Source organism: Plecotus auritus (genome assembly GCF_963455305.1).
Source record: "Plecotus auritus genome assembly, chromosome: 5".
Lineage (NCBI taxonomy): Eukaryota > Metazoa > Chordata > Mammalia > Chiroptera > Vespertilionidae > Plecotus > Plecotus auritus.
The window spans coordinates 40806586-40950764 of record NC_137776.1 but is presented as its reverse complement, the minus strand read 5'-3'; the positions used below and the strand labels follow the sequence as shown (position 1 = coordinate 40950764).

Below are 144179 nucleotides of genomic sequence, written 5' to 3'. Positions count from 1 at the left end.
TAAGCATTCTCCTACTAGGCTTTCTCTTGATACATATCTTCATTTCTCTTAGATAAACATCAGTAAATACAATGCTGTGTAAATGTATAAGTTTATAAGAAACCGATACCCTATTTCCCAAAGTGGCTTACCATTTTTATTCCCGCTAGCATTATGAGAATATTCTGAAAGTTCTATATCCTTGACAGCATTTGGTGTTGCAATTTTTTTTAACCCTACTAATAGGGGATATCTCATTGTGGTTTCAATGTGCTTTCCTGTGCTGGATGATGCTGAGCTATGAGTCCTTTGTCAGATATATATGATGAAAATATTTTCTCCCAGTCTGTGATTTGACTGTTCTTTTTCACTTTTATGATTAGTTCTTTCTGTGTCATTGCTAAGGAATTTTCATTTTACCAAAGGTTGCAAAGCTATTTTATTATGAATTTTTCTAGAAGCTTTATAAATTTAGCCTTTATGTTTAAGTCTATGAGTCCTCTTGAATTAATTCTGGTATATAATATGGAGCAGGTGTGTTCATTTTTTCCGCATATGGATATCCAAATGTTCCTATATCATTGGTTGGCAAAAACTTTCTTTTGCCACAGAACTATAATACAGTACTGTACCTTGATACGTTTGATACTTTTGTATCAAATATGTTGACTATATTTATATATGTCTATTGGGGACTCATTATTCTGTGCCATTGATCTATTTGTCTATATTTTGACCAACACAACACTGTGTTGTATAAGGTCTTGAAATCAAGTAATATAAGCTCCAACTTTTAAAAAGTAATTTTTAAAAATTTTCAGTTATAGTTGGTGTACAATATTATATTAGTTTCAGGTGTATAACCCAGTGATTAGACATTTATATAACTTAAGAAGTGATCACACCAATAAATCTAATACTTATCTGACACCATACATTGTTATTACAACATTATTAACTATATTCCTTATGCTGTACTTTACATTCCCATGATATATTGTAACTACCAATTTGTACTTCTTAATCCCTTGATTTTTTTCATCCAGCTCCCCAACCCTCATCCCATCTGGCAACTGTCAAAATGAGTCTGTTTATGTTCTGCTTGGTTTATTTTGTTGGTTTATTTTGTTTTGTGGGTTCCACATATAAGTGAAATGATATGGCATTTCTCTTTCCCTGTCTGACTTATTTCACTTGACACTCTAGGACCATCATGTTGTTGCAGATTATGCCCCCCAACTTTTAAGATTATTTTGACAATTCTAGGTTCTTTACATTTTACCTATAAGTTTTAGAATCAACTTTTCAATTTCTCAAAAAGTCTTGCAGTTATTTTACTAAAATTTCATTGAATATACAGATCAAATTAGGAAGAATTTACATCTTTCAAATATTGTCTTCCCATCTAAGAACATAGAAATCTTTTTATTTATGTAAGTCTACATTAGTTGCTCTCAGCAGTGTTTTGTAGTTTTCAATGTAGAGATCCTATATATTTTTTGTTATACTTCTGTTTTTAGATGCTACTGCAAATGTGAATTTTAAAGAAATTCTTCAATTATAGAGAGAAATAATTGTTCTGTATACTTATTTTGGATTCTCAACATGTTAAGTATACTTAAATTAATAAGTATTTAGAAACTTTTAAGGATTTCCTGTACACAATCATATTATCTGAAGATAGGTTTATGTTTCCTTCATATGTTAAGCCTTTTTTCCTCACTGCATTGCCTAAAATGTCTGCCTAGTTATATATTGAACAGTAGTGGGGGTAAGTTTTAATGTTTCAACACTGAACAGTAGGCTTTTCATAAGTGCATTCTACCAGATGGGTGAAGTTTCCATCTATCTCTAGTTTGTTGTGAATTTTTATTATGAACTAGAGGCCCGGTGCACAAAATTTGTGCATGACAGAGGGGGGCAGTCCCTCAGCCTGACCTGCACCCTCTCCAATCTGGGAGCCCTCAGGGGATGTCCTACTGACGGCTTAGGCCCGCTCCCTGTGGTTCTCTGCTCTCTGCGGGGCCTGCCTGCTTCACAATGGATGGGCAAGCAGGCCCTGCTGGGCGCTGCCTGTGGGCCACACTTGCCTGCTTCTGGGCTGCCGTGGTGATGGCCAAGCAGGCCCTGCTGTCTGCTGTCAAGCTGCGCCACCCACTCTGGAGTCACCAGTCCAGCCCTGCCTGTCTTCCCGACCCCTCAGCAGCCATGGCCACTGCGCGTCCAGCTCTGCCTTCCTCTCCAGCCCTTGAAGCAGCCTTGGCAGCTGCTGACCAGGCCCTCCCCCAGGGCAGGCGTGCAGAGGCCCCTGCCACCCCGCCCTGGACACTGCGTGCGCAACCTCCTCCTGTCCGGTCTATCGTTACAAGCATCCCAGTTAATTAGCATATTTCTTTATTTTTAGATAGATAGATGATAGATAGAGAGATAGATGATAGATAGATAGATAGATAGATAGATAGATAGATGATAGATAGATGATAGATATAGATATAGATAAGTGCTAAATTTTGCCAAATACTGCATTTGCCATGATTGTGGTTTTTTCCCCTACTTTAAACTGTTACAATATAAACTGAATGATGGTCATTTTTTTTTTAAAATATATTTTATTGATATTTTACAGAGAGGAAGGGAGAGGGATAGAGAGTTAGAAACATCGATGAGAGGGAAACATCGATCAGCTGCCTCCTGCACACCTCCTACTGGGGATGTGCCTGCAACCAAGGTACGTGCCCTTGACCGGAATCGAACCCGGGACCCTTCAGTCCGCAGGCCGACGCTCTATCCACTGAGCCAAATCGGTTTCGGCGATGGTCATTTTTAACATTAAAAGAATCTTAACTTTATGTCTCAACCCTACATGGTCATGATGTACTAGAGTTTTAATATATATTAGTTAATTTGATGTGCTAACATTTTGTTAATGGTTCCTGCATCTATGATTATGAAAAGTATTAGTCTATATTTTTTGTAATATTTCTATCTGATTTTAGTAATAGCATCATGCTGTCCTTATAAAATGAACTGAGAATTGTCTCCTGGTCTATTTTTTGAAAGAGTTTATGTACGTTTAATATTGTTCAAATGCTTTAACTATATAGAGTCTATTGGCTTTTTATTTCTGTGTAAGAAATTTTCCCTAACACTTGTCAGCTTAAAAGATCTGTCTTCATAAGACATCCAAATCTGTAAAGAATGTTTATAAGATTTTATATGAGCCAAACTGATGACAGTGCCTGGGAGGAATATCTCAGATGCTCCAGAGAATGACAGTTTTGCAGTTTCTTTTATACCTTTGGAATTAACGAGGGAACATAAGGAAGATTACATGAAGGTGGGAGAAAGCAAGATGGGGATTGGATTACAAGGTAGTTAATAAGATTGTGTTGTCTTTATGGTGTTTTCCATTCTGAGGAGTCTAAAAAGAAGCATTTCAAAGGCATGTTAACCTAGATCCACAAAAACAATGGACAAAGCTAACCTTTTATTAGGGGTTACAGGCCTGAGGTGAGACTACCTACATGCATGACCTGCAAAGGTAGGAATTTTGACCTGTAATATCACCTTTGATTAGGTTTACTACAGCGCCCCTTTCTTGTCCACAGAACAAGCATTTATTATCTCACAGTTTCTGTGGATTGGGAATCAGGGAACAGCTTATACTCTTTCTATCTCAGGCTCTCCATCGAGATTTCAGTCAAGCTGTCAGCCTATACCAGTGGTCAGCAAACTCATTAGTCAACAGAGCCAAATATCAACAGTACAACGGTTGAAATTTCTTTTGAGAGCCAAATTTTTTAAACTTAAACTTCTTCTAACGCCAATTCTTCAAAATAGACTCACCCAGTCCGTGGTATTTTGTGGAAGAGCCACACTCAAGGGGCCAAAGAGCTGCATGTGGCTCAAGAGCCGCAGTTTGCTGACCACTGGCCTAAACTGATTATCTCAAGACTCAGCTGGAGCCCAGCCGGTGTGTCTCAGTGATTTGGCATTGACCTATGAACCAGGAGGTCAAGGTTTGATTCCCAGTCAGGGCACATGCCCTGGTTGTGGGCTCTATCCTAGTAGGGGGTGTTCAGAAAGCAGCCAGTCAATGATTCTCTGTCAACATTGATGTTTCTATCTCTCTCTCTCCCTCGCTCTTCCTCTCTCTGAAGTCAATAAAAAACATATGTGTGTGTGTGTGTGTGTGTGTGTGTGTGTGTGTGTGTATTGAACTTAACCATTGCTTTTTATCTCCACCATGTTTTTCTTTTAGTCACCAACACCCACCTTGCCTGCACTACATAATAGCCTCCACTTGGTCTGCCAATTAATTTTTTTCTTTGTCAACTATCTTTTTTTTAGATGGTGCTTGAATTTAGCCTTGGAAGTGAAAATCATATATATGGCACAGGGAAAAACAGAGCAAAGGGCATTGCTAGAAGTGGGAAAGATACGAATCAAGGCACAGAGGTAGAAACATCCCGTCCTGTTTGGAGAATGTGGGGGATTAAATACAGCTGAACAGCAGGGTGTCAGGATGATACCTGGGAAGACAAAAGCTGGAGAAATGGGTAGCTTGTTCATGGAGGGCTTATATGCTAATAAATTCAACTTCATGAAGTGAAAAGCCTCCTGTTTCCTCAGATAGATATTTTTTAAGAGAAAGTTTTTATATTTCTACAGAATTTAAAACTCACAAGTCATATCCATATATCTATGATAAAAAGTTCTTTATAAAGCTGATGTATCTTGACTTGTAAAACATGGCTGTGAATTTCTTTTTTTTTTATTGTTTGAAGTATTACATATATTAGTACATATATCTCCTTCTTTTTCCCCATTGACCTTCCCCCAGCCTCCCCTACCCTCTGTCACATGCCCTCATCCCACCCCTCCAGTGTCTTGTGTCCATTGGTGTGCTTATATGCATGCATACAAGTCCTTTGGTTGATCTATTTCCCTCCCTCCCCAACACTCCCCAGCCTTCCCGCTGTAATTTGATAGTCTGTTCGGTGCTTTACTGCCTCTGTATCTATCTTTTTACTCATCAGGTTATAATGTTCTTTATTTTCCATAAATGAGTGAGATCATGTGGTATTTTTCTTTCATTGCCTGGCTTATTTCACTTAACATAATGCTCTCCAGGTCGATCCATGCTGCTGCAAATGGTAGGAATTCCTTCTTTTTTATAGTAGCGTAGTATTCCATTGTGTAGATGTACCATAGTTTTCTAATCCACTCATCTGCTGATGGGCATTTAGGCTGTTTCCAAATATTAGCTATGGTGAATTGTGCTGCTATGAACATAGGGGTGCATATATCCTTTCTGATTGGTATTTCTAGTTTCTTGGGATATGTTCCTAGAAGTGGGATTACTGGGTGAAATGGGAGCTCCAGTTTAGTTTTTTGAGGAAACTCCATACTGTTCTCCACAGTGGCTGCACCAGTCTGCATTCCCACCAGCAGTGCACGAGGGTTCCTTTTTCTCCGCATCCTCGCCAGCACTTGTCGTTTGTTGATTTGTTGATGGTTGCCATTCCGACAAGTGTGAGATGGTACTGCATTGTCATTTTGATTTGCATCTCTCGGATAATTAGTGACTTTGAGCATGTTTTCATACGTCTCTTGGCCTTCCTTCTGTCTTCTTTCAAAAAGATTCTATTTAGGTCTGTTGTCCATTTTTTTATTGGATCGTTTATCTTCCTTTTATTAAGTTGTGTAAGTTCCCTGTAGATGTTGGAGATTAAACCTTTATCAGTGATAACATTTGCAAATATGCTCTCCCATACAGTGGGCTTTCTCGTTGTTTTGTTGATGGTTTCTTTTGCTATGCAAAAGCTTTTTATTTTGATGTAGTCCCATTTGTTTATTTTCTCTTTAGTTTCCATTGCCCTAGGAGCGGTATCAGTTAAGAAATTGCTTCGGCCCATGTCTGAGATTTCTCTGCCTGTGGATTCTTGTAGTATTTTTATGGTTTCCTGTCTTATGTTTAAGTCCTGTATCCATTTTGAGTTAATTTTTGTGTATGGTGTAAGTTGGTGGTCTAGTTTCATTTTTTTTGCATGTATCTGTCCAATTTTCCCAACACCATTTATTGAAGAGACTATCTTGACTCCATTGTATGCTCATGCCTCCTTTGTCAAATATTAATTGAGCATAGTGGTTTGGGTCAATATCTGGGTTCTCTATTCTATTCCATTGATCTATATGTCTGTTCTTGTGCCAGTACCAGGCTGTTTTGAGAACAGTGACTTTGTAATATAGCTTGAAATCTGGTATTGAGATCCCACCTACTTTGTTCTTCTTTCTTAGGATTGCTGAGGCTATTCGGGGTCTTTTTTTATTCCAGATGAATTTTTGGAGAGTTCTTTCTATGTCTGTGAAATATGCTGTTGGTATTTTAATGGGGAGTGCATTAAATCTATAGATTGCTTTGGGTAGTACGGACATTTTAATCATGTTGATTCTACCAATCCATGAACATGGTATGTTCTTCCATCTGTTTATGTCTTCCTCTATCTCTTTTTTCAGTGTCCTGTAGTTTTCCGCATATAGGTCTTTTACTTTCTTAGTTAAGTTTATTCCTAGGTATCTTACTTTTTTTTGGTGCGATGGTAAATGGGATTGCTTTTTTAGTCTCTCTTTCTGTAAGTTCACTATTGGTGTATAGAAATGCCATAGATTTCTTGGTGTTAATTTTGTATCCTGCTACATTGCCGAATTCATTTATTAAGTCTATTAGATTTTTGATGGAGTCTTTCAGGTTTTTTATGTACAATATCATGTCATCTGCAAATAAGGACAGCTTTACTTCTTCTTTTCCAATTTAGATGCCTTTTATTTCTTCTTCTTGTCTAATTGCAATGGCTAGTACTTCCAGTACTATGTCGAACAGGAGCGGTGAGAGTGGGCATCCCTGTCTTGTTCCTGTTCTTAGGGAAAATGGTTTTAGTTTTTGCCCATTGAGTACGATGTTAAATTACAGGCCAATATTCCTCATGAACATAGATGCCAAAATCCTCAACAAAATTCTAGCAAATCGGATCCAGCAGTATATCAGAAAGATCATACACCATGACCAAGTAGGATTTATCCCAGGAATGCAAGGATGGTACAATATCTGCAAATCAATAAACGTGATACATCACATAAACAAATTGAGAGATAAAAATCACATAGTCATATAAATTGATACAGAAAAAGCATTTGACAAAATCCAACACCCTTTCTTGATAAAAACTCTCAACAAGGTGGGAATAGAAGGATCATACCTCAACATAATAAAAGCCGTATATGATAAACCCACAGCTAACATCATGATCTGCCAATTTTATCGCTTGCCACAAGATGATCCATTATCCACACATCAGCTAGAGTAACCTTATTAGACCTGAAATCAAGTGATATCACCTTTCTAATTAAAACTCTTTAATGGTTTTCCATCACTTAAATAAAACCCAAACTCCTTACTATGGTCCGCAGAGCATTTTTGGTTTGGGTTCTTGTATCTTTTCTACCTCCTATTATATAAATCTCTGCCTCAGTCCTTATTCTCTAACCAAACAGGTCTCCATTTTGTCCCTCAGACAAGTCAAACCCTTTCCCATAACTGGCCTTTGCACTTATTGTTCTTTTGTCTGTAATGCTACCTCACCCAGAATGTTTTTCTGACTATACTATTGAAAACTACGTTCTCCATTTACTTGTTAACTCACCACCCTAATTTTTCTTCATAGAACATACAATAATTATTATTTTATATTTTAATGTATTCTATATCACTATATAATATAGTATGTCCTATATATTTTTTATTATTGTAAATTTTGTTATTTTTTTACCCCCATGAAAATAGAAACTTTGCCTATAACATTTATTCTGGTTTGTACAGCATGGCACATAGTTAAGGTTTAATAAATATTTGTCAAATCCTATATAATAAAAGCCTAATATGCAAATTGGCCAAACAGCAGAACAACCAGTAGAACGACTGGTCACTATGATGTGCACTGACCACCATGGTGTAGACACTCAATTCAGGAGCTGCTGCCAGCCTGCAGGCCTCAGGCCAGCCAAGGGAGGTGCCCCCAATCACCCCACTAGTCGCCCTACGGAGGGAGGCGACCAGCAGCAGCAGGGGGCAGGGCAGGCAGTGAGTGGGACATTGCCGCCCCCCTATCGCCCACCCCCAAATTGCCCTGCTGTTGGCCTCCCACAGAGGGAGGCCACCAGTGACAGTGGCAGGAAGTGGGGCAGGCGAGTGGGTGGCTCCAGGCCCCACCGGTCACCCCACAGATTGGCCCTGATCACCGGCCAGGCCTAGGAACCTACCTGTGCTCGAATTTTGTGCACTGGGCCTCTAGTAAATGAATATCTAAGTTACTGGGAGCAGAGTGGAGGGGAGTCAATGGGAGGAAAAAGGGTGCAACTATAATACTTTCAACAATAAGATAAATTAAAAAATAAAAAAGTCTCTATATATCTACATTTTAAAAATGGCTGTGTAAGAAGTTAGGGAAATTTATTTTAGATAAATGAAAACAGATAGAAAGGGAGAACTATGACCATTGTCTTCAAATAGGTTAAGGACCCACATATCGAATAAGAAACACAAAAAGAACTATTTTGAATTAAGTGGTATATGTTATAGCAAGGTATATTTGCTTCAATATAAATAATATAGTGTTTTAACAATGTGAGCTGTCTAAAGGCAAAATGGGATGCCTTGTACAGTTAGTTATAAACCCTTGCAATGGAAGCATCCAAGCAGAGACTAGATGACAATCATCGGAGTACAGGGATCTACTCCTCCTTGAAAAGAAGGGCAGTACCAAATGGCAAGTATACAGTTAACCCGAGTAGGTAACTAACTTGGAAACTCTGGACTTTTATTTCATCTTTTTATTTCCTAATATGTAAAATTAGTCCTTGCACAGCACACTTTTTAACATAATTCAAAAAATGTCTGAAAAGGGATATTTGGAGAAAGTTCTACTTATAATTTTCTAGTAGCAAATATAATTAGGTTATGATATTTTTGTGACTCAGAAAAATCAGTAAATCAAATACAAAGAAGTTACCAGTACCCACAGTTCCCTGTTGAAAAATAGAACTATTCTGAATTACACAGAAGAGAAATTTTCCTTGGGTAAAATGTAAAATGTTACCTACCAAGGGAAAAAAAAAAAAAAAAAAAACATTATCTTTTTATCAGCATAGAACTCCAGTGATTTTTATGAAAATGTAACTATGACAAAGTGAAAAAAAGAAAGTTGATGAATGTCTAAACTGTCAGCTTTTAGCTAATGGAGTAAAACCTCAGGTCCTTGTGGAATAAATTTTACACATGAGTGTTTATTCCTTTAAACAATAAAAGTTTTGTTTTGATATAAATCTTTTCACAAATGTATAAGCACATTTGCCTCTTTCCTGCCTTATTAAACAGAGACTACAAAAAATATTTTTAAATGACTAATGACCCATATAATTATCACTGTATATTCCACTTAAACTGGTACCTTCAAAGTCTACTGAAATGTTATATATATACTAGAGGCCCAATGCACGAAAATTCGTGCAAGAGTGGGCCTTCCTTCCCCCGGCTGCCAGCACCGGCTTCCCTCAGGCACCTGGGACCTGGGCTGCTTCCCTCCTCTGGCCACCAGCAGGCACCCGGGACCCGGGCCAGCTTCCCTTGGGCCACCCACAGGCACCCAAGACCCTGGCTGGCTTCCCTCTGGTCCCGGCGTTGTCAGGAAGGACGTCCGGAATGACGTCCAGAAGACATCTGGTATAATTAGCATATTACCCTTTTATTATTATAGATATATCATCCCATCGATGTATGTTTTGACTAGTAGTGTCTCCTTTTTAAAGGTTTTCCGTTTTCTTCCTTATGATGACATTCCAGTCTGTCATTCTTCAATGCCGTTAAAACCTTTTTCCTGATGTTGAATTTGCTGCTTTTTACCTGCCGCTGTTTCAAAAACTAAATAAATTAAGCAGAATAAGAGTGCATAAGATTAGATCAAAACGGTAGACTCATCTTTCTTTCCCAAATCCTTAGAAACAAAAGAAATAATATGCTATATGTGTGTACCACAAGCATGTTTGGTATTTTTATAATGAATTTATCTGAAGTGTAAAAATTTTTGGAGAGAAAAAACTAGAGCATCTTGGTTCATATGTCCCCCTTCCTGTACTAGAGCTGGGATTGAGAATTTGTTATGTAGAGACATTCAAAATCATGTGGTTATGAGAGGGTAACCTCCTCAAAGAAAGAGAGGCTTGACAGACAAAAAGCAAAGCATGTTCAACATATGACACTTGCTACAGGAGGCCTTCGGCACAATCATCCTGGCCACCTGTCAAATGTTAAGAAACTTGGATTTCAAAATGAAAAACTGATCCTTTCTAGTTTAACTTGAACAGAATTCATACTTTCTTCAAGTCTTATAAGGTTGGCAAACTTTTATATGTATATACTTCATTTCATTATTAAACCCACAGAGTATACCTTAATAGTTTTGGAGACAGAGACTCATGACTTTCTTCAGTTCTAGAAAACTCCAAGTTATCATTGCTTCAGATATTACCTCTCCTCCAGTCCCTCTAATCTCTCCTTCTAGAACTCCTCTTAGAAGAATGTTAGAATCTGCCCATCAAGCCTCTATCCACATTGCCTTTTCATATTTTAATCTCTTTTGTCTCTCTGTGCTATTTTAGGGTGAATTCCTCAGACAGTCTTCTCATTCCCTAATTCTCTTTTTTACAGAGCCAGTGTATGAATTCTCTATTGCTGCCGAACAAATCACTTCAAAATTTTGTTGTTTGAAATAAGAACAGTTTATTATTTCCCATAATTTTGTGGGTTAACTATGTGGTTTTTCTGCTAGTCTTGCTTGGACTTTCTTATATAATTACATTTACCTTGCAGATCAGCTAAGTAAGGTCTGGGCTTTGCTGGGCTGCGATGGCTGAACCCCTCTCTCCATATGCATCTCTCACTACCCAGGAGGTAACCCAGGCTTCTTTCATGGTGGCCTCAGTGTTCCCAGCAGCAAGATTGTATAAGACCCAATACTCAACTGTTTTCAAAGCCTCTACTTACATCATTTTTTTCTAGTGATCCATTGGCTAAAACAAAGTCACATTGCCTAACCCAGATTCAAGGGGTGGAGAAATAAACTACGTTTTGATGAGAGTAGCTACAAACAATGTATACTTGTTAGAGAATCATGATTTTATTCTTTAAAAACATATCTTTTAATGCATACATTATAGTATAATGTTTAAAAATTTTAAAAATATGTCATCTAACAGAGCATCTCCCTGAATTTAGCAATCTCTTCCTAACTCTACCCAACCATGAAATTCCCTTCTGTATGTATTTTTTTCTTTTTTTTCAATGACTATAAAAATATTAGTTCTAATATAAGACAATGATGAGCCGCTCACATTGCATCTAACTAGAAAAAGTAAGATTGAGAGAGGAAAATAGAAACTGGAGATAAAATAAAGGTGAAGAAGTAAAAAGTGGCTCCCCCCCCCCCCCCATAAAGGGATGTAAAGTTTAAAAAGGAGGAAAGTAAATGCAGACCTTAGGACTGCCTTCTTGTGACATCTGTAAAAAGAAAGGAAGGAAGCCAAATAAATGTTCTTTGGCTTGAAGTGATTACACAAAGAGCTGAGATCTTATAAAACTGAGCATTTGGAAAGAGAGTAAGAAATACCTGCTTTATGATGAGGAGTGTGTTAAATACAGATAACTAATCGTTTCTTCTGATTCAAATATTCAGGCTCTTCTCTGTGCCTTACTTCAGGCAGGAAGGAGGTAAGAGGAGCTGACGATGCCTGACCAAGATGTAGGCTCCTGCAGCAAGCTTAAGATTAAATATCCTTGACCACAGAAATTCAGAAGAGCATTGATCCCTTCAAACTGAACAAAAGACTATTATTATCCAGATTATTTGCCATAAAGGAAAATAAATTAATGGATATCTTTTTAAAACTGAGAAGGAAATTCTGAAAGTTTTCTATAAGAAAAGAAGTAGCCCAGCCGACGTGGCTTAGTGGTTGAGTGTCAACCTATGAACCAGAAGGTCATGGTTCAATTCTCGGTCAGGGCACATGCCTGGGTTGCAGGCTAGATCCCTAGTGTGGGGGATGCAGGAGGCAGCTGATCGATGATTCTCTCTCTCCCCCTCCCCGCTCCCCTACTCTCCGAAATCAATTAAAACAAACAAACAAACAAACAAACAAACAAACAAACACACACACACAACAGATTTTGAAAAAAAGAGAAAAGTAAATGGGCAATAAACATATAGTATATTATCACCTTTTATAGTATACTAGAGGCCTGGTGCATGGATTCGTTCACCAGTGGGGTCCCTTGGCCTGGCCTGCACTCTCTTGCAATCTGGGACCCCTCAGGGGATGTCAGAGAGCCGGTTTCAGCCTGATCCCCGCAGGCCAGGCTGAGGGACCCCACCAGTGCACGAATCCATGCACTGGGCCTCTAGTATGCATAAAAGATCTTTGGTTAATCTCTTCCCACCTGCCCCTCTCCCCCTTTCCCTCTGAAATTTATCAGTCTGTTCCATGTTTCCATGCCTGTGCACTGAGTGTCTTCCCCCTGGTGGTCATTGGGCATCATAGCTACCGGCCAGTCAGTCAGTCAGCCAGTCGGCCAGTCACTTAGGCTTTTATATATATAGACAAACTATCATTGAAGCTGTTCTTATGAATAAATGATGCTTTATCTGAGATGATATTCCAAGTATTTAACAACCTTAAGACATGAAAAAGGCCTACCTGGGAGAATGCAGGGCCCAGCTACAGCAAGGTTCTGGAGGCTCCTCACTGCACCTGACATTGATCTGGGATCCATGCTGGATTGTGGACAGTCTAATGGGCCTCAAGCAGTAACCAAGACCACTGGGTCAAGAGTCTGGCACTTGAAAAGCTTGGGGCAGTGGCTATTTATAAATTTTAAATAAAGCTCTTTCTCTCTCCTTCCTTCTCTCCTCTCTCCTTCCTTCTCTCCTCTCTCCTTCCTTCCCTCTCTCCCACAACCTCTCTCTCAGCTACTCAGCTAAGCTTAACAGAAAAGAGCAAAGAATGTGTAAGAGAATTGGTTACCGTGTGAGTTAGCATTGTGCATTGCTACAAATAATAGAAAACTCTGCCATCGTGGCTTAATCAGAAGAGATTTTTCATGTTATGAAAAACCAGACTAGACATGAGCCGTCTAGGGCTTGGACATAGTGAGGCATAGTGACATCATTAGGGATCTAGGCTCCTTCCATCTTTGTCTTCCATCATCCTGACCATCCTCTCTATGCTTGTTGCCTCATGGCTACACGTTGTTCCTTGCACCCCCACACACCACCTCTAAGTTTCAGGAAAGAATGAGCTGGAAGAGTGAAGGAGTAGCACCTGTCGTAGGAGGGCTGAACCTCCTAATCCACGCCCAGCAGACTGCTGCGTGTCTGTGGCCAGAAGGGAATCACATCGCCTGCCCTGGATGCCAGGCAGCATCAGGAGGTGAGAATTTTCTGTGGTGCTCTTTGTTGCCCTGAACAAAGTGAGAATTTGTTAGTAAGGATTGGTTGGGTCAAAGGAAGTGCTCATCTAAAAACTACATCAGAAATTGGACAGAATTAACTCTTCCAGTGAATTCTTAACATTCAAGAAAAAGTCTTAAAATAGCAAAGTACAGTTCACTTTGCTACGGGTGGTTAAGTAATATATTGGGTCACTCAGTAAATGTTGTTATATTTAAATTTCACATCTGCAAAGATGTACATAATCATAACCTCATGTTTAAGTGGAAACGGGTGTATTACGTATAAGCTATTTCCAAACATGTATAACTAATCCAATTTCTAAGCCAAATTTCTTCATCCATGCAGAAAAAATGACTCCTCACTGATGTTCATATGAAAGCTTTTAGTGAATGCATGATTAATTGTTGCAGTATTTGAGCAGAGAGAAGGGGCATAATTTAAAAATTATAAAAGTATCTTAGTTCAAATATAAGGAAATTTTCAACTTAAAAAACATTTTAATTTCAGAGTTCTCTGCAACTTTGAGGTAGTTACATTTTGCTCTCCCTGGTTCTGCTTCTTTTCTAAGATGATCTTCAGTTTCCTTTCTGTCTTTTCCTATTTTTGTTTGACTTTTAATTTTTAGTCTCCATTTCAGAGCAGAATTTTTACAAGAGCAGTAAAGAGATTTTCTCCAAATTGCCCAACATTATATATCTCTGTTCTAGGAAAAGGGGTCCTCATCTGTCTCTGCAGAGGCTTTGCATAGCTTCTACTGCAGCTAATGCAATGGAATACGTTATGTTCCCAGTTTAAAAGCCTCTATGATGAAACAATATGTAAACTCATTGGAGAGTAACCCTGCACATAACATTTGAACACTGGCTTCTTTAATCTGAGTCCCAGTTTTGGAAGAAAAATGTTCTCAGACTAGGTTCCTTTGGTAACTGTTAATACTGCCAAATCCTCCCCCACTACCTGCAGCAGAGAGTAGAGGGGAATCAGGTAGAGACCAACGTAGAAGGTGCTGATATCTCATATACAGCAAGTATAGTGCTATAGTGCTTCCATTTAAAACTGAATGGGGCCCTGGCTGGGTAACTTAGTTGGTTAAAACATCATTCCAATAAGCCAAGGTTGTGTGTTTAATCTCCCCCGCCTCTCTGTCAGAGCCCAAATAAGAATTACTCAATGAATGCACAAATAAGTAGAACAACAAACAGACGTTTCTCTCTCCCTCCTCTCGCTCTCTCAAATCAGTAATTTTAAAAAGCCTGAATTTTTCTCTGAAAAATAAAAATGAAGAGTAATAAATAAGTCATATCCAGGATAGCTGTAAGTACTTACATGCAATTCAAACAAACCAAAATGCTTAATACATTGGTTTAAGTCAATTTATTCTAAATTTATGTCACTGGTATCCAAAGTGTGGTGGTGACCTCCTTTTTCCCTTTCTTTTTCAAAGCCCAGACAAGTGCCTATTTGACATAATAGACCCAGTGAGTCATCTAGAACTAATCAGAGATCGATTTAAACTTTGCCAGAATGTATTGTCAGTTTGAAATGTCATATCCTGCTAGTGAGGATATATGTTGGTTCAACTTTTAAGAAGATCATTTGGTAATAAATAAAGAGTATTAAAAATGCATAGCGATTTTACTTTGTGCTTACATCTGCTCACCTCCTTTGGATAAAGTAGATTTACGTACATAGATGTTTATACATTTTGATACAAGGAAAAATGGAAATAACCTAATTTTAGATTATTAGTACATAACCTAATATGTGATTATGATCTAAGATAGAGTGAAGAAAGTAAACCTTGAAATAGTATATATAGTATAACCTGAATTTTAAAAATTATTATTCATACAATAAGGCCCAACATAGAAAAATGACTAAAAGTAAATTCAAACATTTAATGGTCCTATCCAGGTAAAGAGATTTTATACTTCTATGCAAACCTTATATACAGACCTGATTATTTCCTTTGAGTAAATTCCTAAGCTCGGAAATGACACAGTATGAGGTGTATTTTTATTTTTAATCATTTATGTCACATGTAGCAATGACCTTCTGTGAGTGTTATACTAATTTATGTATTTTTGTTGTAAACAAGCCAATTTCTACTTGTGCACCAAACTTAACTTTATATATTTTCTTTATTGTCATAATTATCTATATGAAACATGAATATTTTTATAATTTAAAAAATACATATGAAAAATGGCTGTGAAGCTATAGCATTAGAAATGCAATCAAATAAGATAGAGCTTCCTATCCCTCAACAATTATTGCACATACAGCAACCTCAAATATTTGTCTACCTTCCTTTCTTTAACTAAGTGGTAGGTGTTTCTACTTACGTGTCCCATCATCCATCTTACACAAAAAGTGCCCCAAACAGGACACCAAAACTGGCTGCCACTAGTCTCAAAGTCTCATTTCTAGCAGTGGTGCGGTCCTCTCACACTTGAAATCTTTGAACTACCTTTGACCTCTCCTTTCCTGATCACATCCAGTTACCAAATCATAAACTTTTCTGAACCTATTCTCTGTTCTTTATTATTCATTCCCAAACTCAGATTTTTTATTCCTCATTTATGCAACAAGTACACATTGAGCATCTACTCTGCACAAAGCGTTTGTACAATAGCCATGGTATTTGGCAGATGCTGTTCCTGCCCTCAAGGAATTCATAGTCTGGCAGTGCAGACAGACAGTAAAGGACAAATGCTACAATTAATCCTGTCACTACAATTGTGGTAATGCTTCACAGAAGGACTAAAATTGTAAGCACAAGTAACTAGAGTGAGATCTAGTTGGAGAGCTCAAGTGAAGATTTCTTGAGAAAGTGCCACTTGCCTTGATCTCGGAAGTGGTGGCATTAGCAGTGAAGCAGGGAGAGAGCGATCTAGGCATAAAGAACAGTGTGTCAAAGACACTGAGGAGGAAAGGACCTGGGGCACTCAGAATACAGGAGCCCTCCCAGCCCCCGGCAAAGCCTGTTTGGTTGGAGAACAAAGAGGGGAGGAGAGTGATTTGCCCCGAGGCCTGCAAGGGAGGGTGCACAGATTATGCAGCCCCTGTAGGCGATGTACTAGATTGTAGCCCTTAAACAGTCTAAAATTAGCTCTCTGCCTCCAGGGTATAGCCCTTTAATTATTATTGCTCTCGACAACTAGGTACATCTTTTCTACTAGTAAAGATCTGCTGGAATACCTCAGGTTCCTGACACAAAGAAAGCAGGGGGAAAAATATCATTACTTAGTAGCTCACCCCTCCTGCGGACTCACGTAGATTCATTGGGCTTTGCTATGGGTTGAATTGTGTCTCCCCCAAAGGTCGTTTGTTGAAGTCTCTACATCTAGTATCTCAGAATGTGACCAGATTTGGAAATAGGGTCATCGCAGAGGTAATAGTTAAGATGGCATCATTCTGGGTGGGCTGCTAATACCATGTGACTGGTGTCCTTAGAAAAAGGGGGAAATTTGGACACAGACATAGGCATCCAGAGAGAATGCCATATGAAGATGGAGGATCCTGCCACAGAAGCTGGAGAGAGCCTAGAACAGAGCCTCCCCTAGGACCACCGTGGAAGCATGGCTCCGCCAGCATCTTGAGTTCAGACTTCTGGACTCCATGTGGGGCAATACGTTTCTGTTTAGGCCACTCAACTTGTGATGCTTTGTTACAGCAGCCCTAGCAAACTAATAAGGTCTTTTAACCCTAATTTTTCATTCTAGATTAAACTGAACTGTTGTCCCTAGACACACAAGGGGACTATCACCCTTCTAGTTTTCCTTATTTCTTGACTCAAATGCTCTCCACTTCTCTCTGCTTATCTACATCAGTTCTTGTTTTAAAACCGATGCATGGTGCCCTCGCTCATGCGACTCAGTTGGTTGGAGCATCATCCCATACACTGAAGGGTCACAGGTTCAATTTCTGGTCAGGGCACATACCTAGGTTTCAGGTTCAATACACAATCAGTTGGCGCAACCAATCAATGTTCCTCTCTTTCTCTCTCAAATCAGTTTTTTTAAAAAAATGCATGGAAGCCTCATTCTCTTTTGAAGCCTTATATAATTACTAGAGGCCCAGTGCATGAAATTCATGCACAGGAGGGGGGGGGTCCCTCAGCCTGGCCTGCACCCTCGCACAATCCAGGACCTTTCAGGGAATGTGCGACTGCCAGTTTAGGCGATCCCACAAGGATCCCTACGGGATCGGGCCTAAACCGGCAGTCAGACATCCCTCTCACAATCTGGAACCACTGGCTCCTAACCACTTGCCTGGCTGCCTGCCTGCCTGATGCCCCTAACCACTCGCCTACCTGCCTGACCACTCCTAACCACTCTGCTTGCCTGCCTGATCGCCCCTAACCACTCTGTCTGCCTGCCTGATCACCCCTAACCACTTGCCTGCCTTCCTGATCACCCTAACCACTCGCCTGCCTTCCTGATCACCCCTAACTGCTCTCTTGCCTGCCTGATCACCCCTAACTGCCTCTGCCTATCTGCCTAATCGCCCCTAACCACTCTACCTGCCTGCCTAATCACCCCTAACTGCTTGCCTGCCTGCCTGATTGCCCCTAACCGCCTCTGCCTCGGCCCCTGCCTGCCACCGTGGCTTTGTCAGGAAGGATGTCCAGAATGACGTCCAGAAGGTCATTCTGCTGTCCGGTCTAATTAGCATATTATGCTTTTATTATTATAGTTTGTTAATGTTTCCCTTAAATAATTTTGGAACATGGTGAAGCAAAATATATTTTAAAAAAAGATAGTGTGGTGCCTAGTTGAATTATTCTTAAACAAAAATACCCAGAACCCCCAATAAGTAAAACATATCAAAGTGAGATTGCTCTGAGTAAACCTAGGGTGAATGAGCCCAAGCTGGATTTCTGTCTCTCCCTCTACCATGGTTGCCCCCTCTGAAGTACTTGTGAAATCCTGTAGTACGTAGAACTGAATCGAAACCACTGATGTGGAGTCTCTCTCCTTTTCCAGGCATATAAAAAGATATTTGTTTTATTTATTAGGAAATGGCACAGAGTCAAATCCTCTCTATACCCATGTTCTTCCTTGGTGATTAGTTGGGCATTAGGTGGGTCAGAATCACTCAGATACTGTTTCCTGAACCTCAGGAACAATAGCTGGAACAGGACTGATAGTGCCAGCTTGTTCCTGTGTAATTTTCCCTGACAGCACAACTGATCCTCCAGTTGTCTGCTAGCGATTCAGTAGAAGGGAAGAAGGGGCCCTCAGAGCTCTCTTAAATTCCATTTTATACGCCTGAGCACCAGCAGATCCCAGGAATGCACTGCTGAAACGTGGGGTGCCTGAGCATCTGTTGAGAAATGCTGGGTACACTGCTCTGCACCAGCAGTCTGTCATTTTTGCACCAGGAGTTTCAGAGAATGTTGCAAAATTAATGTGGAATATTCAAAGTAGTTTATACTTTTCTACCTAGGAGAGGGCTTTCTGCAGAGGTTATTAAACACAAGGAATAGGCTATCAATCAAAACTGCTAAGTTGTGTTATGACCCTCTTTTCTTTGGTAGTCATGGATTTCTAGAGTTTAAGATATCATAGACTCTGTAGCAACTTTAATAGGTGACTTAATATATTCTTAGAAAAAATTTTCTTACTTAAAACAAATACAATGGCTATGTACTATGTGCATAAACTAAGCATATGCAGTAGGTGGAATAATGGCACCCAAATGTATCCTGTTTCTAATCCTTGGAACCTGTGAATGTTGTTAATATGGCAAAAGAGACTTTGGAGGTTTGATTAAATTAAGGCTCTTGCAGTGGGAGGATTATCCTGGATCTCTGGGTGGGAGCTAAAATGTCATCCTAAATATCCTGATAAGAGGTGGGTAGAGGGAAATTTGACACAAATGGAAGAAGGCCAGGTGACCACCGCAGCAGAGAGAAGAGATTTGGAGATGCAATACTGCTGGCTTTGAAGAAGGAGAAAGGGGCCATGAGCCAAGGAGTATAGCTCTAGAAGCTGGAAAAGGCAAGGAGACAGATTCTCCCCATGTCCCAGAGCCTCTGAAGGGAGCATGGTCCTGCCAACACCCTGTATTCAGCCAGTGAAACTGATTTCAGACTTCTGACCTCCAGAAACGTCTAAGAACAACTGTCTGTGGTTTTAAAATACCAAGTTTGTGGTAATTTGTTACCGCAGTTATGGGAACCTAATACAACCTGTTCTGGCTAGATGGCAAGAAAAGATGGGGAAGGAATAAAAAGGAAATTACAGCAAAAGTATTCATAAGATGTCTAACTCCAAACCTCTGACAATTCTGAATTACTAACTTAGGATCTAAGGATTTTTGTTGTTGTTTTTATCCCAATGCCTCTCTTTTTAGAGAATTCTAAAGTCCACACACTGAAATCAAGGTAATGCTGCTAATACAGAGGTTCCAAATGCTTGGTCATATAATAGTGCTGTGTGGGATATTTTTATTGGTCCTTAGATGAGTGAGGAAAATAAAGATAATTTAATGAGTTTTTTTCTAATTTAAATTTATTTAAACATTTGCTCTTATATATATTACTTTCCCTTTGTAAAACGACGTTATAATATGCTGATGTTATCATTTTAAACAGTAACTTTAAAATAAAGCGGCAAAATCAAAAGCTGGCAATTGGCCCTAACATTTTTAAAACTTGTACTGGTCTATTAAATTCAACAGTCTAGTGATGATTTACCTAATGTACACAATCAATCGTAAAAGTTTTTCTACCTTATCAACTATATTAGTTACTTATTGCTGATATAGCAAATTCCTACAAACTTAGTGGCTTACCGCAACAAAAATGTATTATCTTGCTCTTCTATAGGTTAGAAATCTGACCTAGCTCTCCCTCTCATCAAGGTGTTTTGAGGGCTGCGTTCCCTGCTGGAGGGCCTAGCAGGGGTGGGCAATCTTTTTGACTCGAGGGCCACAATGGGTTCTTAAACTGGACCGGAGGGCCGGAACAAAAGCATGGATGGAGTGTTTGTGTGAACTAATATAAATTCAAAGTAAAGGAGCGGAGGGGAGAGCAAGAGAACCCTCCGCTCTTTCAGCTCCGCGGGCCAGATAGAACAGCCGAACGGGCTGGATCCGGCCCGCGGACCGTAGTTTGCCCACAGCTGGCGAGGGGAAACATGTCTCCTGGCCTTTTCCGTTGCCTTGCTTCTTCAAGCCTCCTGCCTTCCTGGGTTTGTAGCTCTTTCCTCCGTCTGCAGGGTCATCAACAGCAGAATGAGTGCTTCTCATACTACATCATATTACTGTAACCTCTTGCTTCCTTTCAGCTCCTTTACCGACTGTTTTCTTTTTTAAAAAATTTTAATTGATTTCAGAGAGGCAGGGAGAGGGAGAGATAGAAACATCAAAGATGAGAGAGAATCATCAATCAGCTGCCTCCTGCACACCCCACACTGGGGACTGAGCCTGCAACCCAGGCAAGTGCCCTAACCGGGAATCAAACTGTGACCTCCTGGTTCGTAGGTTGGCACTCAACCACTGAGCCACACTGGCAGGGCTCTGACCTTTTTCTTCAATCTTTCACTTTTAATGATCCTTATCGCCCACCTGGGTAATCCAAGATAATCATTCTGAGATCATTTTATAAATGACCTTAATTCATCTGCAACTTCCATTTCCCTTTGTCATGAAACCTTACATTTTCATAGGTTTCAGGGATTGGGGGACATAGGCATCTATTTCTTGGTGGGGGCATTATTCTGCCTACCTACCACATTAATAAACTTAAACAGCAATGGAGATAGAAGAATTAAGGTGGATTAATTTTGATTCTTTCTTTAGGATGAATTAGGGGCATTGAAATGGCTGGATAGATCCACATTGTAGAAGTTTTTGAAGCATCCTGTCAAGTTGCTTTGCAAAAACATCGCAAAATATTACATTAAGTTAAAGATTAGATTCTAAGATGCATTATAATTTTATGTGCCATTAAGGAAGAAAAATCACTTCCAATTAAACTATGACACTATTTTTCATCACTTAGGATTTTTTATTTTACAGTTATTATTTGAGTAATTTTCTTAAGCTTACTTGGCCTTCTGTTTTTATCATGCATCACAGCAATATGAAAAGCTATGGCCAAGTTCATGTAATCCTAGGCAATGCCAGCTACGTCTGAACTGCATGGCTGAGAGTGATTTAAGATATTATCGATCGGATGGTACATTTTGATTTCAGAGATACTAAAATGTGCATATTAGAATCAATGAAATGCAATATATGTAGAATGTGAGACCCTCAGAATAAGATGATTTAATATTCTTTTTAAAAAAATATATTTTTATTGATTTCAGAGAAGAAGGGAGAAGGAAAGAGAGATAGAAACATCAATGATGAGAGAGAATCATTGATCGGCTGCCTCTTGCATGCTCCCCACTGGGGACCAAGCCTGCAACCCAGGCATGCCCTTGACTGGAATTGAACCCAGGACCCTTCAGTCCACAGGCCGATTCTCTATCCACTGAGCCAAACCAGCTAGGGCTGATTTAATATTCTTGATTCCCTCTCCTCAGTCGTGGCTGAAGTGGTCTGTGATAGAAGGTGATTTCAGCTTTGCTGAGGCACACATTGCACATTACCCATCTGTTCACAAAATGAGTTCCCTCTGTTCATGAATGAGCATGGCGGGTTACACACTGAACTCATAGGCCACGCATGTACCTGTGCAGCCACTAATGCTCTCCTGCGGCTCTTTGCCTGCATTTAAGAATATGCAAAGATTTCCTGTAAACCCCTTGAATGTTAAGTCTATAGTAAGCAGTTATAAAAAAACAGTATATATTACCCAGTGAGGAAAATAGGCTTTAAAAAAATAGCTTGAATGACTACCATTTATTCAGGGGTTACTATGGGCCAGGCACTATGCTGAAAGCTCTGTCAACATTTCCACATTTAGTCTCCCACAACTAACAACTTTGCACAGAAGATATAAATATGCTCCTTTTAAATATGAAAAAAGTGAGTCTTGGGCTAATAAATATGTTCTAGGAAACATGGCTAGGAGGGGCATAACTAGGTTTTGAACCCTGGTTTGTTTGAATCTAAGCACTATATGTACCATAATACCTTCTATATTGATTATATTAATTATATCTAAGCAAATAAATCACTGCTTCCAACTTACTGAAATTACAATAAAGTTAGAGGGAATGTTTCCACCTCTTCTATAATTCATATTTCTTACTAGATAATGCTTATGAGATATCTCAGGAAAACATACTTTATGAAAATGAACAAACTTCAGGGAGTAAAAGCACAAAATATAGATCTATCATTTTACCCTAAACTGAGAATAGCTAAAATCCACTTCTCAAGGACATCCCTCCTACCTCCAAAGCCATTTAAAAATTATTCATTCTATATCATGACTATGCAATTTTATACACACACACACACACACACACACACACACACACTAGAGGCCCATTGCATGAAGATTCGTGCAATAGACCTTCCTTCCTCTGGCTGCCAGCACTGGTTTTCCTCTGGCATCCAGGACCCAGGCCTTCGCTCTGGCCGCAGCGGAGAAGCCAAGCCTCTTCAGTCTTCAGTCTTCAGTTGTCTTCAGTCTTCAGTCGTCTTCAGTCTTCAGTCTCCAGTCTTCGCTCTGTGCCTGCATATGCAAATTAACCTGCCATCCTTGTTGGGTTAATTTGCATACTCACTCCTGATTGGCTGGTGGGCATCGCAGAGGTATGGTCAATTTGTATCTTTCTCTTTAATGTGTGTGTGTGTGTGTGTGTGTGTGTGTGTGTGTGTGTGTATACACATACATATACATACACATACACTGAGTGGCCAGATTATTATGACCACCCCATCAGTACTTCATTGGGCCACCTTTTGCCTTCAATACTGTGGCGATTCTTCTTGGCATTGACTCCAGGAGATATTGAAAGGTGATGCGAGGAATCTGACACCATGCCTGATAAATAGCACTGTCCAGTTCTGTGAGATTTGATGGTTGTGGAACCAGCTGCCAGATGGCTCTTTTAACTTTGTCCCAAAAATGCTCAATTGGATTGAGATCTGGTGATTGTGGGGCCACCTAAGCAAGGTAAAGTCTCCCTCGTGTTCTTGAAACCACTCCTGCACAATACGAGCACCATGGCATGGCGCATTGTCTTGTTGCAAGAAGCCATCTCTATTGGGATACGCCATCAACACGATAGGATGAACTTGATCAGCAATGATACTTAGGTATGTTGTGCTATTCAGACGTTGTTCCACACGAATTAAAGGGCCCAAATCATGCCAGGAAAACATGCCCCAAACCATAACACTGCCCCCACCAGCTTGAAGAGTTGCACTCATGCATGTGGGGTGCATGCTTTCATGCTGTTTCCACGAAATTCTCACTCTGCCATCTGCATGATGCAACTGAAAACATGATTCATCGGCCCACATGACTTTTTTCCAATGCTCGACTGTCCAATCCTTGTGTTCCTGTGTGAATTGGAGACGTTTTATCTTAGTAACTGCAGACAGCAAAGGTGTTTGAACAGGCCTTTGGCTTACATATCCCATATCCCATAATAATACAGATTATTATAATATATATATATATATTATAGTTTTAGAATAAATATTTTTTGCTAAGTATCTATTAAAAACCACTTCTCTGAAAAAATAACTCCACAAATTAAGAAAATAATGATTATACATTGAAGTATAGGGGTAACATATCACTGGTGTCTTTCAATATTAATAAGTAGGTAGTACTTCTATAATCTGAAAATTTACCCTCTCATATAATAGATGGAACTGAAGTTATGATTTTTGAATGAATCAGGGAAAAAATAGCCAAAATATGTCTTTCTACATACCATTGGTCTATAGCAATTTGAACAATCACTGACATAGTCTTTAATTTAGTAAACAGACATTCTTTTCTTATTTCTCCTCATCACTGATACTCAGCATCCTTACCACTAAGTAGCTCTTGACCTTAACTATATTGTACTCACTAGGGGGAGATTTAAAAACTACTAATGTCTGGGTCTCACCCCCACAGCTTATGATTTAGTTAATTGGGAGTGTGACCTATATTTTAAAATATATTTTTATTGATTTCAGAGAGGAAGGGAGAGGAAGAGAGAGAGAGAAACATCAGTGATGAAATAAAATCATTGACCAGCCGCCTCCTGCACACCCCACACTGGGGAATGAGCCCACAACCTGGGCAGGTGTCCTGACTGGGACTCAAACCCTGACCTCCTTCCTGGTTCATAGGTCAATGCTCAACCGCTGAGCCACGCTGATCAGGCTGACCTGTATATTTTTAAGTTATCCATCATCAATGTGCAGCTCAATTTGAGAACCACTAATATAAAGGGTTAGATAATAGAAAACACATCTGTGAGTTTGAGAAAGAAGGCTAATTATAATGGCTTAACAGTGATACTTTTGGAATAGCTACAGATTTCAATGTATATGTTATACTGTTCCTAACACCATAGATAATGGAGACTTAGTTATGTTACTAAATACTTCAGACATTTCATGAACCAAGAAATATAACAAGATTATTGTCTCATTGTAACTCTGCTTCTAAAGTTATCTTGTTTGTTTCTGGAATTCTGTAACAAATTTGGTTCATAGCACCAGAAAATTCAATAGTACTACTGTCTTAGGGGAAGGCAGTTGGAGTGTGTAGTAATAAGGTTTAAAATTTATAAGTTACCATCTTGGGCAGTAATCCTGGCCAAGTTTCTTAAAGACAATTTGACACACTAATAAAACTTCTGCCAAAATAATCTTTTGCAGAGCCAAAGTAACCTTAAGTATGATAAACTGGTCCCAATGCATGAATTCATGAAACAAACAATTGTAACAGGTTATCTGTACTTCTGATATTGCTGTTTTCTCTAAAAACACACATAGAAGAAAACAAGATTCTGTATAGCAAGTGAAAGAGATGCAGCTAGGCTCCAAATAATAATAATTCCTATTCATACAAAATTTTATAATTTTTTTAAAGCTTCACGATAACGTTTTTTATTTGCTTTAAAGTCACCTCACTTCTTGGTAATGTTCTATCTTAAATAAATGTTTTTACAACTCAAGCAGTGTAGTAATAAGGTAATTTAAAAGAAAATTCATGATTGGTTTGTTTGAGGAGAAGCTATCATGATTCTGTCAAGAAGGATAAGGTAAGTCACTCTGATGTTTATATCTGGCATTATTGCTGTTTCTAATTAGCATATTACCTCTGGTTCAGACTCTACATCATTATACATCAATACTCCACTTTACATAGCTCCTTCGTAAAGGAGCTTGTAAATAGACAATTGGCAACCGCAATAGCAAACACTCTTTAAGAGGAAAATATGACCTCTTAAGAGGAAAGTGTCATCTACTGGGACTTGATGTCAGCCAATGAATATTCATTCAAATAAACATCTGTTACTTCCACAAGCCACTGTGGTAAATCAGTTTTAAGAAGCTATACAGAGATGAATATCACATCACCTTCCCTCTCCCCAAATCAATCTCTTTAAAACGGTCCCTTCTGTTTGGGTTGTCCATCACACACACCAAACTAAAACACACTGTAGAGACTGAGCATAGGCACAACAGAGCCCATGCGTATGCTCCTGATGTCAGTCCCTGATACTGGTTTTATTTATCCCGTATTTACACACCTGAGTTATGTGGTTTATCCACTTTTGTGGTTGTAAATGCTGCAATGTTGATCCTTATTTTCAGTCTTTAACAAACAGTGCTTGTTCTTGTAGCAAACAGATTGTGTGCGCACGCACATGTATATCTATTTGCTTTGTTTTACTAATTAGACTAAGTATACCCAGATTAACTCACTAATCCATACATTGTACCAGACTAAGCACAAATTGCCTGATGGTGCTGAGAATTTACTCCCGACAATTCCTTTTATTTGTATATACTCACAGAGTTAAATGCATCAATATAACTTATCAGTGTTTTAATGTTCTTTTTAGGAACCCAGAAATTTCAGTATTCTATAAACTGTTCCTTAGCTGACATTAGGCAAAATGGATTCGTGCTGTTATTATCAAGTGAAGAGTGTAATCAATGTTAAAATGTTCTTAAATATAAATTTGGAGATTTTTTTAAAAAATATATTTTATTGATTTTTTACAGAGAGGAAGGGAGAGGGATAGAGAGTTAGAAACATAGATGAGAGAGAAACATCGATCAGCTGCCTCCTGCACACCTCCCACTGGGGATGTGCCCACAACCGAGGTACGTGCCCTTGACCGGAATCGAACCTGGGACCTTTCAGTCCGCAGGCTGACGCTCTATCCACTGAGCCAAACCGGTTTCGGCAAATTTGGAGATATTTTTAAAATGTAAAAGAAAATGTTGAATTTTAACATGAAATGCTTTGTGTTTAAGGTTTGACCATCTCTTCTAATAATGAAGTGATGGAGTACCTACATTTATTCTCGCAATCTTTTTTTTTACTTTTTAAGGCTTAGTCCACTTTTGGAGATTTTTCTTCTGTTAAGAGCCACGACCTCCTTGTATCACACTAATAAGGAACAAGTTTGAAATAATTCCAGTTATTTCCTTTTCATGGAAGTGCAGAGAGAGATTATGTATACACTTGATTTAATAAATACAATAATTTAAAATGTAGGTCAACAGGATAATAGGCTAAAAGGGTAGTAGAGAAAAGGGACAAAGGAAGAGAATGGCATAAAGAAGCAGAGAGATTGGCAGAACTAAAAATGCCCCCAAAGAGCCAGAAACCATTTCTGATTTTTACAGGGGCTTTCTTACATATTTCTTTCTCATTGGACAGTCTCTGTCAATTACACCATCTGAAAATTGTCCAAAAGCAACTCCCTTGGGATGGCTAAAACCTCAGCACTCCCTCATTCTTCACTGGCTAGCAACATCTCCAGGCTGTCCCAGAAGTCCCATACTTTCCTTTCTCACTGTGGGGCCAAAAACGCTATCAGTTCCTTCTCCTTCCCATCCCCTTGCTTGGAATGCTGTTTATTTACTTAGAAGTGGCATAGCATAGCAGTTAAGAGCGTGGGTTTCCTGGCCAGAGTCCATCATTTACTAGTCACGTGACCTTGGGCAAGTTGCTTTGTCTTCCTGTGCCTCCGTTTTCTCATCTGTAACATCCTATATAATAAAAGGCTAATATTCAAATTGACTGAACGGCGGAACAACCGGTCGCTATGATGTGCACTGACAACCAGGGGGCAGACGCTTAACGCAGGAGCTGCCCCCTGGTGGTCAGTGCACTCCCACAGGGGGAGCGCCTTTCAGCCAGAAGCCGGATTCACGGCTGGCAAGTGCAGTGGCAGTAGTGGGAGCCTTCCCAACCTCTGCAGCAGCGCTAAGGATGTCTGACATCCCCTGAAGGCTCCCAGACTGTGAGAGGGTACAGGCTGGGCTGAGGGACCCCCTCCCCCCAAATGCATGAATTTCGTGCACCGGGCCTCTAGTTGATATACAATAACAGTACCTGCCTCATTGGGGCTATTGAGAGTATTAAATAGGTCTGTGTATATGAAAGACAATATGTGTTACCGAAGTGTTTGTCTTGAGTTCCAACACAGTGCTAGGCCCTGGGAATATAGCTTTGATGGTAGGGAGTGAGTGAAAGAAACCAATATCTGAAAGATGGGAAGATTGAACTTTGAACTCTATTTTACACATAAACTCTATTTTGCTACAATGCAAAAAATAACTGTTGCTTTTTTATACCATAGAATTATCCTAAGATAGAACTTGTTTCTCCATCTACTCAACCCGTGTCTACGTCTTGAGAGCCTGTTCCCTGTGTATTTTGAAGGACAAGCCATCTACATTGAAAAATAAGTTTTCTCATTTGTTGAATTAGGTACTCAATGTTTGTTTGTTGAATACGTATATAAATACCTCTTTTCATCCTCTGGCTTCTCCTGTAATGTATTTGTAGGCAGTAAAACCGTAAGTCTCGCAGGGGTCCTCAAACTTTTTAAACAGGGGGCCAGTTCACGGTCCCTCAGACCGTTGGAGGGCCGGACTATAGTTTTTTTAAAAAACTATGAACAAATTCCTATGCGCACTGCGGGCCCGTGATGAGTGGGCTGCTAAGCAGGACAGGCAGCGGCACCCGGCGGGCCGGATAAATGTCCTCGGCGGGCCGCATGTGGCCCGGGGGGCTGTAGTTTGAGGACCCCTGTAAGGGGCTGCTTATTCCATGAAGAATAGGTGAATGAAAATCTGCCATTGTTTTTTAAGCAGGGAAGTCCTGTTCTTGGACCTGAAGCCCTCCCTCTTAAACCATCCTGCTTGATTATAAACGCTTTATTTTTTAAAAAATATATTTTATTGATTTTTTACAGAGAGGAAGGGAGGGAGATAGAGAGTTCGAAACATCGATCAGCTGCCTCCTGCACACCTCCCACTGGGGATGTGCCCGCAACCAAGGTACATGCCCTTGACCGGAATCGAACCTGGGACCTTTCAGTCTGCAGACTGAAACTCTCCAGGGGTGGGCAAACTTTTTGACTCGAGGGCCACAATGGGTTCTTAAACTGGACCGGAGGGCCGGAACAAAAGCATGGATGGAGTGTTTGTGTGAACTAATATAAATTCAAAGTAAAGGAGCGGAGGGGAGAGCAAGAGAACCGGATAGAACAGCCGGATCCGGCCCGCGGGCCGTTGTTTGCCCACGGCTGCTCTATCCACTGAGCCAAACCGGTTTCGGCTATAAACGCTTTAGAGCAGGTTTCATATCTTGTTTGGCACATATCTTCTAGCACTGTGCTTTGTCATTTAAAAGGTATTTGTTACATGATTAAATAAAGTCTCAGATATGCAAATAGTTGTATTTCCTAAGTTCATTTTCTTGTGTGTGTGTGGCGGGGGGAGGGGAGAGAGGAAGTGGAGGTGTGTGTGGCAAAAATGGCCATAGGTAAATTGTAGACTTAAAAAGATTTTCCCCCCTAGGGATAAGGAAAACAAATAAATTTAGAATTAATCTGCTCAGAAAGTAGAACTCTCACCTGATGCAAACAACCTTATTAAAAAGTATACCGACTTAATACATCTGCCAGCCCGAGCCAGTGTGGCTCAGTGGTTGAGCATCAACCCATGAACCAAGAGTTCACCGGTTTGATTCTCAGTTAGGGCACATGCCCAGGTAGGGCTTGAACCTCAGTGGGGGGCATGCAGGAGGCAGCCAACTAATGTTTCTGTCTCTCTATCCCTCTCCCTTCCCTCCTTCTCTAAAAATAATCAGTAAAAATATATTTTAAAATAATCTGCCAGTAAATCTGAGATTAATCAAGGTTGATTGATTTTAATCTTAGTTGCTAGCATTTACCTTTATCTTTTTAAAAAATATATATTTTTATTGATTTCAGAGAGGAAGGGAGAATCATTGATTGGCTGCCTCCTGCACACCCCCTACTGGGGATCAAGCCAAAACCCAGGACCCTTCAGTCCACAGGCCAACTCTCTATCCACTGAGCCAAAGCAGCTAGGATGCTAGCAGTTAGCTTTATAGAACACATAACTTGATTTCTTCCATGTAGACATTTTATAAAGCAGGTTAGAAAAATTTTGCTGCCCTCCTGTATTTTACAAAATAACATAAGCCAATATTCATTCTCTAAGGAGGGTTCTGTAAGTAGTTTGGTAAGAAAATGAGGTCATTGTTCTTCTGATATGTATTTCAGAGGTTAGGGTCACATACCAAACACCATTAATTTATTTGTCCTTTAATCCATTATCCTTTAATTAACCTATTGTTCTTTAATTTCTCTAAATACTTTTACACTCCTGTATATTTGGCCTGTGCTACTTTTCATGAAAATCAGATCCATAAATAATTAGGCAGTGTAAAAAATCATGTTTCATGTTTCTGTTATTCTTTTTTTAAATATATTTTGATTCATTTCAGAGAGGAAGGGAGAGGGAGATAGAAACATCAGTGATGCGAAAGAATCATTGATCAGCTGCCTCCTGCACACGCCCTACTGGGGATAGGGCTCTTTACCCGGGCATGTGCCTTTGACCAGAATTGAACCCGGAACCTTTCAGTCCACAGGATGCTCTATCCACTGAACCAAACCAGCTAGGGCTGTTTTTATTCGTTAAAATTCCCTTCAATTGACTTTGAATGTGAAAATAACTTGGCCATCCACTTATTCATGCAGAAATCATTTACTAAATATTATATGCCAAGCATTGTATTAGGCACAAAAAAACAGATATGGTCCCTGCTCTTATTCTAGTAGTGGGAGAAAATATTAAAGACATATCACACGAGTATTTATGTACTTACAAACTATGGTAAGTACTGTGCAATATATAGTGTATTATGAGTGATTATAACAGGATTGCCAAATTTTTATCACTGTGTCAGAGATCTTTCTCATGCTGATGAACAAGGGTGAAAAAAGAAGATTGTTACACTTACGAGAAAAGAACTTTCTGATGACATCTCTACAGGAGCTGATGTCTTGGGAAACTGGACTATGTGCCCTCGTGAATATGATAATATAGTGGAATGGGAACAGAATTTCAAAATTCTGTCTCTAGTTCTGTCAAGAGCTATCTTTAAGACTTTACGGAAGTCAGTTCATGTCTCAGACTCAATTTCCTTGGTCAAAAGAAGTCTAGTATTTCAATATCCTTTTCTTAGAACAGAAGCTCTGGTACTAAGCGGTCACTACTTTATGAATCCAAGTTGGGTGTGCTACTTACACCCACCACACACTGCGTGTATATTCCTATTGAAAATTATTTATCATTTCTTAAACCCACTTGAATCACTCTGTGATGTTTATTTAATTTGAGTTATTTTGGGATATTATAATCCAGAAAAGTTAAAATCTTATGGCATACATTTGAGATGTTTTATAAATTATGATAAACCTCTAGAATTTGGACCTGAAAAGCTAAAGTATAATTCTCAAAAAACTTAATTAATATCCCCATTTAAAAATACTGTTTTACTTCTTTAGTTATAAAGACATTCAACTAAAATGTAACTTCTTCATTATGTCAAATTGAACTACTTTCTTTGTAGCCCCAAATTAAAGCATATTATTTCTTATTGAATTCCTCCCAATTAAATAACCGCTTGTGCAATACAGAAAAGGTGGCCAGATTCACAAGTAAAGCAGACCTTTAAACCAAAGTGATTGTTTGCCTATTACTTCCAAATCTCTTTTATACGTTTTCTCATCATATTATGCATATGATTTTTGCTTTCTGAAGCAGAAAGAATACACTTAATCTGATTTCACACATGAAATACTCTAAAGTATCTCAGAAAAATTTAAGTGACATAATATTAAGTAAAAATGCCAGTAATCAAGAATATGCACATCTCTTGTTAGTCTTATTAACTAAGGAAAACATCAGCTGATCTCATAGGAAAGGATTTCAACCACGAGGTGAAACTGATAGTAAAAATGATAGTTATAATACACACCATTTTATATTCATGTATATTCCATTGAGTGAATGGACCATAATTTATTAAAGCCTTGATGTTACATAATTTGAGTGGTTTCCATTTTTATATAGTATAAATTACACTGGGATAAACATTGTCAGGCATATGGCATTTTTTAGTATTTTGGATTATTTCCTTAGGAAAGATTCCCAAAAGTAGAATTACTAGGTTAAAGGGTATGAACATTTTATGACTCTTGGAACACATTGTCAAATTGCTTTCCAGAAAAAGTTATAGCAATTTACAATGCCACCATCAATATACACAAGTGCCCTTTGCATAATGTTCTCACAGGTATTTGGCATCATACAGTTTTAATTTTTTTCACACAGTTTTAGATTTGCAAATTTTATGTACAAGAATGTAGTACCTCCTTTAAGCAGTATATAGTTTAATCATCTCAAGTTTCTAACATGTCCTTTACTGTCTCTGATGATTTGATATTTTTGTAAGTCTGCACAGAATTATATCCATATATATAAAAAGCCAGCGACCGAAACCCCAGCTCAGAGTCTGGCAGGTGGCCGGCCGGTTTTCCATACATGACACAAGTATGGAAAACATTGATGTCAAGCAGTGCATTGGACTCGGGAGGTCCAGAGACACTGCCATGAACAATGGCAAACATGGCTTCTTAGATTAAGCCTGGACCAAGAAATAACTTCCTAGTAAGCCAATCCCCTTTTCATGGGTAGAAAGAGAAAATTTTATAGCCAGAGAACAAAAGGACACAAGCAACTGGGTAGCATCTGAAACAGCCTGAAGAAAGAAAAGGGTCAAACGAAGAGATATTGAGAAAAGTTACTGAGTGAAGGAAACAAACAAAAGCACTCTGAAATCAACAAATCAAATTAGTGTTTATTCTACATCCATTATGTGTGAATTATGTTGCTGGCCATGTGGTGGGTGATGGAAAAGTTCTGTAGCCTCACTGTAGCTTGTATAATCACTGAATTCAGAATCTTTTAGGTAACTCAGATGACAGGATCCTGTAGAATTCTTGGTTATACAGACATATGTATGTACATAAATATCATTGAGGCCCAGTGAAGGCTCAGTGAAAGCACCTCCCAAATTAGGGAGGTCTAAAGGATTCTGGAACCTTCCTTGTCTGTCCTTATGACAGGTGCCTTTTGGTCACATTTGGGGGTGGGGGAGGAGAAAGGAGGTAATTGTGGCAGTATCTGTTGCAGCTGGATATAGTATCTTTCCCCTTGCCTTTGACTCTCTCAGAGTTGTGAGTTAGAAGCTGGCAGCACCCATACCAGTAGGAAAAACAGGAGACTGAGAGGGAACAATCTTCTTGTGGTAGCTGGTGTGGTACTGCTTTGTGCTACTGTTTGGAGGAGTCATATGGGTAATTTTTTATTACACACTTTATGGAATAATTTGCATCAGGTCAAATTTGTACACCCTCAGAAGTGCTTATAAAACATGATCCTGCTTGGCCAGAGTGGCTCAGTTGGTTGAGTGTCGTCCTCTGCACCACAAGGTTGTGGGTTTGATTCCCGGTCAGGGCACATGCCTGGGTTGTTGATTCCATTCCTGGTCAGGGCACATATGGAAGTCAGCTGATTCATGTTCCTCTCTTTCTCCCTCTCTAAGCATGTCCTTGGGAGATGATTAAAAAAAACAACCATGATCCCTAATTTCAAGGGTAGACATGGCAAAAACAAGAAAGAGAGAAATTATTATAAAACAGGGTGTCCTGTGAGGAAGAACTTCATGTTAGAAACAATTTATAACTTATAAGTTGCTTCTGGTCAAGATGGTGATGCCGTGTTACCTTAGAGCGAGCTGTGAGCTGGATGACCCTTTTAGTCAGGTGAATAAAGGTAGTTGGGCAGCTAATATTGTGGGGGGTAGGCACTACTTTCCCTAACCTTATGGAGCCATTTATTCTCTTTATGGTGACCGTAACTATATGGTAAGTACTGTTGAACAACTATTATGTCCCAAGTACTTTGCCAAGAGCATTATCTATATTATCACCTATTGATCCCTCTGGCCCAGCTCATTGTTAGTTTTCTCAACCCTCACCCCATGACCTTAAGCTGAATTAATAATTCCATTACTAATTATTAATTAATAATAATGCTCCAACAATTCTGTTCACTCCATTAATAGAGCACTTCTCATTCTATAGCCTACATTTCTAGCTGTCCCACTCCCATTGAGCTGGGAGGGAGCTGCACCCATATCTCACTTCAATTTCCCAGCATTTGGTAGTTCCTAAGTACTCTGTTGAGTGAATATTAAGTAGAAGTCTTTGATTTCAAGCTCATTGAAGAATCATGGAACTTTTGAGCAAGAGAGGATTTAGAACCTTTGCTACAAGCTTTTTACACATGTGAAAAATTAAGTTGGAACAAGTAACTTCCTCCAGGTCACATAAACTTGATAGGATGAGATTAGAATCCAGTTTCATAGCTTTTCAGCTCAATACAGTTTCTTCTATAGAAGATGTTATCAAAGGACAGCTAAATCTCTTTATTTCCCAATCTCCTGGCCCCACCCAAATCCTATCAGCAATTGGCCTTTGGGCCTTCAGGCTCTTTCTGTGATATAAAATTTCCTAAAAGAATCCACTTTTACATATATCGTTTCTTGCAGTTCCCTATTCCAAAGTCCAAACTCAAAATTGGCTGGCTGTTACTGTAGCATCACAGTGTAAAAGCTGGGGTTGTCGGGGGGACATTTCTGTCTATATTTTCACTAACAAGTTCTTTCCACAAGCTGCCTTTGATTCAGCCAAATCAAATGCTTGTTAACAGGCACACCATACTCTTTGTTCACCATTTCTTGAGATATGCAGTTCATTCTGACTGGGGGAGCCTCTCTCCTTATCAACCTTAAGAAATTGCTACCTTTCTGGACTGGGAATTCCGAGCACAGAATGGAGACCTGGCTTTAGTCACACAGTGATGGAGTGAGTGCATTTTGTGTGTCTAGCACCTAGCAGCATAGCCCTCAACAAAGTTCACTGAATGCCTGGATCTTTGGAAAATTACAGAAATGTAACTTACTCTTCAGAATTGTAAGCAACCCTCTACCAAAAATTTTGTTTGGAGGAAAAATAAGTAAGTATGTTGGCTTACTGTTTTTTTTTTTTCTTTTCTTTTCTTTAACTCTAGCTCATCTGTTATGACTGCCATTCTCACTCCCTCTGTGAACTCCACATTCTCCCAGCACCTCTGCCCCTGGACACTTGTGGGAGAGGAATCCACAAATTCCTTTGGGGCTCCATCACTGGAGCAAGTTCTCAGTAGTTGGGGAAGTCTGGGCTGCAAACAGGAAGTTTCTGTACTTCTGACTAGTATGTGCCTGGGGCAAAAACAGCAGAGTCAACCTGTGTGGACATTCTGACCAAGTATCAGTCGGGCTTCTCTTTCCAGAACTGGCATCAAGCATGCATGTCAGAATAGTCCCGCAGCAAAATGTCAGGTTTGGAGCCCCTAACTCCTCTCCTTCACTTTAAACAATCTGGAACGGGGCATTTAAACAAATTGTTTTGGAATTTTAAGTTTGCAAAACATCCGAACGACTGTCCCCTTTTTACAGACTGAGGGCCAGAGAAGCAGAGGCAGGTCCCATAATCTAGAATCCTTTTTCCTCCCTCAATGCCCAAGACCTCATCTTGCCCCTTTAGCTCACACGAGGGGCCCGAGGCAGCTTTCCTCCACCTGCTCGCCTCCTCAAGGACACCTTAGCCTCCAGCCTTCCAGGGGGCCTGCACACTTCCCCCCATGCGCCCAGGGCTCTTGCCCAGGAGTGGGGGTCCTAGGGTCCACGCTGGGGATGTGGCCGATCCTGGGGATGACTTCGGTCCGCCCGCCCCGAAGACACCCGGGCCCCGGCTGCGGGGCGGGTAGTCCAATGGGCAGCCTCGCTTTGGAGGCGGGCTCAGGCCGGAAGCCACCCCGCGGCACAGCAGCCCCGCGAGACGGCGCCCGCGCCCCCGCCCTCTCAGGCACTGGCTCCGCGGCCAAGGGCGGCAGGGGCCAACGCGCCGGGTCCCCGCCGCGCTCTTTGTCCCGGCCGCGCGCGGGCGGACGCGTGCACCCCCCGAGTGAAGGGAGGCGCGGAGAGAGCGCGCGGGAGCAGCTCGCGCCCGCCGAGCGCCGGCGGCGCGCGCCCCTCCGCCAGGCAAGCAGCGAGCACGCGCGCCGCGCCCGCCCCTCCCCCGCACTCCTCGGAACTTGCTGACTGCGCGGCCGGGAGGAGCCGAGCCGGGCGGCGGCGGGAGGCCACAGCGCGCGGGGGTCTCCCGCGTCCTCTCCGCCTCGCCGGGAGCTCGCGCCCTCGACCAGCCGAGCTCCCCCTCCTCTTCCGAAGGCGCTGGGCGGCGCCACCCTCCGGCCGGAGCCCGGCACTGCACAGCCCCCTCCGACTTTCAATGTTCCACACTCCCCGGCCAGAGCCTCCTCGGCTTCTTTTTTTCCCTCCCCCCCCCTTTCCCCCCCCAGCTGCCTCCATTTCCTTAAGGAAGGGTTTTTTTCGCTCTCCCTCCCCCACACCGTAGCGGCGCGCGAGCGGGCCGGGCGGGCGGCCGAGGTAAGGCGGCGGGGCCGGGGGGCCGCGTGGGGGCGGCCGGGGCGGCGGCGGTGGGGGAGGGGGCGGGGGCGGGCAGCTTTGTTCGCGCCGGGCGCCCGCGCCGCCGGTGTCCGCGAGCCGAGCCGCGGCGGGGCCGGCCGGGCTGCTCGCATCACTTGGCGCCCGGCGCGGCGAGCGCTGCCCCGGCCCCCGCGCGGCCCTCCCCACAAAGGGCCGCGGGGCTGCGTGGCCGCCGCCGCCGGCCGCGGCTCGCCTCCGCGGGCGCGGAAATTTGTTGCACTTCTTGGGGCTTTGTTTGTTTGTTTGTTTTTCCTCTGGTATTTTTTTCCCGTGATTTTGGACAAAATGTCGGTCCGTGATGTAAAAATTGAGCGAGGAACCTTGATGGCATTGGGAGCTTTGCAGAAGGTGCAGTTTGGATCCTGCTTTTCCCAGGGTGGCAGCTCGGTCTTGGCCGGGTGACTCTTCGCTGCTGGCCGTGGAAACGGCTCGGGCAGCTTGTTAGTTGATTTTTAAATTCGTGAGTGTTGTATTTAAAGGTTTACGTGCACCGAGGAGGAATCGCCACCTTAAATAAGCATATGGGCGAGGAACAGGGTATGTTTTCCTCTCGGAGAGGGAATTTGGTAGCTTTGACCAATGTCAGTGTGTAAATATTTAGACGTTATTAGTGACTTTCTAACATTTTTCAGCGAGATCTGTTATTTACAGTGTGTCATATGTTATTAATGCTCGTTGCCCAAGTTCCCTGGCAAATCTGTTTCATGCCTTCTGAGAAAGTAGACAATTGATAGATTGTCCAAGGGATGGAAAAAAATGTGAGTGGGTTTTCTAACTTGAGTTCGGTAAAGCCCTGAACGCTGCTGGCGTGAGGCACACCACCTCCCCTGTAACCTTGCGGTACGATGGGATCGTGGGAACACTTCTGAAGCGTTTTCATTAAAAGACGATTTTAGGTGACGGTTAAGGGAAGAATAGGCTATGGGCTTATTTCTTAGACTTAACATTTCCTCCCCCCACCCCCTTTTCTTTTTAAAAGTTTTCCAAGTACTAACTTCATCAAGATGTCCAGTGATAGGCAAAGGTCCGATGATGAGAGCCCCAGCACCAGCAGTGGAAGTTCAGATGCAGACCAGCGAGACCCAGCCGCTCCAGAGCCTGAAGAACAAGAAGAAAGAAAACCTTCTGCCACCCAGCAGAAGAAAAACACCAAACTCTCTAGCAAAACCACTGCTAAGTTATCCACTAGTGCTAAAAGGTAATGTGTCAAACAAGGATTTAGCACATTGTCAGGTTGTCTTCCAAATGGCTGGACGCTTTGCTGGTTTTACATCAGTAGCAGCAGTTCAAAAATATTTACTTGGATTTTATTTGTGCTAGAATGAGTTGTCATTCTTTAGGTGGCCTATAAGCCACCTCCCTGGAATTATACTTTTAGGCAAACTTACTCTGTACTCTGGTAACTTCTGTAACAGTGTCCTTGAGTAGAGATTGGACTGACATTCTGACAGATTAAGGAGTTGGCAAGGAAAATTTGGTGAACCCGGATTAGCTGGTACATTGAGGAGGTTCCTTTCTATGAGTCATACTCTTCTTCATTGAAATTGACACTTCTATAGATCAGCAGTGCCTGTCCATGAAACTTAATGATCAGAAACCATCATGTTTGCTAGAAATTTGTAAATTCAAGGCCTCAGCTATATTTGAAAGCAAATTTAAAAACTGTGCTTCAAACCTGCTTTCAGTTTTCCAAACATGACATTAAGTCATGCATCCCAGGTATTACTTTTTGTAGTTAAGTTATGGTTATGCCTCCGAATTCCTGTGAGGGCAAATAAAACTGGTAAGTGCTACTTACAGTTTTAGATGGCACTTGGTGATTGAAAACTTTCACTGTCCTTGTGCCTTTTCCCTGTAAAACTTATGGATATGCTTGACACTTTAATACTCAACAGCAAGACAAACATATTTTGTTGGGTGTAAGTGAAAGATCATTTGTCTCCTGTTGATTTTTATTACCTGTGATGGTGAAAATAATGTTCTGTCACGTGGGACTCCATCAGTGGTAGTAGTGGAATATCCATGAATTGTAGTAATTATACATCAAATGTACCTACAGTATTAGTCAGTGTTGACATTTTGTTGATTTTTATTGATGACAACCAAAGGAACAAGAAAATATAAAAATGATCAAATATTGGCGTTTTGTAATGATTCAGAAGTACTCTATTTTTCTATGGATTTTCATCTCTTGTATCAACAATTGTTAATAACTTGAGAATATTTTATTAAATAACAGCAGTCTTTGGAATAATTTACAATTGTTGTCAATTTATTGTAATAATCTTGAGGAACATTTTAAACATCTTAAGCTTTGAGAGCATTTTAAATTGGAATAAAATCAATAATTGCCCCCCCTCCCCCTTTTCTCAAAGCAAAATAGTATATCTTCTTATCTCCTTTCCCCTAAATTTATTAAATTTAAGTGCTATACTTAAGGTCAGGGAAAACAGATAAGGTTAAATGATGCCAAAGTCCTTTGGAAGTTTTCACTGGTAAAGACAATTGTAAATTTTAAACTTCTTTTTTACAGATAAAATACTGTCAGAACTATTAATGTGTAAGAGCAGTAGCTTATTAATTTTTACCTTGGTAAAAGTGACTTGAAGTCATTGTCAAATATTCTAATGCTTTCCCTCCTCCCTTCTTGTCTCATTTGCATATAAGCTTGAAAAGAGAATTTCTTTGGTAAAAAGTGTTTTAAAACAGATTTTATATCCTTTACTGAGTGCTAGTGGAGGACTATTTCTCAAAACAGGTGTAAATGTCTTACTTATTTACAGTAGCAAGTGAGAAAAAAAGCTGCAAAGTTTCTGTTAAGGGATTTGGGTTATGCCTCTGAGAACAAAGAGGAAGCAGCCATGTTAGCATTACTGAAGGCAAAGCCAGCCTTGCATTTAACTGCATGGTGGTAGAGGGCAGTGTAATTCCCCGGCTATTCTGTAGACTACCTCAAATCCTTTTTGTCCGTTCTCATTTCACTAACAGAATTCAGAAGGAGCTAGCTGAAATAACCCTTGATCCTCCTCCTAACTGCAGGTAAGAAACAAATTTTGTTGATTTAATTTCAAATTGTGGAAAAATATCGAGATTGATGTATGGTCCTTGGATGTGTGTGCTGCTGAAGAGGCTACATTTGCTTCTTTCCAGCTTTGCAAGTGGATTAAACAAACATTTTCTAGGGTGAATTAAATACATTTGGGAGGAAAAATACGTTTTAGTATGTAATATGCATTTTGGACTTGTGAATGTACTGATTTTGTGCTTTTTACTGAGATTGAGTTGAACGGTGCTGATTTTTTTTTCTGTTGTAGTATTTCTGTAGAGTGTGTTTATTCTGAAGTATATTGCAGAAACTTCTACAGTTTTTGCTGAGCTTTAAAGTTACTGCTTGTGTGCAATCTGAACTGACCTTCCAAATTTAGAAATCACCAAATGTGTTATAAAATGTAAATGCAGTAAACAAGAGTATAAGTTGTTTCTGTTTGATTTATTCATTAACTTGCCTTAAGGACAAATTTCATGTGCTAATAATGGTTTTAGTTGTTTTCGAGACAGTATATTTTTGGAATTATTTACATTTTAATCAAATGTCCTATTTATTTGGAAGAATTCTTAGTAATTTTGGTACTTGAAATATGTGTATGAGAAGCAGTAGATGAATTGGAATTTGTGGGAAGAATTTATATCAGTGAAACTCATGTAGAATAATTTAAGATTCTTGGTTGATATAAGGTGCATTAAGACAACTGGTTGATAATTTTTTCCTTGAAACATTTTTTCAATTCCTTTTACTTAGTGCTTTGTTTTTCAATAGTGACGTTATGGTTTCCAAAATTCATAAAACTTAGAAAAAACAGTCTTGTAGATAACTTGCATAGAGATATGTGCTCAAGAATGAGAGTGGCTGCTAGAAATAAGGCAGTGTTATAGTTTGATATGAGAATGTTTTCTTGTCTTACCTATATTTTTGCTACAAGTTGTGTTCACTTGTGATGATGAGACCTATCTCTGAAGTATGTTTGAGATATAATAGGGTACATACAATCCAATTGCTTCCTTCTACGTGTATTAACCAGATCCTCGGATAAGGTGATCAGATCCTGATTTATCCAGTGAGTTAACAGTTTTGCTTACATTTGTAATCAGCTATTTCAGTTCCAAAAGGAAACAAGAATGCAAAATAATTTTAAACAGTTAGTGGTATGTAAGATCTGAAAGTATTACTTACGACCTACGCTGTCCAGTAATGTAGCCACTAGCCACTTGTGGCTGTTGACCACTTCAGTTTAGTCCAAAATAAGATATGCTGTAAGTGTGAAATACACATCGGGTTTTGCAAACTTAGTACAAAGGAAAGTATGTAGAATGATCTTACCAATTTAAAAACATTTTTTATTACATGTTGAAATGATAATATTTTGTATATATTGGGTTATATAAAATATGATCTAAAATTAATTTCACTTTTATTTTTACCATTTTAATATGATTAGAAATTTTAATATTACATATGTGGCTTGCATTGTATTTCTATTGAACAGCACTGCTTTAGTGGATAAATAAATCAAAGTATTTTTAGGTGTCTAAATGGTATGTCAAATCTGTAGCCATTTAGGGAGGGGGTCAAGTTAAATTTGCTCTTGCTCTCTGAAGAATCACTTAAATTGCAGTGTATTTTGGTATTTCCTATTATAAAAGATGTAAAGCGCTGTCCATTCAAAACTCTTTAATGTTTTAAAATTGCACATAAGGTCAAGCATTTTTAAAGGTTTCTTTCTGCAAATGACCCAAACTAGTGTATTCGCACAAATCTAGAGAGCCCAGCAGACATGTGTTGAATGTCTTTAGACATTGCTGTTGCTGAAGGAATAGCGCTGTACAGTTTAACGCAGAAATGGTTCCACGTGGTCACTGAGGATTGTTTTAGAGGAAGTAGAATCTTTCTAGGAGATAGAAAGTTAACTTGTTTTTATTTTTCTCTTTTATTTTTCTGTTTTCATTGCAGTTCGTGAACGCTTCACACTTAATGATCAGACTAGTGAAGTAGCAAACCTTTGGGCTTGCTTGTGAGCAATAACATGGAATACATCATCTTTGATTTCCCTTGTCATAACTTATGTTTACCATTAACTGTTGCAATTGACATCTTTCAGTTCTTTAGTTCTTTAGTATATGGGTGTTGGCAAAAGTAGGTTTACAGTTGTATGTGAAATACAGTTTATTGTATTATTTAATTATTATTTATTTGTGTTACAGCTGTAAACCTACTTTTGCCCACCCCGTATGCATTTTTTTGTGACTGACTGATGAAAGCAAAAACTGACAGGAAATAAGAGTCTTAGTAGGGGACTGGTAGTTTGGGGACATCTTCCATATGCCTGACAAAAATATCCAGATACTTTTGTGTGTTTTATTATATGTCTTAAGATTCTTTTGACGGAATATCCAGTTGTTGTCCAGGAATTGAGTGTTTAGTGGAGACATTTTAGGATTTTTTACAGCTAAGTCCAAATTTGTATTATATTTTTACTCATGTCAGGTATGTGACACATTGCTAGTGTTCTTGTAATTCACAAGGTCATCAGTGAGAATTTTAGCTTTATAATGATTATATAGTTTAAATTTCTTCATTTATGTTATTAAAAATGGGATTCTGTATTTATAAATTCTAGCACATGTGAATTCATATTGATTAAAATCAATGAAACCTAATTCTTTTGACTTTCATGTGTAGTTAATCAGAATTCCATTATGGTTTTGAATATGATTTTACAAGTTTGTCAAAGTATGTGACAGATTTAATTGTTCCTCAGGGAAGAAAAGAAAGTATATCTGTGTACATTTAGGAAAATATTGAATGAAATACAAGAAAACTCGGCAAAATCAAAATTATTCAGACTAAAATTTCTCTTAAATCATTTTCTATGTTGAATTAGTAAAAGATTCTTTAGTTATTATATAGCCATTTCTATATTGTATACACTCAGGGTGATCTTAAGATAGACTTAATTGTTGAATTATGTGTGCGGCTTTAAACTTGTTTGAATATATTTTGAGAGTATTAATATTTCTTTTCCTATGAAAGTTTGCTAAACTGTTTATTTCCGGTGATTAGATGGCATTTCAGTTTTTAGGTATTGAAGTGCCTAAGGCCAAAGCATCCTCAACAAAGGCATCATATTTTGTGGCTTCAGTTTATACTCTTTACATACTATAATCTAGATTAGGGTATAAATAGTTGATGAGAATGAAGGGAAATTGTATTTTGGGCATTTCCGTATGTTTTTAGATAAAGTTAATGACTAGAATTGTTGAGTGAGGTGCTATTCAGACATTTAGGTTCCACCTGTTTCCCAAAGTGTGTTCTTGTCCCCTCAGTTATCACTTGTACAAGTGACAAAAATACAGAAAGATGTTGGATTTTTAAACTCAAACTCTATTTTTTCCCATATATATGAGACAAATATACATTCTTAAGATATTCTTTAATGTGTTCAGATTGAATTTATGTTAAAGTAGATATTCAGGGATATTTGTAAATAGTTTTTGGATGTGGAAAAGGTTTATTGGAAGGAGGTGTTACAGTATCAAGTAAGAGTATTAATATGTTCATAGAGCAAAACCTGAAAGCAGGTACTATAATACTTGCACATTTTGCTAAATAACTTCCTTCTTTTTAAAAATAATTAATAAAAGGAGCAATTAAGTTCTAAAGCAGAAGTTAGAAACCCTTCATTTAGTCATAAGCCTCTATCTGTGGATGAACTCTACCTCTGAGGATTATTACCACTTACCGTCATTTTTTAACATAGACCAATACTTTGCTGCTCAAAGAGTGATCTTCAGACAAGCAGCATCTGCATCATACTAGGTGAGATTGTTAGAATCTCGCCTTCCCCCACTGCAGAAGCACTGAATCCTAATCTGAATTTCATGATTCCCAGGTGAATTGTATGTACATTAAGGTTTGAAAAGCACTGGGCTGTCTGAGTTTATATCCCTGCTCTGGCACTTACTCACTGTGTTACCTTAGATAAGTTATCAAATAGCTCTGTCTTTCAGTTTCCTTGGCTGTAAAATGGAGAGTAAAATGACACCCCCATTTAGGTTTGTTGGGAGGAGCAGATGAGTGAATACGTTTTAGTTTTGTAACAGTTATAAATCGGTTCCATAAAGTGGCCACAGCATGATTAAAGTGGCAGAGATGGCTTTGCAGCTTTTCCTCACACTTGCTTGCATTTTCTCCAGTATATCAGTGTCATACCTTAGGAATAATTTCAGTCAGTTCAGCACCTGTTTATTAAGGACATATCAAGAAGTTGTTTGATGTTAGTAAAAGCAGTGGCTTAGAACTTGAATAAAAAAGAAAACGTAAGAAAATTGAGCAAAAATAAACAAATATTATATCGCTTTTAAAGGAATATGCATAAGGTTAATGATACTTTTAGTTCAGTAGAGAATGCTTTGACTGTCCAGGAAATTATAATGAAAAATCTTAAAATAAGGGTGATGGCTGTTTTCCCTTTTAAATATTTCATTGTAAGAATTTGCAGTTTTACGGAGAATGAGATTATATCAATATTTGTAAAATTTAGATTCTGAATTGATATAGTTTAGTTATCTAAACATAGTCTTCTTTTCTTATCTGTGATCTAAGGAGAGATTTGGAAGGTTTTTCTAATTGGGGGATGAAGGCAGGTCATGATCAAAATAGCATGTGTTATTGACATAGCTTTGTTGCTTGTTTATTCAGTACTACTGGATTGTAAATCCACAGATATAGTTTTTCTTTTTTACTTATACATTTAATTGTTGGTATTGTTTATATTAGAAAGTGTGAGCTATGTGAATGCACTCTATTTTATAAAACAAAATTCTCTCTCATGAATTCATCTAGTCATTTTATTTTCAACTCTTCAGAAAAATATCCTGGACCTGCCTTTTTATAAAAATTAAATTGTAATTGGAAGCTTGATTTGTAAAACAGATAAATACAGAACTACTCTTAGGGAAGGTATTTTCCATCCCACCCGACTGTGGTCATCTACCAGTGGTGAATTTTTATTATCTTATTATTAATTAATTAACTTTTGGCATCAATGTAGACCTCAGAAATCATGAGGATTTTTCTTGGCACTTGGACATTACTGATAAATTTAAATATTGTATTTCTTAGTAAACTAATTGTTGCTTCAACACAGTTGCAAATTCTTAATATGCTATATTAATGTTATATGCTATGATTATTTACTTGTTTACCTTCTGTAGGAGTTAGTCTTCTTTTGAAAGGACTCTCGTATATTTTTATGTCTTGCTTCACACAGTGCTTTTGCATGTGAAAATTTGTTAATAAATAAATTGAAGTCTGTCAAATGAACAGAAATAGAAATTTAAGGCAAAATAATGACTTTGGAGTGAAGAAAATCTTAAATATCCCATATATTTTTTACTTTTTTCTTAATTATAATTTTAATATTATTCAGCTACCTTTTTTAATAAAAGAAAATTGAAAATCACAGTAAGTATAATTATTTCCATCATATATGCCAGTGTAGCAGAAGGACTCAGTACTGCTGTGACTAAATACTTTTTCCAAAAGAATGATACGATTGGAAACTATTCTTTTCTCTCAAAAAACCATATTTTTATTAGGGATCTATTAAGTTTAATGAAGATAATGTTATTAGAAAGTGTGGGGGAACAGTGTGTACATTTTCAAAAGTATACGGTTACTTTGCAGCTAGCAACATGCAAGACTCCCAGATTGTTTTGTTCCTTTCTATAGGAAGCTGATTGGTACCTCATTCCCTCCTTGAATGAGTTGCTTTAACAACAGATGGGTATGTTTACTCATAAGAAAATCAACAAATCATTTTTGCTTGTATAGTGCAAGAATGAGAATGGAGAACTTGATCTGCTATTCTCATCTTTCCTACAAAATTGAGATTAAAAACATGTAATAAAACCACTTATAGATCTAGAGAAATAGAAAATTGTTTTTTTCTCTTCCCATACTGCTTTTGACAGGGAAGTATACTTGACATTTTGTTAAATCTATAAGAAGAAACATCTTTAAACTTTTGATCTTTCTTTTACCTATGGATGAGTGGTTCTAGACTGGGGGCCATTTTTTGCCTCCCTACTTGCCCTACTCCCAACCCATCCACAGTTGGCAATACCTAGGTGACTATTTGCTTTTCACAACTGGGGATAGAAAGGGGCTGCTACTGACCTTTAGTGAGTAGAGGTCAGGGATGCTGCTAAATACCCTATAGTGCCTAGGACAACCCCTCACAACAAAGAATTATCTGGACTAAAATGTTGGTAGTGCTGAGGTTGAGAAATCCTGCTGTAGGTATTTATTCGATTCTCTTGCCTCTTGAATTTGCATAGTTTGCTTTTTACCATTTCCTACCTTATTAGTGATGCCTGCTTAATATATTCTCCTACACCAGTGATCGGCAAACTGCTGCTCGCGAGCCACATGTGGTTCTTTGGCCCCTTGAGTGTGGCTCTTCCACAAAATACCATGGCCTGGGCGAGTCTATTTTGAAGAAGTGGCATTAGAAGAAGTTTAAGTTTAAAAAACTTGGCTCTCAAAAGAAATTTCAATCGTTGTACTGTTGATATTCGGCTCTGTTGACTAATGAGTTTGCTGACCACTGTCCTTCCTCAGAGCCGGTGTGCCCACCTCCTACTACTTTTGTGCCGTAGTTTATATTATATTATCTAATGTATGTATATGGTATTTTTCATGTGAACTCACAGAAATGGCTATCTTTAATACCTGCTAAATTATGGTCTATTGAGGCCAGAAATGCTTACAACAGTATTTTTATATCTTTTATGTTTTCTACTAACTTTAGGCGTGATCTAACTTTAGGCAGGTTGTGTTTGTGTTGTACTAGGAATATTGAAGTACCATCAAGGAGAAGTGCCATTAGAAAATCATCAAAATTCTGTTTTACATTTCATTTGGTTTTTATTTTTATCATTAAGACAGTACAGAGATTTTTTTTGTTTCTATTGTTATAAATTCACTTTATCTCAAACCTTTGGTGCCAGATGTGTTTCAGAATGCAGAAATTTTCAGATTTTAGAAAGGGAATATGCTGTGCCTTTTGTATTTTATGCAACACCCTTCACGGGATCTGGGGCAGCACTCCATAATCAAACATATTCATATTTCTACACCATAAATGTATGAGCATTCATACTAAGTGAGATAAATAGAGACTTCGGATAGTTTCAGGTTAATTCATTTTGGTGTTATTGCCAAATTATTTTGCTTCAAACTTATTTTTAAAAAACCTTTGATTTTTTTTTACAGAGCTTTTGGGGTTCCAGAATTGTGTATAAGCAGTACTACTTCTATTACAATGATAAATTACTACAGCTATTTTACTCATGGGGCAAGGGTGTTTTAAAGTCTTGCTCTATACTTTTCTTTCTTTTACCTGTTTCTAATAGCTGTTTTCAATTTCTCAGTTATTTTTAGATTATTGCTCTTTGTTGTTGTACAATTTGTACGCTTAACTAGAAAAAAATTTAGATACTTTATTTTAGAATTTTTTTCCCCTTAAGGTATAAGTATTGATTTCTTTTTAAGTTATGTTCTGTGTATATTGGATTACTTTTCCACTTTGCGATCAAATATTGTCTTTTAATCATTCCATTTTTTCTAGATATACAGAAAGGAAGATATCCTTTAATACTTAAACACAGGACTTGCCATTTTTATGTATGCATTTTGTCTTGCAGCATTTGAGGCAATTTGGCTGTAAAAGGGTACAGTAAATTTTGCTAGCTGTATTGCATTTAACAAACAAACTTAGAAGGTTTATAATATAAAGCTTTATTTTTCGTGGTCATATGAAATCCACTGTAGGTCCAGCAACTCTTCAGGGTAGCTCTTGGATGTGTTGACTTGGATGTATGCTGCTTGCATCTTACAACTCTGCTATTTTGAACATGTGTCCAGGCAAGAGAGTTGGAGGGTCATGTGCCAACTTTTAAGTGCTTTGGTCTGGAAGTAGGACATGAATTAATCACATGGCCTCGACTAACTGCAGGGTGGCTGGAAAATGTGGGGGAACTTATGGGAACTCAGTGAGAAATCAATTTCTCTGCCACACAGGATATATATTAGTACTTCCATGAATAGATGACTTTCACTGTCACTGCAAAGTGGAAAGAGGAAATAATTCAGCACCAGCCTGACCCTGTTCTGAATTCCATAGTATAGTACCTATTAATAAACTCTTGTTTAATTTTCAAAACAATCCTACTTGTATGAAATAGGTGTCTTGTTTAGAATTCAAAACTGAACGTGAGAGTTGAGAAAATTGCCAGATGTCACATATGTAGTTCATACAACATATCAGGGCAAAAATCGAGGCTTGCTTTTGACATGAAAGTAAACACTCTTGCTTTAGTACAGTGCTGCTTGAGAAATCTGGTAAGAGGATTCAAAGTTGATTATGGGTCTGGAGGTGCATGCTTAGTGTAAATAAATATATCTCATTTGTTTGCTTATAGTCTCTTGAAGGTTCCAAAATACTGTTTCTTTAGGGGTTTTAGAACTCAGCAGGTATGGTAAGTTGGAGAAAAGTAAGCTTCCTTCTTGGTCTTGGGGGTGCTAGGCTCTTTTTCTTCTTTTTTAAAAAAAATACTATTTAGAAGCATTATCTTTTCAGGGAGCATTCCCCAACTCACCAGCTTTCTTGCCCTGTTCACATTGCTTGTAAGGAAGAAGGTAAGGGATTGAATATGATCATAATGGAAAAGGCAAATCTTTGTTCTCTGCCTTGTAGTTCTTTGTGTATGGCTTTCCTGTTGGCTAAGGAATAACTTTTAATCTACCTCTACCTTTTTCTTTGGGGTATTGTGAAGCAGTCGATGTTTGTGAAATTGCTTTGAAGTTGGAAAAAAATCTTTCTGCAGATAAGAATTTTTAGCTTTATGGAGAAAAGCGCAAATCACATAGGATTTTATGAGAATTTTTTTACTGATTTCTTAGCAACATGTACACTTACTATTTTTTTAATACTAGTACCAGATCTACTTTTTTACAGAAATTTGGTATTATATGACATTCCTTAATTTTTACAGAAATTTGGTATTATATGACATTCCTTAATTTTGTCTTGTTTTACATAGATTCATAGTTTATGTAAGTACTGTTTTTCTTAAGCTTGTAAATATGTACAGAAATTATTCCTAGATATTAATATGGGGATTTGCTTTTTTTTCTTAATTAAGTCTCTTTGGAAGTGGAGCTGAGGGAAATGTTTTTCTGGGTGACCTGCAAGGTTTATATGGTTCATTTTAGATTGATGAAAGTAATGAGTTTTACAGTTCACTCTGTGCCTTGCATCTTGTCTAAATGCAATATAAAGTTAAGTTCGAAAGCTTTGAGATTTTTCTCTCTGTTAACATTTCATGGGTTTTATAATGGTGTTTAGGTAAATAGCATAAGCTTGTTTTCAGTGCCTATTTTAGATGGTCAGTAGAAAGTGATTAACCTTATGAATAATAACTATAGGGCCAGATTTCTAGGATCATTTAAATTTTTTAAAATGCCAGTTCCCTCTATTTGGTCTCTGGTGTATATAATAATTGTTTTAATTTTATGGTTATTTGCAACAAATAAAACTCTGAAAGGAATTGTAATAGTGCTGTATTCCTTCATTGTCCGAGGTTTAGTTTGCCTGTTTGGAAGGGATTTGGGTCATTTATGCTATTCCAAAGTTTCTTTGCTGCTTCACTGTCCCAGAGCAAATATACTTTGTCATTCTGTTTAACTTCTTGTTTGTCTGGGGAAAAATAAAGACATCTCTAGTCTGAAATTGCTTTTGGGAGTATAGCTCCACATGTTTTGGTCTGAATGAAAGGCCTAGGGAAACATGAATTTTGTTACCTTTTTATTTTATTTTCCTTTACTTATAAATCATCATGATGATCCTCCCGTTACATCTATGCGTCTCACTTTTTGTAAACACCATTCATCCCCTTTCTGAGGGTGGTTATTTGTAGTTTGCTTTGCCATTTACAATCTTATAGGTCCTTTACAAATGGATCATTTTTTTCACATTAAATTTTAGTAGGACAAGAATCCATTTATTCAGGGTCCCCTTAGAGAATTGATCATAGAAGATTGTGACTACATATTGTTTATAGCTTCCTGTTGCTTTCTGTAGCCTTCTCAATTTAAACAAGCAACAACAAAATATAGAGGGCACCATAAGGCCTTAGCTTTATGGTTTTATTTTTATTTCACACTTGTTTCTAAGGGTATTGGTAATATTTGTTGGATTTAAGATGTATATGCTTGTAGTAAATTTACTTGCTGTAATAATGAGGGAAAATCTGGCATTTTGAAGGGTTCAAACACAAACTTAGATGCTTGTGATCTATGTGGAATTCAATGGCAGTTTTAACTAGTGTACCTTTAGATTTTCTTTATTTTATTTACACCAGTGTCTGTTTAAAAATTTAAAATACGTTTCTGTTATATCCTCCCAGATGCCTAATATCTTCACATCCATTAGAGGACTGTGCCAAGAATTCATTTTGTTTTTAAACTCTAAAATAAATATGCTGCAAATGATCTCTTTCCCCTCCTGCTGAGGTTTCTTAATTTTTGAAAATTAACTTTTTATTATGGAGAACTTGAAACATACAAAAGTAAACAGACTTGTATGATGAATCCCCATGGAGCCTTCACCCAGTTTGAATAGTTACTAACCCTGACCAACCTTGTTTCATTTATAAACCCCTCCCATTTCACCTTCCGTATTATAATGAGGCAAATCTCAGACATCATTTAATCCGCATTTTTAAGAACAGATATTTCAGTGTGCATTTTCAAAAACTAAGGACTCCATTTTACTTAACCACAATGTCATTAACACATCTAAAATTTTTTGTTCTTAATCCTCACCTGAGGAAATTTTTTCCTTTGACTTTTAGAGAGTTGAAAAGGAGGGATGGAGTGGGGAGGGAGAGAAAGAGAGAGAGAGAGACATTGTGAGAAAGAGACATTGATTGGTTGCCTTCTGCACTCTGCTCAACCTAGGCAGGGATGGAACTTGCAACCAAGGTACATGCCCTTGACTTGGGATTAGAACCCTCAACCCTTCGGTGCACGGGCCAACGCTCTAACGATTGAGAAACATCAGCCAGGGCAACACATATACAATTTTATCGAAGTTCCTTGGTCAGTCACTCTTCAGATTTACAAGTGTTTCATGGATGTCCTAGAAAATCCCTACCTTCCTCCTCCTCAACTTATTTGAATCCGTTTTCAAATAAAGTAGACACATTGTGATTGGTTGATGTCTTTTATATTCTTCTAATCTATACATTCCCTCTTTTCATTTTTGAAATTTATTTAATGAAGAAATGGGGCTGTTTCTCAGACTATGGATATGGCTTATTGCATTCCTATAGTGTAGTTTAATATCTTTCTTTGTGTTCAGTGTTTCCGGTAAATTTGGGAGTTGGGTCAAGAGGCTTGATCAAGCCCAGCCAGTGTGGCTCAGTTGGTTGAACATCATCCCATGCACCAATAAAGAGGTCACCGATTGGACTCCAAGTCAGGGCACATGCCCACGTTGCAGGCTCGATCCTCAGGAGGGGGGTGTGCAGGAGGCAGCTGATTAATGTTTCTCATCAATGTTTTTATCTCTCCCTTTCCCTGCCTCTCTCTCTAAAACCAATAAAAACATATTAAAATTAATAATATAAAAAAAAGGCTTGCTCAAATTCAGGTGTGACATTATTATTATTATTATTATTATTATTTTTAATATATTTTATTGATATTTTACAGAGAGGAAGGGAGAGGGATAGAGAGCTAGAAACATCGATGAGAGAGAAACATCGACCAGCTGCCTCCTGCACACCTCCTACTGGGGATGTGCCTGCAACCAAGGTACATGCCCTTGACCGGAATCGAACCCGGGACCCTTCAGTCCACAGGCCGACGCTCTATCCACTGAGCCAAACCGGTTTCGGCTGTTATTATTTTTTTGAACACAGCTGCTTCAAAGGTAGCAGTGTGCTTTTCTGTTAGGAGACACATAAGTTCTGGTGGTCTTTGGGATACTGGCGATCATCCTCCTATCTAATAAAAGAGTAATAGGCAAATTAACCATCACTCCGCTACACCCACCAGCCACGCCCACCAGCCAGTCAGGAGCGAGTATGCAAATTAACCCAACCAAGATGGCTGCGGCCATGGAGAGAGCAGGAGGGAGGCTTGGGTTTCCCCGGCAATGGAGGAAGCCAAGCTTTCCGTACACCCTGGTGGGCCCAGGCCTGCACTCCAGGCTACAAAGTTTCAATTATAGAAGATAAATAAATCCCAGCAAAAATGGCGGCAGCCACGGAGCTGGAGAGAGCAGGAGGCTAGGGTTGCCCCTGGTGATGGAGGAAGCCAAGTTTCTGCAGCCCTGGCCTTTTTTGGCCTCTGCTTAAGGCTACAAAGTTTCAATTATAGAAGATAGATAAATCTCAACAGAAATGGCTGCCACCTCGGAGTGAGCAGAAGGCTTGGCTCCGCTCCAGGCTACAAAGTTTCAGTTGTAGAAGATAAATAAACCCCAGATACCAGGGCCTCTGCTGGGGTGGCCAGGGGGCGTGGCTGGCCTGCAAACCACCACAGGCCCCTCGCCCAGGCTGCCCCATACCCCAAGGGAACTCCCACCCTGATCCGGGACACCCTTCAGGGCAAACCAGCCAGCCCCCACCCATGCACCAGCCCTCTATCCTATCTAATAAAAGAATAATATGCAAATTGACCATCACTCCAACACACAAGATGGCTGCCCCGATGTGGACACAAGATGGCCACCACAAGATGGCCATCAGGGGAGGGCAGTTGGGAGGGACCAGGCCTGAAAGGGAGGGCAGTTGTGGGCAATCAGGCCAGCAGGGGAGGGCAGTTGGGAGGGACCAGGCCAGCAAGGGAGGGCAGTTGGGGGCGATCAAGCCTGCAGGGGAGGGCAGTTAGGGGTGACCAGGCCGGCAGAGGAGGGAGGTTGGGGGCAAACAGGCTGGTAGGGGAGCAGTTAGACATCAATCAGGCTGGCAGGGGAGTGGTTAGGGGGTGATCAGGCTGGCAGGCAGAAGCGGTTAGGGGCAATCAGGAAGGCAGGCAGGCGAACAGTTGGGAGCCAGCAGTCCTGGATTGTGAGAGGGATGTCTGACTAAATGGGCAGTCGGATATCCCTCAAGGGGTCCCAGATTGGAGAGGGTGCAGGCTGGGCTGAGGGACCCCTGCACCCCCCCCCCATGCACGAATTTTGTGCATCGGGCCTCTAGTTGGAATATATCTCTAAAGAGAAACTTACCTACAAGTATTTGGCATAATAAGTGCTTAATTTTTTGCTTGTTTACCAATTATTTTATTTTTCTTTCACAATGAGTTGGTTCCCTAGTATCCTTTTCAGAATCATTGTGAACTTATATTTACTGTGCTTCAATCCATTGCAGTACTTTAGTATAGTGCCATTATAATTTGTGCACCAATGGGGTCCCTTAGTGTGGCCTGCAGGGATTGGGTCATGGCAGGCAGCCGGGGAGGAGCCCGAGGCTGGGCCGGGCACTGTGCCTCTGCTCAGTAGGCTCACTAGCCATGAGCCCGGCAGCTGCCCATTGGTCAGCTGAGTGGCGCTCCCAGTGTGGGAGCGCAGTGACCACCAGGGTGCAGCTCCTGTGTTGAGCGTCTGCCCCCTGGTGGTCAGTGAGCATCATAGCTACTGGTCAACCAGTCAACGACCGGTTGCTTAGGCTTTTATATAGAGATGCTAGAGGCCCGATGCATGAAATTTGTGCAAGAGTTGGCCTTCGCAGCCCAGCCCCGGCTTCGTCCCAGAAGAACGTCCGGTTTAATGAGCATTTTATGCTTTTATTATTATAGATATAGACAGAGGCCTGGTGCATGAAATTCATGCACGGGTAGGGTCCCTAGGCCTGGCCGGTGATCGGGGCCAATCAGGGCCTACCTTCTGGCTGCCGGCGGGGGCCTTCCTTCATTATGTGCTGCCCCCTGGTGGTCAGCGCACATCATAGTGAACGATTGAACTCCCGGTCTCCCAGTTGAACTCCTGAGGGGACACTTTGCATATTAGCCTTCTATATATATAGATAGACCTTCTTAATTTTAAGTAAGCTTCAACTTAAATTGCTTTGCCTTAGGAAATTTTGGGTATATAAAAATTGCATGGTTATATTTGGTGGTAAAATAATGCAAATAATGCATTCAACTTAACATTTGCCCTAGTTATTATTTTGAAAACGGAATACTTACTGAAGCTACTGTTTTTAAAAAAATGGCATTCTCCTAGCCACCTCTTCATCATTTGTCAAGGGCCAATCAATATCTTAGCATTAAAATAACTGAAATATCTTTATTAGAACTAAAGTTCTGTTTTTTAAGTTTTGAAATAAGATAGATCAAGGTAGAATGCAAAGACCTTTATTAGAGTCAACTTAATATATTACAAGAATTGAGTTTTAAAAATTAACGTTATTATCTAAATATACAAGGCAAGTAATCTTCTTTGTCTACTTACACTCTTTCTCATCAGGGCCTCCCTTGGCATTTGGACTGGGTTGTGCTTTGCCTTGGAAATAATTGAGTATCCCTGGACTCTGCTGACTGAATTTGAGTAGAGCCCCTCCCAGTATTGTGGCTATCTGAAATTACCCCTTCCTCTCATTTCCAAATGTCTTGGGGGAGAAAGGGTTATTATTACTGGTCTAGATTCCAATTGTAATGAGAGCAAATCATAATGCTGTAATAAAAATATTTTTATAGAGTGTTGCTTCAAGTAATGATAATAATTTGTCATAGATTTCTTATGTAAAGTCTATCATGACCAAATATGTATGATTTTACTTCATATGTAATTATCTTCTATGCAAAAAATGGTATTTTCTTCATCTAGCAGTTAACTCTTTACACCTTCCCCAAACTTTGAAGTCTTATACTAAATATGAACTTTATGCATGAGCTTAACATGTACATATACCCATGTTCTTGCAAATATGTATCTTTGTATATTCATTTGATCTTTTCATTATTAGTGAATTTAATTTTATTAATTGGAAAACCTGTGTTATTAGCAGGAGGTTTCTGTTAAGGTCATTGGCTCAAACAGAACTTTTTCTTTTCTTTTGCCTAGCTCCTCCCTCTTTCCCTCCCTCCCTCCATCCCTGCCTCCTTCCTATCCCCCCTTCTCAATGCTTACCTGAGGATTGAGTATTAATTTTAGAGAGAGAGGAAGAGGGGGAGACAGAGAGACAGAGAGAGAGGGACATACATACAGACAGACAGGCACACAGGTATAGAGGTATCGAAGTAAAGAAACATCGATTGGTTGCCTCCTGTATGACCGGGAATCAAACCTGCAACCCTTTTGGTATACAGGACACTTGAGCCAGCAGGCCGGGGCCAGCCTCTTTCTAATTGCTAACCTCTTCCTGTTTATAAAAGATTTATTATTAAAGCCCATTTAATTGTCATCTTTTCTCTCCTTACCCCTATCTGGCTTCCCATTTATCTTTAATTTATTGATATCTATCAATTGATATAGCCTCCTCTACTTTTCTGTCTTGTATGTTTTTCATCTTTTTAATTTGTTTTTTCCTTTTCTATTTTAATAATGCCATTTGGTAATCTAGCTGGTAATATTTTCTTCATGACTTATTTTAATTTCTTTTTGTTTTAGGTTCCCACATTTTTATGTCTCTTTACTTTCTTTCAACTTACTTTTTGCCATACCTGAAATCTCCTCTATCTCTATTTCCTCTTCTTTAGTATTTATTATTTCCTCCTCCGTGTGATATGTATCCTTTTTTACCCTTGTATCTTCTACCCCTTTTTATCTCCCCTGGCGCTCATGCTGTATTTGTCAACTCTGCTATTTGTCAACTCTGCTATTTGATTCTGGAATTCCCTCAGAAATCTCAGTGGTTGTCCATCAAAATTTTCTGCATCTGGCTCCTAACTTACCTTTATTTTTATCTTCCATTACCTATAAAAACCCTGTGTTCTAGCAAAAGTGGTTTGTTTCCCACCTTCCAGGCATAGCATGGGTTCTCAAGGCTCTGCATCTTTGTTTATCATCTCTCATTGTCTAGAATGGCTGTCATCCTCCAAATAGTGATGATCCTTTAAGCCTTAAAGTTTAAGGCCTATTTCAAAACTTGCTTCTTTCTTTTGAGAGACTCACACGTTATTTTTGCTACTTATTGCCTCTTGTCATGTGATCTTTCTTTCCATCTAGACTGAGCACCAGAACTGGATATGGATCTTATGTTTGTTTTTTTATGTTTTTACACTTAGTATAATGCTCTTGTACTACATTTTAGAATAATTTTAATAAACTTATTAGTTGAAAGTAATCCTAAAACTAGCCAAATTCTCAGAGTGTAGAGCACCACAGGAACCCTGCTTAGATCATATATCCTGGTTTATATCTATTGTCTTAGTATAATTATTAATAGCATTTCCTTTCACTTTCAGAAATGCCCTAGATTGTATGATAAATTACAGGGTTACCTTACCCTGATGCTATGTGTTCGGGCAGTATTGGTTGGGCTTGGTCAGTGGTCGGCAAACTCATTAGTCAATAGAGCCAAATATCAACAGTACAACGATTGAAATTTCTTTTGAGAGCCAGATTTTTTAAACTTAAACTTCTTCTAACGCCACTTCTTCAAAATAGACTCACCCAGGCCGTGGTATTTTGTGGAAGAGCCACACTCAAGGGGCCAAAGAGCTGCATGTGGCTCGCGAGCCGCAGTTTGCCGACCACGGGGCTTGGTGAATCAAGAGATTCTTGTAAACAACAATTATCCAAAGCAGAGATTCTGATTCAGTTAGTCCAATGGAGGCCTGAGTGTGCATTTTAGGAAGCATGTCTCTTAGGATTCAGGTACTATTAGCCTTCCAGTCATCATTTGAAAAGTAGTACTCTGAGGGTTAAGGACTTAGTTGGGATGTGGAGAGTGGGGAAGGGGCAGGGGAGATAATGAAATACCGTTTATTCTCTATGAAGCTAGAGATCAGAGGGATCATGTTTCTCAGTTGATTGTAATGGCTCACTATTTCTTACACACCCCCTACTTTGATTGCCTGTCATAATAGAGAAGTATGGGTAAAAGTGTGTGGAAGGAGTCTACTAAACATTAAGGCTTGTGTACACATGTCTGCATGGCTAATGAGTTAATGAGGGCATGAAATTTTGGTGCAGACAGCTGAAAACAGAAGTAAATAAGAACTTAATAAGCTACAACTTTGGAAGTTGATGATGTGAGCTGAAAGCACCAGAGAGACCCCTAAATTTCCCTAATACAGGTTTTTAATTATAAAAATAAGAAAAGAAATAACTAGCAGCCTTCTCCAGATAATCAACAAAGGATGATTCATTTGAAAATATAAATTAGATGTATAAAATATGTTTATAGATTTACCGGTAAGATGTTTTAAATTTCTAAGTGGTATTTCCCATGTTATTTTTTATTCTAGAGCATAGGAAAAGATGGAAAACTACCTTAAACATATTTTGAGGCAAATATCTAAATCTCCAAGCATGATAACCATTACTACCAAAATGACAGTTATCTAATCTCATAGATGAACTGGAGTATTAAAATTGTAAAAACGAAGTAGAATTCATTTAGTAAAAGAGAATACTATCCCTTACAAAGGAAGTTTGTTATAGGACTGTGAAGAATAGCATGGCAGTTCCCAATCCTTTAACTGCAATAATAGGCTAAAGAAGAAAAAGTATTTCAAGAAATACACAATATGAAATAAAAGTATTTGTGCTCTCTTTCTCTCTCTCTATATATATATCTATATCTATAATAATAAAACCGTAATATGCTAATTAGACCAGACGTCCTTCTGGACGACCTTCCAGACGAAGCCGGGGCTGTGAGGGAAGCCTGGGTTCCGGGTGCCTGCTGGTGGCCAGCCAGAGGGAAACCCAGGTCCCGGGTGCCAGAGGGAAGTCGGCAGCCAGGGGAAGGAAGGCCTACTCTTACACGAATTTCGTGCATCGGACCTCTAGTATATATTTTGTTGCTATTGTTAATCCTCACCCGAGGATATTTTTCCCATTGATTTTTTAGAGAGAGTGGAGGGGAGGCAATTGATTGCCTCCTGAATGTGCCCCAACCACGGGCTGTGATGGAATCTGCAATCCAGGTATTTCCCCTTGACCAGAAATCAAACCCAAGATCCTTCAGTGTGCAGGCTGATGCTCTAACCACTGAACCACCAGCCAGGGCTAGTATTTGGTATATTTTTATTCATTCATTAGTTATGGGCTTTTGGGTTGTTTTTACCTATTGGCTACCATGAATAGTGCCACTATGAACTATTCATGCATAGTTCATGCATGTGTTTGCATACCTGCTTTTAGAACTAGGAATTGCTGTGTCGTATGGTAATTCTCTGTATACGTTTTTAAGAACCCCCAAACTATTTTTCACAAAGGCTATACTATTTTACTTCCCCACCAACAATGTATGAGGGTTCCAATTTCTCCACATGCTTGCCGCACTTATTTTTTGCTCTTTTTAAAAAAAATTATCATAGCCATCCTAGTGGGTGTAAAGTGGCATCTCGTTGTGGTTTGGATTTGCATTTCCCTAATCACTTGTGATGCTGAGCATCATTTGATATATTTAGATGGAATCCCAATTTAAACATTGAAGTAGAAGAATAATTCTTTCTTCGAATAATAAAATAGACTTTCCTTTAACAAAAAGCCAATATTGTGTTTATTAAAAATAATTGTGAACAGAACGGGGAGAGTCAGTTGTTACATTATAGTTATGTAACAACTGTGATTATAATATAAAATTTGAAAAAGAAAAGGTATAAATATTTTGAAGGCAAAGACAGTAATCCTTTCCCCCACCAAAAAAATTGTTCTTTCTGTGCATCCAGGAAGGCCAGCTGACTCAGATAAAGGGCTTTGGAATTAGACAAATTCAAGTTCAAGTCCCAAATCCATAAAGAACTGAGATTTTGAGCAAGTTATTTAACGCCTCTCTCAGAGTAATTCTTTCATCTGCTTTTAGTGGATTAAGTATTAAATACATGATATGTGTTGCACATAATGGTAAATAGCAGTTGTTATGTGGAAGATAAATAGGCATGCTTATGAAAGAGCATTTTGAAAAGCGACATATTTGAACCAATTCTAATACGAAGATTTAAAAAGTAGTTCTAGTCCACAAATAGCAATGATGAGTGGGACAATAAAAAATAGTATGCAGTATAGTAATTGATTATTTCTCTGATAAGACTAAGACTTGTTTTCAGCAACCATCTTTTGCCTTTTTCATTATCAGCATTTAGCCCAGTTTCTAGCACATAGAAGATACATACATATTTTTAAAGTTTTGCTGAATAGAAGTTCAGATTGAGACTAAGTATATTGAACAAACACCTTTAAAAAATAACCTGTTAAAGTAACTTTCCAAAGCTAGAGTTAAGATGATTTACTAAGTGAAATTGGAATAAATGAATCATGATTTAAAAAATTGTTAATCACAATTTTTACAACATAAACTCCAGATGAATGACAATCTTAAATATATTGTAAAGAGTCAATCTATTGGAAACCTTTGCAAAATGGACATATGTATTGTTGGTTGGTCCAGAACATCCACATTGTGCAACTCTGGGGGTATCATTCTGCACTCTGTGCTGAGTTGAACACAGAATACTGTGTGAATGGCACCCCCTGGAGTTGTGCAGTCTGGTGGCCATGATTAGACCCTGAAGGTTAACTTTAATTTCGAATCCATAAACAAAATTATAAATGAGATTATTGCAATTCCAATGTGTAAAGTAAGTGCTGTGAAAGGAACAAAACCTTTAACACAGAAAAAATGTTTGTAGTGGTATTACAGAGAGTATGTATTATTCATAAAGTATTAACTTATATTAATGATATATCAAGATTCATGATTGTGGATGAAGGATATGAATTCACACAGGCTCTTAGAGGCAGAAATTAGAAATGACACTAGAGGGGTTGCACTCCTTGGACTGTTTAAAAAACTTATTAAAAGCTTGCATCAACTCTTCAGAAAAAATACTTAGGCATATTTCAGGAGGTTAGGGGACCGGAAAGTTCATTCCAAGCTCTAGAGTTTTATAAGTGAACTAGAGGTCTGGTGCACGAAATTTGTGCATGGTGTAGGGGGGGGTCCCCTCAGCCCAGCCTGTACCCGCTCTAATCCAGGACCCCTCGGGGGATGTCTGACTGCTGGTTTAGGCCCGATCCCACAGGCCTAAACCGGCAGTCAGACATCCCTCTCACAATCCGGGACCACTGGCTCCTCACTGCTCCTGCTCACCCCTAACTGCCCCCCCCCCCATGGCCTGGTCACCCCCAACTGCCCCACCAGCCTGCCTGGTCGCCCCTAACCCCCCCTCCCCAGCACTGGCCTGGTCACCCTTACTGCCCCACCTGCCGTCCTGGTCGCCCCCAACTGTCCCCCCCACCAGCCTGGTTGCCCCTCACTGCCCCCCTCTGCTGGCCTGGTCGCCCCACACAGCCTGCTGTTCAGTCGCTTGGTCGTCCCTCACTAAGCACCCTGCCAGCCTGGTTGCCTCACCCAGCCTGCTGCTCTATCGTTTGGTTGTCCCTCACTAACCCCCCTGCTGGCCTGGTCGCCCCACGCAGCCTGCTGCTCAGTCGTTTGGTCAGCCCTCACTAAACCCCCCCGCCGGCCTGGTCACCCCATGCAGCCTGTTTTGTTCGGTCATCCGTTCGGTTGTTTTGGTTGCGATGGTCACTTAGGCTTTTATATATATAGATTATTACCTTTAATGTAAATCAGTGTGAAGAAACAAGGTCAAAGATGTCACTTATTCAGGAAAGATAGGTGGGAGAGAAATAACTATAGCCTCCAGAAAATTGAAAGCTTGTATGTTGAAAGTAGAATTTAAAGAGCTTAAATTGCTGGTTAAAATAAAATAAAATTGTTTTGCCTAGAGTCCTGGAAGTCCCCCTTCTTGCTCTGATGTGTAGGGGAGCAAGAAGTGGAAATATAACAAAAGAGATGACTTGGAGAAGTGATGGGTTAATGGAGCACCAGATAAGTAAGTTTGCTCAAGCACAGTGGGAGGAATAGGCAGAAAAGAAAAAATTACAGATTAGGCTTGAAGTGGTATCAGACCTCTTAAAACTGATGGTCAGGACCCTGACATGTAAGGACAATAGGAAATCTCTGTAGGATATTGAAGGAGGAGTTTGGATTTAGAAGTAACAGGTTAGCCTATAACTTGAGTTGTGGTGGTTAGACACTTGGGTAACCAATTAAAAAATGGATGGTTCTGGGGAAAATGGTCTGGATGCACTTCACCTGTCTAATCTGATAATATATTATTTTCAAATATGGGTAAGGAGATTTTACAATTAGTTTTTTAATCCTCTGGAAAGATGATACTGTCTTCACTATTAAATATTTGGTCATAAAAATGTGATGTTTGTCCATGTCTTAGTGTTTTAATAATGTAAGTTTAGAAGGAAGTTGTACTTTTCTAGCTGTTGCACATGGGGATTCAAGGGCTTGAATATCACAAACAACAGGCAGTACAGTATCCTAGAAGCCCAGTTAGCATTAGCTGGAAGTACGTGGGGCCTTCTACACCTAGCTGGCTAATGAAGTTCCAGGAATTAGGTTGACTTTAAGGTTGGCCTACTAGTCACTTCTTGGAATGGATTTTCTTAATGGTTGCTGCTTTAATAAAAATGTGTGTCAGTTGTTGGCTGTGTGATAAAAGCACTAGTAAGGTCTTCTGATCTATTTTCAGTTATAATCTAGCTATACTAATAAAAGAGAAACATGCAAATTGACCTTACCTCCTCTATGCCCACAAGCCAATCAGGAGCGAGTATGCAAATTAACCCAACCAAGATGGCTGCGGCCACGGAGCGAGCAGGAGGCTTGGGTTTCCCTGGCAATGGAGGAAGCCAAGCTTCCCGCCCTGGCTGGCCCTGGCCTCCACTCAAGGCTACAAAGTTTCAATTATAGAAGATAAATAAATCCCCAAAAAAATGGTGGCAGCCATGGAGCTGGAGAGAGCAGGAGGCTTGGGTTGCCCCTGGCGATGGAGGAAGCCAAGCTTCCTGCCCAGCCTGCCCTGCCCTCGCCTCCGCTCAAGGCTATAAAGTTTCAATTGTAGAAGATAAATAAATCCCAGATACCAGGGCCTCTGCTTGGGTCACTGGGGGATGTGGCTGGCCTGCAAACCACCACAGGCCCCTCGCCCAGGCCGCCCCACACCCCAAGGGAACTCCCACCCTGATCCGGGACACCCTTCAGGGCAAACCAGCTGGCCCCCACCCGTGCACCAGGCCTCTGTCCTATCTAATAAAAGAGTAATATGCAAATTGACTGTCACTCCAACACACAAAATGGCTGCCCCCATGTGGTCAAAGATCCTGCCCCCATGTGGACACAAGATGGCCACCACAAGATGGCCAGCAGGGGAGGGCCGTTGGGAGGGACCAGGCCTGCAAGGGAGGGCTGTTGGGGGTGATCAAGCCTGCAGGGGAGGGCAGTTAGGGGTGACCAGGCCAGCAGAGGAGGGAAGTTGGGGGTGACCGAGCCTGCAGGGAAGGGCAGTTGGGGGGGACCCAGGCCTGCAGGGGAGAGCAGTTGGGGGGGACCAGGCCTGCAGGGGAGGGCAGTTGGGGGGGACCAGGCCTGCAGGGAAGGGCAGTTGGGGGGGACCCAGGCCTGCAGGGGAGGGCAGTTGGGAGAGACCAGGCTGGCAGGGGAGCAGTTAGGCATCAATCAGGCTGGCAGGGGAGTGGTTAGGGGGTGATCAGGCTGGCAGGCAGAAGTGGTTAGGGGCAATCAGGAAGGCAGGCAGGTGAGCAGTTGGGAGCCAGCAGTCCTGGATTGTGAGAGGGATGTCCGACTTCCCGTTTAGGCCCGATCCCGGTAGGCCTGGGTCCTACCGGGCCTAATCGGGCAGTTGGACATCCCTCGAGGGGTTCCAGATTGGAGAGGGTGCAGGCTGGGCTGAGGGACACACACCCGCGTGTACGAATTTCGTGCACCGGGCCTCTAGTTTTATATATTAATGTTTATTTAGTAGCCACATTGAAAGCTAAATATGTGAAATTAATTTTAATGTATTTTTAGTAACTCATCTAAATTTATTATTTTAACATGTAAACAATATAAAATTATTAATGAGCTATTGTACCTTTCTTTTGTATAATATCTTTGAAATCTGGTGTGTGTTTTACAATTAACAATATATTTCAACATATTAAGCACTAATGACTTTGTAAGTGCTTCATAGCCGCAGGTACTGTTTTGGACAAGCCTGGATTTAGAATATTTGCCCCGTGTCCTCTTTCCTGTCTTGGATCAACTTGTATTTTATTCCCTCTTGCCTCTTTTTATTATGCATAGATTTCAAGAACTGGGGCATACTCCCCTTTGTAAAAGGAAGATTAATGATAAGCCTTTTTAGAGGTGATTCTCTGTGAAAGGTCTGAAAGAGAGCTTTAATACCCAGTACAGAAATGCAGGCTATTTTCCAAAGGATTTTTTTTTTAAAACACATATCTCTCTGCCCATGATTTTTCATTATTGGTATTTTATGGTAGCACATGCATGCTTTTTGTTTGAGAGGAAGTCTCTCTTTGTTTTTGGAAAGTGGACAGTATATCTTGAACATCACTTTTGTGATGGGAAGTGTATTCAGCTTAAGTGGGATTCCTAGATGGAGTTTATTTAGTAAGGAGCTTATATTGGACTTAAATATATTTTCATTGGTTTTCTAAGCTGAAATGTTATTTGGTAGGAGTTTAGTTTTTTATATTAATACCTTTCAAGCAAATGTGAACTAATACATTTGTAATTGCTTTACCTTTTTATAGATAATCTTGCCATTAGCAATAGTTATGTTTCTAATGAGCCAAAATGATGTTTTCTCTCTGGACTTTTATAGAAATACTTTGTAAATAACTTTAATTAAAATTATGTCTTTTGAAGAACCTAATTCCAGGAGGAATAATATAGTCTCAAGATGTAAAATTAACTTAATCTAACTATGGTTGAACTTCATTTGATGTAAACTTTCAATAAGGTAATGGCTAGTTACCTGTTTTTTTTTATTGTGATTTTTTTTACTGCTGTAATTCCGTAAGTCATTTTTCTGTTTTTGAACACTAAATTTGATTATTAAAATGCTTCATGCAACAAAATTTATTTGTTCTCACATAGTATGTCCATGTTAGAGCTAGACTATGTTTTCCAAGACTTCTAGTCTTGTACTTCTTTTTTTTTTTTTTTTTAAATATATTTTATTGATTTTTTACAGAGAGGAAGGAAGAGGGATAGAGAGTTAGAAACATCGATGAGAGAGAAACATCGATCAGCTGCCTCTTGCACACCCCCTACTGGGGATGTGCCCGCAACCAAGTTACGTGCCCTTGACCGGAATCGAACCTGGGACCTTTCAGTCCACAGGCTGATGCTCTATCCACTGAGCCAAACCGGTTTTGGCTAGTCTTGTACTTCTTGATTGCCATTCACCTTTTTTGTGTGTTAAGACAAGTGTTACTTAATTGCAGGTATGCATGCATGCCCATTTGAAACAACAGCTATTACTTAACTATGCTAGCTACTTTATAGGTAATTTACATGTGTTACTTCTCAGTTATCTCAAGCAGGTATTATTTTTTTAGAAATAAGAAGAATAAATCTTTGAGAGGTTATGTAATTAGTCTAAAGTCATACTAACCAGTGATGGAAACAAGATTCAAACTCAAGTCTGTCTGATCCCAAAAGTCTTACTGTTCATCATACCGCCTTATAAATGTTCTGGTGGCAGGAGGTGTCTACTTGTGTGAGATTGTGTATATGGAATGCGGGTGAAAAGATAAGGATGATCAGTTTAGCACAGTAATCTGTGACAAGGAATATATTTTAATTTATTTGTGTTGTATGCATATGGTTAGGGCTTATTTCTTTTTAAAGAGGCCAAGGCATTATAGTATGCTATATTGTGAAAAAAGTAACATATATTGTAAGTGACAACCAAGGTCACTGTTGCTTCTTGGACTTTTGCCAAATGTAGTTTTGAAGGCTAGTATTTTTAAAATCTCGGTAGCCTATATTTTAGAAGGAAAATGTTTTGAAAGAATTTTAAATAAAACCCAAGAATTTATATTTGCATATACTTGCATACTGGCTGAACCTGTCAGCCAAACTCAGCACTGTATTTGCGTGTGAGTTATTTTTTAAAATTGACTTTGAATGCCTGAATCAGGACTCATTTTGTTTAGTAGAAAACTTAAACCAAACTGGCTTAAGAAAAACATGAATTTGTTGGCATACTATATAATAAAAGCCTAATATGCTAAGTGTCCTGCCGTCCGGTCAGCCATTCAACCAATCAAAGCGTAATATGCTAATGATATGTTAAGGCCACTCAATCGCTCGCTATGACCTGCACTGACCACCAGAGGGCAGACGCTCTGACTGGTAGGTTAGTTTGCTGCTGGGGTCTGGCTGATCAGGACTGAATGAGATGGGCTGGACATGCCCTGGAGCCCTCCCACGGTCCCTCCCTGGCTGGCCAACCTCCTTTGTCCCTCCCTGGCCCCGATCGTGCATTGGTGGGGTCCCTCAGCCTGGCCTGCGCCCTCTCGCAATCTGGGACCCCTTGGGGGATGTTAGAGATTTAGACCCAATCCCGCAGGCCAGGCTGAGGGACCCCACTGGTGCACGAATTTGTGCACCAGGCCTCTACTAACTAAATAATGATACAACCGAATAAGTTGTTTCACATAACCAAAACGTTCAGGGTAGAGTTGGCCTCAGCCATACCATCAACACCTAACTTCTCCATTTGCTAACTCTGCTTCCTCTTGGTTGGCTCCATTATTAGACAGGTTTTCTCATTGTGGTCCTAAGATAACTGCTAGTACCTCCCAGCTACATCCTTCAGGTTCCGATAAAGTGTGAAATAGTGTGAAAGTCCTGGCCCCAGTATTTTCGTCAGAATTCTGATTGCATCCCATTAGCTCTAATTGGGTTCATCCTTGTATCAGTGACAGTGGGAGAGGGGAGGTGAGTGAAGTGTTATGTACCTATGCTTCATGCCTAGGTGATTGCTCTATCCCTGAGACTTGGGTAGCATTAACTCACTGGAAGCATGTAGGTATGGGATGGGCTGCAGATGTGAAATGGGTTGCCACAAGGCAAGTGAGAATGGAACTCAGAAACAAAATCAGTTAGCAGGCACTCTCCATAGTCCTGATTGTTCCTAGTATGCTGGCTTACTTAACTAATTTACATTACCTGCTTGGCATTTGAGAGCATTTGGGTTTGATTCCCCCGGTTTATAGCATCTTGTTACAGAACTATTGAATTTGTTGTGGTTATATAAATGTACATTTTTCTCTGGTCCATTTAACAGATCTATTTTTACAGTCTTAATCTTTTGGAAATTTGTGTCTTAAATATTTTTGAATATGAAATTACATTTACTTGAATTGTGGAATGGCAAAGATGTTTACAGAGAGTTAGGTTAATTAGTTTTTTTTGCATGACTTTTCCAAAGCAAGTTTTGTTGTTGATTGCCCTTCTCAGATGTGTTTTCATCAACATCAAGGCAAGACCCTCCAGCAGCAAAAAGATTAGAACTTGCTGAGGCTCAGATGATAGTTAGAAATTTTTAGCAATAAAGTATTTTTTAATTAAGGTACGTACATTTTTTAGGCATAATGCTATCGCATACTTAAATAGGATACAGTATAGTATACACTTATCTTTTACTAGTATATGCATCGGGAAGCCAAAATATTCGTGGGACTTGCTTTATTGGGATATTCACTTTATTTGTGGTGGTCTGGAATGGAACCCACAATATCTCTAAGGTATTTTTGTACTTTTTGGTTAAACCTCAGCTAGATGTCTTGAATTGCTTCTGTTAGTTTTTTTAGAGTCTATAGCCAGGATTTTGGCTTGTATGTATGGTTACAACTAAACCAAGATACTGATTTAACTACCAGTGGTTGGGCTGAGGGTTGTTAGGTGGCTGCCATAACTGGAAGGGAGAGGGTCCAATCCCGGTCCTTCTATAGGGACAGAATCAGGAGGTATTTCTAAAGAACCCTACTCTGGGAGCAAGCCAGAACGGGGTGGGTGGAGTGGCACAGTTTTGTGGTACTATTTGGGATTTGTATCAACAGTGTGGCTGGAATGCAGCACAATGTATACAGAAAAAATTCCTCCCAACTACATTCTCTTGCATTGGATTTGTATTCAGAGGCTTAAGGTTTGCTCTCTAAGGCTTACTTTGCTTGTTTTAAAGGCTCACCTCCCTGTCTAGTGCCTATTGTACACTGTCCATGTTGATTGTGATTTCAGATTTTGTCAGCTTCCATTTGTTGCCTTTTCAGATTCCATGAAGGCTAAAATTTTGGGGTATAGAGTTAGTTGCCAGATAAAATACAGGACACTTAATTAAATTGAACTTGTTTATTGTTCCAAATATATATAGGATATACTTATGCTAAATTTCCCTGTTTATCTGAAATTCAAATTTAACTGGATATCATATGTTCTTTAATTAAATTTTTATTTTAGATAATTATAATTTATACTAGTGGCCCGGTGCACGAAATTCGAGCACATTAAAAGGGGATTAATTAGAGGAAATAATTTAATATTGCTATTCGCCCTTTCTCTATAATAGAAGTGTCAGAAATGAAAGAAAATTAGTAAAATGTATATGAAAACCTTCCCCCTGTCAGAGTCTGGGGTGCACCAGAGTCCTGCCCACCCACACGTGCCTCAAAATCGCGTGAGACCCATTTGGCTGGTCCCCACCCCCATTGGGCTAGATTCAGACCTGGCCAGTCCCACCCTTGTCAAGCCCCGCCGGGCAGGGGACATAGCCTCAGGTCCCCTGGCCTGGCGCCAGGACCGGGGGCATGGCCTGAGGGCCCCCAGCCCAGACTGGGACGGGGGGGGGGGTGTGCCTTGAGGTCCCCTGTCAAGCCCCGCCAGGTGGGGGACATGGCCTGAGATGCCCTGTCAAGCCCCGCTGGGTGGGGGGCATGTCCTGAGGTCCCCCATCAAGCCTCGCCCGGCGGGGTGGGGGGGCACAGCCTCAGGACCCCTGGCCCAGCACCGGGAGGGGGGCACAGCCTCAGGTCCCCTGTCAAGCCCCTCCAGCGGGGGGGGGGGGTGTGCCTCAAGGTCCCCTGTCAAGCCCCACTGGGCAGGGGGCGCGGCCTGAGTTCCCCCGACCCAGCACTGGGGGTGCACCTTGAGGTCCCCTGTCAAGCCCCACTGGTTGGGGAGCACGGCCTGAGGTCCCCTGTCAAGCCCCACCAGGCAGGGGGGTGCAGCCTCAGGTCCCCTGGACCGGTGCTGGGGTGGGGGGTGTGGCCTGAAGTCCTCTGTCAAGCCCCACCTGGTGGTGGGGGCGCGGCCTGAGTTCCCTGGCCTGGCGCTGGGGTGGGGGGAGCAGCCTGAGGTCCCCTAGCCCAGCACCAGGACAGGAAGCACACCTAGAAGTCCCCCATCAAGCCCCGCTGGGCGGGGGGCGTGGCCTCAGGTCCCCCGGCCTGGTGCGGGGGCAGAGGGCGAAGCCTGACATCCCTGTCAAGCCCCACTGAGTGGGGGCGTGGCCTGAGGTCCCCTGGCCTGGTGTCAAGGTGGGAGGTGCAGCCTGAGGTCCCTTGTCAAGCCCAGCCAGGCAGGGGGGTCGTAGCCTCAGGTCCCCTGGCCTGGTGCTGGGGTGGGGGGCGTGGCCTGAGGTCCCCCGACCTGGCACTGGGGCTGGGGGGGAGCAGCCTGAGGTCCCCTAGCCCAGCACCAGGACAGGAAGCACAACTTGAGGTCCCCTGTCAAGCCCCGCTGGGCAGGGGTCATGGCCTCCGGTCCCCTGGCCTGGCGCCCAGGCAGGGGGAGTGGCCTGAGGTCCCCTGTTAAGCCCTACGTGGGGGGGGGAGGGGGGGAGGGCGTAGCTTCAGGTTTCTGCTGATTGCTCGTTAAGGCTCCTTATGGAAACTTGGCTTCAGCTGTGGGTGCAACCACCTTTGTGACGGAGTGATGGCCAATTAGCATATTCCCTCTTTATTAGATAGGATGCAGTTGAAAGAAATAATTCAGAGATCATCATGTATTTTTATTTGCTAAATGTGACAATCCTTCTTAGATATTTTCATTATAAGTAAATCCAACCTTAAAACATTTGTGTTTTGCAAATAATAAATATTATTTAGAAACTCTTTGGGAGCCCTCTGATACTTCAGATAAGACTGATTTTTGAAAGAATAATCTTTGAGCTAAGGTACTGCTAGTACGTCAACACTTTGAAAAGTTCAAAATAAAATTACTTTAAAAGCAATGCAAAATTTAGAATATTTAGTACTTAATCTCCTTTCTGCAAGATACTGTCCTGGAAATGTTATGAAACAATGAACTAATTTAGCTTGAGGCATCTCTGAGCAGGTAATATTTTGAGCCATGTAGTCTCAGATCTTTTTATTCCCCAGTCCTCCAAAGTCATCCCAACTCCCTTGACCCAGATTTGGCAAGAGGGTTATATAATCCTATTTTTTTCTAGCAGTTTGTGGTGATTTTGTAACTGTGGATTTATAATTTGCATAAATCAGAGCCTATATGTCCACCACTCCTTGGAACAGTTTGCTTGCTAATTCTGTTCCCTCATCTGGACTGTAGTTGGTATGGCATGGGGAGAAATGTGGCCAGCATGTTTCCCGCACAACTGCTTAGTCAATCCCAGTTGTTGCTCTCCATTGGTAAACAAACCTTACAACACTTTTATAAACAGAATACACTAAACTGGGGGAAAGGGGAGGAAATTGAATAAAACCATGAACTAAGTCAAAATTGATTATCTCTTTTTTCCTTTATCCTGGGCACATAGCTCTAGAACATTGTTGTTCTCTAATGAGGAGATGGAAATTGTAGCTGAAATTAATTAGGCCATTGGTCCTTCCATGGGATCTGCTTTGGTCTCAGCTTGACCTCCTCTGGAGGAGCACAGCATCCACACGTGTTGTCTGCCACTGCTCACTGAGAGGCAAGACCATGGTGCGTGGAGGCCAGTGGACCAGATGGTGCTACTGCAGGAGTGTCTACTCCAGTGTTGTCCAACAGGACTTCCTACAGTGGTAGAAAGGTCTGCTATCTGCTGTACGTGGACACTCAGCTCTTCCAATGCACCTAGTATGAATAAGGAACTGAATTTTTAATATAATTTTACTATTTAATATTTTAATAGCCACATGTGGCTAGTGGCTGCCATATTGAATGAACCTTTATCCAAGCTTCTATAGGAATGGAAAACTCAGTTTGCTTGTTCAGCAAGCATACACTGAAAATAAAACCAAATAAATGCAGTATTTTATATTCAGAATAGTCTTTAGTCTGCCTTTTTATAGTAGGACTTGACAAGTGTTAAGATTTAATCAGTTTAAACTTTGGCCTTAGTGATAAATTATTCCATATGACATCATGGGTTCTCTACAGTATAAACAAATATGATGGCTATCAGTAGGCAGCTATGTTGTGTAAGGGTTTTGTTTTTCTTTTTTAATTCTTACTTTAGGATATGTTTTTTAAATTGTTTTTAGAAAGCGAGGGTAAGGGAGAGAGAGAAAGAGAAAGAAAAATTGATGACAGAAAAACATCGATGTGAGAGAGAACATCGATCAGTTGCCTCCCATCTGTGCCCTGACCAGGGATTGAACCCACAATCTAGGTATGTGCCCTGAGCAGGAATCGAACTTGCAACCATTTGGTGTACTGGATGATGCTCCAACCAACTGTGCCACCTTGCCAGGGCAGGGTTTTGTTTTTCTACACAAGGTTTGGCTGGACACTGCAAATAATTCTGCTTATATTTATTGAACAACTAGAGGCCTGGTGCATGAAAATTCATGCACTGGAGGGTGGGGTCCCTCAGCCCGGCCTGCCCCCTCTCACAGTCCGGGAGCCCTCAGGGGCGGGAGGTGACCTGACGATCAGGGGAAGGCAACACCCCCATCACACCTCTGCTGCTGCCACTGCTGGCAGCACAAGCCTTGGCTGGCCCTGGTTACCTGAGCCTTGGGCAGCCCTGGGCGGCTGGGCAGCTGACATCCGAGGCTTGCCTGCGCCTCGGGCCGGCCCTAGGTGGCTGGGCAGCTGACATCCGAGGCTTGCCTGCGCCTCGGGCCGGTCCTAGACAGCTGGGCAGCTGGACAGCTGACATCCGAAGCTTGCCTGCGGCTTGGGCCGCCCCTGCAGGGCTGAGGGCGGGTCTGGCCGCTTGGTTCGCCTGCCCTCGCCCCGGCTGGGCTGAAAGGTCTGGCGGCGGGCACAAGGAGCGGCCGGACTCGCCTGGGGAAAGGTCCGGCCGCACCGGGCACCTGCCCACCCCCCTGTCAGGGCTGAAAGTGCTGGGGGACTCCAGAGGGGCTGAGGGGACTGAGCGCCACCATCTTGTGGCTATGGGCACCGCCATCTTTGTGATAGTGTGATGGTCAATTTGCATATTCCCTCTTTATTAGATGGGATTACTTTGTGCCAGACATTATTTCAAGTCTCATAACAGCTTGATGAATGTTATTCTCACTTTGAGATGAGAAAACTGAGGCACAGAGAGATAAAGTAATTAATTGCCTAGGATTACACAGCTGCTAAAAGGTGGAACCACAGTTTGAACTCAGGCATACTGGCTCCAGACTTTATGCTCTGAACTACTATACTGCACTGGTCTCTTGTACGTTGTTAAAGTGGCCATCGCATTTTGTTTGCATGCGTAGAAGCTGACTATTGGTGGAAAATCCACTTAGTTCCAGGGATTTATACTGCAGCCCTGATGGTATAAGGAAAAGTTTCTCAGTTCCAAGACATTTCGGGCAGTGCTGAGGGCAGGCAGCTCAAGGATCTAGTAGAGCAAGGGATTGGGCCTGGCTGTCACAGTGCCTGGTGGTAAGGATAGTGGAGGGTCTTTGGTTTGGGGAAAGGGTATAATTAAAGTGGGCCCGTGTTCTGGGCATGCTTAAGGCAGGCCAGCTTCTTACAAGCAGACATTAAATAGTTACTGAGAAATTGTGGTTTTATTTCTTGAGAGTTAAGTTTGAAAAATGATTTGATAAAGTATGACCATGCTTCTACCTTATAGTCTTTGACAAAGTCATTGAGTCTCACCTCACACTTGAACAAGGGGGAGTTAGAAACATTGCTACTTCCATGCCCCACACACACAGTTAGTTGAAAATCCATGTATAACTTTGGACTCCCCCCAAATTTAATATACTACTGTTAATCAGAAGCCTTACTGATAACAGTCAATTAACACATTTTGTATGTTATATGCATTATATACTGTATTTTTACAATAAAGTAACCCGGAGAAAATAAAATGTTAAGAAAATTATAAGGAAGAGAAAGTACATTTATAGTACTGTATTGTCTGTCAGTATATATATCAGTATTGTCTTATATGATACAAAACACTGTAAATGTTATATGTATTACTAACACTAGACATAAAAAATGAAAACATAATGTGAAAAATAAATTCATATTTATATACAGGTGTAATAATTCATGCATCAGTAACAAACAAACAGCAATATGATTGCTTTATGGTAGCCTAGTGTAATCTATACAATTGCTTTGTGGTAGCCTAAACCTACATACTAGTTAATGAGTCGTCATAAAATGTTTATGGCATGTAGTATCACAGTCATATTAATAATACAGTATTGGAAATATTGTTATATTTAAAATGATGCACAGTTTCTCCATTTGAGAGAGTGGGGGGACGAAGGGGCAGAGAGGCACATATGGTAAGATAATGTGATTTTTTGAAAGCAGAGTTATAAAATAGTAAGAAAACTAACATTGTTGATTTTATATTAAACTAGACGCCCAGTGCACAAAATTCGTGCACACGGTGGGGTACCCTCAGCCCAGCCGGCACCCTCTCCAATGCGGGACCCCTCAGGGGATGTCCGAGTGCCAGTTTAGGCCCGATCCCCTGCCAGCCTGATCACCCATAACTGCTTCTGCCTGCCAGCCTGATTGCCCCTAACTGCCTCCCACTGCCGGCCTGGTCGCCCCCAAATCCCCTCCACCCCCGCCAGCCTGGTCGCCCCCAAATCCCCTCCAACCCCGCCGGCCTGGTCACCCCTAACTGCCCCCCTTGCCGGCCTGGTCGCCCCATGTAGTCTGCCGTTCAGTCGTTTGGTCGTCCCTCACTAATCCCCTTGCTGGCCTGGTTACCCCATGCAGCCTGCTGTTTGGTCATCCGTCTGGTCGTTTAGGTCGTGACGGTCCCTGGCTTTTTATATATTAGGATATCACTCACCATATACTGTGTAAGGATAGGCCATCCGCTTCCATACAAGTCTTGCGCTTGAATACTTAGTCAATAATGATGGTGCTGGCAACACAAAAACATCTCGCATATTTCTTGTCAGATAGTTACTAGATGTGCATGTGAAGACACTCATACACAACAGATAAGTTTATTAACTGTACGGCATGATGCTTTCTTACTGCTCATTAAGTGGATGTGGATCATCATAAAGGCCTTCCTTGACATCTTCATGTTGCGTAGCTGAGGAGGCCAAGGAGGGCTTGCTCTTCCTGTCCCAGAAGTGCAGAGTTGGAGCAAGTGGAAGGGGAGGCAGGAGAGGCAGGCACATGCAGGGTATCATGGAAATACATCATTTCTAACATTTTTTGCTTTTTCATTTCTCTAAAGAAATGTTTCTGTACTGTACAGATCCTTCCTACACCATTAGCTTTAGTTTCAGTGCCTCTATCATGAAAATTCTATGTCATAAAATAAGTCACAAGCAGTCTTGAATAATTGGAACCTTTCTGCCAGATTAGCTAATGTCAATTTGCTTCCTGGCACTGCTTCTTCTGCATCTTCTTCCTCATCACTTGGCACTGATTTGGAAGCACTCATCTCCATCAAGTCATCTTCTTTTAATTCCTCTGGCGTGGTGTCTATCAGCTCTTGAATTTCTCCAAGATTCATACCTTGAAATCTTTACCCCCCCAACCTTTTTTGCAGTATCCACAATTTCATGACTTCCTAGATTGGCTCTGTCATAAATCCTGTGAAGTCATTCACCACATCTGGACACAGTTTTCTCCAGCAGGAAATAATTGTTTTGGGTTTGATAGCTTTCACAGCTTTTTCTATAACACAATGGCACCTTCAATAGTGTAATCCTTCCAGACTTTCATGATGTTCTCTATATCCAAGTTCTCTTTCATAGTGTTGAAAATCCTTTCCAGAGGGTAGGGTACTATGTGTGATGAGCTTTAAAGGTCCTAATGACTCCCTGGTATAGAGGCTGAATTAGAGATGTTGTGCTGGCCAGGGGCATTGTCCAATATCAAAAGAACTTTAAAAAGCAGTCCCTTTCCATTAATTTACTTCCTGACTTCAGGGACAAAGCATCAATGGAACCAATCCAGAAAAAGGGTTCTCATTGTCCAGGCCTTCTTGTTGTCATTCAACCAAAACACTGGCAGCTGGTGTTTCTCTTCCTTTCAAGGTTCTGGAATTAGCAGCTTCATGGATAAGGGCAGTCCTGATCATACTGCGTTTGCAAAAGAACAGTAGAGTTATCTCTTCCTCTTGCCTTGAATCTTGGTGCTCGCTTCTCTTTCTTACTAATAAATACCCCCCTCCTCCCCGACACACACACCGCCTCCCACAATAGGGCAATTTTTCCTGCATTAAAAACCTGTTCAGGCAGATACCCTTTCTCCTCAATCATTTTCTTAATAGTGTCTGAGAACTCATCTGCTGCCTCTTGGTTGGCAGAAGCTGCTTCTGCTGTTATCTTGATTTTTTTTTAAAGCCAAACCTCTTTCTATAATTATCAAATCATCCATTGCTGGCATAAACTCTACAGCTTTAGGTCCTTCACCTTCCTTTTGCTTTAATTGGTAATACAATGACTTTGATTTTTCTCGAATCATATTAGAGTCTCCAGTTAATGCCTTTCTTATAGCTATCCTGCACTCATATAAAAGCTGCATTTCAGTATAAGATAAAAAGCTGTTGTGTGAAAAGCTGCAGCAGTGGCTTCAGAATTTCCTTTTCTCGCCCCCCACCCCCCACCCCACTCCCACTCCAGCGGTTCTTAGGCTGGATTCATTTATTTTGAAATGGCGGGCACCCACAGCAGCAGACCTCAATCTACCTACATATCAAGCAATCCAACTTTTTCTTGTAATGTCGTGACTTTCTTCTGCTTCTTGGGAGTATTTCCAGCATCACTAGTGGCAATTTGTATGGATCCCAGGGTGTTATTCAAGGTTTATAGTATTGCATTTAAACATGATGAAAACTGTGCAAGAGCCACAAGAGATCCCTTTTTACTGAGATGTGTAATTCACTGGGGATATGAATTGCTCACTGGGAGATGATTAGCATCACACGGCATTTTAAGCAGATACTCAAACACTTGAGCTCACCACAATAGTAACAGGAGGTGGAAGCAAAATTATTACAGTAGTACAGTATATAGTACAGTAATTTTATGCAGTTATGATTTAATACTGCATCTTTACGTTTGTTTACATTTCTCTCCTCTGCAAATGGCACCATGCATGATCTGTAAGTATGTGTGTAAATTTTGATAAAATTTAACCTTTTGTAATAGATTTCTATATATTTTATGGTAGTGAATGATAAAATGGACTAGTTTCCAGTATATTTTATACATTCATAATATACCTTTCTCTTAACCTTTTCAATATTCCTAGGCTACAAAGTTAATATATGAGGTTTTTTTCATATTGTTGTGAATCTTTAAGAAATAATGACCTTTCTAATCCTTTATGTTCCTCAGTAATTGTTAATTTAATGCTAGTGTGATGTTTTTCCTAGGCATATAATATTTTTGGTGTTGAGAGACTGGGCACATTATGAAACAAGTAGCAGAAAAGTAAATGACCTTTTTCACCACCTATAAAGCCCCTTATGAATTATTAAATTGTCATGTTGCTTTTGCTTATTGTAGTGTGTTCATTTGCTTCAATCAGTGAAAAATTATAAATGTCTTTTTTTTTCTGTATTTATTTTTATTAATCCTTAACTGAGGAAATGCTGATTTTTTTTTTTTTTTTTGAGAGACAGTTGGCAGGGAGGGATGGAGGAGAAGAGAGAGAGAGAGAGAGAGAGAGAGAGAGAGAGAGAGAGAGAGAGAGAGAGACCCATTGCCTCCCACACTTTCCTGACTGGGGCAGGGAATTGAACCTGCAACACCAGTATGTGCCTTTGATTGGGAATAAAACCCTTGGGTGCATGGACTGACGCTCCAACCATTGACCCACATCGGCCAGGGGTATTTTTTTTTTATTAGAGAAATTTTCTTCTGACTCCTGTATATGCTGACACTAATTCCACTAGAAAATGTAAGAACCATTTTAAGGATTTATTGATATCAAGAACTGTAGTGCCTGGCTGATGGTGCTCAGTGGTTGAGCACTGACCCATGAACCAGGAGATCAAGGTCAGTTCCCGGACAGGGCATATGCCCAGGTTGCTGGCTCAATTCCCAGTAGGAGGTGTGCAAGAGGCAGCCGATCGATGATTCTCTCTTATCATTGATGTTCCTATCTCTCTCTCTCTCTTCCTTCGTCTCTCTGAAAACCAATAAAAACATTAAAAAAAAGAATTGTTTAGCTATTATATAAATGCTTTTTTATCATAAAAGTACTATCTATTATTTTTCTTGATAAATGAACTTTTCCACATTTTTCCCCTTCATTAATTGTTCTCTAATGTATTTGTAGCTTGATTTTGTAAACACTATTTCTATTTCTAGCCAGAAACATCCTATCTGATAAAGAGGGAAAAATTGAACCTCACACCGTTGCAAAGATGGTGGCGCCCACAGCCAATAAGGAGGGAATATGCTGACTGCTCCGCCCTCAAAGATGGTGGCACCCACAGCCACAAGATGACGGCGCCCAGTCCCCTCAGCCCCGCTGGGGCGGTAGGCCTTGCTGCGTGCCTACCTCTGGAATCCCCCAGTCCCCTCAGCCCCCCAACCACCCAGGGCCTGCCCGAGGCACAGGCAAGCCTCGGATGGCGGCTGTCCAGCGCCCAGGGCCGGCTGAGGCTTGCGCTGCCGGCATTGGCAGCAGCAGAGGTGTGATGGGGGTGTCACCTTCCTCTGATCATCAGGTCACCTTCCGCCCCTGAGGGCTCCTGGACTGAGAGAGGGGGAAGGCTGGGCTGAGGGGACACCCCCCCTCCAGTGCGTGAATTTTCATGCACCAGGCCTCTAGTGGTTATAATAAGAATTCAGTAATATCCACTTTTTTACCCTTTTTCAATCATCGTAGTATTTAACCAACTAGAAATAGTAAGATTAAAGTCTACCAAAATATTCTGGCATATGTAGTACTGGTATAATAATTAGAAAATATGTATTTGTGGTGAGCTGTATTCTTTTATATTTTAACTAGAAGCCCAGTTGCACGAATTTGTGCACCAGCAGGATCCCTTGGCCTGGCCTGCGGGATCGGGCCAAAACCGGCTCTTCGACATCCCTTGAGGGGTCTCGGAATGCGAGAGGGCGCAGGCCGGTCTGAGGAACCACACTGGTGCATGATCAGGGCTGGATAGGGACACGGGAGGTTGGCCAGCTGGGGAGGGACCATGAGAGGGCTCCAGGGTGTGTCCGGCCCGTCTCGCTCAGTCCTGATCAGCCGGACCCAGCAGCAAGCTAACTTACTGGTTGGAGCATCTGCCCCCTAGGGTCAGTGCATGTCATAGAGACTGGTCCACCGGTCGACTCTCTACCCCCTGGTGGTCAGTGCACGTCATAATGAGCAGTTGAGTGGCCTTAGCATATCATTAGCATATTACACTGTGGTTGAATGGACGGCAGGACACTTAGCATATTAGGCTTTTATTATATAGGATTGTGCTTCTCTATGTAGATCTCATTTTCATCCAGTGAAATCAGTAGAAGGCTCAAATTCAGGTGTGTTAGAGCTGGCTATTAACATGTCATTGTCCTATTTCTTGGTTGTCCTATCCTTCCTATATAATAAAAGGCTAATATGCAAATCAACCCAATGGCGGAACGACCAGTCGCTATGACCTGCACTGACCACCAGGGGGCAGATGCTCATCTCAGGAGCTGCCTCCTGATGGTCATTGCGCTCTCGCAGGGGGAGTGCCGCTCAACCAGAAGCCCTGAGCCAGGCTCCTGGCTGGCTAGTGCAGTGGCGGGAGCTTCTCCGGCCTCCGCGGCAATGCTAAGAATGTCCTACTGCCAGGCCCTAAGACGTCAGTCGGGCATCTCCTGAGGGCTGCCAGACTGCGTGAGGGCACAGGCTGGGCTGAGGGACACCCTGCCCCCCCCCCCCCCCATGCATGAATTTCGTGCACCAGGCCTCTAGTCCTTTACAATATTGAAGCATTATTTTGGAGATGGTTGCTTTTATTTGAATTTCTTCTCGAAATAAGAGTAGTGTTTGATATTTTTAACCTTAGAAGAAATCAAAGGGATATTTGTGTTTCTAGGTTTGTATATCTGCCCTAATGTTTGTGTGCTGTAAGGGAGATTATCTACAGAAGCAATGTAGTTTTTTAATACTGTCAGGTTGAAAATTCTCTTATGTAGGAGTAAAAATTCTGGCAGGAATGGCACTGTTTTAGTTAGTAATTGTTTTATGGCTACCAAAAACAATTGAGTACTTATATGTGAACTTTGTTTTATAGTTAGATAGACGTCTTCTCAGTATCATATTATACTTTCTCTTTTTTCTTTGTTTAGATAAACAGTGTTTTTAGTGGAATTTTAGAGTAACTAAAACAGCCTTTGCCTGAAAAAAACAATTTAGGGGAAAATGCTTTTTGATAAAAAGAAGTATGATGTTTTAGAATATTTAAGGTATATACCTACTGCTGGTAGTTTTTGTTATATCCTCTTTATTTTTATTTTTTTGCATTTTACTCTTACATGGATGTGCTTATAAGCAGTATTCAAATTTGTCTCAGACTTTTATTTGTGCTTACTTTTCCAAAAATGAACATACTGGTATCTTTCTTGGTGAATGCCCTGAATTAACGTTCTACTGTAGACTTAATCAGCTCCAACCGCACATCATACAACGGGCAGACCCTTGTGGACTTATCTATTATCAGCCCCTCACCTTTTTAGTAATATCAAGGATGGGTCGACCATAGGGTCTTGACTCATTTTGTACCACACCAAAACAAAAGTCTATCTTCAGGCTCCAGTTCAGTGTACTTTTCAGCCAGAAGCTCAAACAAATTTTCTTCTTGAAAGATAACCCAGTTGCTGCAAAGGAACCATGATATAGAAATGAAAATTTCTAACTATATTATTACCAGGTAATGTTCTCCTGTTCTTCAGCTTTCACACAGTATTCTGTGAGCTATAACAGTTTAATCACTGAGATCCTCTGGCAACTAGTATTATAAAATTTGATCTTACCCGGGCAACTGAGTGCGCGGCTGGCTTTCTCAAGCGAGAGGGAGACAAAAGCTCCCGACTGCACTGAACTCCAGTTCGGGCGAGACTCTGGGGACCCAGACTCATTCGGGGAGAAACTGGATTGTCTGGCAGCGGGTGGAACTCGAGGGCGGCTTTCTCTCAGAGGTGCTTGCAGCAATTACCGCAGGACACTGAGACACAGGGGCCTCTAGGGCAGGGCTGACGGGAAACCAATGCTGTCTGCTCCGCCCTGAGACTCCGCCCCATCCAAGCTGACACAGAGGCTTTTTGCAAGTCTTGTCTCATAAGGGTGTCTCCAGCACAAAAGTTCTCCCAGCGTATACAGAGCTGATCCTCACAGCCAATTGGCATGGAGGTCAATTCCTCCCAGTGATACCAACAACAATCAAGGCTTAACTACAACAAGACTGTGCACACAGCCCACAAAGGGTTGCACCAAGAGTGTCCACCTCAGGTAACTGGGGAGACTGAGCCACTGGGCCCTATAGGACACCTAGCACACAAAGCCACTCTATCAACTCAGGGAAGCAGCCAAAATGCAGAGACAAAGAAACAGATCACAAATGAAAGAAATGAAGGAAAGCAAACGACTGGATAAAGAGTTCAAAACCACGGTTATAAGGTTTTTCAAGAATTTTATAGAAAAGGCCGATAAATTTAGCGAGACCCTCGAGGATATGAAAAAGGACCAACTAGAAATTAAGCATACACTGACTGAAATAAAAATATATTATACAGAGATCCAACAGCAGACTAGAGGATCGCAAGAATCAAGTCAAAGATTTGAAATACAAAGAAGCAAAAAGCACTCAATGGGAAAAGCAAAAAGAAAAAATAATCCAAAAATATGAAGATAGTGTAAGGAATCTCTGTGACAACTTCAAGCGTACCAACATCTGAATTATGGGGGTGCCAGAAGAAGAGAGAAAGATACTGAAAACCTATTTGAAGAAATAATGACAGAAAAGTTCCCCCACCTGGTGAAAGAAATAGACTTACAAGTCCAGGAAGCGCAGAGAACCCCAAACAAAAAGAATCCAAAGAGGACCACACCAAGACACATCATCATTAAAATGCCAAGAGCAAAAGACAAAGAGAGAATATTAAAAGTAGCAAGAGAAAAACAGTTAGTTACCTACAAGGGAGCACCCATACGACTGTCAGCTGATTTCTCAATAGAAACTATGCAGGCCAGAAGGGAGTGGCAAGAAATATTCAGAGTAATGAATAGCAAGAACCTACAACCAAGATTACTCTACCCAGCAAAGCTATCATTCAGAATTGAAGGGCAGATAAAAAGCTTCACAGATGAGAAAAAGCTAAAGGAGTTCACCACCACCAAACCAGTATTATATGAGATGCTGAAAGGTATTCTTTAAGAAGAGGAAGAAGAAGTAAAAAGGTAAAGATAAAAATTATGAACAACAAATACATATCTATCAACAAGTGAATCTAAAAATCAAGTGAATAAAAAAATCTGATGAACAGAATAAACTGGTGAATATAATAGAATCAGGGGCATAGAAAGGGAGTGGACTGACAATTCTCAGTGGGGAAAGCAGTGCAGGGGGGTGTGGGAAGAGACTGGACAGAAATCATACACCTATGGATGAGGACAGTGGCGGGGGTAAGGGCAGAGGGTGGGGTGGGAACCGGGTGGAGGGGAGCTATGGGGGAAAAAAGAGGAACAATTGTAATAATCTGAACAGTAAAGATTTATTTAAATAAATAAATAAATAAAATTTGATCATACCATTATTTATTTTCATTTTAGGTGTTTTTGTTCTTTTTTCTTTCTTTTTCTTTTTCTTTTTTTTTTTTTTTTAGTAACGCAAAACTTATTTAGAAAGTCATAGAGGTAGAAAAGGTGAGCCAGCAGGGCTATATGGGCTCAGGAAACAAGTTACAGATATAAAAAAAGGGCCCGTGTGGTTCACTTGGTTGAGGGTTGTTCTGTGCACCAAAAGGTTGCTGGTTTGATTCCTGGTCAGGGCACATGCCCAGGTTGCTGGCTCAGTCCCCAGTAGGGGGGCATGCAGGAGGCAGGTGATTGATATTTCTCTCTCACACTTAATATTTCTCTCCTTTCCCTTTCTCTTTCTCCAAACTAAAATAAAATCATTATATATTTATTTATTTACTAGTGGCCCAGTGCATGAAATTCGTGCACGGGGGGTGGGGGGTGTCCCTCAGCCCAGCCTGCATCGTCTCCAATTTGGGACTCTTCAGGGGATGTCCGACTGCCGGTAAACGGCAGTCGGACATCCCTCTCATAATCTGGGACCACTGGCTCCTAACAGCTCACCTGCTTGCCTGCCTGATCTCCCTAACCACTCTGTCTGCCAGCCTGTTCACCCTCAACTGCCCCCACTGCCAGCCTGCTTGTCCTCAACTGCCCTCCCCCTACCAGCCTGCTCTCCCCCAACTGCCCCCCCTGCTGGCCTGATGGCCCCCAACTGCCACCCCTGCTGGCCTGCTTGCCCAACTGGCCCCCCCACCGGCCTGCTTGCCCCCAACTTCCCCCCACTCCCGGCCTGCTCCCCCCAACTGCCCCCCCCTGCCGGCCTGCTCGCCCCCAGCTGCCCCCTCCCCGCAGGCCTGTTCACCCCCAACTGCCCTCCCCTCTTGGCCTGATCGCCTCTAACCACCTCTGCCTTGGCCCTGCCACCATGGCTTTGTGTGGAAGGACATCCAAAAGGTCTCTCGGAAGGTCTCCTGGTCTAATTAGCATATTACCCTTTTATTAGTATATATTTTTAAAAGGCCCTTGGAGCTTAGGAGAGAGAAAGACAAAGGTAATGCCTTCAGGAAAGACGGGAAGGGGCGGCAAGACAGACTCAGACATGGCTCCAGAGGGGGAGCACTCCCATTTTAACTTTGGAAATGAGTGAGTTATATGTTCTCTTTTTAACTGCTTTTAGTAAGAAGAAATGATAAAGATGGACTATAACCGTCTTCCCCAATTATTTAATTTTACATTATAGACAATTATTTTATTTACTAGAAGCTTGGTGCATGAAAATTGTGCACGGGTTGGGTCCCTAGGCCTGGCCAGCAATCAGGGCTGATTGGGGCCTTCCTTCCGGCTGCTGGCCAGGTCCTCCCTTCCCTGACTGCCAGCTGCCAGCCGGAGCCTTCCTTTGTTCCACACTACCCCTGGTGGTCAGCGCTCGTCATAGCGAGTGATCAAACTCCCTATTGAACTCCTGAGGGGATAATTTGCATATTAGCCTTTTATATATATACACACTAGAGGTCCGATGCATGAAATTCGTGCACTGGAGGGGGGTGCCCCTCAGCCCAGCCTGCACCCTCTCCAATCTGGGACCCCTCGGACATTCCTCTCACAATCTGGGACTGCTGGCTCCCAACCGCTCACCTGCCTGCGAGCCTGATCACCCCCTAACCACTCCCCTGCCAGCCTGATCGACACCTAACTGCTCTCCTGCCGGCCCAATTGCCCCCAACTGCCCTTCCCTGCCTGCCTGGTCACCCCCAACTGCCCTCCCCTGCCAGCCTGGTTGCCCCTGACTGCCCTCCCCTGTAAGCCTGGTCACCCCCAACTGCCCTTTCCGGCCGGCCTGATCGCCCACAACTACCCGCCCCTGCCGGCCATCTTGTGGCGGCCATCTTTGACCACATGAGGGTGGCCATCTTGTGCGAGGGCGTGAAGGTCAATTTGCTTATTACCTCTTTATTATATAGGATATAGATTTGCTTTAAACTTCTCTGACTGAGGTTTTTTAGGCAAAGTGAACTCCATGGAATGAATCATTTTTTCCTGTCACTTTAGTGTTTTCTTAACTAAACTATCATTTTATGTGGAAGGATTGTGCTATTTTCTCTACTGCAAGTTGGAGGACTTGGTTACTGGATTGGAGGGGGAAATTAATACTATCTTCTTTTGAGAGAAATCAATGTGATTGATCACTAGCTACTGATTTGTTTTGCCCCTTGCTAACAATGACATTTTGGAATAGTATTATCTATTCCTTTCTAGTGTAGCAATACTACACTGATTAGATTAGTCTTAACAGATCCATTACATATAATAATGTAAATAGTAAATTTTCAAACATAATTCAGGCAAATATTTTATTTTTTCTTATTCAGTTGATGAAGGGTCAAAGTGTTTGCCAGTGAAATTGTCCTTTGATTCAGAATTGTCTTAGGATTTATATTATTTCCTAGGTAGTTTGCTGTATATTTTAGGTACTTTACCAGCTCTTCAAAAACAAATATGGTCAAAGGATGTGTGTGAGTGTCTACATACAGACAGGTGCACATGTACGCGCTCTCATGAATTCTTATTTGTGTGTTTATGATTCATTTTCAGTCATTTATCTGAATGACTGGTAAGCACACAGAGGCTTAACATTTAATGGCACAAAGTAATCTCTTTGTTATGGCTGAAGCCAGTTTGGAAGATCTGACTAGTAAAATAAGTGCAATATAGTTTTCTGTATACTAATGGTTTAATGCACACACACACACACATACAAATACATATTTGTAATTAATATTTACTTTCTGAATTAAGATAGTAAGCCATTTGATGGCATCATACTTTAGACTAAAGTTTTATTGTTATAGCACATAAGTAGTCATGAATTTAGGGATATTGATAAATATTAACATTTCTCATACTGCATATTTCTGAAGTCCCTTCTACGTGTTAGACATTTTTTGGTGTCGATAATGTAACAGTGAATAAATCAGGCTTATTTTCTGCATACATACTCCTTCCTTTTTAGTCAGGAGAACAAAATTTTAATTTTTAAAAATTGCAAATATGTTAAGTTTTAAAAAGGAAAGATACTAAGTGTTATGGTGTGCCATAGAGATTGTGTTAATTATCTATTGGTATGTAATAAACTACCCCACAAGTTAGTGGCTAAAATAGCAAACATTATTATTTCATATTTTCTATGATCAAAATTTGAGAGAGCATTAGCTGAGTGTTTCTGGTTCAAGATGATCCATGAAGTTGCAGTGAAGGTATCAGCTGCTACAGTGATCTGCAGACTTGATTAGATTGGAGAATCCATTTTCAAAATGGCTCAGTCACATAGCTCTTGGCAGGAGATCTCAGTTCCTCACTGGCTGTTGGCAGGAGGCCTTAGTTCCTTACAGTATAAGGCCTCTCAATAGGCTATTAAATGTTCTTATAACATGGCAGCTAACTGCCTCCAGAATAAGCAGTGAGAAAGAGAGAAGGGGGAGCGGGAACATGGCTTCTCCATCTGGCCTGAGGTTGGAGCATCAGCAGGCACACGGAAGGCCTGCAGGTTCAATTTCTGGTCAAGGGCATGTGTCTGGGGTGCGGATTTGATCCCCCACCCTAGTTGGGGCTTGTGCAGGAGGCAATGGATCAATGTGTTTCTCTCCCCCCCCACTCCCCTCCCTTGCACTCTCTCTAAAAATCGATGGGGAAAATATCCTCAGGTGAGCATTAATAAAACAAAAAACAACAAACATGAAAGCGGAACTTCAAGGGCAGAACATTCTAAGAGAGAGAGAGAGAGAGAGAGAAGGAGAAGAAGAGGGGGAGGGGGAGGAAGGAGGAGGGAGGAGGGAACCAGGTGGAAGCTGCATTGCCTTTTCTGTCATAGCCATAGAAGTCATACAGCATCACTTCTGCTACATTCTGCTCATGAAGGTAGTCTTAGAGTCCCACCCAAATTCAAGAAAGGAGAAAGAGACCATGCCTCTTAATGGGGAATGGCAAGGTTCTGGAAAAGCATTTGGGCCACAAGTATTGATGTGGTCATTTTTGGAAAATACAATCTATTGCAGAAGGGAGAACAAGAGGGGATGCTGGCCGATCCGTCAGCATGCTTCTAGTAGTCCAGGAAGGAGGTGATGTGGCTGGGGATGGAAAGAAATGGATGCACGTAAGAGATATGCCAGAAGATGGACAAAATTTAGTGATTGAAAAGATGTGGATGTGAAGGAGATGGGATGTTAGGAATGGCCCCTATCTATGACATGAGCAACCAAGTGGATGTGGTGCCATATTCTGGGATAGGAAATCCTGGATAAAGAGCAAAGTGGGGATGGAGGTTTTGTTTTCATTTTTGTTTTCACTGGTTGTGGTTGTGGTGGGGTGAGTTAGGGGAAAGAGTCTGACTTCATTTCTGAATGAATTGAGTTTGAGTTATATGAGGGATATTTAGTGTAAACAGAATGTTGCTAGTTTAGCTCAGAGAAGTAGGCTGGGCTGGAAACAAATATTTGAGAATTTTAGATGCATAGATGACAGTAGGTATGGTTAAAGTTTGTGTAGCTGAATGTAGACTCAGAATGTAAAAAGAGAAATAAAAGCTCTAAAAATGTCATCTTTTAATGGTTGATTCGAGGAGGCCATGTCAGTAAATAAGATGGAAGTACTGGGTGAGAGGTAGGAAGAAAACAAGAAGGATCTATGTCAAGAAAACCTAAGGAAGGTGGTGTTTCATGGGTTCAACAAAGTCATTCAAGTTGAGGATTGAGTAGTGGTTAGTAGAGTTGGTCTCTGGGAGGTGACTAACAAAATTGTTTTTGAAGAGGAGTGGAGGTGAAAACAAGTAGGAGTTCTGAGGGGGAAAAGTGAGTGGGGAGTGAAGAAATGGAGGTGTCCCATGAACCAACTTAGTTTGGTCAAGTTGAGCAGGAGAGGGACTGAGGCCTATAGCTGCAGAAGAAAATGAAGTAAACAGATTTTTTTAGATTAAAAATTTCCCCCCTTTTTAAAATGGAAGGGGTTTGACACTTCTAAATATTTATTTTAGTATCAAGAGAGAGAAATAAGGACAGAATTCTCTGTATATTGTCAATTTAGTTTAAAAGTCAGGCCATGCAAAAGGATATTTGGAAATTAAAATAAGGTATTTATGGCCCAATATATTAACCCACTCCTGTATACACTGAGTGGCCAGATTATTATGATCTCTGAACACATAATAATCTGGCCACTCAGTGTATATCCTATATAATAAAAGGCTAATATGCAAATTGTCCCCTCGACGAGGAGTTTGACCAGCAGGCAGGCCGGCCAACCGCCCATGTCCCCTCCCCCTGGCCAGGCTGGCCGGACCCCACCCATGCACTAATTCATGCACCAGGCCTCTAATATATATATACACACACACATACACACACTGAGTGGCCAGATTATTATGCGTTCAGATATCATAATAATCGGGCCACTCAGTGTATAGGCACAATAGGCCATTTTAAAAATGCAGATTTTTACTCAGCTTTACTTTCTTATGTAGCTTATATGTGTTCTTCCCAAACTAAATAGGTCACTCCCAGTTTTTTTGGTTTTAATAAACTAGAACATTTATCAATAACTGCAGTATTTATTGAGACAAAGCAGGGATAGATAGTAATTGATGGATATTTACAACAAAGGTGAGCAAAAATAAAGGATTTTTGTTTTTAGAAAATCAGGTGGTGAAATAAATGATAAAGTAATACTCTTGAGGAAAAAAACTAATGGCAGTGTTAAAAAGACAGTGTCAGCATTCTTGGGAAAATGAATAATTTCCATTAAATGATAAAAGCAAGACTATTTTTCACTTTGAACTTATCATTTCAACAGATAAGAATAGGTTAAAAAAAACAAGCTAATAGGCTTAGGGAGTCCCCCCAAAATAATAGACATTTTAAAAAATAGATGCCACAAATTCCTTCAAACTGAATGTTAACAAAAAATTGGATGCAAAGATGTCCAGAATAACTAGTAAGTAAAGGATCACTTGGTCTTTGTCCCATAGTGGAGATGAGACTCAAAAAGATTAAGTTACTTGTTCAGTAATTCATAACTGACTGTACTGGAAGAGCCCAAACTAGAAATTGGGTCCTCTTCTCATCCTGCTGAGAATGCTGTATAGTACATGGAGCATGTTAGAGCTATAAAAATGAGACTGGAGTAATTACACTGAAGATTTTTTTAAAGTCTTTGAAATAAATCGTAGTGAGCAATGTAATGAGTTCAGTGTTAGGGGAATAAAGTTTTAATCCTAAATCTGCTGCCAATTTAGCAGCACAAACCTGGACAAGACATATAGCCTTTACCATCTTTATACCCTTTTTCTTTATCAATAAAGTGGTGGAGTTGGAGTCAGAGCTTTAAAAAAAAACCCCACATTTATTGAGCACCAACTATGATACAGGCATAGTCATTTTCTTAATACTTTATCTTTTAATTCTTACAACACCCGTTGAGCCTGCCCATGTTAGCCCCATTTTACAGTAGAGGCTAGGTAACTTGACAAGATTACCTGCCCAGTCAGTGAAGGTGGAGTTTCAACACAAGTCTTTTGACTCCAAAACTGATGCTTTTTACATAGCATTAGTAGATCACAAACTTCATTCATTTTTGTACTATTTTAACAACTGTTGCCCTATCAGTGTGTCACTACTACAGTTATTTACTTGATTATATTCACATTTTATCTAAATTTGAGAAATACTTGATAAATTAAAAAAAAACCACACACACACTCTAAAACTGGTATGAAAGACAGAAACACACACACACACACACACAACACAAAAAAAAAACACAAGGAACCCTATCTTTCTCCCAGAAAAAAAGAAAAAGAATCTATGAAAGGTAGGAAGAACCAAGAGTCCAGAGAGAAAGAAATCTCTGGGATTTAGGCTGGAGCCTGGAATTGCTGGAACAGTTCAGAGAAGTGGGTATGGGACTGGCCATTTGGATCCCATCTGAGAACTGTATCCCAGACAAGACCATGGGGGTAGAGTAAGGAGTTCCTAGATCTGATTTAAAAGAGAGAGAGCTGGGGGTGGGATACACAGCTGGGCCAGGAATGGAACCGGGATTATCGGAGGGTCTGGAACTGAGGGTGGAACTCTTCCCTCAGAGAGGGGAGAAGGGTAGAGCCTGAAGGAGGGACAGATTGCTTGGGAAATCTGAAAGAAGCAGAGGACTGGAAGCTCACGATTAAAGCAGGACAGTGGCCAGGGCCCTCCAGGGATTGAAGTAGTGTGCAGGTAAAGGCTGCGGCCCAAGAGAGGCCTCTGGCACAAGTAAGAGCAGGGGCAGTGAGAGGGGCTCAGAAATGAAAGCTTGGAGGCGGGTACATCTGAGGTTGTGACTCCAGAGACTGAGTTGGGGACATAGGAGTGGGAACTAAGTATAAATCTCTCCTATTTTATGCCAGTTTTTCTCCTCAGACTGGACCATGAGTGCAACAGTTCTGTTCACTTTTCTCCAAGGAAAGACAGTTTTTAAAAATTTATCTTTATTGTTGAAAGTATTACAGATGTCCCCTTCCCCTTCTCCCCCCATTGACCCTTTCTAGCCCATCCTCACCCCCACCCCCACTCCAGGCCTTCACCACACTATTGTCTGTGCCCGTGGGTCATGCATATGTGCATGTAAGTTCTTTGGTTAATCTCTTCCCACCCAGCTCCACCTTCCCTCTGAGATTCCACAGTCTGTTCCATGTTCCATGTTTCTGTCTCTGGATCTATTTTATTCACGGTTTATTTTATTCTTTAGATCATGTGATACTTTGCTTAGCATAACACTTTCCAGGTCCCTCCATGCTGTCAAAGTTTTTGTTTACTGTCTAAAATCTCTTGTACATGCGGTAGTATGCACACCACCCTTTTCAGTAAATGTGGCTGCTTCTAGATTTTATTCATCAAGCCACCTTGGGGAGTTATTCATTTTTCCCTGGGATCTCCCACATATACACGAGGTACACATGTTAATGAACTTTTGTTTTTCTCTTGGTGATCTGTCTTTCATTACAAGGGCCTCCACTAAGAACTCAGAAAGGTAGAGGAAAACTATTTTTCCTCCTCCATAATTCTATCTTGGGAAATCAAGTCCCCAGCTGAACAATGAGGTTGGCTCAAGTACCAAGCAGTCTTGGCTGACGAGAGGGAAGCTTCTAGAGAGAAATCAATGATATTGGCATCAAAGTGGGACGGAGGGCACACGTATGGTTGCTGGTGGGAGTTTAAAGTGGTTCAACATTTTTGGAGGACGATTTGGCAAATTTGATAGAAATGTGCAAGGTACATCCAAGAGTCGTCTAGGAATCGCATCTGCTGAGATAAAGCACAAGCGCATAAGCCCTGGTCAGAACCCAGGATGCTACTGCGGGCTCCCCTTCCACGATAGGAAAACCTGGGAACCACCTGCATTTTTAGGACAAGGTGGCATCCTATCTAATAAAAGAGTAACATGCAAATTAACCGTCATTTCGCGATAAAAATGGCCGCACCCACAGCCAATAAGGAGGGAATATGCAAATTGATGGGCTAAAATGGCGGCGCTGGCTAGAGCCACGGAGCCTGCAGAAACGGGGGAAAGGCTTGGCATTCTGGGTCACCCCAGCGACCCAGGATGCCAAGTCTGATGGGAGAGCAGAGCGGGAGATGGGTGGGAAGGCGGGAGATGGGTTGCTGGGTCGCCCCAGCAACCGGGAGAGTAGGGGGAAAGGCTGAGCAGGAGAGTTGGGGGAAGGCTTGGCATCCTGGATTGCCCCAGAGCAGAGCGGGAGATGGGCGGGAAGGCTTGGCATCCTGGGTCGCTGGGGAGGGCAGTTGGGGGGACCAGGCCTGCAGGGGAGGGCAGTTGGGGGGGACCAGGCCTGCAGGGGAGGGCAGTTGGGGGGGACCAGGCCTGTAGGGCAGGGCAGTTGGGGGGAACCAGGCATGCAGGGCAGGGCAGTTGGGGGGGGGGGGACCAGGCCTGCAGGGGAGGACAGTTAGGGATGACCAGGCTGGCAAGGAAGGGCAGTTAGGGGTTACCTGGGCCAGCAGGGGAGGGCAGTTGGGGGTGACCAGGCCTGTAGGGGAGGGCAGTTAGGGACATTTGGGCCAGCAGGGGAGCAGTTAGGCATCAATCTGGCTGGCAGGGGAGTGGTTAGGGGGTGATCAGGTTGCCAGGCAGAAGCAGTGAGGGGCAGTCAGGCAGGCAGGCAGGCGAGCAGTTGGGAGCCAGCATTCCTGGATTGTGAAAGGGATGTCCTGGTGGGATCGGGCCTAAACGGGCAGTCGGTCTTCTCTTGAGGGGTCCCAGATTGGAGAGGGTGCAGGCTGGGCTGAGGGACACATCCCCACTCCCCGTGCATGAATTTTGTGCACCGGGCCTCTAGTCTATACTAATAAAAGGGTAATGTGCTAATTAGACTGAATATGTTCTGGATGACCTTCCAGATGTCCTTCCGGATGTCCTTCCCGACAAAGCCATGTTGGCAGGGCCAAGGCAGAGGAGGTTAGAGCCGATCAGGCAGGCAGGGGAGAGCAGTTAGTGGGGATCAGGACAGCAGGGGAGAGCAGTTAGGGCAAACAGGCTGTCACGGGAGAGCAGTTAGGGGGATCAGGCTGGCAGGCAGGTGAGTGGTTAGGAGCCAGAGGTCCTGAGGGGTCCCAGATTGGCAGGCCAAGCTGAGGGGACCCCCTTCCCGTGCACGAATTTTGTGCTCTGGGTCTCTAGTGTTAAATAAGAGGTTTTAAATCTTTTTACGTAAATAATCCTTAGAGTATTCCTTTAGCTTGCTTTGTCTTTCAGTTGCCAAGTAAAAAGGGGGCTTTGATAGCTAGGAGATAGAACAGTTGACCTGAGGGATGAGGCCTGCCTCTAGAGGTTTTCTGGGTAACAGACTCTCATCCTTCATGTTGTCAGCCATCATCTTTCAAATCCACCTGAGCTTGGTTTACTTTTTCCTCCATTTTCTTTCAACAGCATCTTTGCTTTTCTCTTTCTTCCTAGAAGATCAACCTAGTTAATTTCGTTGTTTTAATTTTTACCAATCTCCACATAATGGGAGTGCCATGGTGACTGTGCTTTTCTTCATTCATGCCTGTTAGACTTTAATTGCTTTTCTCTTAGTACTTTATTGGCCATCTCTTCTAAAATGAATATTACTGAAAAAGATTATATTAGCACTTAATGCTAGTAAAATCTAAAGAACACTATATTTAAAGATTCAACCCCTCTTGGAGGAATGTATTGTAGTGATGTACATACATGCATAAATATACACACACACAAGCACCTGTATTTATACATGTGGTTAATATTTTTATCTACTTGAATATATGTATTTGACTATAGAAGACATAATCTGTGTACTATATATCTATAGGTGTGGTGTGTGTACATACATATATAAATGATTAGTTTCTTTAGGTTGCATACAAACTACCACAAACTGTGTGGCTTTGAATATAAATTGATCGTCTCACAGTCCTGGGGGTTACAAATTCTCAAAAGCAAAGTGTGGGCAGGGCCATGCTCCTGAAACCTGTAGGGGAGAATCTTTCCTTGCCTCTTCTAGTTTCTGATATTTGCAGGCAGTCTTCAGCATTCCTTGGCTTATAGATGCATCATTCCAGTCTCTGCCTCTGTTGTCACATGGCCCTCATCTTCTCCCTGAGTGTCCCTGTGTCTCTTCTGTTCTTATAAAGATAGGAGCCATGTTGGATTAAGTATGACTCATCATAATGAATTACTTCTCAGCAACTCTGTTTCTAAATGTGGTCACATTTTGAGGTATTATAGATTAGGGCTTCAACATATACCTTGGGTTGGACAAAATTCAACATATAACAGTTGTTAAGAATATTTTGATCATGGATGATAATGTAGTAAAATCAGATTATTGTCCTCTTAATCCCTATCTTACAGTTCTTTCAATGCTGCCTCTACCACCTTTCCATATGCTGAGCAAATGTTACTAAACTACTAAACTCTTCTTTGTTTCTGGTACCTAAGATCAAATATAGAGTCAGAGGAAATGTTCAAACTAGTTTTCATATAAAGCTAAGAGAAAGAAGGTGAATAATTAAAAGTGAGTTTCATGTGTAATGCATAAGAAAGAAGAATTTGGTGGTCATAAGAAGTAGAATACTTTAAATTAATCCTAATATATTTAGGAATTCCTTGATGTGAGTGTAAAAAATCTAGATTTTATTTATTTTATTGTTTTACAAAATATGGTTGTAACTGACTGGGTAGATCAAAGTTTTCACTAAATTTTTAGATTGAGCCCTGGCCACTATTGCTCAGTGGTTAGATTCTTGGTCAAGGGCACGAACCTGGGTTACAGGTTCTATTCCCAGACCCTGTCAGGGCTCCTAACCAATCAATGTGTCTCGCTCACATCAATGTTTCTCTATCTCTCTCTTTCTCTCCCTCTTCCTCCATCCCTTCAACTCTGTCTAAAAAGAAAAAAAAAAAATCAATGGGAAAAAATATCCTTGGATGAGGATTAGCAAAATTTTTTTTTCTTTTTTAGATTTAGACAATGAAGATGGAAAAGAAAGGGAATTTTATCCGTTTCATAATATTTTATTTGGAAATGTTTTCATATTTAATGTATATGCATTTGAAACTAATGAAAGGGTTATTGAATTCTTTTTCAATAATTATTTTAGGAAAAGTGGTTTAACTGATACAGAAATATGGAGTAGATAATTGCTACAGCAATATACCTGTTTTTATGGACATGCATATATATAACATAGTTGCAACTAAAAAAATGAGTTAAAATCTTGGTGTTTTTATTGGTGCAAATAAGAAATTAATCCAAATGGAGTGTTGTTTTCTCTCTTGAAATTATGTATTCATTTGAATTATATTTTTCTGTACAACTGTAACTAATTCAAAATGATATTGAGTGTAAACAGTTATTTAAAAGTTTTTTTTAAAAATATATTTTTTTCTGTCCTTATCCAAAGTTTTAAAAATCAATTATTTAAATAATTGTAAATCCCTTCCCCCTTGCAGTTACACTTTTTCTTTTAGATGAGCTGAACCTGTGGTTATGAAAGCAAGTTAATCTAATGGTATTTGAACCAATGGATTGCTTAATATTTTTGTAGGCTAATGATCTATTTCTATTAGTTTATATTTCATCTTTTTCAAAGACCATAGTAGGTTGGAAATGCTTTTGGGTTTTGTTGTCATAACTTAAATGATTTCTACTGGTAATGCACCTGCAGGTTTGGAGTAACAGTCTTGAGAATCCATGACCTTATTCTTTCTTATATATGAAACCACTAATTTTCTTTTTTGATCAGTTGTTTTGTTAAGAGTAAAACCTGCCCTGCCTCACTCACAGCTTGTGTGAATATATAAAATAGTAATTTGTGTGTTATTTTGGAAATTGTAAAATGCAGTTCAGCTGTAATAAGAGGTTATTAACAATAGTATTTGAACTTCATTGAGAATGCATATTGATGTCCTCTGGTTAATGTTTGTTATGGTCAATATACTTTAATAAGTCTAGGATTCTTAGACCACCTTGTGTTTGTTTTTTTAAATCCTTACCCAAGGATATGTTTATTGATATTTTTTTCAGGGGAGGAGGGAGAAAGAAACCAATAAACATCGATTGGTGGCCTCCCATATGCTCCCTGGCCATGGAGAGAACCCATAACCTAGGTATGTGCCGTGACTTGAAATCGAACCCGCAACCTTTTGGTGTATGGGACAATGCTCCAACCAACTGATCCACCAGGCCAGGGCTGGACCACCTTTTTTTTTTTTAAAAAAAAATATTTTTTTATTGATTTCAGAGAGGAAGAAGGAGAGGGGAGAGAGAAAGGGAGAGAGGAAGAGAGACATTAATGATGAGAGAGAATCACTGATCAGCTGCCTTTTGTATGCCCCTAACTGGGATGGAGCCTGCAGCCCTGGGCATGTGCCCTTGACTGAAACTGAACCCAGGACCCTTCAGTCCACAGGCTGACGCTGCATCCACTGAGCCAAACTGGCTAGGGCTAGCCCACCTTTTTTGTGTGTGAATGTTTAAAAGTTATCGGATAGGATATTTAACCATTTCAGTGAGACTGTCTTGAAAATAAGATTAATTTTGCTAACTACCCATTTCAGGAAGATTTATCAAGATGATTGGAAAAAGAAATTCAGTCACTTCTCATTATTTGCAGTGTTTATGTTCTGAAATGCTGCCATAGACACTGAATTAGAGATTGCTAACACATTGCACCTAAGGGAAATAAAAAATACAGGCTTATGTTCCTGTGAGACTTTGGTTATATTTCCTCAACAGATCACTTCATAACCTTGTTTATATTTCTGTTTAAAAGACACCCTTAATATACATTGTTAATTCATTAACATTAAATCTGTGGCCAACGGCACTATAGCTCATGCCTCAACAAAGCTTATCTAACACATTTTCTCATAACGAAGGCACATCAGAGCCTTTTTGCACTTAGGGACACTAGAAGCACTTCAGCACTATGCCTGGGAGCCATTTCAAACAGTAAACCAACAAAAAATACACAGATGCAAAAAACGTGGTACTAAATAGACCTTGAAAAGCTTACTTGTTTACAGAATGAGAGCTGAAACTAGTAGGCATAGTTGTCTTGTTCTACCTCAGCTGGGACTCAGTTTTTTGCCATTTTGCATTTTTCTCGAATGACTACAAAAGGGTTGTTGTTAGTATTGATTTGAAGTTTACAAATATATTTTAGGGAATAGGTGAATTCACAAATACAAAATCCATGAATAAATAAAGAATCACCTATATAATGAACAGGGAAAGAATGAGTTGTGTTAAGTTATTAAGTTGTTAAAGTTGGATTAGATACAGATACTTTTATCTTAATGCTAATAGTAAATTGTATGTCCTCTGTCTTTGTCTTCTGATTTCTCAAACAATATAGCCACAAAATCTCCATTTTCAATGATATTTGTAACAAATAAATTAACTTAAGGCCTTGCTCTTTTATTTGGTGATAAGGAATCTGCTACTTAAAGGAATAATGAATTGCCGTGTAGCATCAGAAAGAAGACAAAGGACTTTGGCCAGCGTAGTCAGTATGTGGTACCTCTTTCATTATGTGACTCAGCCATAGTTACGTTCTTTAAGTAACTCTGCTCTGACATACTCTGGTTATTTCTGGGCACAAAAATCAGGGACATCTGATCTATCTTGGTATCATTTACTAGATGTGATTTTAGTTCTATTAAGTTCTTTGCGCCTCAGTTCCTTTTATACAGTGAGGGTAGTAGTAGTATTACTTTATGATTTTAGTGTGAGAATTAAGTGAATGGATGTGTAGAACAAACTTAAAATGGTGTCCACCACTTAAGTTAATGCTCAGTAAATGTTAGCTGTTGTTATTACTATTGTTATCATCCTTAATTTCAGTATACCCTTTTTATTCTTCCCTACCCTTTACTGTCAGTATTGATAGAGCAGTTGAAAAACTTGTGTTTTATGATATTTCGTGTTTTTGTAACCCCTCTGTGCACTCATGGTTATCATAGATCTGATTAGTCACGCCCTATCCCATCTCTCCTTCTAACATTGTAAGCAGTCATGAAGGGGGAGGAAATAAACATATATGTTCAGTCCTCCAGTGTGAGCCAAAATTTGATGTGGGGATTTTAGCAATGAGTCATCAAAGGATTATTTTTTAAAATATTTATTTATTTATTTGTCTTCCAAAATTGGTCTTTTATTTTTTCTTTTTAAATATTTTTTTATTGATTTTTAGAGAAAGAGGAAGGGAGAGGGATAGATAGAAACATCGGTGAGAGAGGAAACATCATCGATTGGCTGCCTCCTGCATGCCCCCGCAATGGGCTTGAGCCCACAACCTGGGCATGTGCCCTGATCATGAATTGAACCAGTGGCTGATCTCTTGGTTCCTGGGTCAACGCTCAACCATTGAGCCACACCAGCTGGGCAAGATTATTAGTCTTTTGACTGATTTGTTTTCAGAAAATGGTTGTCAGTGTATATAAGATTCACTCTTAAAGTGAATTATGGATTATGTTAAGACTTAAGAAAAAATGAGTCCTCCATTATGAGCCAGAAGTTGATGTAGAAACTTGAGTAATGAGTCGTCAAAGACTTATTTTTTAAAATATTCACTAATATCTTCATCTGTCTTCCAAGATTATTAGTCTTTTGACTGATTTGTTTTCAGAAAATGGTTGTCAGTGTATATAGGATTGACTCTTAAAGTGAATTATGGATTATGTTAAGACTTGATTAAGAAAAAGTGAGACTCCATCCTTACATTCTACCGTCCTGTCATTTGCTCACCATGTACAAAATAAAATTCAGAGAAGCTTTCAAAAAGGATTTAATAAAGTATTTTGGAAACAATTTTAATCATTATGCAATGAGTAAGCAATAACCAGGTTATGTAAATTTTACAATAAAATAGAATTGTAGGACTATAAATTATACTTTGAACTTTTCCCAATTTCTTTTCAAACTTTACATTTTATATATAACTAGAGGCCCGATGTACAAAACTCGTGCAAGGGCCTCAGCCCTTGCAGCCCCACCTGCCTTGGCCGGCCCTCTCAGCCCTGGCTTCATCTGGAAGGTCGTCTGGGCAGTTCTGCTGTTCAGTCTAATTAGCATATTAGCTATTTATTATATAGGACGATATTGTAAAGACATAATTGTGATGTGCTGCTATATATATGAGTCAGTGTTACAGTAATCTACTTTTTCTCAACGTTTTATTATGAAAATGTTTAAACCTGTAGCAAAGCTAAAAATTTTATAGTGAATTCTGTATGCCCACCAACTAGATTCTATTATTGAGTAATTTATTTTTATAAAGGCAATTTGATGTAGCAGTTTTATAAAGGAAATGCTGTACATGATAAAAAAGAAACGGGATCCATAGTCTTTAATAAAAACGTAATAAGGGATTCTACTTTTTTTTGTTTACTTAGGTGATTTGCTTGAATAGTAAGTAATTAAAATGTAATTTCAAAAGTAGGTTTTTCTGATTATGTCATACTGTTTTTTTTTCATTATTATAGTCTTCATTAATAAACATAAAATAGCAAAATCTAGCAAAATCTCTTAATCCATTGATAGGACAGTCATTTAAGAAATTGTTAAAGATTTTTTTTTAGAATCCAGCATAACCATTTCTTGTGGTTTTGTCAATCACATGTTGGTGGGTTCTGGAACTAAAATTGAAAGTATTATCAGTTAAAAATATCAAATAAAGGTATAGTGTAGGCTTTAAGGTGGTTCTAGGCATTTGTCCAGAAACCAGACCACTTTGTCCAGTGTAATTGAATTCCTAAACATATTCACTAGCCTAGATACTCTTCCTAAATAGACCAGAAACCCTGCCTTAATAACATATAAGACAGTGGAGTAAGTTTGCTTTCTGTAAATGTTTTTATTACCAATATTTGCTTTACAAATAAATATAATTTTCACAGTGTGATGATGTTATTTTTTAAAAAATATATTTTATTGATTTTAGAGAGGAAGGGAGAGGGAGAGATAGAAACATCAATGATGAGAGAGAATCATTGATTGGCTGCCTTCTGCACGCCTCCTACTGGGGATCGAGCCTGCAACCCAGGCATGTGCCTTTGGCTAGAATCGAACCTGGGACCCTTCAGTCCTCAGGCTGACCGACGCTCTATCCACCAAGCCAAACCAGCCAGGGCATAATTTTGTCATCGAAGTTGTTACCTGTTTTTTTCCCTGATAGTTGATGTGAAAATATATTTGGCCTTGTTTATAACCTTGATTTTTTCCTTCTTAGTGTTTATTATGAAAACAGGTATACCTGTCTGGAATGGGTATTTAAGGGTATTCTTTTAGAATAATAACCTAAGAGGCACCATTAATCATAGTTGTTCAGTACCACATGTCATTTTTCTGGATTTAAGTAACTACAGTACTGTATTACTGAACTTGTCTCAGAAATTACATAAATACGGGTCATTATATTAAATTAATTCTGAATTTGGATCATATTATTGGCTATTAATAATCTACAGTCACATCTACATATATTAGCAGTAAAGAATCATTTTAGTGACAATCTTTTACATTTAATAAAAGAAAATTTGAGTTTACACCTTGTCAGCTATAAGAACAAATGTAATGTCAATGTGTAGTTCTCTTTTGTTTTTAAAACTAAGATAGTTCATCTTTATATAGAAACAGTTTTCAAAAGAGCAGGAAATGGATTTATAGATAAATTTCTATAAGTTTTAGCTAAAATGTGTAAAGTTATTTTTAATGTTCAAAAATATGTTAAAATTTGAATAATACCAAGAAGCAATTTTATTTCTTTTAGAGGGTCAACAGAGTAGTTAATAAAATTACACTAAAACTAAAGAGACTTTGCTATGGTATCAAGTGTGTTGGAATAATGAATATTTCAAAAGTTTTACTTAAAATAGTATGGAAAACTAAAAAAACAAACTCAAACCCTTAGAAAAATTTAGTAAAAAATTATTTGAGGTCAATACTTTAGACACAGAGAAAAACAGGTTTTTGAGTAGAGCAGGTGTAGATTGCATATTCTAAAGATTGTTTTGGCATTTTCTTGTAATCTGATTTTTTTTTTCAATTTAAGAAGACACAGAATAAACCCTAGGTAATACCTTTAGTTAAATTCCTTGAAAAGATAACTGCAGTTTCTCATTTTGATATCTGCTGGTTTCTTATATCTTGGTGTGAAGTTAGGGAAGAGGTCACCTCTTTGTATATTTTCTGTCAGTCAAACAGTTATTAGATCTTTGACATTTTTTGATAATTCTGAGGAGATGCCTTCTAAAGTTTTAGAGGAAAAAAAGGGGGTGGCTGCATATAATAGGGATTAAGTGGGATTAATTAGTGTTCTTCAAGTTGCAATATTGCTATTAACTTAAATGTTTGACTCAAATTACCTTGGCTAGACTGCCTATATTCATCTTTTGTGTCAATCAATATGGTTATGTTTAATTAAACCTGTGTCAATGGCATTATTAAATCTATTTGTACATATGTTGTCACTAAACTTATATTGGTTTGATATTGATGGAAATTCTTGTCCAACTTTAGTCTATTGACCGGATGACATTTGTATAATTTCTGTGGTTATTGTAAATATAAGGCTGATGACCAGTTACCCAGGCAATTTATATTTTAAGAATTTTGATTTGGATTTTACTAATAAGCCATAAATATATCTCTTCGCATGAAGCTACTTGTTTGTTAGTAAAAAGATTTGTGAACAAGAACTGCATAGAATATCCCAACTTTTAATTTTATCTATTCTTCCTAATTTATACTACATTTAGGAATGAGCTAATATATTTATTAAAAATTTATTCAGAATTTTAATGTTATCTGTAACTTTAAAAATTAAAGGTCATATATTTTATAACAATGTGAATTTTGAATTCATAACAAGTACATATGTGTGTGTGTGTGTGTGTGTGTGTGTGTCCTATATAATAAAAGCCTAATATGCAAATTGTTCCCTTGGGCGGTCATTCGACCATGAGTTTGACCGGTAGACCTCGCTGTAATGTGCGCTGACAACCAGGGGGTGGTGCAGAACATGGAGGGGCATCAGTGATGCAGTGCTGGCAGCGGGCAGCAGGGGAGGTGCTGCCGACCCCGATGGGCCTTGACGAGAGTGGGACCATGAGGGGATGGTGGAGCAGGTGAGCGGGCAGCGCCAGGCCAAGGCAGGTGCGAGTGGGGCCCGATTGCCCCGCAGACGGTGACCAGCGGCATGGGGTGGGGCCGCTGCCTGGCTCCCAAGCGCTGAGGGAGCCAGGTGGGGGGCCCGGCCCCGATTGATGGCTCCACAGGCGGGGTGGTGGAGCAGGTGAGGGGGAGTTGCCAGGCCAATGCAGGGTGCCAGGCAGGGCTGTGGGGCTGCGAGGCTGGGGGCAAGAGCTGGGACCTGATCTCCACTGGCCACCCCGAGGGACCCCACCTGTGCACGGATTTGTGCACCAGGCCTCTAGTATAAATATAAATTATGTTGGTGCACATGTCTATAAATTAACCTTAGAACAAAAGAAGGATTTTAACCGAAAGTGTAGGCAGGTTTTATAGTTACAATATCCGGCTTTTTGCTTTTCAGGATGATATTTAACTGCATCATGGCTGCCAAACCTCTTGTTTGAAATGGGGGACATGGTTAACCATAATTAAAAATGCCAAATAAATTTGAAAGTAGCATTATTTGGCCCATTAAATGAAAAGATCTTATCAGGAATTTCTACATGAAAAGCCATTTAATTCTGAGATCTCACTTTTTAATAAATACAAGAATTTGCTTTATATATAGGTAGACATTTATAAAATGTTTTGTCATTTGGTCATTATAGAGGCTATTTCTGTCCTGTCCTTTATTCCTCCCCAGATGAGATTTTAAAAAATTATTCTTACTACTTTAAAAACATAGGTTCTATTAATGAGTATTTAGGTTGTCTATATATATCATGTTATCTGCAAATACAGTTTTGCTTTTTTTATTTGGATGCCTTTTATTTCTTTATCTTGCCTAATTGCTTTTCCTAGGACTTCCAATACTATATTAACTAAAAGTGCGAGAGTGGTCATCTTGTTCCTGGTCTTAGAGGAAAAGCTCTGAACTTTTCTCCATTGAGTATATTAGCTCTGGTCTTTTCATTTACACTATTTCTATTTTCTTATAGTTCCCTTGACATTTTACCATACCTACTTAAAGATATCCTAAGTTAACATCATAACATCCTGTTATATAACACAGAGATGCCCGTCAACTCCTTTCACAATTTAAATTGGTCCAGACTAATGACTTCATTTATTTTTTAAAAAATATATTTTATTGCTTTTTTACAGAGAGGAAGGGAGAGGGAGAGAGAGTTAGAAACATTGATTATATTGCCGAAACCGGTTTGGCTCAGTGGATAGAGCGTTGGCCTGCGGACTGAAGGGTCTCGGGTTCGATTCCGGTCAAGGGCATGTACCTTGGTTGCGGGCACATCCTCAGTGGGAGGTGTGCAGGAGGCAGCTAATCGATGTTTCTCTCTCATTGATGTTTCTAGCTCTCTATCCCGCTCCCTTCCTCTCTGTAAAATGTCAATAAAATATATTTAAAAAAAAAAAAAAAGAAACATTGATTATAGAGAAACATCAATCAGCTGCCTCCTGCATACTCCCTACTGGTGATGAGCCCGCAACCAAGGTACATGCCCTTTACCGGAATCAAACCCGGGACCCTTGAGTCCGAAGGCCAACTCTCTATCCACTGAGCCAAACCGGTTACGGCCAGACTAATGACTTTAAATTTGATTGTTTCTGTCTAACTCAAAGTTTACCAGTCTCACAAATGCCAGTGTTGAAATAACACGAAACCTGTTCTTATCATCCAACAATTATTCTCTGTAATGGGAAAATTGTATCAGGGAGGTATTCTGTTAACAAAACCTGAAAACCCAAACTTCTGAGGTTTTATCCTCTGAAGAGGCAGAAGCTTCTAGTGCTACTTGGAACAGATTCTGTGCCCACCTTTCCTTGGGAGATGTCTCTGACAAAATGAACTTTTATGTTGAGGTAATATCTATGGAAGCTAAAGTGAACATTATTTCAAAGAAAAAGAAAAGTAGAACATGGTCTTAATCATCTGGTAGCAGTTGTATGAAATACCACACACTCAACATTAATTTTTAATTGGTGACATTTCTCTGGAGAGTCAGCTTCTGCTATGTGATAAAAAAGTGTATCATTTAATGTATAGGGACTGCAAAAAATCATTTGGCTAATTTATTAAAATGGTCCCTATCAAAGGGAACCTTCATAGTGTAGATAATGTGGATAAGTTAATGAAGAGTGAATCATTTTAGTGTTTTTCAGTATGTTGTTTGTATTTTGGCATTTCCTAATTAGTACGGATTTCTTTATTGTTAATGCTCTAAACCTCTTTAACCTAGTATTTTTTATCTTTATAAATAAGAAAAATCTACAGTCTTTGAAAAAATAAAAGCAAGTTTTTAAGTGTATCACCATAGCTTCACATGCAAAGAAAATGAGATTGAAAAAAATACTTTAAAATGTGCTTTCCCAACTATGATTCAGAATTAGTGAAATTTGTGGGCAAGTATTTGATGCAATGTTAGAATTATCAAACACTATCTGAAAAATCCTGGAGCTAGAATGTGACAGTATTATTTTATGCCCTACTCAAATTTCAGTAAGTTCATTGCATTATAATTCATTTCTATTTTTATTGAAGTCTCAAAAGAGGTGTTGAGAAGGGCAGAATGTGGCTTTCAACAGGTGAAAAGGCTTCTGTTATAGAAAAAGTAAGAATTCGAACTGAAACACAACATCATTGTCCTGGAAATATTCTAAAGTTATTGTATTTAAAGGATATGTAATAACATCTTCAGGGAAGAATTGGTTTGAGACTTGTAATTTGTGAAAGATAGAAAAAGGGGAAAGATAATAGATTAATATTTTAGACTAGTGGCCCGGTACACGAAATTTGTGCAAGGAGGGGGGGGGTTCCCTCAGCCCAGTCTGAACCCTCTCTAATTGGGGACCCATTGGGGGATGTCCGACTGCCAGTTTAGGCCCAATCCCTCTGGAATTGGGCCTAAACTGGCAGTCGGACATCCCCCTCCCAATCTGGGATTGCTGGCTCCTCACCGCTCACCTGCCTGCCTGCCTGCCTGATCGCTCCTAACTGCCTCTGCCTGCCTGCCTGATTGCTTCTTAACTGCCCTCCCCTGCCGGCCTGATCTCGCCCCCACTGCTGGCCTGATCTCGCCCCCACTGCTGGCCTGATCTCGCCCCCAACTGCTCTCCGTAGCCTGCCTGATTGCCCCCAACTGCCCTCCCCTGCCAGCCTGATCTCACCCCCAAATGCCCTCCTCTGCTGGCCAATTTGGTTCTGATTGGTCAGTTTCTGTGCCAGTCAATGTCAAAAGCTCCGCCTCCTAGGCAGCCATTGGCTCCTCACAGTTCACCCAGATTTGGTTCTGATTGGTTGGTTTCTATTCCAGTCAGCGTCAAAAGCTCCGCCTCCTAGGCAGCCATTGGCCGCTCACACTTCACCCAGATTTGGTTCTGATTGGTTGGTTTCTATGCCAGTCAGCGTCTCTGGGCCTATCAGTTGGGGCCTGATCAGAAAGGTGGGGCTGATCAGCAGCCCTGGTGGAGGCCTGGATAGAAATGGAGGCGTGGCTGCTGGCCCAGCAGGGAGAGAAAGAAGCAAGTGCTGATCCACAGCTGCCACACAGACTACGGATAAGACCCTGCTTCTCTCTTCAGGCCTCTTTCTGGGCTTGATTCGCAGCCCCCTCAGCAGTCAGTGCTGGGTTACCACACCTGCAGCTGCAGCAGTCAGTGCTGGGTTGTCATGGCAACCCAGCACTGACTGCAGGACTGACTTTTGGTTGGTCGAGCCTCTGGTCGTGATGGACCCAGGGTTTTTATATATTAGGATAATTCTAGGTAGGTAAATTCTATTTAGATAAATAGCAAAATCCCCTTTGGAAAATCTACATAATATATATAATATATAAGTAATTATAAATTATTCAAGTCACTGAAGTATTTTTGGGTTAGCATTCATAATTTTTAATTTATGTATATTATAGCAAAAGGACAGTTTTGTTTCAGTAATTGTAATCTTTCTCTTTAAGGATAATACCAGTTTCAAAAATGAAATGTGAAACCTACAAGTAAAAAATTTCTTAGGTACCAGTTGTCTTCTGATTTGTATGATGCAAGGATATATATTGAGATACTAGAGGCCTGGTTCATGAAATTCATGCACGGGGGGAGTGGGGTGTCCCTCAACCCAGCCTGCACCCTCTCCAATCTGGGACCCCTCAGTGGCAGTCGGACATCCCTCTCACAATCCAGGACTGCTGGCTCCCAACTGCTCACCTGCCTGCCTGCCTGATTGCCCCTAACCGCTTCTGCCTGCCAGCCTGATCACCCCCTAACCACTCCCCTGCCAGCCTGACCAACGTCTAACTGCTCCCCTGCCGGCCCAGTTGCCCCCAACTGCCCTCTCTTGCTGGCCTGGTCACCCTTAACTGCCCTCCCCTGCCAGCCTGGTCACCCTCAACTGCCTCCGCTGCAGGCTTGGTCCCCCCCAACTTCTATCCCCTGCAGGCCTGGTTGCCCCTAACTGCCCTCCCCTGCCAGCCTGGTCATCCTCAACTGCCCTCCCATGAAGGCCTGGTCCCCCCCAACTGCCCTCTCCTGCTGGCCTGGTCGCTCCTAACTGCTCTCCCCTACTGGCCTGGTTGCCCCCAATGCCCTCCCCTACAGGCCTGGTCCCCCCAACTGCTCTCCCCTGCCAGCCTGGTCACCCCCAATGCCCTCCCATTCAGGCCTGGTCCCCCCCTAACTGCCCTCCCCTGCAGGCCTGGTCCCCCCCAACTGCCCTTCTCTGCCGACCTGATCTCTCCCAACTGCCTGCCCCTGCTGGCCTGGTGCCTCAAACTGCCCTCACTTGCCAGCCTGGTCCCCCCCAACTGCCCTCCCCTGCTGGCCTGGTCCCCCACAACTGCCCTCCCCTGCCGGCCATCTTGTGTCCACATGGGGGCAGCCATCTTTGAGCACATGGGGGCGGCCATCTTGTGTGTTGAAGTGACGGTCAATTTGCATATTACTCTTTTATTAGTTAGGATATGTGTGAAAATAGGGACATATAGCTACATAAGAGTATATAAGGATGGATATATAATAATACTAGTGGCCCTACTCACGAATCCATGCGTGAGTAGCTCACTGCTGCTTGCCTCAACTGGCCGCCCAACCCACGACCGCTCGTAGCTCTTCGCCGCATGTAACTCACTGCCTCAGCCTCCCATAGCTCTCCACCGCTCATAGCTCACTGCCCCGCCCTCCTGCTGATTGGTCGTTACGCATCACGGCGTAACGAACATTTGCATATTCCCTCTTTATTACATAGGATATATAAAATTCTTGTATATAGTTCATTTGTATGTATATCCGATCCAATAGAGGGAATATGCAAATTGACCATCACGACATCACAAAAATGGTGGTGCCCATAGCCATAAGATGGTGGCACCCAGTCCCCTCAGCCCCACAGGAGTCCCCCAGTCCTTTCAGCCCTGCCCGGGGGGTTGCAGGCATGTGGTGTGGCCGGACCCACCCTCAGCCGCCCAGGGCCAGCCCAAGGCGCAGGCAAGCCTCAGATTGTGGCTTCCTAGCCGACGCCAGAGGTGCAGGGAAGCCTTGGATGGCAGCTGCCCGAGGCTCAGGTAACCAGGGCTGGCTGAGGCTTGGCGCTGCTGGCAGTGGCAGCAGCAGAAGTGTGATGGGAGCGTTGCCTTCCTCTGATTGCCGGGTTGCCTCCCACCCCTGAGGGCTCCTGGACTGTGAGAGGGAGCAGGCCGGGCTGAGGGACCCTCCCCCTCCAGTGCATGAATTTTCATGCACCGGACACTAGTATTATATATACTATCGCTTTACGGAGGTATTCTTTTGGTCACTGCAATAGGTCTTCCCACTACTAATTTTTTTTATATGCAGGAATTAAAAAGGTGTTCCTAAATAATTCTTAAATAATTTTAATACAAGTCTTACTCTATATGTTCTCAGGATTCTTACAGTGGGGGGCAGGAGGAGGGTCACATAATATTAGGCAATATTAACTTCATAATGAGTCTTTCTTTATCTCAGTAGTCAGCTGTCCTAGAGTTCAGTATTTTTTCTATGTGCTTTGAACTGTATAGGTCTATATTAAAGTAAGCTTCCAATATGGTAGGTGATATCAATACAGTCAGTACATTCTTTAAACAGCACAGCCATCATCCTCACTTTCTTGAATGGTATATTTGAAATACCAAACTTTTAATTGAAATGGACAGGATGGAGGGATTGAATCATAGCTAGCACCATCGTGAACATTCTAATTTTTTTAAAATGAAGAACAAAGTTGGAGAATTTGCACTACCTGATTCCAAAATATACTGTGTAAAGCCTCAGTAACCGAGGTAGTGTCGTATTGGCATAAGGATAGACATATAGATCAGTGGAACAGAATAGAGAGCCCCAAAATAGATCCACATATAAATGGTAAGTTGATTTTGGCAGATGTGCCAAGGTAATTCAGTAGGGAAATGATTTCAACAGATGGTACTAGAATAATTGAATATCCACATGCAAAATAACAAGCCTCAACCTTTGCCTCACATCATATATAAAAATTAGCCTGGTTGTTGTGGTTCAGTGGTTGATCAGTGACCTAGGAACCAAGAGGTTGCTGGTTCGATTCCCTGTCAGGGCACATTGCCTGGGTTACAGGCTCAATCCCCAGTAGGGGGTGTGTAGGAGTCAGCTGATTGATGATATTTCTTTCATGAATGTGTCTATATCTTTTCCTTTCTCTCTCTAAAAATCAGTAAAAGCATATTTTTAAAAAAATTTAAAAATGGGTCATAGAAATAAATGTGGAAGCTAAAGCAATAAAATTCCAAGAATAAAACATATGAGAAAGTTTTCATGACCTTGGATTAAGTAACGATTTTTTAAGGGCATGAAATAAACGGGGAAAAAAAGATAAATTGGACTTCATCAAAATAGAGTATTAGAAAATGAAGTCAAGCTACAGACAAGGAGAAAATATTTGCAAATCCTTTATCTGATAAAAGACTTGTATCCTGAACATACAAAGAACTCTTTACTCTTGAGAGAAAACAAAGCAGTTCAAAATGGGCATAAGATTTAAGACATGTCATCTACAAAGCTATAAATTCTAATGATGCTTAATGTAATTAGTCATGAAAGAAATGCAAATTAAAACCACAGTACGATGCAACCATACATGGAACAAAATGGTTAAAATTTAAAAACAAAACCAGATAATACTAAGCAACTATTGGGGAGGATATGGAGTAGTTGGGCTGTCACATATTGCTGTTGAGAAGGCAAAATGGTAAATCCACTGTGAATAGTAATTTAGCAGTTTGTTATTGTAAACATATACTTACCATATGACCCAGTGTTGTGGTTTGAATTGTATCCCTCCAAAAGGTCTGTTTATGTCCTAACCCTCAAGTACCTCTGAATGTGACCTTATTTGGAAATGGGATAAGATAAGGTTATAATGGAGTAGGGAGTTCTTAGTCCAATATGACATGTGTTCTTATAAGAAGAGGAGACACAGGGGACAGAGAGTGGAGGATTGCCACTTGAAGACAGACATAAAGGGAGAATACTGTGTGATGATGGAAACAGAGATTGGGGTTAGGCAGCCAAAAGCCAAGGACTGCTAAGGATTGCTGACAGTATGAGAAGCTAAGAAAAGGACATGGAACAGATTTTTTCCTAGAGACTTCAAGAGTGCATGGCCCTGTTGACACCTTGATTTCATACTTCTAGCCTTCAGAACTATAAGAAAATAATTTTTTGATGTTGTTTTAAGCCACCCAGTTTGTGATACTTTGTTATGGCAGCCTTAGGAAACTATTGCACCCAGCAATATCACAGTCATTTACTTACAAGAAATGAAAACATATATTCACAAAAATATATTTAAATATTTATAGCAGTTGTCCTAATAGCCAAAAGCTGAAGACCAATGCCTAACTGGGTGAATAGACAAACAAATTGTGATATAGCTATATATTAAATGAACTACTGTTATAACATGGGTGAGTCTGAAGGATTATGCTACATAAGTAAACCCAGTCACAGAATGCTATACACTGTACGCTTCTACTGATGTGATGTTCTAGAAATTATTATTATAGGAAAGGCGAAATTATAGTGACAGAAAGAATATCAGTAGGGGTAGAGAGAAGAGGTTAGCTGCAAAGGAACACAAGAAAACCCTTTGGAGATAGTAGAAATGTCCTGTATCATGATTGTGGTGATGTAACAGGACTATAAGTTTGTCACTTCAAAATGGTGAATTTTATTTTAAATAAATTATACCTCACCAGAACTGCTTAGAACATTTTAAAAGGAATATAATAAATAACATTGACCAGATAATGAATAGCTTTCAGGTTGAATGAAAATATATTTGTCTTAAAAATGCATGGATAGTACTTTTGGCTAGGATAAAATTTCTGATAATTTTCAATTGCTTAATCAGAAAGTGCTGCATCTGAGTAACAAACTAAAGGCAATGTACTGTACAAAAGGATTCTAGTAGTGATAAAGACTGCTGAAAGGAGTTGAATAAAATTTCAATGAAACATAAGAGTGGATAGAGGCATTATTTGCAAGTTTATTATTTTATTGGGTGATTTTAAATATTTGTAGCTAAACTAGTAAATGATTATGTGTGTTACGTGCTGTTGAGTGGGCTCCAACTCCTGGTGACCCTATGAATGAGTGATGTCCACAATGTCCTCGTTTCAACAGCCTGCCTCAGCTCCTGTGGACTCATGCCTATGGCTTCTTTTTAGAGTCATTCCATCTCATATTTGGTCTTTCTCTTTTCCTGCTGCTCTCTATTTGTCCCAGCATTATTGTCTTTTCCAAAGAACCCTGCCTTCTCATGATGTGCCTGAAGTAGGACAGCTTCAGTTTTGTCATACTTGCCTCCAGTGATGTTTCAGGCTTAATTTGCTCTAGGGCCCACTTGCCTGTCTTTGTGGTGGTCCAGGGTATCTGTAGAGCTCTCTTCCTGAACACCATATTTCATTCCTTTCCTATCAGCCTTCACTGTCTAACTTTCACATGAGTACATAGTAATTGAGTATATGAGAGTGTGAATAATCTTGGTCTCTAATGATACATCTATTGCCTTTCAGAGTCACAGTCTTCTCTTGATTTTTTTCTTTGCTTCAAGTCTCCATTTGAATTGATACTGAACCAAGATAAGCAAAATCTTTAACAATTTCGATATCGTCATTGTCTATTTTTAAATTTTATATTTCTTTTGTAGTCATGCTTTTTATCTTCTTGATGTTCAAATGTAGTCCTTCTTTGACACTTTTATCTTTTGCTCTCATTAGAATTCAAATCATTGCTACTTGCTGCCAGTAAGATAGTGTCATCTGCATATCTTAAGTTATTGATATTTCTTTCATCAATTTTCACTCCTCCTTCCTCTGAGTCCAGCCCAGTTTTTTTGTGTTTGTTCTGTGTACAGATTAACCAAATAGGGAGATAAAGTGTGTCTGACACCTTTGCCCATAGGAAACCATCCTGTCCTGACTGGCTTCCTGGCCACAATACAGGTTATGCATTAGGGCAGTCACGTGCTGAGGCACAACCATTTCTTTCAGAACAACCCAGAGTTTATCATGACCCACACACTAAAAGGCTTTACTGTAGTCATAAAATATAGACTAGCCCTCATCTGCTCCTGTGGCATTCCTAAAAATAGATTGGCTTGGGGCCCTAGCTGGTGTGGCTCAGTGGATATTGCATCTTCCTGAAGACTAATGGGCCTGGGTTTGATTACAGTCAAGGGCACGTACCTCGAACCTGGAACCTCCATCCCCAGCCCTGGTCAGGCGCATGTGGGAGGCAACCAATCTGTGTGTCTCTTTCACATCGGTATTTCTCTCTTTGTCTCTCCCCCTCCCTTCCACTGTCTCTAAAAAATATCAATGGAAAAATATCCTTGGGTGAGGATTAACAACAACAACAAAATTGCCTTGGGAAAAACATTTTTTCTCTTTACTGGAGAAATGGAGGATTGGCTTATATTCAGGCATGCAGAGAGCTTTCTGTTATACCCAGTTAAGCAGAACTATCTCTAGTTCTGCACACATTGCACTGTATTGCATTTAACCAGTTTCATATTTGTAAATTCAGTTAGGTGGCATCTTATTTATCCTGACTTTTATCCTTACCACAGTCTATAGTCCCTGACTTCTGATGTACATAAAATAAAATGGTGGATAGATAAGAAAATTTTTTTTATACGGAATCAATCTTTTGTCATGATGTCTTTTATCATGTTGAACATTTATTCAGCAAACATGTATTAAGTGTTATGTGGAAAGCATTATACTAGCTGTTTTGGGACATGTAAAAATGCTGTAACATCTAAATAAGATTAGAATAAAATGTAATCTATGCAGTGCAAGGTGTAATATAAAGGAGTCAGATGGGTAATTCAGTTGGATCATAGGTTAAAAATACCAGAAAAACAGTTTAGTCTTGATGACAAAGGAAATATCTTTTTAGCAGCTATAATATTCAAAATAATCATAGTTTAAAAGTCACTTAACAAAACAGGTTCTGGGATTTTTATAAAATAATTCTCCTTACTGTCATATTGTTAGATTGATCAAAGGAGTTAGACTGTGCAGTAAATGAAAAACATTTTATCTTAGAATAGCGGAAGACTTGAATTTTCATTAGTAGTCTCTTGGAGGTTCCTTCTGAGGCTTCAGCACATTTCCTTTTCTCTAAAGAAGTACAATTAAGAATTATGCCTCAAAGAGTCACTGGCTTTTTTTTCTTCTTCTTAAAGTAGATTTCAGTCCTCATATAGAGTATCAAATAGCACTTGGGACGGAGCCCTTTCTCTCTCCTTAGAGGGGCATTGAACAGTAAATAGAAGCTTACTGTGAAATATATTTTATATAGAAGAGCATTATAACTCAGTACTAATTGTTAAAATGGGTCTCAGGGTTTTCTGTGAGTTATTGAAACAATGATAATACTATAAATCGTGATAAGGTTTTGTCAAATAGAATTATATTCGTGGCTTATGCTTTCACTTGGTGACTGCAATGACACCCAAACCTTGGACATGAGGCATTGTGGTCTGGAAGAGCATTGGAGTGTGAGGCATGAGACCTCATCTGGACCATCACACAATGGCAGGTGATCTGGGCAGATCTTAGTACCACTGACTTAGTACAATAGTGGTGCCTATCCTTTAGGCCATGGAGGGTAGTCATAAATGAGAGAATATGTGTGGAGCCTTCTGCTACATTTGCCAAAACTAAGAAATTAATATTGGTAAGTTACTATTTATTAAGCCCTAGGCTTTATTCAGATTAATCATTTTTTCACTAATATCTTTTTTCTCCCCAAGCATATTTTAAGTTTTCCAGATATTTGAAAAGTAATGTTTGCTTGTCTTAAGAAACAGAGTGTATTCTGAACATCACTCATTATTTTCTTCTTAACTCAAGACCATTATTGTGAAAGACGTTAACATTCTGTGCCTTCAGGGGTTGTTTACCTATTTTATGTTTTCTGTCTTGACCTCAATCTGCTGTACTCTGCTTCTAGTTGGCCCTCATCAGTGTGACCTCACCAGAAAGCCAACAGCAGCGAGTACTAGATATGTTACTTTTAGCTTCCGGGAGGGCCTTCTGTTTATTAATGAATTCAGGTAAAGAACATTCAAAGAGGCAGGAGTGATCTGGGAGGTAGGAAAAATGTCAGGAGCAAAGATCTGAGGAATTTCCCAATGATTCTGAAGAATTTCCTTGGCTTTCCAACAGTTTGCTACTTCATTCTTGTGTTATAAGAAAGATTGCTTTAAAAAGCTTGCTGAATGACTGGATAGGGGGCCTGGTGAGGAAAGAGACTTAAAACTTAAGTTTTATGCCTGCAACACTGGAACAATAAATGACAGCACCATTTTAAAAAATAACATTTTCTGACTAGAGGCCCGGTGCACGAATTCATGCACGGGGGGGGTCCGGCCAGCCTGCCCCAATTGGGGCCAGGTCGGCCAAGGGGAGGGGCCGCAGGTACTTGGCCAGCTGGCCCCATCCCTGATTGAGGTGGGGGGGGGTGATCGGGGCTGCAGTGCACATCAAAGCAACCAGACATTCTGGCATTCTGGTCACTTGGCTTTTATTTATATAGATTATAAATGTATAATAACTGTAGAGTATTTGGTAAGACACAAAAGCAAAAAATACATAATAAAAATCAACTATGATTTTGTTGTAGATATAACTATTCACCTTTAAAATATGATACATAAACATATTTTTACACATTTTGAATAATATATACAGTTTTATGTTCTGTGTACCTTACTCTGTCATCAGCATTTCCCCATGTCATTAAATAATCTTCAAAACCTTGATTTTCAGTGGCTACCTCATAGTTTATTGAAAATCAGAGGTGATTTAACTTTCCATTTTGTTGGATTTTGAGTCTCATTATTGTTACTTTGCTTTGAGCCTCCTTGTAAAAAAATCTTTATCCATATCTCTATTATTCTCTTAGGACAGCTTTTTGGAAGTGAGTTTTACTTAATCAAAATGGCTGTTAATACGTGTGTTTGAGGAGCCTTTAAAAAGTCATACTCTGTTCTCTTCCCACTGGGAGTGTGTGGGCGTGACTTTTCCCTCTTACACTTTTGCAGTCAGGTACTAGACTTTGGGGTCTTTAGAAAGGCTAGGCTTACTTTGAAGGTTATTTTGACTTTTTGAGTTTGAGGTGGCAATTGGACAGACGACTATAATGTTCAGTAAGTAGTACTTGATGAAGCAGAGTGAAATGGAGAGATGCAATTTTTTCAACTAAAAATTTAGAAACTAGTTTATATGAAACAGAGTATCTCTAAGCCATACATTCTATATCTATATTAGAGGCCTGGTGCATGAAAATTTTGCAAAGGTCCGGAAGTCTGATCCATATATGGGGGACAAAGAAACCAAAGGGTATAAGAGAAAGCTTCCTCCATATTGGTTTGCTCAGGATTTGGAAACAGGCCCCCTGAGTCACGGTACTAGTACATCTGGAAATAAATGGGTTTTTCCTGTGTCTCCGGTACTCCCGTGTGTCGCCTGGTAAATTCTGTAACACAGATATACAATATATTTGGAAAAATGGCTTAAGTTTGCAATGGGGAAGGGAAGTTACTTAAGAAAGCGTAAGTAGTTCTAGCTAAGATAATTGAAAACTCTTATTAAATCTTCGTTATTTCAGAACTCTGTAGAATTCTCCAGTTTTAGAATTGAGGATAACAATTTGAAAGTCATACAAATTCACACTGCCTATTTAAAATCCTTTATAGTTTAGATTTTCTCCTGTGGTCTTAGTGCTTCAGCCATATAAAACTCACTGGTTTTTTTTTTTATCTCCCCTTATGATTTTTAAATTAAAAAAACCACACCCACACACACCTTTTTTTGTGCATAGTAAACAATTGCGAAGAGAAAAGAGTACACAGTAAAAGCAGTTTTCTTTTATTTTTTTTTATTTATTTTTTTTTTAATATATTTTTTTTTTTATTGATTTTTTACAGAGAGGAAGGAAGAGTGATAGATAGTCAGAAACATCGATGAGAGAGAAACATCGATCAGCTGCCTCCTGCACACCTCCCACTGGGGATGTGCCCGCAACCAAGTTACATGCCCTTGACCGGAATCGAACCCGGGACCCTTCAGTCCGCAGGCCGACGCTCTATCCACTGAGCCAAACCGGTTTTGGCAAAAAAGCAGTTTTCTTTTACTCTAGAGCAGCCGTGGGCAAACTACGGTTCGGCTGTCCTATCCGGCCCGTGGAGCCGAAAGAGCGGAGGGTTCTCTTGCTCTCCCCTCCACTCCTTTACTTTGAATTTATATTAGTTCACACAAACACTCCATCCATGCTTTTGTTCCGGCCCTCCGGTCCAGTATAAGAACCCATTGTGGCCCTCGAGTCAAAAAGTTTGCCCACCCCTGATTTAGACTAATTTTTGCAAAACGGAACTAGGTGTTAGAACGATGAAATCAGTGCATCAGGTCCTTCTTAGAGGAAATCACTATTAGCATTTTCTTGTATATCTTTCCAGTCAGTTCACATTGCCAGCGCACACATGCAGATAGATTTTGTAATTTATACCTGTAATAGGAGCACTCCTGTCCACTGCTCCATATCTTCCTTCCCCCTTCATCCCCCCACCCCGCCCCACTTAATATATATCCTGGAGATCTTTCCAAATTACTTTTATTTTTTTCAAATCCTTACCAGATGAAGTCTTCCTTATTTTTTTAACATTCTTTTCAAGCCCAGCTTCTTCTCATATCTCTTCATGTAATTAATCCCTCCCCTGTATTGCTCTCACTTTTTTTGCCCCTCTGTTATACACCTGTCACAGGTCTGTCAGGTGTCGCCATGACTTTCATGTGGTTCTGTCTTCCTAGGTGTCATTTCCTTGTCTCTGAACTCCTTTTGTAATCTGGCCCTTCCCACCTTCAGGACTTTAATTACATTTGTGTACCAAGGTCTCACAGATTTATACCTACAGCCCAGGCCCCAACTCTGAGTTGACATATCTATTGCTTGGACACCTCAAAGACATCTTATTTCAGTATATCCAAAACCAGCTTCTTTTTCATTGTCCCTGTCTTAGTAAATGGCATTTATAATGATCTCAGTTAAGGAAACTATGAGTTGTTCTTGAAATCCCCGTCTCCCTCACCTCCTCCCGTATTCCAAAAGCATAAATTTGGTTGATTTTTACCTCATAAATATGTCTCAAATCCATCCTCTTTGTCTCTGATACCAGCTAGTGTAGCCTGCCAGCACCTGCATCTGGATCACTACAGTAGTTCCCCCACAGCCCCTCCGGTCCTCTTCCCTCGGGAAGCTTTCCAAAACATAAATATTGCTGTCACCTCTCCCCTGCTTCAATATTTTGATGGCTCCCTGTTACATTTAGAATAAAGACAAACGTGTTTAAGGTAGCCTGACGAGGCCCTGCATGGACATGTGTTCATACTGGGCAGTTCATCTCTTACTGCACGCCCCCTTCTCTTGGCTTCTACCTCCTTGGCCTTATTTCTAGGTCCTGCTGCTCCCTTCGCTCCTTTTGCCTCAGGGCCTTTATGTGAGCTCCTCAGCCTTCCCTAGCTCTTCCCTCTACCTTCTCCTAGTCAACTCCCACTGACGTTTCAAACATTACCTCAAGCATTGCTTCCTCTGAACCTTCCCTGGTACTCCTAACGAGGTCACATTCCCTGGCACTCAGCAAGGTATACCTCTCCTTTGTAGCACATTTCCATGTTTCTTGTACATTTATTTTATATATATATATATATATATATATATATATATATATATATATATATATATATATATATATATATATATCTCCTGCTAGGTGGTAATCTCCTTGAGGGCAGAGGCCACTTTAGTTTCCAGCATAGGTGCCCAGCACAAAAAGTAGACACTCAGATCTTTAATGAATGAATGAATTCATTTCTAATTTCTCAGTTCAGTCTACTGTGGAAGTATACAAAGTACTATACTTGGCATATTGTAAAAGCTCAAATACATCTTTTCAGATTCAAAGTGAATTTATATGCTCAAAATGACACTGGATTAGTAAGCATTACCATTTCCCACCAGACTTCACAGGTCTTAAATTTACCAGAAAGAGATCAGTCTGGGGAAGGGGAATAGGAAGATATGATAATTGTGAACTGCTAGATATGTCTTTTAATAGAATTATTTTTCTGTATTGTTTCCTAGGCCATCTACGCTCCCCCATTGTTTTACATCTCTCCCTAATAAATTGTGAACTCCTAATTAACTTTCAACCTAGAGAAATAATGACTTTTTTCCTAAGCACTCAGAAATACTACCTGTTCACTTATAAAACAGTTGTGCGAAGTTTGCAAAGAAATACAGAGATATGCTCAGATTATATTCTGTCTGCGTAGACATTCACTGTCTGCCTGTGTGTTAACCGTGAGACTTTAAGGGAAGCTACTTAACTGCTGTGAGGCTTGGTTGTCTCCTCTGTGAAGCTGAGATAGTTATGTTATCTATCTCATAGCATTACTGTGAGGATTAAATGAGATAGATATATGGCATTTAACATAATGACTTCTGGCAGCATACAAGTGTTTAATCAATGCAAGTGGTTGTTGTTCCTGCAGCTGTTATTCTTGTTGGGATACATTTTCTCAATACAAAGGTTGCTTAGGTTTTCAGTCTAGTTCACACATGTCCATTTAGCTGTGATATGCTTAGTGTAATTAAATTTGTTCTGTATGCCAGGAATATTCCAAAGCCCGACCACCATTGACAACCCGTTAAAGCGAACAACTAATTGATAACTAAGATTACCTTTTCCCCCAGTCCTGAGTTCCAAGAAAGGTAAAACTTACTGGGCTTCAGCTAAGAGAGTGCAGTGGGGACCAGGAGGAGAAAGGGTGATGGGTGTTTGACGTGAAGGACAGGTATTCTTGATGTCTCCATTAGTAAGAAAGAAGTCAGGAATCTGCAGATACACAGTAGCTCATTTAAAGTTATGGGGGAAAATGTTTAAATGGACTTTCTGTGAAACCACCATTTATATTACTTTGTTTAAAGTATGTTCCAAGTTCCAAAGTACCTTATTTGTAAAACAAATTTTTGCACACATCCCTTTATAAGTTGGAATCTGTTTTTATTAACCAATGCTCAAGAAACATTTATTACTTTCTGCTTTAATATAGAAACATTTACTTCTTCTAAACTTTATTTGTATTTTTTCTAATTGGTACACTTTATCTTTTAGAGTAGTTTTAGGTTCACAGCAAAATTGAGCAGAAAGTATAAAGAGTTTCCATGAACCTGCTGACCCTGCATGCACCACGGTCTCCCCACTACCAATATCCCACAGCAGTGGTACATTTGCTACAATCAATGAACCTATATTTGACACATTATTGTCACTCAGTCTCTGGTCTACATTAGGGTTGACTCTTGCTGTTGTACATTCTGTGGGTTTTGACAAATGTATAATGACCTTCATTCACTACTGTAGTGTCATACAGACTCTAGTTACATTGTCCTAAAGATCCTCCGTGTTCTGCCTATGTATTCCTCCTCCCACTAAACCCTAGAAACCACTTATTTTTTTATTTTTCTGACTCCATAGTTTTGCCTTTTTCACCATGTGATGTAGTTGGGATCAGACAAAATGTATAGACTTTTTAGATTGGCTTCTTCTACTTACTAATATGCATTAAGTTTCCTTTTTCTTTCATGGTTTGATAGCTCATTTGTTTGGAGTAGTGTTCTATCATCTATATGTATCACAAAATTGATACCCTATTTTGTATGTCTTTATTTACAATGAAAATTCACTCAGGGAATATACTGATTCTCAAATGATGACAGAACAACGAGCTATTACTGTAATTAGTTCCACTTGCTGTAATACTTAAAACTTAGGAAGTAAGATTATTTTTAAAAGTATATTTTTCCTAAATAGGCCAAAATAATAAGATTTTATTTGTCATATATATCTTCCTTAAAGATAGATTTTTGAAGCATCCTGTAAATATATTTTGACTATACCATCAAGTTTTTATACTCTTCCTGTATGAACTATTTTTCAGAGCACATATTTGATTATTGATAGCATTACTTTCCTGATGTTCACAGTTCATAGTTTATGTTTTACAGAATTAATAGGATATACTAGTTAAATCATTTTTAATTATACTGAATGGTGTATTGTAATTAATGTGGTTGGGTTATCAGTGTTGGTTAGCACTTATTTTAAATAAAAAATGCAGATCATTTCTAAACTGATGGCCACTTTAAAAGAAAAAAGTCTTTATATAATACATCAGTTTAGAAAATCAAGGTAATTTATGATGTGAAGGTTATAGAAAAATGGAAGCTGTAAGATAAAATTGAAAAGCGTTTTGAGAACTATTGGATGGGCCTACTGACAAATAATTGTGAATTTAGATTTTGTTTGAATTACCTCTCACATTTGTATTTTATAAATGAAACTGAGCACAGTACAGTGTACCTGGACTTTAGTAGCATCTAGCACTCAAACCCTGGTTTCTAAAACCTTCCCACTAAAAGGAACCAGGAGGGCTCCTTGAAGAAATAAATGGCTGGTTCCATGGCTGGGAGCCCAGAACATCTTAGTATGCCAGAAAGTAAGGAAGTGCTCAGTGAAACTGATGGTGGCCTATCACCAGGAGATGGGGGCCATTTGAAGAGGCTCCCACTGGCCATATCTGGGATAATTTGAGCATCAAAATAATTGAAGGCTATAATGAACTACTACATATCATTAGGAAAAAAATAGGAATTCACGTAGCCTCACCAGCAATGTACCAGGTGTACCGGTTAATAATGCGAATTTTTTTCAATAGATGGAGTTACACATATGTTGATACATATGCAATTTGATATGTATGCTATTTTGTTGTATTGACAGCAAGCTTCAAAACTTCATATGTCAAATATTCTGAAGGTGTTAACATCATAGATATTTTTAAAAATATATTTTATTGATTTTTTTTACAGAGAGAAAGGGAGAGGGATAGAGAGCTAGAAACATCCATGAGAGAGAAACATCAATCAGCTGCCTCCTGCACACCCCCTACTGGGGTTGTGCCCGCAACCACGGTACATGCCCTTGACTGGAATCGAACTTGGGACCCTTCAGTCCGCAGGCCGATGCTCTATCCACTGAGCCAAACCAGTCAGGGCCATCATAGATATTTTTATGCTTAAAAATGTTGACTTTCATGCCAAAAAAAAGTGTTTGCGGGAATTTTTAATTAATTTCTTTATTTTGAAGAAAAGTGCTGCTGAAAGTTATCGTATACTTCGGGAAGCTTATGGCGAACATGCTTCTTCTCAAGATACTTGTGAACGCTGGCTTAAGCACTTTAAAAGTGGTGATTTCGATGTGAAAGACAAAGAACGTCCAGGTCAACTGAAAAAGTTTGAAGACCAACAATTACAAGCATTATTGGATGAAGATGCATGTCAAACTCAAAAACAGCTCACAGAAAGATTAAACGTTGCTCAGCAAACAATTTCCGATCATTTACAAGCAATGGGAAAGATTTTAAAGGAAGGAAAATGGGTGCCACATCAACTGAACGAAAGACCGAACTGAAAACCGAAAAGTCTTCAGTAAAATGTTGCTTCAGCGGCACAAAAGAAAGTCTTTTTTTCATCGAATTGTGACTGGCGATAAAAAGTAGATTTATTTTGAGAATCCCAAATGCACAAAATCATGGGTTGATCCAGGTCAACCATCAACATTGACTGCAAGGCAAAATCGCTTCAGAAAGAAGACAATGCTCTGCATTTGGTGGAATCAGGAAGGTGTAGTGTATTATGAGCTTCTAAAACCAGGTGAAACCTTTAATACTGATCGCTACCAACAACAATTAATCAATTTGAACCACGCTTTGATCGTAAAATGACCAGAATGTGCCAGAAGACATGGCAAAGTAATGTTGCTTCATTCTAATGCACCATCACACACTTCAAAACCAGTTAAAGACACGTTAAAAGATCTTGCCTGGGAAGTATTAACCCACCCGTTGTATTCACCAGACCTTGCTCCTTCAGATTACCACTTGTTCCCATCCATGGCACACGCACTTTCTGAGCAGCACTTCAAAACATTTGAAGAAGTGGAAAATTGGGTCTCTGAATGGTTTGCCTCAAAACAAGAAAAGTTCTATTTGGGACGGAATCCACAAATTACCTGAAAGAATAATGTGTAGCTAGCAATGGACATTACTTTGAATAAAGCACTTTTGATGTTTCTCTTGAAATTATCGTGTTTTCTTTGATTACAAAATCCTCATTAATAACCAGTACACCTGGTATACATTCATACAAATGGGAGAATTAAGGGCTCAAGAGCCAGCTGATAAATATGGAGGAAATGCTGGATTTGGAAAGTCACAATTTTATCACCATCATAGTAATTCAGTTTAGCCAAGACTCAGAAGTGGATCTTTTTTTAAAGAATTTATTTATTGATTTTTAGAGACAATGGAAGGAAGAGGGAGAGAGAGATACATTGATGCAAGAGTGAAACATCAATAGATTGTCTCCTGCTACTCTACCCCCTCCCCCCAGCCTCCAACTGGGGATGGAGCCCTCAATCCCAGGCGTGTGCCCTGACCAGGAATCTAACCGGCTTCCCTCCACTGGACAACACCCAACCAACTGAGCCACGCATGGGTCAGGGCTCACAAGTGGATCTAAATCTAGGGGAGAAATGTTGATGAACAGCAGGATATTTACATGGTTTTAAAGTGTCTGTCCAAAGGTTGCCTCTTGTTTATAGGGAAAAGGCGTTAAGTAAACAGTAGGAAAATTGGACAACACTTGATCTGGGTAATGAAAATTAGCATCACCAGTTAGGGACAGGAGAAGACCATATGCCTCTGGATGTGTTATCCTAAGAACACATCACCTGTGTACTATCCTGGCCAGGAGTGCACCACCTGCATCTAATCCTGAGGAAACATCAGAAAAGTTCAAAATGATGCACATTCTATTAAAAAAAGAACTGTAGTTTTCAAAAATGTTAATGTTATGAAAGTCAAAGAAAGGCAGAAAGGCTCTATATTAAAGAAGACTAAAGTTGCAGGACATACGTAGATGATGCCAAGACTGGACCCCATATCTGGAGAAAAATTAGAAGTTTGTTTTTTGTTTTAAAGGCATTGCTAGGTCAGTTGACAACATTATTTTGCAGATTGTAGGTTGAAGTAGTGTATTGATACTATATTTACTGAATTATAGCTGTATTCTGATTGTATACTGGAGATTATTTTAGAAAATGCATGTCGAAGTATTTATGGGGAAATGGCTCATAAAAAAGCACTTTGTGAATATGTGGGTGTATATATATACATATATATGTACATATACATAGAGAAGAAGGGTGTGATGAAACATATGGGGCAGAATGCTAACAGAAAGAGATCTGGGTAAAGTAATATGATGTTCTTTGTTGCAATTTTTCCATAGATTTTAAGTATTTCTAAATAAGTTTATACACATGCTTGCACTCATTGGAACTTATCTCTTACTACTCTAAGTTGCTAATTTACCTTTAATATTTAATTGATATAAGCTTTTTTAAAAAAAATTGGTAACAGCTTTTAAATTCATTGCTTACAGATATACACAATGATTTTTAATTTCTTTTAAATAGTGCTGGGCCTAAAGGAGATAATATTTATGAATGGAGATCGACTATACTTGGTCCACCAGGTTCTGTATATGAAGGTGGTGTGTTTTTTCTGGATATCACATTTTCATCCGATTATCCATTTAAGCCACCAAAGGTAAGAACCTAGAGGTACATTCTTTAATATTTATCCTTCTCTAAAATCAGTTTATTCCAGAGGTTAAATGTGTATTAATGTAATCATTTTAACTTCATTTTTTTTATGGAGTGATATGGAAACTTTCATGTACTAAGATATAACTGTGAAAGTAATTGATTTCTGCCTTTTACAAATAACTGTAATCAGCAGAAAGAGGGTTTGTTAACTATAAATAAAAGTATACCATGTGCACATCAGGAAAGCAGATGGATTTTTGATATGAGGGAAAATATCCTATGAACTTAGTTAGAAACATACTGGGGTTCAAAAGTAAACCTGTTAAACAGCTTCTAGAAATAATGGCTAACTAACTTGAATTTTGTGCCAAACACCTTATCTTTATAGATGAGCAAAATCTAGAAAACCATGGCAAAGAAGAGGGAAACTAATACTATTTAGTAAACGTATGTTGTGCCCTCTGTTGGTAGCATGTAGTAATGGGGATGAGGGTGGCTGGGTGACTTAATGCCTCCTTGTTGTCTCTGAATATGAATTAGGTGATAACAGAGAAGGGTTGAATTGTGCCTTGTAACGATTGGCAATTATTTGTCAAGTCTTAAACAAAACCGTTATTTAAATAGATTTCTCCTCTGACTTTTCATTATAAAATAAAATCGTCAGGCTAGCGGGTAAAAACCACCAATATTAAGCCTGAGCATAATTATTTCCTTTCAGAGATGTCTGACATGCTAGGGAAACCTGTGCTATCAAGCCCTAAACTGTGATAAAACGTTTTCCTTTTCAACATAGTTCATTTTGTTCCCAAAGCTGTGTAAAATATATGTAGCAATTTAATGCCTGGAAAAGAAAAAGAAAAAGATAAAACCCAGACAGTATATTATCTAACAAGGTAAGAATATTTCCACCTAGTGCTATTTACCTTAAATTGCAGATACCAAGGCTTCCTAGCCCCTAGAGGTATTAGCTCTCAAATATGGCTATCAGTTTTTTGAGTACTTTCTTGTTTGGTCCCATCAGGATTTAAGATCTTTAAATGATTGCCTTAATGCTCTCAGTTATATAGAGTATGTCTTGCTAGATCAAATAAAGGCATAAGACCCTTATGTTAATAATAACACAAACTAGATTCATATTCACATGACATGTTAAATGGCAGCATGTCACCAACTGTTCAATTGCATTCAGTATTATAGAAAACAAATAAAACTTTAGCAAAATAGCTCATGACTATATAGTGATATTTATTTTTACATGCCTCATTTTGCATATTGGAAAAGTGGTTTTAACATGATAGAAAATTAGCAGAAAAAATTTGCAAGATTTATATTTTTCAAAATAATCTTTGTACGTGAGTGGAAATCTGTTGAAGAAAAAGACTTCTTAGTATCTTTATTGGAAAATAGAAATTGACTGAAATAAAGGTTTCAAACTGTGGTTTCCTATATGTGATTTATCATAATTGTTTTGGTTAATATATTTTTAAAAATTAATTTAGCATGTGAATATTTTTGCTGGTCTCATTTTAATTTTCTAACCCTTTAATGTTGATTAATTCCTTTTGCCTAAGGTATCATATACAGTATTATGAAGCATTCAGATCTCTAGGTGGACAAGTGAAAAAGAAATAAGACTTCTGCTGTTACCTTAGTGTTAGGTACAATTATTTCTCTACATACTGATTCTTTTTGAAGTTCAGAGAAGGTGTTGAGCTTCTTAAAGAATAATAAAAATTTAATTATTTTGTTCACTCATTGTTAATAGCTAAACAAATTCAAAATATTAATTGTATTGTGTCTGTAAACCATATAGTCAGCTGTCAGTAATCTGAACATGTGTTATTCCTGTATTAAATAGCAGAACTGTCTAATATAAATATAATGCAAGCTACACATGTAATTTTAAATTTTCTAGTAGCTACATTAAAAGAATAGAAACAGTGAGTTAATTTTAATAATATATTTTATATAACCCAGTGTATCCAAAATATTGTCATTTCAAGCATGTAACCAGTGTAAGAGGGAATTTTACATTCTCTTTTTGGTATTGAGTCTTTGAAATATGGTGTGTAATTTACACTTTCATCCCTTTTCAATTCAACTAGCCACATTTTAAGAGCTCTGTGTAACTAAATTAGAGCAATTCCAGAGGTGCACGGTCCCCTCCCCTCACCCCTGCAAGACCAGTGTTTCTTCCCCGTTACCTTTAATTTTTTTGTCTTTAATTTTGTATCCTTATCAGAAATACATGTTTGAGGACTTTAATATTTTCTTCCCACACTCCACTTGGGATATTATACTAGTTCTAAGGCAGTGGTTGGCAAACTCATTAGTCAACAGAGCGGCAAACCGTGGCTCGTTGACGACTGTTCTAAGGGATCAAAAACTGTCCTTTTTTTTCCCCCTCTAACTCCAACTTAAGATTAACTACTCAGTGATTGTGATTGTTTTGAAACTTAACAGTATTTGTTCTATGATTTATCCTCTTTTTTTCACACATCTGGAGATATACTTCCTTTATTCAGTAGCCTAAGACCTTGCTTGTTTTATTTTACGTAATTATCTAACAAGATAGTGAGCCAGTTGTGGAAATAAAAGGGTAGGAAATAGGTTGGTGATTTAACCAATCTTCCTCAATTCTTCAGTATTTTCTGACACATGGCAAGAAATTAGCTGAGTTAATACTGATATTTTCTACTAACAAAGTAATATAACTTTTCACTTCATACTTTAAAAAATCTTTACCGGTTCCTCTTATCTTTGGCATCAACACATTTTTGTTTTCTCTTACTTCTGTCTTGAAACAGGTATTGTGTGCACTCATGCTTGTGTGGATGGTGTGCACACACATACATACATAGATATGCTGTGTCATTCATTTTGATTAAACTAATCAAATCAGTTACTCACGTTGGTTGAAAATCAATATAGTTCTTGCTATACTGGGTAAAAACCAGAACATTTTTTTAACCAAATTAAAATAAAACCATTTGATTTTGTTAGCACTTAAACCCAGTATTCTATTAGCTCTTAAGTTAAATTATTTGCTATTCAGTATCATGTGACATGTTACTCTTCATTTTCGCTGGTGAGAGTCTTAGTTGGTAAGAAAGCATTTCATTTTCTTCCTGTTTGTAATGTGACTGCCCTTAGGTTACTTTCCGCACCAGGATCTATCACTGCAACATCAACAGTCAGGGAGTCATCTGTCTGGACATCCTTAAAGACAACTGGAGTCCCGCTTTGACTATTTCAAAGGTTTTGCTGTCGATTTGTTCTCTTTTGACAGACTGCAACCCTGGTAAGCACATCTTTATTACCACATACAATGAGGTTGTAGACACCAGACCATTTTCTTGGTAGCTTAAATGTAGATTTGGAAAGTTAGTACTATTGGTGGAAAGATCAGCGTAAAGCATTTTGCAAGGAAATTATCAGTGCCATTTCAATTAGAATAGACCAAAAGTTTCACAATAACTTTCTGTGGTTTTGTTAATGGACTTCTAGCCTATACTTATTTTCTCCTTCTCATTGATAACTCTGTTTTCTGAGGTGCGTACTGTACAGACCATTTTGACAGCAGTAAAGTGATGTCTCTAACTCCAGTGCCTCCTTTTCTTCTTCTATGCCTCCATGTGCATTAAAGCAGCCACTTCGTAATGAAGAACTTCTTGTTTTCTATTCCTTTTTGGATTATAGTTTGTTGTATTAGATGTAGTAATAGTGAAGAATATTAAAGAACTATAGCTGATGAGATTGTTGGACTAGATTGTGATTATATAAACTTATGTACATAATTTATAACATTTAAAAGAAATGCACAACTGCCACATGTGATCTTTAACTGAGGTACTGAATTGAAAAAAAATGTTTAAGCCAGGGATTTTGTATGTTATCTTACTGAGGGGTCAGTTTTTAAAAGAAGTTGACTTACTTTTTCTAAACATTTGATTAATCACCAAAGTCTATTACTATTATCTTTTGCCCAGCAGTTATACATATACATATATGATAGATAGGTAGATAGATAGATAATTATAACATCATTTATTACAGCAAAAGATTGGAAACCACCTGAATGTCCATTAATAGAGGACCTACCTATTAAAAAGAATGAGACAGCTCTTTATGAGCTGATAGGGAAAGCTTTCTAAATATATTAAGTAAAAAAGTAAGACACTGAAAAAAACACATATGCATAACAATATATTCTACTTGCTTATACACATGTGTATCTCTAGGTAGAAATGCTGTAAACAGGTAACAATCACTTGCCAGGGAAAAAAACTCCTGAGTAACGGAGGTTTATATCTCAGATTCAATTTCCAGTTCAGAATTCTATTTAAAACAGAATGGTAAGTTTTCAATTGGAGATAAGGATATTTGAGTCATATTATTATATAGAATGAAGGAAACATTTTATTCTGAATAGCATTGCATTATTTATTCTCACCCGGGGATATTTTTTTCCATTGATTTTTAGAGAGAGCAGAGGGAAGGAGAGAGAGGAGAGAGAGAGAGAGAGAGAGAGAGAGAGAGAGAGAGAGAGAGAGAGAGAGAGAGAGAGAGAGAGAGAAAGAGAAAGGGAGAGAGAGAAAGAGAGACACACACACACATCGATGTGAGAGAGAGACTTTGATTGATTGTCTCCCACATGCGCCCTGACCAGGGCTGAGGATGAACCTGCAACCCAGGTATGTGCCTTTGACTGGGAATCCAGCCTGGGACCCTTCCCTGTGCAGGCTGACACTAACCACTGAGCACGCCGGCCAGAGCAGCACACTGATTATTTAATAAAATGCCAAGAGTAAAAAACAGTTTTTGTATATTAAAAGTATACCCCTTTTATAAAAATCATATTTATCAACACTCATTTTTTAGTTACAGGGCCTTTAGCTAAATTAAATATTAATATTAAGATGCTGCTAAAAATCAGCATTTCAGTTTAATAGAATGTTAAAACTGTACCTTTTAGATATCTAATATTTTTTATTCTTCTTCTCACTTTCCCAGCGGATCCTCTGGTTGGAAGCATAGCCACTCAGTATTTGACCAACAGAGCAGAACATGACAGGATAGCCAGACAGTGGACCAAGAGATACGCAACATAATTCACATAATTTGTATGCAGTGTGAAGGCGCAGAAGGCATCTTCTCACTGTGCTGCAAATCTTTATAGCCTTTACAATACGGACTTCTGTGTATATGTTATACTGATTCTACTCTCTGCTTTTATCCTTTGGAGACTGGGAGACTCCCCAAAAAGGTAAATGCTATCAAGGGTAGAACTTTGTAGCTGTAGATTAGTTATGTTTAAAATGCCTACTTGCAAGTCTTGCTTCTTTGGGATATCAAAATGTATTTTGTGATGTACTAAGGATACTGGTCCTGAAGTCTACCAAATATTATAGTGCATTTTAGCCTAATTCATTATCTGTATGAAGTTATAAAAGTAGCTGTAGATGACTAGGAATTATGTCATTTGTATTAAACCCAGATCTATTTCTGAGTATGTGGTTAATGCTGTTGTGAAAAATGTTTTACCTTTTACCTTTGTCAGTTTGTAATGAGAGGATTTCCTTTTACCCTTTGTAGCTCAGAGAGCACCTGATGTATCATCTCAAACACAATAAACATGCTCCTGAAGGCATAGTTTCCTGTCGTACTATTTTAAGTCAGTCTTGTTAGAAGGTGTGTCTGAGATGATTGTTGATGAAGTAAAATTGCAGATATGAAGATGACTACTAAAGACCAGTACAAATAAAGAAATTATTAAATAGAAAACATGTGGAATCTTATTAAATGTGTATAGTTTTTTTTTCCTTTAAGTCCTACTGAGAGAATATAATGAACTTAAACATGGAAAACTGGTTTTTATTTTTTGTGTGTTTTTTATTTCTCACCCAAGGATATTTTTCCCATTAATTTTTAGAGAGACTGGGAGGGAGTAGTGGGGGGTTGGGGGGTGGAGGGGTAGGGTAGAGAGAAGGGAGGGAGAAAGAGAGAGAGAGAGAGAGAAACATGCAAAGTAAGAGAGACACGTATTGATTGCCTCCCGTAGGTGCCCCCAACTGGGGCTGGGGATAGAACCTGCGACTGAGGTATGTGCCCTTGACTGGGAATTGAACCCGAGATGCTTTAACCATTGAGCTAAACTGGCTAGGGTGGAAAATTGGATTTTAAAGCTTTTGGTCTCAAAAATATATAAAACTCTATTTTGATAATATGATATTTGAGATAAAAATAAAATGAAATTCGGGCTCACTCAGGAATCTGATATTGTCTTATGGAACATTTCATTTCCAAATTGGTGATATCTGTTCACCATTGGAAAATATTGTCAAATGACACAATCTGGTTGCTGTTGTATGTCTTGGTGCACTTTTTTTCGTTTGCTTCTGACCTTGGTCTTGAATGTTTATGGTATATTGTGTGCATTACCATTCTTACTGTGGCACTTGGCCAGCGATTGTAGCCAGAGGCAGAGTTGAACACAGAAACCTTTTTCTGCCTGAAGGAGAACTCTGGATTGGTGTGCAGATGCGGCTTTATTTCTCAATTGCAAACATACCAAATTTTAATGGTTTCCCAGGTTATATAAATTCCTTCTTTCTAGTTACAACTGTTAAATATTAGATTTCTTAAAGGAGTTAGAATTACTTTGCAGTATGTAGATATGGTAAACAGTATAAATGTGCTACACTTACCCTATGACTGGGATAATTTCTGAGGTAATTCTCTGGTCATAGAACCAAAGTTGTGGAATATGAGGCAAATGTCTTCTCCAGTCCTAAATATGGAAATAGAATAACGTTTCAAAATTTATGGAGTGGAATTATTAGCATAAAATGTATAGATTCAAATAATAAAGTAAGACATTTATAGTTTCCTATCCCCTAACTAGAATAGTGGTCTCCTATTGACTTGAGTGTCAATAGAAGTATTAAATTGGGATAAAAGTAAAATTATTTGTATGTCTACTTTTCACTTAAACTCTTCCCTTAAAAAAATCTCCCCATATTACAAAGGAACGCCAAACAAAAAGGTAGTATTTTGAAGAATTCAGGCCTAGGCCTATGAAAACCTTTAAGCTTTGACTGTTTTAAGTGGTGACCAATAATCTGTAATGGAGTCCAAGTCAATGTGATGAAAGTGGGGCCTTTCCTGTAAGCTGCCAGGCTTTCTGTGCAGTTCAGCTGTAGGAAGTAGTTTTCCCCACTCCCAGTATTGTCCATTCTACACCCTGCAATATTACATTTCTCTCTCAGTGCCAGAAAGGCCTTTGTCACACCGAATGTTAGGCTGTCTGGGGATGCCGTCATTGGATTTCCTTCATTTGCTATCACCCTACGGACTGTCACCACCCTCGTTTGCTTACTTGTGGGCTGTGTCCTCTACTCACCTGGGGCAGAGTGGGGGAATTGGTTCCTTGGAAGTATTTGTGGCTCTTGCACAAACTACCTTGGGAGCCTTGAAATAATATACTTAAACTTCTTTGAGTTTCAGTTTATTCATATGAAACGAAAGAGTTGAATTTGAATATTTCCATAGTCTCTGTTAACCCTCAAAATCCTCAGGTAATTCTAACATTATAAAATTTGTTATGCGTGTTCTGCTCTCTCTTTCAGGAAACAGGCTACAGCTTTAATGGACTAAAATAAAAACCAACCGTTTGGTTTACTATGAGGTCCCCTTAAAATTATGAAATGTTTAAATCTCTCTACTTTTGAAAAACTATAGCTCCACTTCCCAGTTACATAGGTATTCATCTGTGTACACTTAAATAAGGGCTTTTTTTCCTTGAAACTTTGCTCTAGATATAAATTGTAATATTTCAAAATCCAGACTTTTTCTTTTCCATTAAGAGCAAATTTAACAAGTTAAAGTCCAAATGTAATTTTGTAAGTATTCAAGGATGGTCATGGCACCATGCACCCCATTGAGCCTAGAGTGTTCTAATTATGATCATACTAAAGGCCCAGTGCACGGATTCATGCACATTGAAAGGAAATTAATTAGAAGAAATATTTTAGAGGCTGGGGAGGGAACACAGGAGATAGGCCAGCAGGGGAGGGACCTCGGGAGGGCTCCAGGGCGTGTCCAGCCCATCTTGCCCAATCCCTATTGGGACTATCTCGCCCAGTCCCGATTGGCCAGACCCCAGCAGTAAGCTAATCTACCGGTCAGAGCGTCTGCCCCCTGGTGGTCAGTGCGCGTTGTAGCAACCGGTCCAATGAATGGTCGGACACTTAGCATATAATGCTTTCATTATATAGGATGCCATCAGGTACAGCTATGCCAGGTACCACTTAGTTAGGGAAGGGCCCTAGCTCATTTAATGTCCCCTAAAGAGCTTTAGGAGAGGAGACACTGGTGATCCTCAGTTGACAGCGAAACTGATGCACAAATGGCCTAAATAACTTGTCCCAGATTATACGGCCAATATGATGTGCAGGTATAGCCCCTATTCTTTACAACTAGGCTAAGAGTTTTTGTTATAATATCATAGCTAATATTATTGATAACGAAAATTATTCAGTAAGATAAGGTAACAGTTTTCTATCTTAGTAAACCCTCATTTTAATAGTCTAATTTAAAAGTCTCAAATGGGACCTTGCAAAATAAGACTTCATTGATAGTTTCCAATGAATATGAGCTATGTTTATTAGCTTCTGCCTTAGACATTGGTCATAGAAATACTTTTAACATCACTGATTTCCTTATTTTTAATTTGAAAAAAAAATGATGTTATTTTAAATCTATACATCACATGACATCAGGAAATCTACCTTTTTCACAATAACAAGATGTATTAGTTATCTAAACATTGTTTTCTTATTTTTTTTTGCTAGGAAATCTTAAGTAATCACAGGGTTAAAATTGTGAGCTGACTAATGTATATGCTACTCTTTCTAATAATAACGTTGAGGTGTTGTGTACTTGAACTGAATACACAACTTGCCCAAGTGTATTCTTATGTATATAAATAAAAGCCGAAGTGACCATCCAACCGTCCAACCAGTAGCCTATGATGTGCAATGACCACCAGGGGGCAGATGCTCAATGCAGGAGCTGCTGAGCTGCGGTGACTTGGCAGCTGCGGTTCTCGGGTATTGCATCTGGAACCAGAGAGGAGGGAGCCTGATTCTGGGGTGCGTCACCAAGAACCTCCCTCTTGCAATCTGGGACCCCTTCAGGTACACGAATCTGTGCACCAGGCCTCTAGTAACAGCATAAGAATGACTGTATTATAAAATTTAAGTCTGGTTCAGTCACATAGACTTCAAATGTTAACCTGCATTAGAATCATGTTAATGTAGTACATGAACACAGTTTCAGTTGACCTTTATATTGTGGTCTTTGGAAAGAATTATGGCATGATGTGAAACTATTTTTATAAAACCATTGAAAATTATCTTAAAAGACTGGGCTGATTCTACAATAATTACATTATCCACATATATTTTCATTAGTGTTCCTTATTTTAGATAAATAGAATATATAAATCATTAGTTTCATGTCTAAATAAAGTTTTTTCAAGTAATACCCAAATAAAAAATAATTCATAATTACATTTTAGTAGATAGGCACTATTTGAAACATCATTTTTTGTAACCAGTTTGTCAACTTTTGGGGGGTAGAGTTCTTCAATGATTTAAATGTGTACTAGAATGATTGATAGAATGTTTCTGCAGTGGCCTGATAGTTCTTTCAAAATGGTTATAAAGTGAATTTCTGGAACTGGTTTATAAACTGCATTGCCAACAGTGTTAGGTGGTATTAAAGCCTCGTCAGATAGAATCAGTCTTGTTAATTAGCCATGAGGAGTGATCCTCTACGGCGGGTGCATGGGGTCACACCTGGGCTCACTTTCCTCCCTTTCTCCCTGTGAAACTCAAGCACTCTCTGCAGGCAGTATCCTGGTTTCTAGCAGTATCTCTCTTGTTTTACTTTGCCCACCTCCTGTGTTCTCAGTATCTTGGGGTTTCAGTAGCTCATGTGTGACTAGAAGCCTAAGGTGATATTTAAATGATAATACTCTTCCTAAGACCAAACATAAGAAGCTAAGTTTGAAAATAAAATAGAAAGGTAACATTACCCAGAATCAGGCACAGGGACAGTGAACAGTGTTGGTAGTATTGTCATTAATTTAATTAGATGAGAACCAGGGATTTGAATGCATTGGCAGCACAGCCCTGCGGGTGTTTAAATCTTCACTATCTTAGGTTTCCTTGCTGAAATTCAGTGAGGCTCAAGTCCCATTTATGCAGGTCTACCCACCACAGAACGGTAAAAGCATTTTTTCCCCAAATCCTTCCGTCCCTAAAGTTTATCTCAAGTCCTACTCCTTTAATGAAACCATTCCATTTTGCTATCATGTGACTTCTGTCTGTCAGTGTGTTTCTCTGTCTGTTTGTTTCTCTGAGACACTTGTCTGCACCAGCATCAGAAGTAATAAATTCAAGCATGTTCATGTTAAACAACAAGCAGACTACAAGCCAGGTTTCCTCCTTCGTAGAAATTCTTTTTTCTTTCTTTTTTCCTTCTGAGGGCGTGTGTGGAGGGTAATTATGCTATTTGACCCCTTAACTGACTTCCATTGTAAGTTTATTGTACACATTTTAAGTGTTTGCTGAGTGAAGGCCCTTTCAGACACTATGGTATACACAGAGAATAATACATTGTCACATCCTTAATTATTTCTTGTGCAGATAGATTTTCCCTCTTCTCAGCACAGAACACATCTTCGCTAATGTGTATCCATTTTCTGTTGAATGAGAAATTTAACAGATGTCCTTGCTGATTTAACTATGAAAACATTAGTGATTTCCTAAGTTTTACCCAATCTACATGATATTAAACATACTTAATACTAGTTGGTGCTTTTAAAATGCTGGTAATTACTCTCTGTCCTTCAAACTACTTTTAGAATCTGCCTTCAAACTACTCTTAGTAGTTTGTCATATTTAGTTTGACACCTTAAACATATTTCTGGACAGTGAGCTTTTGGAGATAATTTCTGTACTCCTTAGCTCTCCCTCAGCCTAGCATCTAACAGGATACATGTTTGCTGAATGAATGAGTGTTATATCATGGACGCGACTCTTCTGCAGAAGGTTATTCAGAGACCATGTGCAGCATATCAGTCATGTCTTCTTTAATTTCCCATCCTAATTCAGTGCTGGGTGCTAGATATATTCCTGTTAACTTTAAATAGAAGTAGAAATGGGTTAGTTCCATCTTTAATGTTTACTTGTTTAAAATGGAGAATGATTTAATTTGGTAATTTTAATAGTCCTTATATATACCAAAATGCCTTTTGTCTTACAAAACATAATTTCCCATTATCGTTACTATCTTCCTAATTTATCTATTTCTCCAAATTCCCTTTTCTGTTAAAAATAGAAAAGGATACAAAGGAATATATGTATCTGCTTACCATATTATTTTAGGGAAATCTAACAGGAACAAGGAAAAGTGACGGCCCTTGAAAAAATTTGAGAAATATTTTAGGGAAAAGGAACGCGTATACTATACAGTAAGGGGCAGTCCTTGAGTGCTGCAAGTTGGTTATTGAGATAATGTCCAAGTCTCTTCATTTTTTTTTCTTCCCCACTTCTAGCTTTTATGGGAAAGGGAAATAGAATAGATAAAGAATCAAGCAGGCCACTTTTCCTTTATTGCCACATGTTTTCTTGCACCAATAGGTAGAATTCAAAGGTGACTGTGTAAAGGCTCCAGAAGTGTAATTCCAGCAACTTCTCACTCATTGCCACAAGGGTATTTCCTAAGTCCGCTGAGGTATGTTGATGTGAGAGGGGAAATGATGTAGGACAGAGAGGCACTGTCCTGGGGAAAATCATCTGCTGCACCATTTGCTGAGGGTGTTTCCAAAGTTCTCTGCACTTTCTTTGGGCATTTGTCTCTCTGACTAGGCTAGGAACTCTGGGAGACACAGCATCCCGAGTCCTGAACTTCTGTGTACGCTCAGACTTCTCATCCCATCCATAGGTGCAGAAGAACAGGCAGAGGACAAGGGGATAGGTCCAGGATGGTGGGTAGAGGCCGTCATAGGAAGCTCTCTTGTTGCTTCTACTTCTAGAAAAGGAAGTGGTTATTGGCTGGAAGTGAGGGTGTGGGCACCAGAGCTCACTTGTCTGGGTGACTCCTCTGTGCCCAGTGGAGTGGTCATTTGTGGTTGAGAGGATAAATGAATGATTACGTGAATTGTCTTTCTAGATGGGCCTTTAATTTCAGTTGCATGTTAATGAGGAACAAGTAGCTAAAATTCCCATGGCATCTGGAATGGCTCTTTTTCATCAGGTGTGGTTAGCCATTGTTAGTTGGTTTGAATCTTAAGCACCTTAATATTTTTTTTGAGTGATTGATTTTCCTTTTGTCATTGAAGAATTTTTTTTTTTATATATTGATTTTTTACAGAGAGGAAGGGAGAGGGATAGAGAGTTAGAAACATAGATGGGAGAGAAACATCGATCAGCTGCCTCCTGCACACTCCCTACTGGGTATGTGCCTGCAACCAAGGTACATGCCCTTGACCGGAATCGAACCCGGGACCCCTCAGTCCGCAGGCCGATGCTCTATCCGCTGAGCCAAACCAGTTAGGGCTGTCATTGAAGAATTTACCTTGACACCAAATTTAGAGGAATTAAAATATTTATTAAAAGTTATTTTTTCTTTAAATGCTGGAAAGAGAAGAAACTGATGTTTCCCAAATTGGTCATCATAGTCTGGTCAGGAAAAGAGAGGCCTCAGGTTAGTACAGAGGACTCCGGGAACACCGCAGTAGGTGGCATGGCAGGTGACTTCTCTCTGTTGGATAGGGGAGAACGGCTTCTCAGAATCCATTCTTGACCATTCAGATGATTCTAGAAAATGGAGCATTCTTTACCCTAGGCCTGCTTTGTGGATATGGTGGTCAGAGGACAGTGACTCCAACTCCTGTTACCCACTGACTTCTCCCCCTAGTCATGTAGTAAGACCCCCCCGATTCCAGGCCTGTTCTCTGGGGCCGCACCTTTCTCAAGAAGTAGGGAATTTGAAGAGCAGGTTTCGATCCCAGAGAGCCCATGGGGCAGCGAGCTCACGACCAGAGCTCATGCCTTCTGTTGTGTTTCCATTTCCCTGCTCCTGCCTTGACTTCCTGCTTCCCCAGGTTCATACATAAGAAATGGGGCATGTCTTACTTACCTTCTCTGAAAATGGAGTCAGAGACAGAGATGCAGAATCATAGCTGGCTCAACCACTTAAGTTTGCTTAGAGAGTCAAGAATTAACAAATACTTAGAAGTTAACTTTTTCCCTTCTGATTGAGTCTTACTGAACAATCCCTTTGCTGTGATTATTGCACATTTATTATCTGAACATAAAAAATAGGGTAGGGCTCTTTTTACAGAAGTTAATCATAATATTCTCTAAAATGTCTCACATGTACACAGCCTGGTTGTTGCTGACTTTTTTCCTTATTCCTGAAGCGCATCACATTTTGATTCTGTTCTCTCCTTTCCAGTCCTAGTCTTCTTCAGCCCCCTGCTAATCCCTGGTCCACAGGAGCCTTTGAAGTTAACCTCTTGGTACAGAGGACTCCCATCTAGTCTTCTCATCCCTGTCACATGAGGCCTCCCAGAGTGAGCTCCTTATCAGGACGCTCCTGGCTCAGAAGACTGCTTGGTTGCCTATTGTTCACAGAGTGAAGTCCAGCTTTTCAGGACATCAGTGTTCCAGGATGCAGTTAACCCCCTTTATGCATTTGTTTTGTAGTGAAATGCCAGTCTGACCTACCAATGGCCACAGTTCCACCTTTCACTCAAATTGTTTTCTCAGAGAAATGGCAGTAGTGACTCCCTGAGAACATTTCCCCAGTCCTCTGACTCTTCTTCAAGGCTTTCGGCTCATAGGACTGCAACTCTTTCATGCTCTGACATTTTTATCTTTTTTTTTTTTTTTTTTTTTTTTTTTTTACCACCAGCAGTTCAAAGTATTGATGCCTGTAACCCTGTGGCTGGCCCTGTTAAGTGTCAAACATCAGAAAATGGATTGCTTAAGATACATTGCTGGGCACACCAGTGTTTTACATCTGAATTGATGTGCTTGGTGCTTTAAGACAGGTAGTGCGTTGCTTCTGTGCCCGAGAGCCTTTGGCAGTGCTGAAATCGAGCCTTCTGTCCCATCCGGAATAAGTCAGTGATGAGTGGGCAACTGTGTGTGTGTTTTTTTTGTTTGTTTTTGTTTTTTTTGGCTGGATTTGAATATTTGGAAGTGTTGTAGCTTACGTATTATATATATATACATACACACACACATACATATATATATGCCTTCATAAAATGATATGACAGGCAAGTGAGTAATTGGTGGGTAAGCAGTATATTATTTTGGCATATGGTATCACTTGTTTTTATTTTCTTTATAGTAGTATGTTTCTAGTAAGATTAACACGTATTTGACCATATTTAAACACGGGCACAAAACTTTGCAGTTACCTGTTAGCTAGGTTAAGGTGAGTTAAGATCGAATGGGAGGCTTTTCACATGTTTCTGAAGTGAGTTTAAAGAAGCAGAGGTTTTAAGTCTCATATCAGTCATCTCTCAGTTTCTTTTTATTATTCTGGTTAACACCTCTTCTCAGGCACCTTCCTAAGACAGCATTTCCTTATTTAAGGCCTGGCTGGAAGACTGCAATGAAGAACATCTCTAAAGCCCTGTGTTTTGTCACATACATTTAGAAATTATTTTGTATTCCTTTTGCCTTGCAGCTTTTTAGAGCCTTCTTAGTGGATACCTAGGCATGCATTTTTTTCTCTTCATGTATTTTCAAAGTAGGATTTACCTAACTGATGATCATTTGGAGAACACTGGGTGTGAAATATAGAATGCAAATCCCACAAGTAGAACACTCCAGGGGGACCTCTGAAGAGAAACAGCAAAAGCACCCCCTATTTTGTACTGGTTGTGGGTTCTATTGATGGAGGATGATTGCAGATTTGGGGAAGAATACTGCGGAGAAAACACCCAGCCCATTTAAGCATTAGGAAAAGGTTTATACCTTTGAACTTGGGTTAAAAATATTGTATTTCCTGTTCTCATAATGGTGAATGGATAAAGAGATTAATAAAAAGTTTCCTTGGATTCTGTAAGTCAGACTTGTCTCTCTTTTTCTCTACATTTCCAAAAGCCATGATCACAGAGGGTGGTGGCTTCTGGTGTCGGGGCTATTAGTATTGATTATAATGTTACCGTACATTCTGTTTCTGACATGTATTGCTGTTGTGCACAGGTACTCGGGCCACATCTAGATTCATTTCATGTAACATACCCATGGACTGATCTTTTAATAGTTTCCCCTTTTTTAGCATCTACAACTGGAGCATGTCTGGAAGACACCATTCCTGTGGACTACGTAGTGGCATACCCTGGAAGAAGGGCATTGGAAGAGTGATTTAGGAAGACACACACACCAAAGAGAAGGCTTCTCTGAAAATCACTGCAGAGACAGTAACCTTAGCCTCAAAGTCAGGGTCCTGCCTAGGAATCTTTACAATTACCACTTAAAAAAATCAAATAAAATATATATTACACATATATGAAAATTAATTGCTAAGGGTTTATATACTGACATTTTGACATTTTATCTAAATGAAAGAAATGACTATGGAGATCACAACATTTAGATTTTAGTTGTATTATCACTTAGAGGTCATTGATTAATCAATAGTTTGTGAGTAAAACACTAATAATAATTATTTCACTTCTGACTTCTGAGGCCAACACAATTTAATTAATCACCAGCCTATAATAAAGTAAGGTTTCAAAGTTCTCATTTACGGTCTTGCTTTATAAGTAGGAATATATATATATATATATATATATATATATATATATATATACACACACACACACACACACACACACACACACACACACACTAGAGGCCTGGTACATGGATGCATGCACTGGTGGGGTCCCTCGGCCTGGCCTGCGGGGATCGGGCCAAAACCTGCTCTCTGATATCCCTCGAGGGGTCCCGGTTGCGAGAGGGCAGTTCTCGGGTGACGCACCCCAGAATCGGGCTCCCTCCTCTCTGGTTCTGAGTGCATCACCTGAGAACCGCCCCTGCCAAGTGACGGTAACTCAGCAGCTCCTGCATTGAATGCACCCTGGTGGTCAGCGCATGTCATAGCTACTGGCCGGTCGGTCGGTCAGGCCAGTTGCTTAGGCTTTTACGTATATAGATTTTTTTCCTCTGGGCCTAATTTTCTCAATTATGTAAGTGAACAAAAAACAATGAACAACACTGTGGAAATGTAGTGACAGGAAAAAACTCAGTGGTAAAACACTGGGCAGTATAAAGTATCTGGAAAGACTCTAAAGCAGCAAAATAATACAGCTGCAAATTGTATGGATAATTCTATGTTTGCGTGTCGCATGAAGCTTCACTATTAGAATTTTGTTTTGCCTTGTGCTAATAGGCTGTGTCGCATCTTTTTTTGTTTTTGTTTGTTTTTGTCTCGCCTCTGAAGATTGAAGTTTACTATTAACTGCCAAGAAGGACATGAGTATATTTCTTTTTTAAAATTACATTACCTATAGTGAATACATACTTAAGGGTGTTTGATCATAATCAAGCAATGTATCTGCCATAGTTTCTTTTAGGATTTTATACATGAGAGCTGGTCTGGCCTGGCCTAATAATTTCTAGATGATTTTTCTGATTCCCAGAAGTAAAAGAAATGGTAAAGGAGATGAAAATTTTAGAAGCATTGTGGGTGTGGTGGGAACCAACTCATGCACATTCTTCTCAAGAGAAAAACACATTTCCTAATCCTTGAGGTTTCCTTTAGTCTTTCCTGTTTTCTGTAGTAAGATGTTTTTCACTTTTCTTTCTTTCTCTTCTTTTTCTTTTTTCCAGAAAAGGAATGGTGGAAAGGTCTGCCAGAAACTGAGGCTAAACATACAGCAGTATAAAAAAATTCTTTATTCCAGCTTCCAAAATTCCTCCTCTTCAACCTTTACTGTTCATTGGAATAACGAGGCCATTAAACAGTGGTGTAAAGAAGTCCCATCCCGTGGTTTGAACCCCGGTAGACAACAAGGGAGGAGGCTGGTTAGATCAAGTAGAGCATTTACACTCAGCCCTTCCCACTTCACTGAAAGGGTGGAGGGGGCATTTGATTTAATTTGTGCTGTAGCAGATAAAAAGGGATTGTGACAACCCTGCAATGAATAGTTAATTTAAATAGTCTCGTGTTAAAGTATATGGGTGTCAAACTGACTTCCTCCCAAGGCTGCTCAACATTTATTTCTTGTAGCTTTTGGAAAAGTCGGAGAAGAGATAAGAGAGAGCCACACTTTACTGATGATGCTAGGCATTTGTGAAAGCTCCAGGTCATAGAAGCCTTTTATGTTATATTTCTACTCCATAGTAAATGCAGTGTATTCAATGAGCTGGGTTAGAGAAATGCTTACACATTTGCTTAAAGGAACTTACCTCTGGATTTAATAAAATTCTTAACCACAAAGAGGTACAGAACTTAATTCAAGGGTATGTAATGAAAAACCTAGAAAACTTAACTTCCTCCACATTTCCCTTCCCTTATCTCCCCGCCCCTCACTTTCCTCCACCCTTGCCGACATTCACTGTAGAAAGAAAAGAGCAGATGAACACATACTCACATACTTGTTCCTTTCCCTGAATTAGAGGGCCGTTTTATGGGACCTCCCACTAATACACTAAACAGCTCTTCACCACCACGTGCATCAACTCCTAACTTTTGATTTAATGTCTTGAGAATTGGCCAGTGTTTTTAATTGAACAAGCAAAAAATATATACAAGAAACACAGTTTTAAAAACACTGTTTATATGTTTTCTTTATGTTTTGCATAAAGACCAAAAGGTGCTTTTGCTTCTCTCTGCTCCACCAAAACGAGTTATTTTGGGGTGTGGTGTCCCATAGCGCACCATAAATCTCCACTAGATGTCAGTGTGTCACTAAGTGAAACCAGTTCCCCATGCTCTGGAGACCTGTTCTTGAAACATACTGTATTGGAAAGGTGAACACATAATTTTAACCAGAATGATGCAGAGAAGTTTTAGTACATATGTAGGTTAGTAATAAGTTATATTTGTCCTAATGAATATCAATAAAAATTAAATATATTTTTTTAAACTCATACTTTTCATCTGAGAATTTCAAAATGCTTTACTTGTATCCTGGTTCTTATCATAATGTTCCCAAAGAGATAGAATGCACACATTCATTTTACAGTAGAGTAACTGAAGTGCAAGGGGACAAAGTGGCCCAAGATCACACAGTCGACATCTGATAGATCCAGGCTGGTATTTCGCAATCGCAGAGCCTACTTTGCCTAAATATGGGGTGTCTCCAAAAGATGTATACACACTTTAATAGTGACAGCTCAATTGATGTTTCTTTTTAGATGTAACCCATTGGGATGAATAATTATTCAAAGCGTGTATACATTTTGGGGGACACCCTATAGTTCTGTTTCTCCTGTGTGTGGGTAGTACATTTAGATGCAGATTCCCTTCCTCTGCCATTTGTATCAATTACCTTGCATAAAAAAGCAAACTCCAAAAGAGAGGACTAATAAAAAAGAATGTTTGAGATGATCAGCTTAGGGAGTGTGGTGATGTTTGAGATGGAATTTTAAGATTTTATGAAGGTTGCACAAAGACAACCAAGACAGAACAACTATATTTTACATGAGGTGGTGAACTCAGACCAATGGTGAGCTCAGACCAATGTGAACCTCACCTTAGTTCATGTACTCAAGTGGAGAAGGAAAGAAAGGCCATTGTAATTTTGTCTGGATGGTGGAAGCTCTTGGGTATTTGGGGATTATGGGACATGTTGTATATTGTAGGTTTTTACACTATAATTTTATTAAAGAGGAGACTGCATATAATACTGTATATTAGAATTTAAGTAGTGATTTCCCCCAAATTGAGTAAATACACAGGTTACAACTATAAAATTATGATTGTGGATAAAGATGAAAAGTATACCCAGAAAAGACGTTAGGGTGGTGGGATTATGGGTAAACATTATTTATATAATAAATAAAAAGAAAAAATGGTTTCTCCTTTATGGTCCATCTTGTAAAAATTTGCCACAATCTCAGCTTTAGAAAGGCTTGTTTCATACCAATGAGGTACATTGTAAACTATTGAAATTCAAGATTTGGTTTGATTTGTTTACTTCAAGGTTTAAATCAAGGTTAAAGTGGCAGAAGTATAGAGTCATATTTTCAAATTTTACTGTGACTTTTTAGTAAAAATAAATGATTGCCCAAATCCCAACAGTGATTGTTGATGTTAAATATCGATGAAGTGTTTAGTAAATGTGTATATTGATGAAGTGTTTAGTAAATGTGGCTCTTTTAATTTGTGTTTTCATTTTCAATGGTGCAAGATTAAGAGAATTACCAGTTAAGTTCTAGAGATTCTTAAAATTAAACATTTGTATAGCTATTTATTTTGCATGCTTGAACCTATGTTTTGATTCAAAACTGTACATATTAAATCATGCATGGATTAAATTGAGGTATAAAGTAGCATTTCGTATGAGATAAAACTTGTTCTTTTATGATATGTCTCATTTCAAGAAATAACAGTGTAGCCGCCAATGAATTAAATATAAAACTTAATGGACAATAATAAAACTTACACAACTGATCAGTGGTTATCAGTTGGAGAAGTTGGGCATGTGTATCAGAATTGCCTAGAAAGCTTTTTGAAAACCATACGTGTTTCCTTGCCACCATCCCCAGCCTATCCTTGTGATATTTGGATTTCCAGATTTGGCAGTGGGGTAGGAGAATAGAGGAGGCAAAAGTGTGCAATTTCAGGACTTTGCAGGGTGCCGTAAAGTCCTAGTGCATATTAAACCTCAAAGTCACCCCCACCCCCAGGTGTATACTCAGTGTAAGTTAATTCTTGGATTCCTGGAGCCACAAAATGCTACTAGCCTAAAACACCTTGAGTATTGGGCTTATAGAGGCCTAGAATCATTAGACTTGAAACAAATCTAGGTGATAGGTTAGTGGAGGTGATTAGACTCCTATTTGGAGGTGAACTCCTTGTTCAGTTAATTCTTGTTCAATATAAAGGAAAAGAATCCAGGTGGAAGACCGAGGTCAGCTCAGCCTGCCTCGTGTCTGATTTGCCGCATATCAAAAACTACAGCTCCCACAGACCTTTATGTTCTCTACTAGTTTTCTCACTGCGGGTAGAGTCCCACCAGTAGGGACTCATTCTTTGTCTTAAAATGTGTGCATCTCCAGAAATACTTTCTTTTTAATGGTAATAGTACAGGGATCCGTAACATACTGAGTTTATTCAGTGATCATGCGTTAAAGCTCATTAGCTCTGAAAAATCACTCCCCACCCTCAACCCCCCACTCCATCCCCTACCCCCACACCTGGCTGAAGCAAGTTGTTGGGTAAGTGGGGATATTCACAGAGGAGAGTGAAAAGAAGCCCAGAGGGCTCTAGCCACTGCTTGAGAGGAAGGGCAGGATGGACAGGGGTTGATTGCCCAGGGCTGTACCTCCGGGAGAAGAGAGAAGATCAATTTCCAACTAAAACTCAGATTCTGACTCTGGGGCTGAGGGAGGGGATTCTGCATTTCCAGCTAGTCCTTGTCTCTGGTGTGGAGGAACTTAATCCCCTTCACCTGTATGTCTACACAAGTCCTGTAACACACAGGGGTCCACGAGACCAGAGATCCTTGCCCTTGAGTGAGACGAAGGATCACCTGGAGAGCTCGTTAAAACAGATTTCTGGAACCTGTCTCAGAGATTCTGATTCAGTAGGTGGGGGCCACTAGTGTAGACAGCATCTCCCGGCCGTCTGCAACCCTGGGCCTGCCGTCCCACATAGGCTGAAGTTCCAAGTGGCGGGCACTTCCTGACATGCTGCCAAGGTGAGCCCCTCGTCCTCACATTTTGGCGGGCACTTCCTGACATGCTGCCAAGGTGAGCCCCTCGTCCTCACATTTTGGCGGGCACTTCCTGACATGCTGCCAAGGTGAGCCCCTCGTCCTCACATTTTGGCGGGCACTTCCTGACATGCTGCCAAGGTGAGCCCCTCGTCCTCGCATTTTGCCAAAAGAAGATCAGCTAGCTGATCTCACCATCCAGGCTCTCTTGGTCTCGTGTTTCTTGTCTTTGTAAACTTTGGGAAGTTGAAGCCACACACGGGAAGATGAAGATTTTGTATTGACGGTCTGCATACTCAGGAGGATAGAGTGTAGAAATTGTGTAGGCCCAGGACCTAAAATTATTTAGATCTTAGCTTTCTGGTCATGGTGGGTTGAATTACGTGAAATCCACAACCTAGAGATATTCTGTAGCTGTTAAGAATGATACTGTTTTTAAATGTTGCAGGCTTTTCTTGGTGGCAAAGCTCTTTAAAACTTTGATAGAAATACTTTAAGAACTTGGAAGTACTTACTTTGTTTTAAATGTAAGAATTCAACACATTGAAAATATTCCATAGGCAACTGGAAGAAACTTCTTAAAGTTCTTACCCTCTTGGAATAATGCTTATTCTTTTGGAAAGTTAAAGGAGTAAAGATGGGGTTAAATAGAAAAGTATTTTAACTTAAAATAAGTTAACTTGAAAGAAATTTCAGTTTTAATTATTATTGCCACAGCTTAAAACATACAACTGTTACTCAAGTGTTTGTTTTCAACTAGCTGTTCCCTTTCCATTTCAATGAATTCTTCAGTACCTGCATGTGTTATCATTATTGTTATGAGAAAATAGGGTTATAGCTCCTTGACCCTCACATAGCAGTGTTTGATAATAATTGCTTCAGTTTAAGGGTTATCAAAATATAACTTGTCTCAAAAATTAAATATGCTAAATATTATGTTTAAAAATATATTTTAAACATGTTGGGTATGGAGATTATACTTTTTTCTTCTTTTAATCAGATTTACTCCTCATTATTATACACAGTGTGGCAAAAGTAGCTTTACAGTTGAAAACAGTTTATTCTTATATTATTTTCCATGTGAACCTACTTTTACCCCACCCTGTATAGCCATTCTGTTTGAGCTCTAGTGTGCTGTGATTTGTAAAATTTCTCTCAGCAGACATGCATTTAAGAACGGTGGTGTCCCTCGGGGCTTTGTGAGGGAACTGATAAATAATAAAGTCCCCCATGCCACAGCTGGGTAGCACTACAGGAAATAGCTAAGAAACCTTGTTTTTTAAGGACATAGCAACATGTACAACAGGAAACTACAATAATAAGCATTGCTTGTTAGAGGCTGGCCTACTTAGCAGGGCTAATCTGAACAACTCTACCCAAAGCACCCTGCTTTTCTCCCATACTTACAGAAACCTCTGTCATCTACTGTGGTGGACAGATTGCTTAGGTAACTTTCAAGATTAAGAATTCATGTACGTTATTCTATCACTATAAATGATTTACAGGTGGGAAACCTCCATCCCACCAGCCCATGTCATAGGAGCACTCATATAACCTGGCTCCATCCATAGTAGAAACCACTGCAGTCTGTAATCAGGGTATTTGCTCAGGTGTGGCTCTTTGACTATCTACCGTCCCCACCTGGGCTTGGGGAGCACAACGGGTATTATTGCCCTAGGTCATAAGCCTCGGGGACCATTTGGAGTGTATATTATTAGTTATTTTGTGCTTTCATCCCTCAAATATCTCTCTAGTTCAAATGACGGAGAAGGGATTGCTTGGAAGCCTGTCAGTTGCCATCTTCCTTCCGCTAAACTGTGGCTACTTTGACTTCCTCTGGCTGACTTCCCAGCACAGGCCTGAGACCCACTGGCGTGGCCGCTGCCCCGCTGCGCACCCTCAGGTGGTCCCTTCATTTCATGAAATGATACCTTTTAGCCCCCACTCCCAGGGGACTCAGCAGCCCCTCTGTAGCCAGGGACTGTTGTCCATCTTGCTTGTTCCATCCTAGACTATAAGTAGGTTCCTGAGAAATAGAATTGTCATTTTCTATTCAGTATCTACCCTGCTGGCAGATACGTTTTTGTGCCCTTAATACATTCTTGTGGAGATGAGCGTTTGAGGGGTTATTTTCTGCTTCTGTGCCACCTGAGGCTTTGGTTTCCTCTCATTGGTGAGATTGACTCCCTGGAGCACATTATCAAAGGGGCTAGCTGACGAGGCACACGGTTTCTAATGCTTCTGAAGTTGTTTCGTGA

At 39.9% G+C, this 144179-nt stretch overlaps 1 protein-coding gene across 5 annotated transcripts; it reads left to right on the top strand.

The window, feature by feature from the left end:
* The first annotated feature begins 36005 nt into the window (after positions 1–36005).
* UBE2E3 (ubiquitin conjugating enzyme E2 E3) lies at positions 36006–126596 on the top strand. Of its 5 annotated transcripts, XR_013960587.1 has the most exons (7): positions 36224–36573; positions 37613–37831; positions 39622–39672; positions 120813–120945; positions 124098–124245; positions 125958–126210; positions 126540–126596. XR_013960587.1 is itself a non-coding variant. In XM_080667776.1 (6 exons), the coding sequence occupies exons 2-6, from the start codon at positions 37638–37640 to the stop codon at positions 126053–126055; spliced, it is 624 nt and encodes a 207-aa protein (XP_080523902.1). In that variant the 5' UTR covers positions 36006–36165; positions 37613–37637; the 3' UTR covers positions 126056–126596. The 5 variants fall into 5 exon arrangements, 4 of the variants coding, with proteins under 4 accessions (XP_080523902.1, XP_080523899.1, XP_080523900.1 ...); XM_080667776.1 differs by lacking the exon at positions 36224–36573 and adding an exon at positions 36006–36165 and having other exon boundaries at positions 125958–126596; XM_080667773.1 differs by having other exon boundaries at positions 36080–36573; positions 125958–126596.
* The last annotated feature ends 17583 nt before the right edge of the window (positions 126597–144179 follow it).

Coding starts and splice junctions, on each gene's coding strand:
- UBE2E3 (XM_080667776.1), top strand. CDS start 37,638: ATGTCCAGTGATAGGCAAAGGTCCGATGATGAGAGCCCCAGCACCAGC. Junction 39,673..120,812: donor GATCCTCCTCCTAACTGCAG/GTAAGAAACAAA, acceptor TCTTTTAAATAG/TGCTGGGCCTAAAGGAGATA. Junction 120,946..124,097: donor ATCCATTTAAGCCACCAAAG/GTAAGAACCTAG, acceptor GACTGCCCTTAG/GTTACTTTCCGCACCAGGAT.